Below are 104,110 nucleotides of genomic sequence, written 5' to 3'. Positions count from 1 at the left end.
ATTCAGTTTAATTACTGTACCGAATCAGAGCTTTGCGGATCGTGATGAATCGATGACACTAATCACATCTGTGCCGGCTAGTCTCACAAGGGCGTTGTCTTTGGTAGCATCAACCACGACGACGGACAGTGTTTCAAACTCGGTCCTGGGGTTTTGTATCTATGCTGGTTTTCGTTCCAACCAAAATTGAAATCCCAGACTTGTTTAACAAGCTGTTAATTTCCCTTAATTACATGCTTCTTATGTTTTTTTTTTGTTTGTTTGTTTGTTCGTTTTGTGTTGTTTTTTTATTTTAAATTTTTTTATTTCTTCAACTCTTTAAAATTGACCCTGATGAAAAACAGCATACAGTAAACCGGCATAACCTCCAAGCTGGTTAATGTTGGTGTGCAGTGCTGGTGTTAAGCTGGTCAAGCTGTTAGGCCAGCTTGGTCAAGTTGATAATGAAAATAGCTGTGCTGGTACAAGACTGGTTTTGTCAGGATGATAAAATGATGGTCATGCTGGTAGATCAAATTAGTCATGCTACTACATTGTGGTTCCTGCATGCTTTTTACAAGTATAACCATCTTCATTGATCTATGCTGGTTTTTTCAGCAGGGTAGTTTTATGGGTTGGGCTCAAAAAACAAAAGTACGCCCAGGTAATTGCTGAAAATTGGAAATATGAACACATAAACATATCCTCAACCAGATTAGTATATTTACAAAACACATAGGATCAAAGAGGAGCCCACACACTAAATGGTACCACATACTGCAGAACCAACTTTTTTTTTTTTTCACGAAAATTGCTGCTGTAATCCTTGTATGAGGGTGTTTACACACATAATGAAGAAATGTGGTGTTTTCATTTTCAAAAGTTTCCAGGCCTTGCATCTCAAAATGCATCGCAAAATCTAAATTGCACTTGTATCGTTAGCTGCATTTTTATTGTTAGCTTGTTGTTATTCCTCCTAGTTTGACTTAACATTACTCGCTGACCTAGTCTATGCTCACTGTGTGAACTGGACATAATGTGTTCATGGCTATGAATAACCGTTACATAATGAGTATTGTACCTTATCGGCCCTGTGTTTTGTAGTTGTTCCAATGACCTTTGGTATGCACTTATTGTTTGTCGCTTTGGATAAAAGAGTCTGCCAAATAAATGTAATGAAAATTTAATGATGCATATTTTTGCTCTGAAACATCCAAATCAGGTTGTGTTTTCTGCAAAGGATTACAAAACATACATAAATCATGGAATGAAAATACATTAACAATTTTGACAGTATCCAAGGGTCAATAAGGAAAATCTCCTAATATCAATGAGTAAAATGACAGATTGTCCTGAAATAATCCAGACAACTTTTGTTTTCTTTACAAAAAACAAAAAAAAAAAAAACATTAATACATGAGTTCTGAGAATCTAAAATTTTCTGCAGATCAAAAAGATACACAGCTGCACAGGAATACAGCCCCTGTCACAATAGTAGTTGGAACACTTGCAGGCAGTCCCTCGTTTCAAATGCATCTGTGCTGGATCTTTGCTGTGCACCTCCTGCAATTTACTTTCCAGAATTCTCCACTTTATCCAATTCACTGTCGGCTGTGACGGAGGCCGGGCTGTCATGGAGGGCAGACTGTCACGGGGGGACCATATTATTACTGTGCTGTGAGAGTCGTGTAAACAGGAAAACAAGTCGCTGAATTGAACAGAGCAGCAATAGCAGTAGCATCCACCAGAATCAGTACAATAACAAAGATAGTCGCAAACAGCCACCAAGGGGGCGGAGCCCGAAAATACCAACAGGGCTGAGCAGCCACAGGGAAACATTTGAACTAGAAAAACAAAAACAAGAACTTTTTGTTAATATAGGCACATACTGTACCTCTTATGATAGATAATCACATACCTTGTGTGACTGCATAGGAGGCGCCCCCATAAGGATCACCCCTAAACATTATTTTAGTCTGAGAGAAGCAGAGTAGTTTCCTACTAAGGAATTCCCAGGAATTCCCCAATTCTCATTAAAAATGGCTGTTTAGGCAGTTACCACTCAATGTTTACATTGTGTGCTGCAGACCAATAATTCTTATATGCATTTGTTTAAAATTATTGTTTTAGTGTTTGGAAGCTATCCCAATTCACAGTGTTTCATACCTGGATTATGTTGATAAATTAAAAAAAGGGTTTTCAAAAAACTTTTCCAATAATGTTTTGTAGGAGTAGCAGGGCAGTGAGTATGAGATGGAAATATTCCTTTGCCTCCAAAATGTGTGTGTGCCCCTTGTGATTGGCAGAACTGTGTCCAAGCTGCAGGAAGGAAGACAAGACAGCAAGACAGGCTGTGCCCAACCATATGAATGATAGAGAGAGAGAGAGAGAGAGAGAGAGAGAGAGAGAGAGTCTGAGAGAGGGAGAGAGAGTCAGAGAGAGAGAGAGTGAGACTGCAGGAGCTGAAGCTGATTGCAATGTAAGCGTCTGGTGCTGTCAGCAGCTTTAAATCACACTGGCACTCTGCAACAAAAAGCACACACAGAGTGCCATTGTACTGCCAGAACAATAATAGTCAATTTATACACTGGACTCTGTTTTCATTTTGTAAACACTCATAAACAGACATGTAATGACCTACAATGTGAATCATTATGACTGTACACGTTTAAGGTGATTTTAGGTGTAATTTAGGCTTTAACAATGTCAACAGAGCTTTGCTAACAAGGGGTGTTAATTATTAGTTGAGATCTTGAGTCTACTCTTTAGTTTGTTTCAAGGACAAATGCAGGCACAACCCTTGGCTGAAATTGCGAAAGCTTATGACAGGAGAGGAAATGTTTGACCTCCAGACAATGAGGCAAACGTCGCTCCACCAGGTCCCATGTCCACGCTTTTTGTGGTTGTTTCGACTGCACTCAATTAGTCAATCGAAGAGTCAATGGGAAGACCCAATGGTCAGTCAAAATGGCGTCTTTATTTTTGTTAGACATCCTGCCTAGCAGAAAATCTGGGTCTGTTGTACTAGGCCCAATACACTATGTGACCTACCACACTTATCCATGAGATTTTCTTCCCACATTGACTCACCCATTGCACCACAGCCACCACTGTGTTATTGGAAATCCTCCCAAGTGATAAATTAGACCCTAAACTAAATCCTTCCCATCATGGCGTCAGTCTGCTCATAGCCTGTCTATTTGTATTTGCAAAGGATCTTTAGGGAATGCAGACCAACCGATGTGATTTTAAAGGATTATGTGTTGTAGAGGCAATGGCAACACAATCTCAGAAGAATGGTTCAGTTTGAAAATGCTGTGAACTTGTTTTAGCATGTTTGCTTTATGTCTTCCTTTCTTCCTATTGTGGAACACAGTATCATGTCAACACAGGATGTAATGTCTTTTCAGAAAAAATGTTTGACATACAAGGTGTTCCAATCAGAAAAAGCCATGCATAAAAGTAATATGGCAAATAAAGCAAGTATTCTAATACTGAAGACCATTTTTATACTCATGCATACATATTTGGACAGGAAGTACTGAAAAGCAATTTGTGTGTCCACATTTGTGTCTTTTTTTTCTTTATCCAGTTCTGTTTGGCAAACACAAGTCTGCAGACTCCCACTGCTATGTTGCATGCATAAACTGCATTTGCACTGTCACAGTGGATTGTTCATTCAGGCAAGTATAAATAGTAGCCGAGTATAAAATCTGCCATTTCAAAGTTATTCTCCTGGCCTAGTGCATAACATGAGTGATGATATAGATCGCTCATTGAGTAAGTTAATTACATCTCTGAGATCGCTGCTTGCGCTCTCACTAGGGGTGGAAAATAAATGCCTGCGGACAGGAGCTTTCCCCACAGTATCCGCGAAGCAATATGCTGCCACAGTGCATTTCATCAAGCTACCTGCTCGGATTTGCTCTGCCCTTGTCTTTGAAATGATTAGCCTCCATGTCAGCTTCATCTGAGCAGAAACTATTGATGTGAAATCACTCATAACTCATTTAAAAAGACAAGACACACCTAACCGAAGAGCAAAGGAGAAAGAAAAAAAAACAATAGACAGTGATTACTTAAATACTGATAAATCTTGTGACTGCTCCTTACAATGGCATATTAGGATTTTTTTTTTATTTTTTTATTCTTATTCGGTACACAGCTTTAACATTGCATACTAACACTCACAATCAATGTTGAATTCCTCTGGAATTGATGACATAGTCCTACACTGAAATAAATGAAAAGTTATTCATTAGTAGCCTTGGATTAACTGATTGGTTGAATGACTGCAGTGGTATTTGGGGGATCCCTATGGACTTAGCACATGTAACAAGTGGTACAGAAATGACAGCAAAAGAGTAAGTCATGCCTGTACTGAGTAGGGTACTTAGTAACATGTCCTAAATTGACAATAAAGGGAAAGGAAAACCAGAAAATAAACTCAGGCTTGAGAGAGAGTGACATCTTTAAAGTGGGCGAGCATCAGAATCATCATATCCTCATTTCCACCTGCTAATATCTGTTACCGTCTGGATGTTCTGGGTAGGTTGGGTAAACTCTCTCTGAAATGTGCCTTGAAGAGCGTTGAACCGTACTCGAGAAAACATCTTTTAAAGGTCCTCCAAGACGTCACTTCTGCCTGCATCGTATACACATGCTTTAAAGTTGAAGTAGAAAAGTCTGGTGTTGGGAAAATTCCATGGTGGGTGGGGGCTAGGGGGCTGGGGGCTGGGGGGTGGGGGGAGTGCTACTAGCAGAGCTTCAGCCCTGACAAGTTAATCACTTCATATTTGACTTTTGTGCACATGCAAGGACTTGCGAGGCATAGAAATTGTTCCTGCCATTCAAGGGTACACATTTCCCATTGCATTTCATCCATTTTAGATCACAGTGCTAATCCCAGCTGAAAAATGAAATCAAAGAATAATAAAGGAGAAAGAGTGTTTCATTGTTACAACAGAGTCAGGCAGGGGAGACATATGGGTTCTCTCAGCCTAGATAAGCTGCTCAAAAACCTGTAGAAATATTTACCGGTTTTAGATTAATTCCATGGGAAAGCTATAGGATCAATGACCAGTATTAGTGGGATAATCTAGTGAGAGTATAGGATCTAGTACCAGTTTAAGGAATGGTTAATGTAAAAGATATATAATCAAGTATCAGTTTGAGAATAGCCTGTGGGATGGCTATAGGATCATGTATCAGTTATATATGTAAGGATTCTCCTGAAAAGTTAAAGGATTAAGAAATAGTCTGTGGGCCATCTTATAATGATTAAATACCAGTTTTAGAGGGAGTATCCTGGAAATTTGTAGGATAAAGTATTAAGTTTTTGAAGAAGTCTATGGGAATGCTATTTTATAGAATGTGCTGCTCAAATTCCTCAGGGATTTGCATTAGAGTTATATTTAAAATGTGCAGTTGACCCAGGTCTACCAGGTCTACCAATCACATCGGCCCACACTGGAATTCCCCACATAGCTTTGGAGTTGCCCCAATCACTTGGCTTGCTTCTGTATGCCTCATGTTTTCCACCTAAATTGTGCCCTGCTCTGGTGACCTCCCATACATCTTTCTGGAATCGCTATGTCTGTTTTGTGTCTCTTTCCTCAACCAATCAATCATCTGTCAACTTGAGCTTCCAGACTCAGCGCTTAAGACAACCTGCTACATAATAACAGCAGACAGTCTATATTTCTTTCATGGTGGACCCCCATTCCCGTCAGCCACAGTAAAACAAGTGTAACCCAAGATGCATGGATTTAAAGCCGTATGGCATCCAATCATTCCTTTCTGAATGTGTAGATCAAAATTTAAAATAGGAGAACAGCCCTGCTATAGCTCCCCTCAGTGAATTTGACCTCAAGTGAGACTTTGGCAAGGACTTTGATTAAAATACATTAGAAAAAAATATTCATGACATCACATTTTTTTGAGTTTATAAATTGAAATACTTAAGTAATTGTTGCAGATTGTTGAACTTTGAAAGAAAACATATGGTTTCAGCAGCACAATTGCTTATCCCATGGCACCTCCTAGAATGAGAACAGTGCGAACAGTGAGTTTGCTGATGTGAAAATGCATTTCTGCAGATGTAGTTGTGGATTTCTTTCTTTGTTTCTTTGTTGGATTTCTTATTATTCCTGCCCTGTGCAAATGTTTGAGTATCTAAATACTTGTTTTAAATAATGTGATCATAAAAAAGGACCAGAACTAAAATAAAAAATAAAATTTTAAAACTGCGCGATTAATGAGTTATTCACTTATTTCCAGGTTTTAGTGTAAATGCGTTTACATTAGGGAATCCATGGCAACATCCATGACCCACAGATCTCCAACTCTACAGGCGCAGGAATTTCACTACTCTACAAGAATAGAACATCTTGCAATTACACCGGATCGTTAACCTCAATAGGCTTGCGAATGGGGGGATTTCTCTCACTGGTATGGTGTGCATTTATTGCACGGAGTTTATGAACTAGAGCAACAAGTGTGTAATGAATGGCTGAAAACCACATTACCCGGCACCCCCTCCCCCTGCTCCTTTTCACTCGCAAATCTGCGTGAATACACATTCCTTTCCCAATGTGACCTCATTGGGTAAAAGGTGCTGGAATCGCCTAGAGGGGTTAGTAGCCTGGCAACAGGTTTAGGTCTCAATACAGTGGCCCACAGCGTCTTTTCTCTGCTGTTGAATGACTGGAGGAGCTCCAGTTTCAGAATCTCATTCACATCCGCCATTGACAGGCTTTAGTGTAGCCAACCCTGTCGATGAGGTCACCATCGCGTCCATTGGACAGTGGCATGTAGCTACTCCACCCCCTAGCTGCGCTATTTGCCCTTCTGTTGAGCTTATAGGCTTTAGTTTTAGTTATGTTTTATTTTTAATTCTTGCAGAACATTGTTTGAAAAATGAAACTATTGTTTAACATTCTCCTAGTTAGGTTGCTGGGCTTTTAATCCCAAGGTTGTAGATGAAGTTCTTGTGTGAGGCATTGTTGTTATACTGTATTCTTGAACAAGGTAGCTAACACTTATTCTGAAAATATCCAGTTGTATGAATGTATTGCATGTACAGATTGTAGACTGTTTAAGTTCCACTGGATAAGTGCTTCTGTCAAATGCCAGGCAAAACTGTATATACACGGAGCCCTTTTCTGATCAGCGTGAGATCCATCCTTAAGTCCTGCTTGTCTACTTGATGAAGAGCTTTAAGACACATTGCCACACTCAAGGCCTGACTTTATCATTCTCATGGTCATCTTGAGATCACCACAGCTGGTCTTCAGGCGCATTTGAATAGACATTCCAGCATATCAGGTGGATGTACTGTTATGTCAAACTGTATGTATATAAATTAATACAATAATAATTCAAAATATAAATGAAAAATATTTAGAATGATTATTATAAGAATATAAATTAGACTAAAAGAAGAGCAGAAACAAAGGGGCATGGTATTGCCTATTCATAGTTGGGGTCTCTTTGCCCCAGTTAGATGTACAGTATATATATATTCATTCCAACAGTTGTGATTGAAATTTGCTTCAATGTCCCTTGGTACAACAATTAATTCCAAATTCAATTATGAAGTTGTTAAAAAGAATATGGCACAAATTCTTCAGCTTGGCTATCAACAGACTATCAGCATTAAGATGAAATTACTCCCCTCTTAATCTGATTAAAAATGTAATTTAAACCCCCCAGAAATGTGAGGCATGTTCGCCAATTACAAATGCCCTCGGGCTTCTGAGCTCATTACAGTGCCTAGGACTAGGAGTGCAGACAGAGGAAGGGGCAATACTGGCTCTGTGTGATGGATTATGTTCGGATACGGACAGGCAAAACCTGATCTTAGTTCAGAACTCCTGCACCGAGACGCTCGTATGGACCCTGGTGGTCATTGCTGTCAAAACAGTGCCGTTGCCACCTAGTGCTGAGGTCATATGTTGACATTCCTGAGGCACTCAGACTATGTTTCCTGTCCTCTGCTCTTTTTTTTTTTTTTTTTTGTCTGAGTCTGCCAGGAAACATCATAAGGAATTTCAACACTATTCCATTAGAGTTTGAGCCCTGTGTTATGCAACATGTTCCGTGGGAGAGGTTAAAATATTTGGGGGAGAAATCAAAAATGTAAAAAGGTGGTAAAAGGCAAACTGCATCAAATATCCTGAAAGTTCTTAGTGAATGCTGGGCTTAGCCTGAGAAATTTGATTAATTTTATCATTAAACCTGAGCTAGATCAAAAACATATACGGGTAAAGAAGAACCACAAAACATGTTATGATTTTATTGTGTTGTTCTTGATCATCTTAAGTGCAGTCATTGTACCATCATATATATTTAGTGATACAATGCTGTTGTATTTTGATGATGAAATATAATACATTAATAAATGAATGAAACAATCGAAGACTGAATTTCCCTGTATGGAATAGATTAGGATCCCAATCCAGTCCTCTGTTGTCCCTTCAAACATATGGCTTTGCAAGGCAATGACCCAGCAACCTTGACTTCATCCACCTGCTCATTTCCATGTTCTGGAATCTTTCCCATCTCTGGTGAGATTCTTGACCTGCTGCTGTTCCTAGCATGACCTCTAACCTCTGCCAATCAAGCATTTATAGGAAAGTTTGACCTCACATACTCTTTTCATGGAATATTTAAACTCATACATCTGCAGCGCATCTGGTGAACCTGCCTTTGATGTGTCCACAACAAAGGGATCTACAGCAGCAGTTCATCTTGTATGTTGCTCAATGCAGTGTAATTTAAGGTTTGAGTGGAGAATCCACCTGCTCTGAAGACTTATACAACACCAGTCAGCTGTTTAAAAAAGGCACAACACTTCTGCCAGTGCTAGATTATTATTCGCAATAGTGTAAAATGGACTACATATTTAAAATGGGGCTTCCATGTTTGTATTTTTGCTTGATTTTTAAGTTACACCTCTTGCGTTACATTACTAATTCACTGTACTTCATATCTGCATTTCAAGTACCATAATCCAGATTGCACAACATACAAAACATTGCCACCTAGTGGTTATTTATAATGATAATGACTATTTTGTAAATCAATACCAGGCATTGCCATTTCATGTTTAGTAAGCATTTGCAGCTGACATTGGAAGAGACAGTCAATGAGCTACCTCAAGGAAAGACACTTTTAAGAACAAGAGAATCAGAAATGTCGACTGAAAGAGCAAAAGAATGAATACAGTGACAGAAGAAATAGCTCATCACCCAGACCCAAAAATCAATCGGGAAAGACCAAAGACAACTATGGAAGCAAATAACTGCAAGGACAGCAAGTGATGGCTAATCAAGAAGACCAAAGTGCAGACACATGACTGCAGATGATCACACTAACACAACCCTTGGTACTAGGTAGCATGAGTATAATTAGACTCAGTACCCACAGACTTCTACAGGCAAGGTCTCTGTTTTAGTTTTAGTAATGCTGATAAAACTGTGTAGGAAAAGCTTATCTCTTTCCTTCAAAAAGTATAATACAGTAGATGTCAGCAGCTTGTATGGGTCTAGGTGTATTTACAGCTTCTTGGTTATTACTATATATACAACACAAGCTATTCAGTATTTTCATAGAGGATTCTGGAGCAAAGAAATTCAAGGGCATTTTTGGCAATAAAAGCTTTACTTTTTTTCCCAGAAGTATCTGTATTCCATAAAATTTATATTTCCTAGACTACTGATTTAATATTTATTGTGCTTTTGTATATTTTGCCCCCATATGTTAAAGGAATGACATTGACTGAATTTGTGGATTATAAAGCCACTAAAGAAAAATGTGGTGGAAGTCAAATGAGTAAATGAGAAAATAATGAAAAACACCACAGATTAATTACTTCTGTGCCCACATTTTCCTTTATTACCACATTTGGAATGGCTTATCTTGATTGTTGGCCAGTCTCATAAATTTGGGCTACAGCACCTTCAAGAAGAAAGACTAAACTTTTTAAAACAATTTAAAAAATAAAAATTAAAAAAATTAAAATGTATGCTTTTCCATTTCACGTTGTTATAGAAAATGGCACTTTTTTTTTTGGAAAGAATATAAACGTTTTATTATTTATACAGCGTGGCCAGCCCTACAAACGCGAATGTCTCTGACTGAGTGAGTGATGAAGTTACACCATTGGTCGGCCAAGTTATGAAGTTGCACCATTGGTCGGCCGGAGAGGTCCAGCCATATACTAGGTTTTGACCTGGTCTTGTTGTTGTAAAGATTGCATTAAATACAAAAACGGCATTGACATGAATAGGCAAAAAAATTGCATACAACATTACTGGATCAATGACAATATCAAAGGGTACAGTAATTTAAAAAAATGAATATAAAATAAACTACCGGAACAGTGGTAAATTAAAACAACAAAAAAGAGAAAAAAGAAATAAATACATATAGGTATGCACACATATAGCCTACATCAGTCTGGGGTCATGACAGAGATTCAATTGGGTTAAATTTTATAAAGCCAACTTAACAGCAACTTAACAGTTTTCTCTCTTTTAGTTAGTCTTAAAGATTTTTTAAAAAATATGGATGGGTTATTTTTTGAACAGAAATATTAACAGTGCAGTCTTAAGAATGCTACACGTATGTATGAAATCTTTTGGCTAAAATAAGTATATTACTGACTAAGACATATGCATTGGAGTTTTCAGATACAATTCAAGATACTCCAAATTGTATAGCCCTATGTGTGAGCGAAATAACAGTGTTGTTTCCTGCCAGCCAAAGGGGCAAGGATTCCAATAACGTGTTAATTAGATACAGTAGGCTACATGGGGAAATTATGTGATCTGTTGTTTAATATTGCTACCACACAATGGACAGTCATTATATTCTACCATAAACCTTTGTCTTAAAAATTCCTTTGAGGGATATTTGTCATTTAGAATTTTTTAATTGATCTTGGCTACTGCTGTAAAATAATAATAAAAATTGTAAAGCTGCGTCTATCCACGAAGTGTCAGCCAAGAGACAAGCATCGGCGGAACAGCGATTAGTACGGTTCCCCTATTTTTGTTGTCGTACTTTTTGAATCTTCAGAGCCACCGTATGAGTTTACAAACCGGCACTTCGTGTGGGCATATACAAAACACAGGCGGTTTGGTACGCTAATTATAAATCCTTTTGAACAATTATAATAATAAGCAAAAAATTAGGCATGTCTGAAAAAGGAGAAGTCGACTTAACTGGGGCTAAGCAGAATACTGGTGTCTGGCTTGTTAAGGTGAGTGTTTTAGCTTTCTTTCACATGTAGCTAACGTTAGCTATGATTGTTCTCTCATTAACTAGCTATCGTTAGCTAGCAAGCTAGTTTTCTAGCCCAACTGGCTTTACTTATCATGTTCTAACTATCTGTCATTAACTTGGCAAGATAACCAACGAAGCAATTTCGTCGCGTTTAGGACAAACACTGTTTTATTTAACTCATTATAACTTGTTGCTAAGTATCCCTTTTGCGGCCCGTGCATCACATGTCATGTCGAACTGGGATAACTGGAGCTATTAGCCGTTAAAACTAGTAGCTAGAAAAGTTTATGTAATTAGCTATTTGCATCAATACCTGATTGATTAGCCCTTTGAGAGCGCTATGAGTAAGCAGTTGGTTAATATACTTCGCATATTTGAAAAACATGGTTGCAACTTAGCTTGCTAAGAAGCTAGGCATTAGTGTGCTTAGCCCTATTAGCTAGCTGGGGTTTAAACCCCCTAGACCACAGAACTTGAATTAAAGTCGAACTGCATATCCTTATTCCATAGGCTTGGATAACTGTTCCAGTTTGAATGCAGTTCTGTGGTCTAGAGGTTTAAACCCAGGTTTAGACTCCAGCTAAGCACACTGCCATTGACCCTAGGTGTGCACTTCATTTGTCTTACCTAGCCGACTAGCTACAGACAGGTCAGATTGAACCTATCAATATATTACCTATAACTAGTTAACGTATAAGTTGGGTCACGTTTCCAGAAAGTTTTGTTTGATAGATAGGTAGCTACCTGGTGACTGACATCCCAGTACATTATGCCACTCTGGTCTAAGTTTATGGAATGTTAACAGCTCTGCAACGTTTTATACCTGGGATCTGTTTTCAAATCGTAGATGCGTTCTTTGTTCGTTGCGTATATAAACTGAAGTTATGGCAATCCAACATACTGTAGTTTAGTTAGCTAGCTAGTTAACTGCTGCACTTCATTGATATTATATCTAATTCATAGGTCCCTAAGTATCTGTCACAGCAATGGAACAAAGCAACGGGAAGAGGTGAAGTCGGAAAGCTCAGAATCGGAAAGTGAGTACAAACTTTGCATTTGCATGTTTTTTAAAATTTTTTAAATATTTTTTTCAAAGTTATTAAGGTATATTAACTCGCTAGATGTTTATTTTCTTTTGGTTCGCTGAACATTTGTTAATCTGTTTACATGGTAATGGTGTATGCTGTATGCAACACCACATGTATCATACATATTTTCACTATTGTTAGCATACAAATAAACTAAAGTTATAAATATTTATTACAAATATGTACTTTTTGGTTTGCTAGAATGTAGCTGAAAAGAAATTGTCACAATGCATGTATTTTTTAACAAGGTCATTGATCTCTATCTGTTTCTTTGTTTTATCAAAGGAATCAAGGAAAAGCAGAGGTAAGACCCCAGTTTTGGCTGATAATGAAGTGTGGAGTGAGTTTCAGTGCTTTGTGTACCACTGCGTCTTAATTGAGGACAAGTCGACTGTGTTTGTGGCAGGCTTTTTACGTTTTGCAGTTTAGACCTATTTTAGGATGAGTCAAGATTGTCCCATTCCACAATCTGTAGTCGTTTGGTAGTACGGAAGATGTACGTCTGGCATGCGCTGGTGTTCTCCCTCAGAAATTGATCAGGTCTGCGTGCGGTGGTGGCTGAAGGTGTCTTCCCTCTGTGTTCCCCTGCGCAGGTGTCCTTCACGCTGAACGAGGATCTGACCACCATCGACACCATCGGGGAGAAGCCGACGACCGTGCGCGCCCCCCGGGAGCATCCGTTCACCATGCAGACCGTGGGGGGCCAGACCCTGGCCGTGTTCACAGAGTCCTCCTCAGGTGAGAGCCCAGGTTCGACCGCCGCCGATGGTGTCAGAGCAGGCCCAACTGTTGGGCTCTGCAGTAGTGGTTCTATAATCCCAGAATGGACAAAACCGTTTGGTTCTGCGGTACTGACACTAATAATCCCAGAATGGAAATAACCGTTGGGCTGCTCAGTGCTGACACAAATAATCTCAGAATGGATGTAACTGTTGTGTTCTGCAGTACTGACACTAATCCCAGAATGGACATAACCGATGGGCTGCTCAGTACTGACACTATAATCCCAGAATGGACGTAAACGTTGGGTTGCTCAAATCTGATACTAATAATCCCAGAATGACCGTAACAGTTGACCTGTGCCATAAGGCACTGGTCATGTCAGAATGAACCCAACACTTCGGTTGTGTTGTACTGATACCAGGACTAAAACAGTCCTTGAAAATCCGGAAACATCCTGGAAAATGGTCACACACACACCACTGTCCTTGTGAAGTCAGAGAAAATATTCCTAAAAGGAACTCTATGATGCCAACAATGCGAAAATGGACTTGACAGTTAGACTGATGGTGCGCGTTGCACTTGGCTCCGGAACTCAGTGATCATTGGCTTTTGTGGCAGATAGACTATTGAAATAAATTAGAAATGACACCACAGCACTCCAGGACTATACTGGCTATTGACGATGTTCAGGAGAAGCCTAATTGAATGAAATAGGGTCCTCAGGCTCTAATTGTCCCCAGAATGGACGATGAAACCCTGAAAGGTGTGATGTTTGCCTTTATGGTTTAATTTATGGTTTTTTTTATGTCTTTTAATTTCATTCTGTAGTACATTTTTAAAACGGCGCAAAATGCAGACACAGTGCTGTTCAGTAAAGGAACTGAGATCTGCAAATACGTCCACATTTTCGCAATGTGCTGATTGGAGTATTCATCACAGCAACTGGAATGCAATCTCTAGAGACGTATATGGGGACATAACAGAACAGCGGAGCCTATTATTCCCGGCAATGACTTGATTTCCGCTGGAACACGTGTGGAATGCCAATTGTTGCTTTCACTTTTTTTTTTTTTTACTTTTTTCAAATCTTCTGGATTACGAGCTTTCTGCCAAGCTTTCACAAATGACAGGTATTGATTAAATAGTTGCTAAGCAACCGGTTTTTCTGCAGTTCTGGCAGCGAATAGGGGCTTTAGTTTTTTTTTTTTTTTACAAGCCTGCTTAGGTCTGAGGCAGTTTTCAGTTGGTGCGGCTCGCAACGAGAACACTTGGGCAGACGTGCCCAGATACGCCGAACCTTCGCGGTGCAGGACGCAGGAAGCGCGTTTGCCTCGGCAGTGCGGGCGAATGCTTTGTGCGGCAGACGTTCTTTTTGACCGCAACCGCAAAACGAAAGGTTTTTCTGCCTTACTTATTTCAGGAGCGACGTGGTTCCCAGCTTGTAACTTCAGTCCCCCGGTGTGTGTTTTAAACGGCACGTTCTGGGGAGGACCGCCGAGCTGTTTGACCCCATTTTCTTTCAGGTCTCCCCTCTACAGCTGTCAAAGGAACAGAACTCAGCCAGAGTGCCTCAGTTCCCCTATAGACCTGACAAAATCTTCAGAATCATTACAGGGTCAGGTGTAACTGTAGCGTGTCAGCTCCCCATTCCCAGTCATGCACACTGGTACATTCAGATTTGATTCCTCGTCGATGGAATCGGAAACCATAATAAGATGAACACAAATGCAAACACCCAGTCAGAGATTCAGCGTCAACAGCCCTAAAGAACAGAGACTGTGCAGATGAAAATAAAGGCCAAAACTGTCCGTCACCGTCCTTTTTGAATGTGGGGTTTGATACTGTCTTCTCGTCTTAACTGAACTTTTTGACTTGCGGAAGCTGCTCGGAGGTAAGTGTGGCCTGGCGGGATGGCTCTCTCATCCGAGGCTCGAACCCGTGCTGTAATTTTGCTGCTGCAGTAATCGCTCGCCTGGGCTCTCTTCGTTCCACGCTGGAACTCCAATCAGGTGACAGGGGGGCTGTTCAAACTATCCAACGCGTTGATCGCCGCTTTCCCTGGCAACTTTCTGCTTTTAAATGCTAAGATAATGTGAGTTTATTTTGGTCTGAATGCACATATGGTATTTACAGTCACTAGCTGCAATGGAGTGGAGAGGCTGGATACAGTTATTGTCGCTGCACATAGTTACAGTCATTAGCCTGATCTTGCGTATATTCTCCATACTGTGGTGCGATAGGTGTTTCGTGAGATGTATCATTACATGGTCAAGTTTTTATTCAGTACATCTATTTATGCATTCAGCTGTCGGGCAAATCTAGAGCCACCCATGTCTAAACTTTGTGGTTTAAGCATTGGCCGATGTAGCTGGAGTATTCCAAGTACGATCGCACAGAAGATTTTTTCCCATTCAAGATTCCCATTCAAGATTTTGTGCAGTACCTCCAGCCTTCATGTTGCATTCCAGCTTCTTGGCCCACTACTCTGCAGCGCTTGAAATAAAAATGAAAATCTATCGCATTGATTTACTGCGCTTTTAACATTTCTAGAAGCTTCCTTCAGCGTGTGCAGGTTAGACTAACTTTGGGCCATTTTGTAAAGTGAGTCAATCTCAGGGTTTAGTGAAAATTCTATAAAGGCCGAGGGCTTCCGCTCAGATCGTTTCTGAGGTGGTAACAGAGGCCGATTGTGCAGGGACCTCGCTGTGCGGATTCTTCGATCTGTACCCCTCGTCGAGCGACCGATAGCAGGCAATGGTGTGGCTCGTCCGAGATGTATGAAGATATCCGAGTATGCCCAGTGCAACTCATTTTTCAGCCTTTAAGCGGATCCACCTTTGACCTCTCATACCGTAAGTGGGCAAGCTAACATTTCTTTCAGGATGTACATTGGCTTTGCTTACAGTTCCTGGCAGGTAAATTGTCAAGGCTGCAGCTTTTATATTATTATACACACAGCTTTGCCCAAAGGAGGACGTTTGATTGGCAGTCGATGCTCACTTTGGTTCTGGTCCGTAGGCCGTCGCCATTAGAGTTGCTTGCGCTGGATCGCTCAGCGGTGCTGCCGCCATTTTGAACGCGCAGCAGACGAGTCGACTCACTCTCCTCTTTAGTTTCCGACGATGCGCGTGCCACGCGGGTTTCGCGGGAGTGTCTTTCCCCGCCGCAAAGCCCGGAAGCTTCCGGAAGCCGCTTTCGATACCTTCGCTTACCGCCGCAGACTTGCGCACGGAGCTCCCTGGTTACGCCGGTGTTGCCCGAGACCGAAGCGGGAGGCTGCGGAGCAGGTCGCTGCTCTCGCTGGGAGCCGAGCTTTCGGTCGAGTCCGCGTCACGCTAACTAGGGAGCTCCGTAGGCCTCTGACTGTGATTCTTTCTCTGGCTCCGCCTGCCGCTCTTCGCGACATCGCCTCGCTGTGACGTGCTTTGGTGATCTCCTCTAACGGGGCTAAATTCTGTGCGAGTGGCAAGTGAACTTAACGGCGTTTGACCCGTGCAAATGCATGACTTCCCACGCTCTGTTTTAACTGCTCAACCTGTGTTCTTTGTTTCCTCGATTGAATAGTCAGCCATTTTTTACCTGGAATTGTATTCAGGTGGTAACCGTAGCTAAAGGAACCGTGGGTTAACCGAAACTCTGCGGTACAAGTGCCACCACTGCCATGGCTTTTTATGAAATTGCCTCACCTTTACTTAATGTATCGTTTAATGTATCCATTCCACCGTGGAGCAGTTTGAGCTCCGTGTTCCCTTTTAGGAAAGGTGCTCTACAGCTAAAATTCATCACCGAACATAAAACATATTTCTACTTCAGTGAAGAACACTTTGCAGCGTTAAAACAGAAGGTTGGGTGTTTAATTACTTTCGAAGTCATACCCTCTCGTCGTGGGCTTGTGTGAAATGGCTGGAATGGGTAACAGCGGCCGTGTTTGGGCAGACGAGGGGGGGGGGGGGGGGGGTTTTGGAGTGTTCTTGCTTGTGTGGCGCCGTGCTTTGTTTGCTCGCGCACACGCGTGCGTGTTTGTGTTTGCGTGTGCGCGCGTGTGCAGCGCAACCCTCGCTAACGCCTGGCTGAAGGAGTCCCTGTTGTCATATGTGAATGACCGTGGCGCGTTCTCCCCCTGTAGGCCAGTCAGAAGAGAAATCTGACGGCGGAGTTCCAGGTGAGTTTCTTTCCCCTCCCCCGCCCGAGCGCTCGGGTCCGGACCTGACCCCCCACCCCACCACCCCACCCACGGGGCTCAAAAATGCTCCAAATTTAGGAACTTTTTCTTCCTGCAAAATTGAGGTGTGCAATTGGGGAAATACTTGAGGAGCACAGCTACTAATTGGGATGTATTAGTGCGTTTTGAAATCTCGCAACTTGGGAGCGAGTATGCTCCTTGGAAGAAAAAAAAAAAAGCGTTAGCGTATCCCCCGCAGTCTGCCTTCGCATCCAGAGTCTGATTGCTGCTGCCTTTCGGGCCCGCCCCCCCCCCCCTCTTCAAATCACCGTCATTTAATTGAGTTTCATTTTTTGACACGGCGGTATAATTACGCGCGGAAAAAATAGAGAACAAAAGGCCGCTTACGGATCTGGCGCAGTCCTCCGCTAATGATAGCAAATTGAGATGTGCCGTGTTTTCTCCGTCTGAGTCACGGGCTCATTTATTTAATACGCTTGACCTTCTCCAGCGTGACAGTGACAGCGCAGTGGCAAGCGCCGTACAAACTAAGCTCACCGAAAATCCCGCTCGCGCCATGCAGCTAGGCTATTCATCCGGGGCCAAATGTGGCCCATTATACACTTACCGCTGGGCTTTTGATCGCTGAGAGAAAATTCCCCAGAATATTCAGAGGCTGTGACCGTGTCTGCCCCTGCACGGTGTTTGGCATACCTTCCACTTGGAACTGACTAATAAGCAATAGCTGCGTGTTTTCTGCTGACACCAACCTTGTTTACGCACATATAAATTTAACATTCTTCACACGTTGGTTTATAAATAGTATGTGGAAAGTACTTGGCGTATACGCTGTGAAGCGGTTTACATGCAAGTGAAAGTGCTGGCAAAGGGTCTGTAGAAAGACTGGCTCCCCAGAATCTGGAATTGAACAGCTCTGCCTTGTGTGCTTAGAGTTAGTTAGAAGGCCAAACAGCCCCCTCAAACCTTACGCGTCTGAACCTTACAGTCATTGATACCCACAGCCCGATTTACTTAAGACCTTTAGCATGCACAGAACCTTTTCAGCACACGTAAAACCAATAGCCAGTGATTGGCCACGGTACTCGTTTCGCACCAATCATTGGTTGTTTTATTAGTTTTGCTTGCGCTACAAGGTTTTGCACACGCTGAATGTTTTGGCAAACCGAGCCCTCGGTCTTTTGTTCTGCGCGTCGAGTTTCCGCTGCTGGGGGGACACGGTGTCGTGTTCACCGGTCAAGTCCTCCTGGTCTGCCTGTGAAAGTGAGCTCAGGTGGCGAAAGGAAGGGGCACCAGCTGTCGCCGCGCGCGTCTGCAGGGAGGCGGGTGTGTGTGGCGGAAAGCAGCTCAGGTTCTGTAATTTGGTGTGGGGGGTTTGGGGGTTGGGGTGGGCATCAGTCACCCCCCCTCCTGCCTGACAGCTGGAACTCTGCCTAGCCTGATTGGAATGGCACAGATAAATTACCTCCTGGGAAAGCTGGATGCTTCTGCTAGAAGTGGTGTTAATAATAATGATAATGATAATATTAATAAGAATTGGAATACAAAAAAAAAAAATTGTAGTTAAACTGTCACTTGTACAGCACTTGTCAGACCAGTAGTAAATATAGTTGCAAGCAGAAATTATAGGGTTTCAAGCTCACAAAAAGAAGACAGAGAACACATTATGACCGACAGACAAACAAATACAGAAAGGTTTTTGTGAGGATTTGGTAGGCAGTTGGTAAATTATGGTTAATTTTGTGTTAAGACATGACCTTTCAACAGCTTTTTTCTGACAACTTTGCCATGGGATTGTAGTTGGTGTGACAACTGAATTTCCATGTGTGGGATCATAAGAAATCATCCTGATTGCACTCATAACTTCATGTTAGCTGACTGTTCATGTGTTAGAGATTGCAGCTTTGGGATTTGAACCAACCTTGTGCTTTGAAGGCCACTTGTCCACTGTGCCACTCCCCAGGTTAGTGTGCTTGGAACGTGGAGGGGGCTGTTGCAAGGGGTGGAGTGTCATGGCAGTCCAAGCTATATTGGAAACGTGAGAAAGAAGGAAAGGAAACATGGATGTTCAGATGATAAGAAAAGCATGTCTTTGAGCAAACGAGTGGTACACTGCATGCCGACGGATTGAATTTATTTTGCCCTTTATCTGTAAATCCCTAGATGCTAACAATAGACCGGCATTTGAAAAAGCAGAGAAACATCAACAGTGAGATCAACCCCGAGGTGAAGTCTTCCATCAGCGGAGGAAAGGACAGCCATGAGTGGCATTGTTATGTCATTTCGAGAATAACAGTTGCGTTCTGAAGTACAAGTATTCCACTGGAAAAAGTGGACAATGTGAAATTTGCATACATTTTTACACAAGCATGTAATTAATGGGGGGAAGGGGGTTCTGCCAGCTCAACAGCTTCGACAGAGGTATGTGCAGCAGACCGCTACTTTGCATAAAAGAAAAACTCTAGAACTGATTGAAATACCTGACAGCATGTCTGTGGTCACCAACAAATCAGCAGATGGCAAGGACAATTAATTAATTAATTAATTTTTTGCATATTTTGTTTGTTCTTCAAGGGAAATCCCTCACAACCGAACTGAAAGCCCTCCTTGCTGAAACGGTGTGCCTAACTGCTGTGAATTACTCCTCAGCTGCAGATGGCATCAAGAAAAGCTTATTGGATTGTAACTGATTTTGACTGCATTTGCGTCTGACAATGCAGCTTACATGTTAAAAGCATATAAAGACATCCTTAAAAGCTTGTTGCTAAATTCAGTGCATTCAACTTTTAACGCCTACTCAGCGAGACTGTTTGGTCAACTAATTGATTCCCTAAAATTGACTAACTTGTGGCCACACAAGTTTTTAAACATTGTCCAAGCCGGAAGATGTGTTACATGGAGCAGACTGGGAGCTTGATTACCGGGTAAGGTTTTTCTCTGTCAATGAAATTCCCCCTCTGAACCATGTTGGCAGTTGGTATTCTGCTATAGCGTACCATTTAAAACGCATCCTTTTTTATCCCAGATTTGTGGAAATGGAGATGGATATCGCACCAAACACCCAACCTCCAGGCATTTTTGAGGCATAAGGGTTTGGAAACCCAGCTCTTGTTAATTGTGGGAAAATGGGAAGAGTCTCATGGACATGATCCTGTGGTATGCAAGTAGTGACATTGGAATCCAGGAAACCTATAATAAAATTGAAGAGCTTACAAATAAATACTGTGCATTTGCTCAGCTGACGCACAGCACAGACAATAAACCACCTATACGTCAAGAACACGCTGCGAGAAACTCTCAATACATTACAACCCTGATCAACCCTGTTTCTGTCAACCAACTCACAAGTTTCTTAAGGCTGTTAGGATTTTTGATTCCAAGCAAATGTGCATGTTCAATGTGTCAACCTCCCACTACACTCGATTCCGGGTTTTGACAAAAACTGTCAGTCCGAGCTGGGAAATTATACATTATTTGGACAGCAATACAGCACTACTATGTCACTTACAATTAAAAAAAAAAAATGATTTAACCTTTTTGTGCAAGTTAAATGTTATATAACTGCTCTCGTTTTTAATGTGGGCATTTTCCACTACTTCTAACAAAAACGAACATGCCTCTGCCTGTACAACAGACAAAAAAAAAATGCTGCAGAATGTTCATGGTAGTAAGGAATCAAATTGAATTTAACAAGTGAGTGTCTCTTGTAGACATCGCTGTCAATCGTTGTCTGTGCTTAATTAGTGTCAATTACTTTATCCACTTAGATGATTGGGGTGGTGTAAATGGGATAAATGTTTGAGATGGGGCTTGACAAAGTGGCTATCGGGGCCTCTAGCTGGTGGAGGACTGAGGTACCATGCAAGAAAACAAGGGGAGACAATCTGGTTGTCAAGTCTTTAGTTTGATGAATACTGATCGAACCATATTGAAAGTTTTATATTGTCAATTCATCGGACCAATTATATCTGGATATTTCTGTGTACTGCACGCTCAGTTTTTGATGTAGTGCTGCTTTTGAGGTTTATGACTGAAGGACAGAAATAATCTTTTTATCGGCAATGTGGGAGGACAATGTCACGAGATCAAGTTTGAATATTACATTTCCATGTGTGGGATCAATGAAGTGTGACTCATCTCTCCATTAATCAACCTCAAAGGCTTTTACTGATATCGACTCCATCGTGATTCCGCTGGCAGCTCATGACATGGAGACGGTAACAACAGTCCAAGCTATGTTGACAGCCTCAGAAAGAATATAATAGCTTTCCATTAGTCAATTTAAAAATGGCTTTACAGATATTGTTGTGAGAGTCTAGACGTAAGTTTTTAGCTTGATCGAGATTGATCAAAATATATTGGAATTAATCTGACTGATTGCATCTGGAGATCTTGGTCTAATGTATTCCCGGTTTTCGCGATTATCATTCTACTTTTTTGTGTATTTGGAAAAGTATCCCGGCTGCTGGAGAAGCACTGCCCAATGTCTGACTTCTCATTTATTTAACAGTATTGTATTCACCTGTTTTTAATGTAGTTTGCACAGATGTGGATGTCTGGCTGTTGCCACGTTCCGCCATCACCACGATGGCCAAGCATAGCCTACAGCGTGGAAGACAGAGGATGCCTCCCAAATCAGTTTGTCTCCTCCCTGACTGGGATACTGATTGCGTCCTATTGGAACTTTATTTTGAGTGAGAGGCGGCTGATTTGTAAAATTATAATTCATTATTAAGCTAAATTATTTATTTATTTGTTTGTTTTTTTTGGCGGGATTTCTCTCCACATCTTTTTTGTCCCTCTCCCGCCTGAACTGGCTGACCGCCTGCCCCAAGTTCCTGACCGAGTCACAGACATGTGAATTCATTAGAAACTACTAGTAAATTTCCTTGGCGAACTTTAGCTGACGCCACCAAATCCAAGGTTAGCTCTAGTTCTTTAACGAGCCCTGTTGGCTTGTTTTCTTGCTTTGCTGTATCTGAGCCACTACAGCGGCTAGCTAGCTAGCAAGCAAGCGACAACCACTGCGCTGTTCTGTAACCACACCCACCCCTCTCAACCTCAGAAAAGAGTGCCACGCCCAGAATCATCCGGAACACATTTTAGAATAACAAATACCGTTAAAGGTTGCATGAATTTGCATAAAGCCTGAGATGACCAGTGTAGCATAGATATGCCTTAGCGTGGCTATTTTATAATATTTTCAAGACCGTGTTGTATGGTTCATTGTAGTGGTGCGGAGTTGTGTTTATGCATTTTGCTACCAAAGTGATTTTCTCTACATTATGCATGCTGTGGGCCGCAGGCTGCGGAACGCCGCCGTAAATTCATAAACGAGTCTGCAGCCGACCCCCCCCCCCCCCCCGCGGGTCAGACGCACAAGCGAGAAAGGAAGGGGTCGATTTGCGCAGAGACGCGTGGGGGGGACCTCCTTTTCGCCCGTTTGAAACGAGAGCCCGCCTGCCTTCCCCACCCCACTCCACCCCCCACCACACCACCCCCTGCGAGGGCCCGGCTTCCCGCCGTCTGTCGGTTGGACCTCCACCAACCGGCGCCCAGGCCTAATAAACTCCTCAGTCTCTCATTAAAAATGAATGGGCCCTGTCTGCGGGACACGGAGGTTTGAACTCGGCGCTGCCGAACGGCTGCGCCTGCGGAGGCCTCCAGTCAGCCAGCCCCCAGATTCGTTTAGCCGGTGAGGTTGCAGATGATTGAATGAGAAAACAAAGACAAGCATAGAAAGAGGCCCCACCTGAGTGGGCTGTAAAGATCAATAGATAATGACGATACATGGCGCTCTTTGGTATTGGAGTGATGATAAATTGAAAAATTGAAAGAAAAAGCGAGGCACTCTCCTATAGATCACACTTAATAAAATGCCTTCATTCTGTGCCGTGCGCTCCAGTGAAGTAATCATACAGAGCTCGATGCGCTTCGCCTTCGTCAGGGAGCCCACTGGATTATGGGTTTTAATTGAGGCTGATGGCCTCTCGCGCGCGGGCGTGCGGCCCCCTCCCACGCGGGCGTCGGCGCGCGTGCGGCGGTTCATTATCCGCGTTCGGACGGGCGGCGGGCTTGAGACGACCTTTCTTCCGTTAAATCCTTCAGGGATTTTCATCGATAGCGCTGGTCGAGGCTCGCGCTTTAGCGACCGGGCCGTGCGTACGAGCAGAACCCAGCCGCGAAGGACTGGGAAACCAGGGAGGGGCGTTCGCCTCCCCGCCCCTCCGGGGTACAGTTTGAAAGCGCTGTCCCGCTTTGATGTTACCTACCGTTATCGCGTCGCGTTTCCCCGCGCAAACCCCGGTCGGCTGCCTGCCGCCGCGTGAGAAGAGCGTCGTTTATCTTACGTCTCTTACATCGTCGGGGCAAAATCGCGAGTGTCCAAATGGGGGCACTGCGACGTGGCCCTTTCGACATCGGTTCACTTCTCAGTACAATGGTCGAGTGAGCCGTGGCGATGGACGACGTCGAGCGCATCGGAAAGACGGCGGCAAGCTCGCTTCGTGCTTTGCTCGACACGTCCACGGTCAAGCGAAGGCCTTGGATCGCTTTGTGAAAGCAACAGTTAGAAAGAATAAAAAAATAAATAATGCAATGACCCACTACCAGAAGAATCACCAACCGTGGGAGGTTTTTGAAAAGGTGTTTTATAATGGGCACAATAGGGGGTAGTACATCGTGGTATGTATTTATCTACCCAGAATGAGATGTTCCTGTTTCTGGTGAAGGTTTCTGTGTGTTCTAGGGATGAATAAGAATTTCATATGCACAAATATGATAGACTAATATATTAAATTATAAATATAACCAGCGTGCAGTGCCTAGGTTACAGGTTCCGTTCTCAGGTAGGATGCTGCTAGTTGTGCCCTTGTATTTAACCAGAATATTTCCAGTAGTATAAATGGATTGTATGTAAAAACAATGCAAGTTGCATAACTCACCCAGGGTACGAGCATCTGCCTAAAATGTGAAAATAAGACCGCGGCTGGTGTGCACTGAATAACATGTTGTGTAATATACGTACACACACACACACACACACTTTTTTAGGTTTGCTATTGTAATGTGCAGTTTAGAGGTCTTACAAATGTAATCCTCTCAGCACTCACTTTATTTTCTGTTGGTTAAACTTGATGTGATTATATGAGTGAGATCTTGACTTTCTTAGAAGATCATTGTGATTATTCCCCAATAATTGTATTGCTGAACCTGCCATACCATGGGTTGTTAGAGACTTGGAGCTCTTGAAGTTTGCGCTTATGCTGTACCCAAGTCCCATTCCAACTGGGTGAAATTTTTGGGGTCTGAAATTCATATTTCCATCAATTCTGTTGTTCCTAGTTAATCGGGAAGAAAATCACATCCCTGATATGAAAGGGAAATATTATCCCCCCCCTTGAAAACTTGCTAGAAGAATCTGTTTGAGTACATTCAGACTATTTATCTGTGGTGCGCTTGCAAGCAGCAGCGAATGCTGTTTTTATTGAATAGCAGTAAGCGTACGAGAACATCTGTGTTGCCATGTCCTAGTTTGAAATGGGAGGAGGAATTCTAGAAGATGCCAAGAACGCTGCAGGAAACAATGAGCTTTTTTTTTCCCTCTGTGGGGAGACTCTGGTGTTAAAATTAATGCTATTCCGTCCCTCCGTGCGGCACACATTTTTCACACTGAAGTAGCCTACATAGCCGTAGTATTATTGAAGGAAAACGTAGGCTACTATCTGATCAGTAAATGCTGTCTACATAAAACTGCCACGATGCCACTCGAATGAGATGGGTCTCCTCAGTCGACACGCACCAGCCACAGATTAGCGAACGTATAATGCCTGGATTAGAAAATGACATCCCAGATATGAATTGGCAGCAGGAAGCTGGCTACGTAAACACAGAAGTGCTCCCTTTTCTAAAAATGAATTTTCCAGACACCATAAACCTTGTCAGACACGCTTTATTTAGTCCCTGAATAAACAAAAATCGTTAGGAGGAGGAGGGGTAGGAGACAAAGTGTGGTGCAGCATTTGTAACCGTCGGCTCTGTCGAAGCTCACAGAAGTCTCTTAAATGCGCGGCGACGCTGTTTTTAAAGTTGACGTGCGTTTGTCACCGTTAAAATAGCACCCAGGCTTCGCTCCAATTGGCTGAAATGCAAAGCAACCAGGTTTTGCGACACTCTCCTACAGACTCCGTATCAGATTGAAGCAAAGACTACAGCATCTACCTGTATCAATCACATTTTATTTTTTGTAAAAGCCACAAGTCCATAACACACATTGAGGGGCACTTTACACACACAAATAGCAAAATAGCTTCAAATGCAATAATTATCACATTTATACATGCATTTCATAAAACCTTCACTTGGTAAATCCCTTTAACTGCAGAAGTACCGTTTACATCAGGTATGTCTAGTTGAGTGCTGCTTATGTTGGTCTCACTATGAACGGGCACATCAGATTTTCCGTATTGTAACTGTACGTCTCTCCTGGGAATCATTGGATAAATATGGACAGCAGCACAGTATTGTAAATTCAGTGTGTGAAAAATGTGAGAAATGCTCGTCAACCTGTGGCACATCTCCCCTTGCGGAAAGAATCAGAGGACCTGACCGAAAGTAAAGGAACACCGAATCTAAACACAGGCGAGACGCGCACACTGCCGATACACATATACCTGCCTTTTAAACCAGCGGAGCCAGCTTTCGGGTAAAAGAAGGAAACGCGGCGGAATCGAGCGGAAAGGCGCACCCCGAGTCTCCGAGGAGCCGTCCTGACGGGGGAGCATCGGGCGAAGGAAGGGCGTTCGCTTGAAGGGGGGGGGGGGAGGGGGTCACTTGACAAAGTGCAGGGCTTCGCTGTGCAGGACCGAGCCGCGGCAGCTGTCCAGGCTGGTGACCAGGCGGTAGCCGGCGCGGAGGGCCATCATGACGGTCTCCAGCTTGAGGCAGTCCAGCGTGCACACGAAGGTGTTGTCCTCCTTCAGCACCAGGCGCGCGCCCATCTCCGACTTGATGAAGTGGCGGAACTGGACGGCGTTGGACGAGACCTCGAACTCCTCGGGGAAGCCGTCCATGCGGCTCTTGGAGACCTGCACCAGGCGGCCCTTGACCCTGTCGATGAAGCCGGCGTCGCTGCAGTAGATGCGGAAGCCCTGCGAGCGCTCCGAGTGGTCGGTCAGCTCCAGGAGCGCCGGCTCCAGGCGGGCGGCCCGCCGCTGCTCCCACTCCTCCACGGCGCGCGCCAGGTCGCCCAGCCGGTAGAACTCGGCCTCGCGCCGCAGCAGCTCCGCCTCCCTGAAGTCGTCGGGGAGCACCAGCTCGCCCAGGCGCAGGAAGTTGAGCACGTGGCGGAAGACGGGCCCGTCGCGGTCCAGGAAGGCGTTGCCCGCGCCGTCCACGTGCTGGACCGCCCGCTTGCCGCCGACCACCTCCTCCAGGAGGGAGCCCGGGTGGCGGGCCAGCGTCTGCCGCTGGGCGGCGTACAGGTAGCCCCCCACGTTAAGCGTGACGGTGGCCGCCGACGGCTTCTTGAAGCTCTTGCTGGGCTGCAGCAGGTCCGGGTTGATCTCCCTCAGCTCGCTGTCCATCCTTCTGAGGTTCCATTCCATGCCCGCCGTCTCCGCCACTGTGCCCCGGGCCTCCCGCTGCTCCCTGCTTTGTGTGTGGAGAGAGAGAGAGAGAGAGAGGCGTGGGCAGGAGGAGAGTGAGAGAGGGAGAGAGAGAGAGAAAGAGAGAGAGAAGGGGAGAGAGAGAGAGAGAGAGTGTGTGGAGTGGAGCTCTGCTGAAGGGGGCGGAGCCAGCTCGCTCAGCCTCCGTTCTGAAGGTGGGATTTAATTACCACTCTGCCCGCTCACTGCCGCCACAGCCGCCGCTGCCTGTACTGATGCATGGGAGCAATTAGCGCCTCTTTCGCTAGCTCTCTCTCTCTCTCGCTCTTTCTCTTTCCTGCTCTCTCTCGCTCTCTGTCTTTCCTGCTCTCTCTCTCTCTCCTGCTCTCTCTCGCTGTCTTTCCTGCTCTCTGTCTCTCTCTCCTGCTCTCTCTCTTTCCTTCTCTCTCTCATGATGAAAAGGATACTGGACCTGAGAGTCACGCGAGCCACCATGGGGGATATGGGGGGGTGGTGAGGAGGGGGTATTGGGAGATTGCGGGGTGCAGACCTACTATACTAATTAGGAGGGGGAAAAAAAAGAAAATGTGACGCACACATACAATACTCTGTGTTTTTCCCGTGTCCAGCGCGCTGACGCGTTTGGGCAAAGGGCTGGCGTTATATTTAGAGCAGCAGGGGCCCCCGTCTCTGCTTTTCCTGATGTTTTATTCACTGCGGGATATATCTGCTGAATGATCCGGGCAATTAAGACCCCGCAGAAGCAACGCCGGCTGGGCTGGAAATGTTTCAGTTATCAGGACCTTTCCTGTTCGGGTACAGCCAGGGAAATGATGTGTCTACTTAATTAACCGACTATCATTCAGAGGAAATGGTGCCCTAGTTAAGAGCAGCTGGTGTGGAACTAAATACTTTTATCTGTGAAGATAAAGATGGGTATTTATGCTTGAGGGTACTGCGTAATTGGCGTTCTATAAGAGGGGAAAGGATATATAAGCAGAATTTTGTTAGGGATATAATTAAAATAAAGCTCCATAATGTTTGGGATAAATACATTTTTTCTTTATTTGGCTCTGCACTCCAGTTTAGATTTGTAATCAAACAATTTGCATGTGGTTAAGGTGCACATTCTCATCTTTTATCTAAGGCTATATTTATACACTTGGGTTTCAACATGTAGAAATTACAGCACTTTATAAACATTGAACCCCATTTCAGGGCACCATAATGTTTGGGACGCAGGTGTTTCTGATTAGTCACGTGTGTTCAATTGCTTCCTATACGACGGCTTTTCATATCAATCAATCAATTAATCTTTATTTGCGTAACCCATTTTGTACTACTGAATGAAATGTGCTTTTTATAGGAAACATCCATAAAAATGTGATCAAAATGGCAGAGACGGCAGGTAAATAAATAGAGAAATTAAATATTAATATAGAATGAATGTTCCTAGGTCAAAATGAGGCTAAAAATGTGGGTCTTTGGTTGACGTTTATAAATCTCTACTGTTTCAGCTGCCCTTCGTGTGGGTGGGAGACTATTCCAGAAGCCATACGAGCTGAAAGCACCTTCACCTTAAGCTTTAGTCCTGGATTTAGGAAATATTAAAAAGGGAGTCTGAGAATCTGAGGGCTCTGCTAGGAACATATTTAGGAAGCACGTTAGCAATATGTTCAGGCACAAGTCCATGGACAGATTGAAAAACTAATAAAGGAATCTTAAAATCAGTTCTAAAATGAACAGGTTACCAGTGTAAGGACTTTAACACAGGAGTAATGTGTGTTCTCTTCCTGGTTTTAGCTCAGACTCCAGCAGCATTCTGAATGCTTTGTAACTGGCCTAATGTCTTTGTAGGAAGCCCAGAGTGTAGTGTGTTACAGTAGTCAAACCTGCTCGTAATAAAAGCGTACATTCGTTTCTCTGCGTCACCTTGTGTGAGAACGGGTCTCACATTAGCAGTGTTTCTCAAGTGGTAAGAGGCACTTTTGGTCACGTTCCAGGTATGCGGCTGAAAGCTCAGATCGCTGTTGAAGATAATACCCAGGTTTTTAGCCGGAGTTTTGATGTTCTGTGATGGTGGCATAAATTGTCATCATTTTCTCTCAGTGTGCCTTAGTTCCAAATAGCAATATTTCAGTTTTTTCCTTGTTTAACTGAAATATTTGCCATCCAACCACTGGGCAGCAGTGTAGTGTAATGGGTAAAGGAGTTAGTCTTGTAACCTAAAGGTCACGGGTGCAATTACCAGGTAGGAGCAAGGTACTTAACCAGCATTACCTCAGTATATATCCAGCTGTATAAATGGATGCAATGTAAATGCTATGCAAATATAGATAAGTATAGATAAATATGAATGAGAGCGTCCGCTAAATGCCTGTAATGTAATATATTAATGTCTGTGATATAGCTCTCAATGGAGCAGAGATCATCGGGCATGGCTGAGATATATAGTTGGATATCATCAGCATAGAAATGGAAGCTGATGCCATGCTTGTGATTGATGGTCCCGAGTGGGAGCATGTACCGGCGAAAAAGGATGGGGCCTAATATTGAACCTTGAGGCATGTCACAAGTAAAGGCAACTTTATTGATGAATGTTACCCCAGACAGACAAATTAATTGCGGTTAGAAAGGTAGGATCTGAACCAATTTAAAACTGCCAGAGCGGCCAACCCACATATTGAGTCTATTTAAAAGGATCTTGTGGCCGACAGTATCGAAGGCTGCACCAAGGTCAAGAAGCACCAAGATCGAGAGTTTCTTCGAATCAAGGTTGGTTCTATGCATATGCAATGCATAGCGTGAAAATGCATAGCGTTAAAATTATGTAAAAGTATATTAAAAAAAAAAGATCTTAAATAATTTTAAAAACAGTGAAAAGTATTTCATAGCACATTAAATGGTTTTTCACTGACAACATTGCTGCCAGTTTAAAAAAAATTTTTTTTTACCGTTATTAGTAGTTAAACTGCAAAAAAACCAATGAATTGCACTTCTGCCTGTTTTACAGCACTTCAGATGACGAGGAGCATACTTGAAATATACGACCCTCAAACACAAATCAGCTTCACAATCTGCCAATGTTACACGGCTAGAGTTTGAAGGCACACAAATACACGGCAACAGGAAAGCAAAATAAAGAGTGGTGTATTGAAGAGCAGGACAAATAGGCAAATATATGGAAGAATAGATACCGGGCTGCATTCTGTCAACATTTGTTTTTTGTCTTAAAAGTAAAGAAAGCTCTTCTTCAGATTCAGTTTGGTGAGTTTTTGCGATTGAACTCAACAATCTGTTTTTAAGAAAAATAAATCTTGATTTGTTGTTTTTTTAAAATTAAATTTTAATTAAATTTTTAATTTAATTTAATTTAATTTAATTACTTTTTTTCTGCCTGGCCATTACAGTTTTGACGTGTGGTGAAGGATATTCACCACAAACCCCGAATGGCAGTTGCCTCATCGCCCTCCGGTGACCCTAGCTGGTTGATTAGGCCCTGTGGTCTGCTTGCTAAATAGTTTCCCTTGTGGGCTGTAGTGTGAAAAGAAGCTGGCTTTGCAGAATGCCGGTCTACACTCTGCTGTGCACTGACAGTGGGGATCGCAGCAGGAGTGCGGATGTAGCCTACACAAATGGCCATTCCAAACGGGTGGAAAAAAACAAAAATATTTAAATACTGTAATAATGTTTTATGATCTTCGCTAGCTACGTTTACCATGAATGATTATTTCCCTGTAAACAGCGTTCAAGTTAACACTTATGTTTTGCTTTGATATTGACATAAAATACAAATAAATGTAAAGATCGTCCTCAACAGAAATTATTTTTTAATGGATGAGCGACTTTGCGCATTATAGTAATTTGGCATAGATAGCCCATCCATGTAGATTTTGCCTAGAGATGAAATTTACTGGCAAATGTGCTTGACACAACAGTTGGTTGGCTCTGGGTAAAAGCATTCAACAGGTGTCCTGTCATTGCTCTTTTGTATACGTTGTAATGAACGTTAAGGACAAAGCGTCCTACATAAATACTGAATGTAACACAGCCCGAAAAATCACATCAATCTGCCTAAAATGAAGGGAGGGGAGAGGAAGGGAAGCCTGTGAAAATTGTGTTATTGAAAGATGGACTCTGCAGTGCATTTTTTATGCTTTTAGAGATACTGTGGAGAAAGAAAAAAAGAACACTTGTTGGAGGTTGTATATGATAACCTGTGAAATGGTAGCTTTGCTTGACTTCTTGCAATGATTTTTTTCTGTACTGATACACAGTGTCCCAGGTGTGTTACAGAAAAGCCTCACAGGCATACAGATGCAGGTTTAGAAATGTATTCATTTTTTTTTTTTTTTTTTTTTTTAACGTACTGGAAATAATCTCTGCACCCGTACCCTTTTGCAAACTTGGCAGTCTATGGGTGCGGGTTCGTTTGGCGGCTCGGGACGGACCTGCGCGAGAAGAAACCCGCGCAGATCGCGCAAGGGTTCGAGGTGTCTTCCAGCCCGACGGATATAGCCTCTCTGCCCGTCCGGATGGCGGTGTGAGTCAGTAGCCAGGAGATGGGCGTGCTGCGCTGAAGGTGTGGGCGGAGGGTCTGTGCTGCGCGGGGCGCGTAGGAGGGAGGCTAATCTACTAGATAGAGTAGCCTTGGGGCAGACCGAGGGCAGAGCTCGCGCATCACAGGAGGGGGCGGCGGCTATCCGGTCCCTTGAATCCGCCTTCTCTCCCTTCCGTCAACTTCCGACTCCCATCGCCCAAAACAAGCTAGCGCTCCTCTCCCACCCCCGCCAACGAGCCCCTTTCCTCCCAACAAACTCTTGCGTAATTCCACCAGGCTGAGAGCTTGTTTTTTAATGTCCGAAGGGGAAGCGTGCCACGTGCCTCTACGGTGTGCTGCAGTTTGTGGCCGTCGACTCCGGAATCTAATTTTAACCGAGGAATTAAGAGGAACGACCAGCCCCGTTCGTCGTGGAGCTGAAACGAGAACCGCGCTCAAAGGCCTCGACCTCGGCCAGAGAAGGCTCCCGGGCAGCGGTGAAGCAAATGGCCACTCGAGCGAAGCTGAAGTAATGACGGCAGTGTCGAACGCACACGCGTGGGCGTGTTTATGGAACTCTCACGCCAAGTGCTACCGCTCCCATAACATAAATTGATGTGAAGTGCGTCCGTTTTAAGCACACGCGGTGATTAATGTTCGTTAGCGGGACCCGGCTCACCGAGTTATCAGCGTTAAAACGCACTCAGAACGAACGGTCTAAATTAAGGCTAAAAGCTGCGCTACAGTCGCTAACCGTTATGCACACGGGATGGAAGGATGCTTTGGAGCTAAATGCTCTTGACGTTTCGAGTGCTCAGCAGCCTAGTTTGTTTGCAGAGGCAGAGTGTCGGACTCTCTTGAACACTGTGAATGGAGAAACGAAGGCTCTTCTGTAAGGAGTGGACTTGCGCCCTGAAGTGATGAATTTGGCCGCACGCCAGGCTCGCCTAGGCGACTTGATTTTGACTGCGCGTTTTATGGTTCGTTTTTGTCGAACAGTCGTCTTACTAGGCCTCCCTAGGCCTGTCTGCAGAGGGTGACATAAAATACATTTGAAAGACCGTCCTGATGAATATCCGTTGTTTTTAGAGGCTGTAAAGAAGACCCGTAGGGGAAAAAAAACAAGTAAATGACTGCCTGTCTCTTTGTTTTGAAGACAAAGTAGCCCTGGAGGGAGTGGTGGTGCAGAGGGCCGAATGCAGACCCGCGGTCAGCGAGAACTACATGAAATTAAAAAAGTGAGTATGGGCAGATTCCTCACACAGCAGCCATTCAGATTGCCATTCCATTGTGTCGTTCCATTCCAACGCAGCGGTTTCCCTTAGCAAATCGGTGTCACGTCAGGGGCGACATAGCTCAGGAGGTAAGACCGATTGTCTGGCAGTCGGAGGGTTGCCGGTTCAAACCCCGCCCTGTCCTTGAGCAAGACACCTAACCCCTAACTGCTCTGGCGAATGAGAGGCATCAATTGTAAAGCGCTTTGGATAAAAGCGCTATATAAATGCAGTCCATTTACCATTTACGTAACCGATGGGCCACGTGATGAGTTTAGCCTCTGATTGGCTGAAACTCTTCCTGGGTAAATTTGTGCCGGCTGAACGTTCGCGCCGCCGCTCTCCCGTTTACAGACTGCAGATAGAGGAGTCGTCCAAACCCGTACGCCTGTCGCAGCAGCTGGATAAAGCGGTCACCACCAACTACAGGCCCGTGTCCAATCACCACTACAACGTAAGAGCGCGTACCGTACTTATATACACACACTTTTTCACGTGCACATTTTTCTCAACCCCTCTGCGTTCGCGTCTTGTTTCGAAACCTTTTCACGTGTGCCTTTTCTCACCCTCTGTGCACGTGCATATGTGTGTGCGTGCGCGCGCATGCATTGTGTGTGTGTGCACGTGTGTGCTGGTGCGTGTGGGCGTTTGTGCGTGCGTGGGTGGTGTCCTTGTCCAGGTGGAGTACGAGAAGAGGAGGAGGGAGGAAGGCAAGCGCGCGCGAGCTGACAGACAGCAGGTCCTGGACATGCTTTTCTCTGCCTTTGAGAAACACCAGTATTACAACATCAAGGACCTGGTGGACATTACCAAGCAACCGGTGGTGAGTCTTCCGGACCTATTCAACTTCTCGTCTCATGGACAGCCCACTCCAGGCACCAAGCAAACCCTTTAAATTTTCTTTAAAAAAAAAAAAAATGTTCTTCCCCTAACCCAGTGGTCGTCAGCCCTGTTCCTGGAGCTCTATCGTCCTGTGGGTTTTCACTCTAACCCTAACAAAGCAGGCCTCATTGAACGGCTAGAGATCTCATTGAGCTGCTAATTAGTAATCGTATCAGGTGTGCCAGATTAGAGTTGAAATGAAAACCTACAAGATGGCGGATCTCCTGGAGCTGGGTTGGTTACCACTGCTCTCACCGTATTCGCTGCCGCTAAAACCGCCGCTCTCGGCCCAGGAGGGCGCGGACGAGCGCGCGCTCTCCTCCGTGACGCTCGTTTTCCCGGGCGCGGTCCACGAGGCGAGCTCGCGCAGACGTGAGTCGGAGGAAGACGCTACACGTATGGTTTGAGGCGACCAGACCGCCAGGGCGCCTGATTGATTAGCTGGGGCTGCTGGGGCGCAGTGAGCTGCGGTCATCTCGGGCCAACCGATTCCCTCCCTCCCTCCCAGGGCGCTATTATTCGCCAGCGACCGGTTTAAACCGGCTCAGCCAGGATTTAATATCAGACCGTGGGCCCAATCCACGCGCTTGGAAAAGTGCCTAAACAGGATGAGCAACCCAGCCGCCCCCAAATATTCTTTTTTTATTTTTGTCGAAAAATGTAGATTAGCTGCTTTGCAAGTTTACTGGCTTGGAACATGCCAACTGCACCTTCTCTGCGATGCCACTGCTCTTTTGCATCCTGATGGTAACATTATGTTCGCCTCTTCGTGAATCACTCGGGATAAGAAGCATCTACCGAGTGGCCCTGATGTACTGTAATAAGCCAGAGCATATTGACAAGACAGAAATTGTGTTGTAAAAACATCCACAATAGACGCCTTGTGGCCAATGTAATGGAGTAGAAGGCATTCACTTACAGTTATGACAAAACCGATATCCTGTCAAAAGCATCGGTCTACATAGCCATTTGGATGCTTTTATAATTGCATGAGTGAAACTAAAGGACATTTTAATATACTCATCATTTAATATCAGATACATTTCATAAGTATACAGTATCCTGGGGACCCCTGTCTATGCTGGTTCTTGTTACAAACACAATTGCAATCACAGAATTTTAGCAACCCGTTCGATGTTCGTATATGCTTTTCATGTTTTGAGGGATTATTTACTTATGGATACTTAATCCGCATTACACCGGAAATAGCTGTGCATGCTGTGAAGAATGAAAGTCTCAAATTCATATTGTTCTTACCCCCCCTCTCTACCATCTCTCTCACTCTGTCTTTCGCCTTCTGCAGACGTACCTGAAGGAGATACTGCGGGACATCGGCATCTACAATGTAAAAGGCACGCACAAAAACACATGGGAACTGAAGCCGGAGTATCGGCATTACCAGGCGGAGGAGAAGAGCGACTAGCCGTGCCCTCGATTAGCTAGGGCACCGTGCCCTCTGAGGGGCTTGCCCTCATTGGCACTGCCCCCTCTTCAGTGCCATGCTAATTGCTCGCTTTTGTAGCACTGACTGGCATTTCAATTTATTATTCTGTTTTTTTTTTTTTTTCTTCAACTGTTAATGAGCTGATTCCCATGGCCAGAGACATTGTGACTGCGAAGGCAGTGCTTTCAGTCCAAACACTTTCTGGCAATTTCTGAGGGAAAGGATAGCTGTTCATCATTATCATCTTTTTTTTTTTTTTTTTTAAATAATGTTAAGTACATAACAATAACCATGGTCAGCTATAATTAGTTATTGTGTGTCTGTAATAAAGGAAGGTAGTGTGATTTTGGCATTTATATAGAGTGTATCCATGTCCAGGAGTACGTAAGACATTTATTTGTCATATCATCGATGTTTTTTTTTGTATGGTTCTTTAAGGAGACTCACTTTGTAAAGTAACATGTCCAATAAATGTTGTCATTTGGAGTCATTTTATATGGTTTTTAAAACTGAGGGGATATTTTCAGCTCAAGACTTGGATCAAGTAGTTTGCTTCAAGCTACATGTACATTCTTTAAACAAATGAAACCCCCAAGTTTGTAAATATTACATGAACTTCTGTCTTATCAGTTTACATTTATTAGCTCCTGTGGTTTGTATTTTCCAGGGTAAAGTTACAGTTTCAAGAAAAATTTGTGAACCCTTTGGAATTATGTGGATTTCTGCATTAATTTCTCATTAAATTTGGTCGGATATTCATCTTAAAGTCGCAATTAATAGACAAACACAATCTGCTTAAACTAATAAAATACAAAAAATTTTACTTCTTGTCAATACTGAATGAATAAACATTCACATTCTAGGCTGGAAAAGTGTGAACCTCTAGGCTAATGACTTCTGCAAAAGCTAATTGGAGTCAGGTGTTCCAATCAATGAGATGAGAACTGGAGATTTGGGTTGGAGGTGCCCTGCCCTATAAAAAAAAAAAAAGGCACATGAAGTTTGGTTACTGACCGAGTCTGCCCTTCTCAAGATACATCTGGTCATGACAACCGTACCCTGATCAAAACAATTTTCAGGGGACCTAAGAAAAAAACTACAGAGATGCATAAAGCTGGAACATCTACAAAAGTATTTCTAAAGGCCTGGGTGTTTATCGATCCACAATAAGACACGTTGCCTACAAATGGAGGAAATACTGTACTGTTGCTGCCAGACCTCGGTCAAATACGTATTCAAATACTTTTCTATGCTTTACTGATCTTGTCTATTGTATTGGAACCAATGAAATACTGCCAAAAAGTGCAAACCCCACCTTCTGGTCATATTGGCAGGCTCAATTACACCAGGCAAGATCAACAGAGCACAGAAAAGTATTTGAATCCAAAACAAATACATATTTGACCCAGTTCTGGTTGCTGCTCTCCCTAGTAGTGGGCATCCTGCAAAGATCACGGCAAAAGCAGAGAGTGCAATGCTGAAAAGAACCTTAGGATAACAGCAAAGGACCTGTAGAAATCTCTTGAACTTGATAAAGTCTCTGCTCATGTATCCACTTATGAAAAACACTAAACAAGACTGGTATTCATAGGAAGACACCACAAAGGAAACCTCTCCAAAAAAAAAACATTGCTGCACGTTTCAAGTTTGCAAAAAAACACCTGGATGTTTCACAATGTTTCTGGGACAATGTTCTATGAATGGCTGAGGCAAAAGTTGAACTTTTTTGTAGAAATGCACAATGCTATGTTTGGAGGGAAAAGGCAGTGTTCACCAACACCAAAACCTAATTCCAGCTGTGAAGCATGGTGGAGGAAGCATCCTGGTTTGGGGCTGTTTTGTTGCTTCATGACATGAATAGCTTGTGATCACTGAGGGAACAAGGAATTCAAAATTGTATCAAGAAATTTTTAATGAGAATGTCAGGGTAGCCGTCTGTCACCTGAAGCTTAATCAAAGTTTGGTGACGCCAAGAGATAATGACCCAAAATCAACGATAAAATGGTTTAAACAGAATAAAATTCATGCTTTGGAATGGCCAAGTCAGAGTCTTGACCCAGTTGACATGTTGTGGCTGTTCATGCAAGAAATGTCAATGAACTGAAGCAGTTTTGTAAGGAGAAATTCCCCCCAACCTCTGAAAGTCTGATCAGTAGCTACAGGAAACTGTTGGAATCTATTGCTGCTAAAGAGGTCCTACCAGTTACTAGATACAAGTGTCAACTTACTTTTTTCCAGCCTGAACTGTCAATGTATAGACAATGTGTTAAATAAAGACATGAAAAAAGTGCAATTGATTGTGTTATTAGTATAAGCAGAATGTTTGTCTAATATTGTGACTTAAATGAAGATCAGACAACATTTAATGAGCAATTAATTCCGAAATCCAGGTAATTCCAAACGGTTCACAAACTTTATCTCGCAACTGTACTGAAAGCCTCTTGAGTCAAATCATTAATACGTGGACATTACACTCCACGTTGAAAGGTACTGCCAGTTCATTTACATTTGAACTGATACTGGTTACAGTGAAGCAGTCATTTTTAGGTGTGGTGCATTTATGTGCAAATACATTGTTGTATCATGTTATGTGGAGTGCTATATACATTTCCTGTGTCAATGTAGGTTTAACACTGAATAAGGGTAATGGTAATATCAGATGCATTTTCCATTGATAGCCAAAATGGGGTAGTCAGGCTTGTAGCACACTTGTGTTCCAGTTCCCAAATCAGATCTCCTATAATAAGATTAGTGGTGTCTGGTAACCTGATTAAAAAAAATAAAATAAAAAATCAATGACAAAATGAGTCCAGGCAGATGTTGAGTGATCATGTAATCATGTGGTTGCATTCCTATTGCTATAGAATATTTTAAATGGATACTTTGTTTTGGAACATGTAGTGTTCTCATAATTCAGGTTTACCTGAAAAATCGTGTTTTTTTTTTCAGATTTGTGATGTACATACAAATTTCAGTTTGCAACCAAAGCGTGCAAGACGTCCATCACGAGGGAAAGCAAGTCTTTTGTCTCCTGTGGTGTATGAAACATTTATGAAGCTAATTCATTCCCAAACTTGGAAATAAAAATTTGGTTATACTGCCACCATGAGGCCAAATTGAATGAGCAACACCCACAGCCATCTTGCATACAGTTGCCTGAGTTTTTTGCACTCATTTTGGATTTCATATAGAAACAATCAGTGCAACGAAGGGCTTAAGCACATTCTATGCTTGGCTACCCCATTATCAGAATCAAATAGACTTATGTGAGGGCTTCCAACTTGCAGTGCCAATTCATTCACTCTGACATACTCTGGCATGGATCCAGTGTGTTGAGAAAATACGTTTTATTATTGATGACAAGTGTGGACATAAATTGCAGGCATACATGACTTAAATTCTTCATTATTTTTCTCTTGACTTGATACCATTTTACTTACCACCGGTTGTATCCATTCTCTCGCTTGCTGATTAATAGCCTACATTTGTCCAAGGCAGTGTTACTTTGATCAATCATGTCACACCTTTTTTATGCATAATGCATGCAGCCTGATATGACCACACCATGAAATGTCATAATAAAAGCTGTTATTAGAAATAAAAGCATCTTTATGAAATGTAGTTTTAGAGTACCATTATGGAATAAACACTTCTTGAAATAAAACTTAAATGTTAAATAATTTTGTGAAAACGAGTGATGAAATTTGTGTTATTGATTTATTCCACAATTAAGACTCATTTGTATATATATTGTATATATGTATGCATTTATTTTATTATTTATACCATAAAGCCATATTTATTTTATTTTGGAAAAAAAAGGCCTTCCATAGCCTGAAAGCTCAGAAGAAAATGACAGCAACACAGATTATAGGACACCTGAAACTTAAGTCCAGTGGTTCATTTTTTTTTATTTATTTATTTTCCAACGTTACATTTGACCAGCAGTTGAGGGAGCAGGGGGGGGAGAGACCATATCATATGATAAAACTGAACAGAATGACGGAGCCAGGGGTTCAATGAATCGAGTGGGCAAATTAAAAAGAACTGTCCTTTGCAGAAAATACTTATATTTACACAGCGTTTTCACGCTGTCACATTCCTATTGCCAACCGAGTGAAATACTGTCCGATGTCCTTTTCCGATGGAGTCCACCTTCTGCAACGCGGATCCACGGCTGGCTGCTGCTTAGAGGGCCGAAACACATTTGAAATTTTTTTTGACACTTTGAAGATTCTTCCATTCCAAACGTGGAACAGAGAGACAAATCCATGTCCATGACCTTAGGAAGTCTGTATCGGTAAGAGGCCACAGGTGGTAGAGATTCCAAGCCACCAAATCCAGAAGCGTTACTGTAATAGAGGGGAAACAAAAAACCGTTTTTCTTTTTCATCTGACAAGACGTTTTCTCGTTTCAATGTGATGTACACCTTTATTGTGGAGAACGTGCAAGTGCAACACTGATCCTGCATTTCAGTGCAAACCGATAAGCAGAAACCTCGGCACTGGCAACCACGCAAGATTCACATTTCACATTGACTGTCCAGGACTGCCATCGAGAAAACGTTACATTTCACAGTTTACTTTCCTGGGAATGTCGAATTTGCACGAAACTGGGAAACCTCACACGCGTTTGCATAGGGAAATGCCCTGTCACCCGAAAGCCGGTTTGTCGAGAAAACTGGCGACGTCATCGTCGAGACCAGGGCGCGTGGGACTTACACATTTCTCAATCTCCAGGCCGTCCTTGAAGAAAGTCATGAAAGGTGTTATGCCATCTTCACGGAAGTCCAGCAGACCCACCATGCCTTCTGGGTTCATGGATTCTCCAGTGAAAAACTGCGACAGAGAAAGAGACTAGGGTTACGGATGCCTTTGTTTCTACTATATCACAATGTTTACCACAGTGAGTCTTTCACGTGTCAGCACAGAGGCCTGCTTACTTACACGTTCTGGAACACGGTCTTCAATTTTGAAACAATATTATTACGTTGGCAACCGCTATATTCAGAAAGCTGAAGCGACAGCTCTATTTTAGGTCATTAAAATGAATGGTTGTTAAGTTTCTAGAGAGTGAGAGAAACAGGCTTTTTTTGCCTCTCCAGCACACCAAGGACCAAGCTGCCTTCACCCATCCTCACCTCCAGATGGGTCCTAAGATCCATGGTTTCCAATCTTTAAACCCCAACCCACTTATAAAGCAAATATATTTCCAATGACACTACCCAGCATATCGATACTCATAACCAGAGTGTCTGATCTGACCAGTGTCAATGTGTTAAGTGTTAAAAATATGGTCTCTCAAGACCAGAAGTTCTCACTGTACTCACTGGCTTGTATGAACTTGTATGAACTTATTTAAATGTAACAAATCAATCAATTTCTTATTAGGAAATGTGGCTCTGGCCTGCTTCCTTACCTGGAAGTTCTTCATGTTGCCCATGATCTTTTTGATCTCCCCCTGTGCTCCGGCCATGAAGGGCTTCACCCGGTCAGGGTTGATCTCCTCCAGCTTGGCTTTGATTCTGTACAAATGCATTAGAGTCATTCCAATGTGGCCCAGCAACTAACAGCCAGTCAACCCCAAGAAGGCTGGAGTAACAGTAACTTCATCGTCTGCCTTTGAAAAATTATATATTTTTTTACATTAAGGAAAACAGCTGGCATAGTTGTATAGCATATACCGTGGCTACTTGACCTTTGGTCTGGAGGACCACAGGTTGTGCTTGTTTTCTTTGTTACTCAACACTTGATTGATTGATTAAAGCTGTTGACGAACTCAGCTCACCGGGTTTCTTGGTTCTGAACAGGCTGGCGATTACAGGCTGAAAATAAACACTGGGACGCTGTGGTCCTCCAGAAACCGGGTTCAGTTTCCCATATCGTATTCCTTTAAAAGGACTACACCCGGAACACTCAAATATGGCTGTCAAGGGCCAGCTGGAATTCTTTCCCACATGATATTTAAGTGACTGTCGCTGTTGGGTCACAGATTCCACTCTCTTGATCTCACACAACTGAATTAGCCACTGATCAGGCGGGAAGAATAAAGACCAGCGTTGCTGGAAGCATCACGTGGCAGATCCTCGAGTATCCCTGGTGTACACAGTGGAGGGCCAGGGAATATAGTGGAAACGTGGGCGTGGTTACTGAGGGGCTTTGTTTCCAGAAGCAAAAGCTCTATTCGCTTTTTACCACGACAGTCTAAATATGAAGCGCCGTTCGGGCATTTCACAACCCTGGACGGGCATGAAACTCTTCCAGTTGCATAATCACCTCAAAACGTTAGCAATAGCGTTGAAAGAATTTTGGTTCTTTGGAAAAAAGGCAAAGGTACAACACTGCAAAGCCGCGTTTCCACCGAAATTACCCGGAACTTTCAGTCCCAGGAACGACTTTACCAGGAACTAAAAGGTTCCTTCAGCCAATGGTTGTCTGCGTTTCCACCGGGGTCTAAAGTACCGCGAAGATTAGGCAAATTAGCCCACTGACGTTGTCGTCGGTCCATCTGTCATATGAGTTCTTCTGTAACCCCATACTACCACCGAAGTAGCCTACATTATTTTCTAATAACCGGGACAGCCTGGAGGGGTTTATTCTACTTATATACAACGGGTTACCGACAATGACTATATATGGTTACTTTTGTATTTATTGATTTTCATATATCCTCTCAAACACATTCATTAACAGCAGAAAACATGCACACGTTGTAAACAATTAGCTGTTTTATTACTTTCTCGTCGTCAATTCCATATAGGCTAATCGCAAAATGACAAGAATAGAACGAAAACTCGGACTTGCGTGAAAATGTTAATTAGTAGTGGTACAGCCACCGTTTGCTTTCCTTCGAAGTTACTGCTAGCCGAGCAGCGACGTGTGCCCTCCAGATGCGAACCATGCACCATAAATGAGTCCATAGTCTTCCTGGTCTTTTCGTGGAATTGAAAAATGGCAGTAAAATTGAGTAAAATTACGGCAGTCTGAAAAAGCTAAAGCGAAGATTACTAGAATTAACCTGTTATTTTACCCGGATAAAAAGTGCGGCATGTGATTTCCAGTTTGCTTGTACTGTATCACCAATGTTAATCGTGCAGAACTACCGCATACCTCACATAACTGTATCAAACGTTTTGAGTCAATTACAACGGGCTAACAAAGAAAATCCGGAAGAAAATATTCAGCAACCGAATTAATCCGTTTGAATGTTTTGGTAGCCTACGTAATATGCTGTCCCAGCACGAATGCTTAGCATTTTATAAAACGAATACTAAAGCAAGAAAAGAACAGAAGAGCACACGTTATAATTCCAAGACGTTGACAGGTTATAACCAAAAGTAGGCTACTGCGCCGCATAACATACAAGTTTGATTTGTTACAAGTTATTATGAAAATAAATTGGTTTGCGCTGCATATTTTCAAACATGGCGGGTAATGGCGGAAAATAAATACAACACAAACGCTACGAGTACTCGACCAATCAGAAATGTTCAGCGCTGCAAGCTCCACCCAAAAGGTTCCTGTACTTTCGGAAAGTACTACCCCCCGAGCAGGAACGTTTTGGGGGGTAAAACAAAGCCCCCAGAACTAAATTTAGACCCTAGTTCCTGCGGTGGAAACGCACTGAGTTCCTCAAAAGGTTCCTAGTTCCGGGGTATAGTTCCTGCGGTGGAAACGCGGCTCAATATACCTTTAGAAGACAAACTAACAGCCCCAAAGAGCACTGCATTAGGAATGGCCAAATCGCAGAGCTCAATTTTCTGTAGTCCGCCATTTTGTTGAGGTTAAGTTAGAAAACCAGACAACAAAGATGCTACCAAAATTTCCATGATTCAGCAAGGCTCTGGCCATAGGATATGGTAACAGATGCTGTGGCTCATGGGTACTGTGGCATTTCAAATACCAAACTAACAAAAAACATGATTTCTCCGAGACTAAGCTGAAACATTCGTAACCGGGGTCCACAACATCAATCTATCATAACGTTTTTGTAATCCAGGAGACTCCCAGGGTTCTATTTTGCGTAATATTGGGCTTATCGCTTAGATTAAAATCTACAACATGGGTATCTACATCGATAAACTCTCCCGTAGCCCTGCCCACGTTTCCACTCTACAGGCATGGACCTGTCGTGGTTTTTGATCCACTGCACACGCTGTCTGCACAGCGCTATCAGCAAGACAAACGAACAGCCTGCTCAGCTAAATAGCCCCGGCTCAGCTCGGCCCAGGGGGAAAAACATTAACATTGTTATTTGAGTTTCGGGTGGGGTCAGCCACGGAGCAGGCAATCGCGTTCAACCGCACTCGGTGCAAAAACGCCGCCGGTGCCCTCCTCCGTGCTCCCATGGCAACCGCGGTCGACTGGCGGGCATCGGTCTCATTATCAGAGGGTCCGCGGTAACGAATGTAACGAGGGTGAGCGAATGAGGGAGAGCCTGCTACACAAGGCTGCAAGCTGTGGCTCTTCCCATCCACATGAGGCATTTGATTCACTCGCCGGTCTAAACAAAACCCATTTGTACGTTACCTGGTCTAATGCAGTCAAATCATCCCTCAATAGACATTAAAACTCCAAGAACAACAAAAGGGCCTTGTTATAATTTGGGGTCGCAACAGAGGTTGGAAAAAAGACCGCAGCGCACGAGGGGCGGGCCCGGGTCAGGGCAGCCACTTACGCCTTCATGTAGTCTTTGATGTAGCCTTTGTAGGACTCCTTGGTGAAGCTGGTCTCCTGGAGCTTGTGGTTCAGGATGATGTCGATGCCGCTGACGGTGCTGGCATCGCAGCCCTCGTCCTGGATCTCGGCCGAGGCGTTCCCCCCGATGAGCGAGTCGTCGATGTCCTCGGTCCTGCTCACCATCTGCAATCGAGGAGGGGAGGAGGGGAACGGCGAGCCGCCCCAAAGGTCGCGTTAATGCGGAATCCCACATTTTTTCCCAAAGCATGCCGCATTCGGAAACACCCATGAACCCTATCGATCGCAATGTTCAATTCGCTTCCAGTTAAGGGATATCTTGATTAGCCACGTTTCCATTAAATTTTCAAGCAAATTTTAAGCAAACTTTTGAAATATCGCAAAAAAAAGAAAATGCGAATTAAGAGTGTTTCCATTAACTGGTTTGGAGCGAATGAACAAGGCTACGCAAAGCGTAGTTACGGCAGAAGTTGGCGGTATAGGCTACGTTACGCATGGCTGTAATAAACAGAGCAGAAGAGGTTGCAAACTGATCAGTCATGTGACTTAAATGTTCGCTACGTCAGAACTTATTCGAAAAAACTGTTTCCATTTCTCATTTTGCGCATGAACTCGAAAAAGGCAAAAACCAACTCAAGTATGTAAGTTGTATGATCAGCTGGGAAACCGATGGAATGGTGCTGCTCGCTTTACTTTTAGTTATTTTTCCCCACAGTTAAGAACAACACAGTGAAATCTGCAGAGTGAAGAAAAGTAACTTACAGTAGCATCGTCGGCAAGGTTGGTTTGCCATGTTAGCACCGTTCATATATACATATATATATAGAGCTGTGCTGGTATTCAGAAAACAGAAAAATGTCCAGTGTTAATTCAATTCTTACAGTGTTGATCCAAAACTAACAGATAACGTTTGGTCCCAAATTAACCCTGGACATTTTACTGTGTATTACAAATCCACACAATGTGTCACAGACAATGGAGAGCATGTAGCGGGTTAAGACCAAGGGAGTGGTGCGGATATAGCAATATATTTAATCATTAAAAATATCTAATGAATGTTATTGTCTAGTAGCCTTCTATTTACCAATTATTCAAATATGTCTAATTGAAATGGTTAAATATTCCAGCCACAAAATGGCTGACTGTAAATAAATTATTGTTAACACCATCTAATAACATTTAATTGATTGTAAAGCAGATTTTACTTTATATATTCACCTTGCTTAAATTGCCATGGGCTAAAACGACAATTTAGGAGTTTAAAACTGCTTTAAATGTACAGCACTTTGGTTTTATTCAAAATAGGATATATTGCTGCCATTGGCCTTTTGAATAACATTATGTAATTCTATGTTTTTTGTGTGAATTTTTTGTGTGTTGATTGGTGTGTGTTGATTGTTGATGACGACTGCATTTACTGCTGGCTGTGCAACAAATTGCCCCTCGGGGATAATAAGATTACCTTACCTTAAACAGTGAAACTCAAAATGTTGAGGAAGCGATATGTCGCTTAGGCCAAGCCAGAAAACTTATTATCACTAAACAGGGGAAAACCAGCTATTTGAAGGATCAACGCCATTTCTTTGTATAGGTTAGTCTATTTGTAAAAAATTGATAGTTTATACATTTCATTTACAATCACCTTACTTAGATTCCATTTGAAACATGGAAATTCAAAGGTGCAATGTTTGCAATTCTGTAACATTTTCATAATGTTATGGCAGCATTATGTTGTCTCACTTAAAACATGTTAGCATTTAATAATATTTTACTAATGGTCAATACAAATAATGTTTATTTTAATGAATTAAGGCTACAACAGCATTTTACCCCTTATGTTGTTGACTAAGAGTACTTAAGTTCAGCAATGGCTGTTTTTTTTATTTTATTTTATTGCGCAGGAACTAAAACGAGCAGCCCACCATTCTGAGTAGACGCAGGCCTATTTGTCGTGTGCAGTCTATCAAATACCCTACACCTATGTATGGATTTGTGCAATTATTTTTAGCAGGTCAAAAAACATTTCATTGCCTCCCCATTTATTTTGGTATTTATCTAGACTTGTATCTTCATTTATTTTTCTCTTTCTGACCAAACGGGCTTTATCGTTATGGTAATGTTTGTTCTTTTGGTTCTGGACAAATGGGCTTTTAAAAGCATATGGTACGCTGTACACCTTGTTACTGCAGTTGTATTTCACAATTAAACTTTTTTTAAACAACCTGTACACAAATTAGACATCGCATTTGCATTTTAAAATAGCAGACAGATTGTGTACTACTGGAATAAAGCTACTAGATAATAAATCTTATTAATCGACCAAGACTTCCATTTAGTCAAACACAGAAGTACCTGCCAGCCGCAATTTGGAAACCCTGCTGTACCCTGTGTCTGACCACATCACAAATTTGTCGTTGAAAAACATTATGCCAGTGGTTCTCAACCCAGTTCCTGCAGATGTATTGACCTGTAGGTTTTTACTCTAACCTTAACAAAGCAGACCTCATTCAAGAGCTAGAGATCTTGAGCTGCTAATTAGTAGAATTGAGTGTGCCACATTAGGGTTGAAATGAAATATATCTCCAGGAGCAGGGAACCACTGAATTATTCCAAGTGACACATCTTGCGGTAAAGTGTTTTTCCATGGTGGCAGTCTGATGCAAAATTCAACTAAAAATGGAGGTGTACAATCAATGTACATTGTACACATTGGACATGGAGACTGATATAATGGGAAAGGAAATTTCAGAAACAGCATCCTAACGACTGATTAAGTGATGCGGACACACTTCTCTGATCACAAATAGTGTACGATTAGTTAATCACAATAGCAGTGCTAAAAACAAAATGGGTTCAGACTGATATTCTCAGTGTAGTTGAATTGGCACCTTAAACTAAAGGTTTTCTTTAAAGAATTACGTACCTTTCCCTCAACTTCGATCAACATCCCATTTTCGGACTCTTTGATTTTATAAATGTCAGAGAACATTTCGTCTCCTGCAAAGAGGGGGGAAGTTTACGTTAATGAAAGAGTATGACGACTACATACATGAAGCAACAAGAAGCTTAACCGCACCGGCTCGTATCACGTTTAAAGCGCATGTGCAAAACCGTACCATGGCTTTTCTTTAGCAATAAAGCCTGACAACTACCGGTAACTAACAAATGCCCTTTAAACATCAAATAAAATTCTTCATACTACGGAGTCAATAAGACACTGCTGTAACAGAACAGAGTAGGTCAGATAATAATTTTAACAGCTATCATTACAATACAGATAAGTAATAAAATGGCCAAGCTACTCTGGCTGGCTAGTTGAATCATTCAATGCAAATTAGTATTTCGCAATGCTATCGATTATCAACCGTCTTAGCAAAAATTTAGCTCTACTGAAACCGCAAAAAATAATGAACATATGACTTCGGTTATCCAAAAACCCCAGCTAAAGGCTAGCTTAATTAAGTTAGGAATGTAATCTAGCTGATGATTCTAAAAGTGAAAACTTCAATAATGGGATAGCTAACGTTAGCTGGCTTGCTACCGGCCTGGGTGTAACAGCGGCAAAATGCCGGTATGTTCTAGAAACTGCTATGTAGCCTCAATTTCTGGATTGAATAGCAATACAACATATTACGGCACGCAACACCATCTAATTACGCATTGAAAGCTGAAGTGAACGGTACATTTTTAGAAAAACCGTATTCAAAGAGCCAACGGTACTGCGAGGTACGGTTGCGTGCTCCTAGGCCATCCTGTAGGCCTAGCTAGCTAAACAGCTAAATGAAAATAACGTGAATATTTTCACACTAAGGCATCATACGACAGAAATGGTAATTCAATCCTAATAAGAAACTATAATAAAATACATTGAAACATGATCTTACCCGTGATGATGTCCTTGTAGATGATCATTTTGTTGGATTTTATTTGAGTTCACGCAGACCAGCTCCCTCTCTTATTGCGGACTCAGTAGAAAGGACGGATATAGCATTTCTCTCAATGTAGCAAGATACAGCCAATGACGTCATATTACGGTGGACACTTTGGAAATTGGTGCCCCCTAACGGGTGCTGGTACTGACTCACGCGATTTCATCAGAACTACAGGGTATACTGCGCACTTCCCCACGTAGCCTATCAATCTAACTTCACTGCTTAGTGCTTTTAAGTTAGTTTTTTGTCGTATTTGAGTGAAAATATTGGCGTACACTGTGATCTCTGTAGGTAACCTTTTTATGGCGTCAATTTAATGCCAATAATCAGCGCGAGCAGATATTCACTGCGCGAGCACAGAACCACTTTCACGCGTGGAAATTCCAACACCAACGCAGTGAATATGCGCGCGCGCGGCTGCTTGTTTTACTCTCGGTGTTGGAATTTCCACGCGTGAAAGAAGTTCTGTGCTCGCGCAGTGAAAATTTGCTCGCGCTGATTATTGGCATTACATAAACGCCATACCTTTTCTGTGATACATTCGGCCAGTGGTTCCAAACTTGGTTCGCCTTTTGTTGTTCCAGCTTTCCAGCATGCGATTCCTGAAGTTGACAACCTGTTGATTGTCAGCTTTAGACACCTTTAAGAATTAGGGATGATTTATCCATCCATCAATTATTCCTGGTCTGGGGTGTGGGGGTCCTGGAGCCTATCCCAGCATGCATTGGGCAAGATGCAGGAATACACCCCGGACAAGTCCCAAATCTATTGCAGACCATTTAGAGTCTCCAGTTAGCCTGCCTGCATGTCTTTGGACTGTGGGAGGAAACCCACACGCGGACACGGGGAGAACATGCAAACTCCACAAGCTTCAATTCAAACTCAAAACCTTCTTGCTGTGAGGCCACAGTGCTACCCACTGTGATTTATCCACTTAATGTCACATTATCTCAGAAACAAATATTTATGTTACAAAAAAGAAAGGAGTAACCTATTCATTTTAATTCAATTTAATTTAATTTGTCAGATCAGTTCTAGACAGCTAGATTGGCTAGAGTCCACTTATGACTGCTAATTTAAAGGAAACCAAAAAACCTGCAGACACTGTCTCTCTTCTGGTCTTGAGTTGGACATCCCAGGCAGAAGGAAGTCAGGGTAGTTCCTGTTCTTTGTGCATTGCTCGTTCCGCCAATTTTGTCTGTGGGATTTTTCATTTAGATGCTACATGCTACACTAACATGGCCCTGAATTGGCTTGATTGTGTCTGCCACTAATTAAAATGTCTCTCAACCATTTCTTTCAAAGTTTGTAATTACACCCACCCCCTATTTCTTATTGTTGGTGTTTTTGGGTTTCACGTTACGTTCATTCGGCAGACGCTTTTATCCAAAAACAACATTAAATAAGTGCATACCGAAGGTCATTGGAACAACTACAAAACACAGGTCCGATAAGGCACAATACTCATAATGTAACAGTTATTCATAGCCATGAACACATCAAGTGCAGTTCGCACAGTAAGCATAGGTTAGGTCAGAGAGTAAAGTTAAGTCAAACTAGAAGGCATGACAACAAGCTACAACATCAAGATAACAATACAAGTGCAAAAAGAATAATATAACGTTAATAGTGAGGTACTTTTGTTGTACAGTTGTTTTTTTTATTTTTTATTTTTTTTTTTATGAAGAGAATGAGGTCACTGATTGTTCCATGCGTGCATGTGATTGAAAGTACTAAATTGGAAAGTAAATCATCACCCAGTAGGTGGCAGTGTAAAACAGCTGTTCACAGAAGACAACCTGTCATCTCAAAATCATCTTCACTGTATTTCCTCACATTTTCATTTTCTGGGCTGTTGGTTTTTCTGGTGTCAGGTAGGGTCATACTGCAGAACACATTTAGTGGTGACAAATTCACGTGGGATAAAGTGCACAAATACCTGCAGTCTCGGCACATGCCTTATTTCCGCAAGCAATGATTTCTGAACACTTACCCATTTATTTATTATTTATTTATATCATGTCTATTTTGTAGGAAAGGACAACATTCAGGAAACCTGTGGTGTTCACTCCAGCCCTGGAAATTCACAGGGTGACTAGTGTTGGGTTTCGCCCTACCTGAACAACCAGTTAAAACCATAGAAAACATTTGAGATTGATTAGTTGCATCATCAGCTGCATTAATAAACTGGCGTATGACAACTCAAACCTGCACAGTCCTCCAGCTCTCCAGCCAAGCCGAAAAACTGCTGATTTAATCTCTGTGGTTAAAAGATAGAAATCTAGAAATGCTGTATAGAATGTGCCCTGGCAGTTTCATTATATTCTATTTGACGAGATTTCAGTGAAATAAAAAACCTCAACAGGAAATGTTTTGCTGCAGTCATGTGATTTGTAAAGCCAGGAAGACTGAAAATACTGTTACATCGCCCTACTACAGAGTCAATACACCGGACACTCTGTTCCATTGTTCCATCTATGCTCTCCATTTTTGGTTAGCAATAGGAATTTCCAGTGCTACGTTGCCCTGCAGTATGTACAACAATATATACTGTTGTCCTTGGTCACACAAAATGAATTTTATAATGAATTTTTGGAAAATTCATAAAATTGGAATGTTATTGGTAGGCCGCAATTTAACCAGAGTATCTGGTCGGTATGTTGAATCTGTGGCTTTGTCCCCGTATCTACTGTTTGAGGTTTCTGTGGAGAAAAGGACTGAATTGCTTAACAAAATCACAGTAAAGAGAGATCAGGAGCCCCACAAAGCCAAACCAAGAGCAATCTGTGCCAGCACCTTTCACCTTTCAACCATGATAGCAAATTCATTTTCAAAACAAATGTTTTTCTTTTTTTTTTTTTTAATAGGATGAACACATTGCTACTCTGTTAGATTCCATATAAACAATTTTGAGACCTCCTAAATGACAATAAAACAGTAAAGTCTATGCCTCATTCACAAATGTTCTATACTCATCACAGCTGTGCTAAACCAATTGCCTGGAGTTCATTTTTAAGGAGGGCAGGAGGAGTAGGTCTTGATAGAGGTGGGAATAAAATGGATTCTACAGACACATTGTATGCACTGAAATACAGGGTATCCTGTATTTTAGCTAGACATGGTTTGCATGTCCCTGATTTTCCTATGAGCTCCTATGCTATGCTATTCACTGAAAACAAAGCAGGTGACTGAGAAACAGAACCACTAGATGGCACTCTTGTGCATGGCCTAACAAATGGGTTGCTATATGATTGCTGTGCTTTGCTAATGTAATTTGTTCAACAAAAATCCTTTCCTCTACCCCAAGCTCAGGGGTGTATATCATGTGCCAGATTCAAGCTAGCCAATGCTGGCAACAAGATACATAAGTTTGCTAGCAGCTGTATTTGCATCATTTAAGGTTTTTACATTTTATTTATTTTTATGTGTTGTTATTTCTTTATTTAATTCCCCATAGCCTCTAACCAGCTAACTGAAAAAAAGTCTAATCTATATATCCCCAGGCTCTATGTTACTCTGACTGGTAGTTGGTGTCAAAAATGCTATTAAGAAAAACGTCTGACATAGTTCCATCGGTTGATCTCAATGTATAGCAAATGACTTGAAGTCATTAAATAGATAAACCTGGAGATCCAGAGAGCATATGGGTAAATAATGACTATAACATTACATTTTCACTGAGTGAAATGTACACATTTTAGAAAATGATTCAATTTTCCTTATCTGATTTAGAACCTTGCCGTATGTATTCCCCACATCATAAAAAAAAGTAAATTCAAAACATCTAATAAATGGAAATGCACAGATAGCTACAAGCTGGTAGGTTTTAGCCATACATGATAAGCACACCATGTGATTTGTTTAAAATTCTGAATTATACTATAGGAAATTAGGACAAAGGTAAATCTAATAAAGCTTAAGAACAATTTTCAGGCCAGCTTCTCAGACTCATGCTCAACAGTTAAGAATCAGTATTTTTTGGTAATGACTTTGAAAATATTTTGATTTGCTGTTATTATTATTTTTTTCTGACAAAGAGGAGCTAGCCCCCTAATCTTTCTGTTTTTATTGTGCATTTAAAGGGCTGAATTAGGAACCAAGATCTATATGTTTTTCCTTGTCCTTGAGTCATGTTAAGAATAATTGAACCTGATTGAATTTCAGTCTGTTATAAAAGCTGCCAGTGAATATTAATGACTATCTATTCTCATCCTGTCAGTCTTAAAGGGCCATAACCTTAGTTGTCTGACTAAGACTATGAATACGACCATGGCTATGACTAGACAAGTAAGCAAAGCCCGAATTAGATTACATCTGAGGCCATCTCTTGCATAACGAATGTGGTTCCTGTCCAGTCATAGTACCATATGATACAGTTAGTGCTTCTAGGTGCTGGAGGAACACAGGCTTTTTCAATGTGTCATCATGTATGACAGCAGTTTGCCCATGCAGGAAACCTTAGCAAGAACAGTTATTAGAGAAGAATTTAGGAATATGTTATGCAAAATGAAGAACATAGGGAAGGATGATTGTATGTCCAAAATTCCCTTCTGGGCACATTGACTAGAAAAATATTACCACCAGAATATAGTTAGTGCTGAACTTATCACATGATGAGGGCACATAGTAATAATGCTCTATGCCAAGCATGTATTGATACAACACAACCAAGCTTAATGGGAAAAGCTGTAGTAGTACTGGATCTGACCGATAAGGAGTTAGAATGTCAAGGAAGTTAGATGATCGAGTGGATGGAAAAGTTACAATTGTTGTCAGTGAAGGGGACAAGAAAAACTTAACTCAATAAATCCAATCCTCAATGGACTGTCTGAGCTATATGTGTTCACTTGCCTAAAACACTAACAATGAAAACAACTGTGACTTGCCTGATCTGTGCAGTTGTATTATGTACTTGTTTTTTTTTTTTTGTGGGTGTTGACGGTTTTGTTCCACTAGCCCTGCATCCGCTCACAATGCTATAATTCCTTGATAGTTGAGTCATATATCACAGTAAGGGCGATGCTGGGCTGGAGTGCCTTATTTGGGAATGTCGTTTGAGAGGCCCGATGCCGTTTTCACTGAAAATAGCTGAAGTTGTCTGGAATTCTTTGTGGGATCCAAGCCAGGGATCTGTTTGGAAAAACAAAAAAAAAAAGTTGCATAAGTTTCCAGGGTTGTCAGGAAAGACAGCAAAGCAGGTAGGGAACACTCTGTTGGTAGATTTATGGGATGTAGATAGCTACTGTATTCCGCCTGTCTGACTGCTTAGTGTCTGGTCTCAGTGACCTGCAGACACATAGATACAAGTCAACACATTCCTTGGAGAGGATTTCATGATTAAAAATAGCACCATCACCCGAAATAAGGAAAGAACTGGCCGCTAGTGTGCTGCAAAATGGTTCATTTTTATCTTCGAGCAGTGACAACACTGTTCAAGGATTAATCCAATCCACAAGGACCCGGCGGAGACTGAACCGTTGTCCCTTCTCGAGGATCAAATGAAATCAGCCGGGAGCATAAAAGTATTGCGCCAGTTTCCTTTTTCTTATTTTGGATGTTTATTTCCTGCAAGCACCCGCACAAAATTCTGAAAGAGTTTACACCTCTGTGAAACCGCGTAGAAAGTCCGTAACGCAGTCGCATCTGTTTTGTTAGGGTTATTTTGGATATGTTGTCTATACGCACCGGGATTATGGACTTTGCAGCCGTGGTCATCCACACAGCTGTTGGCTGTTGCAATAGGACCGCTGTGGTTTGGCCAACAGATGGGAGGTCCCACAGCGCCTGGTGATTTCAGTGTCTGTCTTGGCACGTCTTGTTGCATCTGGCTGCAGTCGGTGGCTTATTAAAAACATTTGTAACTGGGGCAGTGAAATTTTGGATTGGACGTTGAGATGAGCTAAATGTCTTTTTCCCGAAGCACAATTAAGCTTCTTTATCATAGGCTGACCAGATGTCCTCTTTTTCTTGGACGCATCCACTTTTTGGGCCTGGAAATATCTGTCCGGCTGAGATTTCTAAATTCCTAAAAAAAAAGTCTAGGATTTTGGTTTGCTCGCTCCACAGGCTGTAAATAAACACATGAATAGCCTAATATTATGTTAGTTCCATAGACCAATTATTTATCATGCTAAAACTGGAATTTCTGATGCTCACGTTTGCAACATAACTTGGCTGTGCTACAAACATCATTGCTAGGATACGCTGTGGCATCCAGCTGTTGTCTCTTGTTTAAAGAGCAGCTTGCTTGATAGCTCGTGATCATTTAGACAGAAATTGACTTCTATGTTCACAATGCAATTTCAAAGAAATGGATTGCAAAGACTTTCATGCATGCTTGCTGAGCAATCAGCCACTGATGAGAAAGATGCGATCTGCAGAGAAATATGCATTGGCACATCAGGGTGACTTGAAAAGGCCCCGTGGATGAGATTTTCTATGGCAACTGAATTCTAAAATTTTAGTTTTTTTGGCCTTAAGAAGAAGCAATGTATCTTATCCAAAAAAGTACATAATTAAACCTATGTTGAGTGTTCAATTAAAATTAAGCAAGATTTATTTGCGCATGTATTTTATTACATTTGTGTTTGTTATTAGCAAGAACACTTTCAAATAGACCCAATGGATGCAATCATCCTGTTTTTTCCTAGATTAAAGACTTCAAATGTATTAAAAAGAAAATCAGCAAAAAAAAATTTAAAAACTAATGAGCAGAAGAACAGGATAATGGTTCATGGAGAGTTGCATCATTTTGGAAGCATTTCTCATTTGTCATTCCCACATTATTTAACCCCCCCCCCCCATAACACCCACCTACCCTGTCCCCTTTTTTCAAACCATCTTTTGTGACTTGTAAAATTATACTTATAAGAATGAAAGTTAAAATAGTTTTTCCCTTTTGTTTGTGTTGCTGGTATTAATTCTAATGCACAAGCAAAAGTGCTGGTGTCATTGGAGAATTTTACAGTACAGCAGGATGAAGGCAATGGAAGCAGATGACCTGTAGTGTTCAAACAGTGACGTAGGTGAAGACTTCAACAGTGACCTACTCTATGGAGCTGTCAGTGCCAGGATCACTGTTTGTCCAGATTGCATCACAGACTGGAATGCCCTATGCAGAGATTATTAGACTGTACCTCATTCCTCATCTTCACAGCAGCACTGGCTTGTGGGTGTAGAAGACATTTCATTAACAGTGTTATTGTTATTACAGGACATAAAAACCCAGTCTTGCTGTTAGTGAAGAGATGAAGGGAAATAAACTCCAATATCAGAAGAAATGGTCTTGTGGTGATTTTTCTTGCCAATTCACTATGTGGTACATTTCATAGGAGATAAAATGAGAGGTAATTGTGTTGTGTGCAGGGAAGGTGGTACATTTGAAGTAAATATTATATCTATTGAGTGTTTGATGTCTGAGTCTTATTTTTGTGGTGTGTGGAGTACAGTTTAAAAGACACTAGGGGTGTTTCATATTTTTGTGATGTGTGGTCTGTGCAGTTTAAAATGTATAATTTCAGTTGTGCCATACTACTGTTGTATGCATAACATATGCGTAATGTCTGTCTGCAATGTGTTGTGTGGGCTAGGAGCCTAGCATCAGTGTACTAATTCTGCATGTCAATTGTAATCCAAAGGGTGCAGTATTTAAATATATACAATTTTGTATGAATGGTGCAGGTTGTTCATCAGATATGAGTCAAAATGTTCACAGCCATGTGGATAATAAAGCAATCTCTTTTTTCTCTGGAACATAAGCGAGTTTTCAAGTTTTTATTATTTTTATCTCTTGGTCTGCGAATTGGCAATGCAGCTGATTCTGTATAAGTGTATTATTAAACAGATGTCTTGTGGGTCTGAATCCTGCTCCCATTCGACATTGTGATTCAGTGCTGCAGGGCAGAAAGCATTGATTGCTCTTGAGCAGAGAACTCACAAAGTGGAAAACATCTGTGCTACTATCAGGAATACCTGATAGCAATAGGAATAATTCTAATTCCAGTAATAATGCCCTCTTACAAAATGGTTCTGCCCCTCTATAATGATTGCTTAATCAAAAGCCATCCTCCCTGCTCCTTCCAGACATTGTGCCAGAGCATGTGAGGTAAGAAGTACAGGAGACTCGTTCAACTTTATCTCCTGTTATCAACTAAGTTGCCTATGGCTCTTGAGAAGCAGACAGCCAGGTAGGTCACTGGTCCTGCCAGATCAAGGGTTCCTATAAGTTTTAATCTGGAGGCCCCATAAAATGGACATTCTTTGGCTAAAGAACCCCTCTAAGTAAAAGGGTATTAATTTTATCACTATTTTCTCCCGTTAAGCTGAGCTTCTAGCTGCAACCTTCTCTGTCAATGTAGTAGAACAAATGACCTTTACTTAAAGAAATACCTTTTAAAGAACCTTGTTTGGGAATGATCAGAATGCTTGTGTATTTTGTTATCCACTGCTGCATTTGCACTAGCATCCCAATGTGGTGGCAGTTTTTGTAAAATTTACATTAGCTCCCATTTATAGCCTGACATGGGCAATAAATGTGTATGAAATATCAAAGAACAGAAATGAGAATTAGATAGAACTTAAGAGCATAACCATTTTGTCTTTTGTGTCCATGTAGAGAGAGAGAGAGAGAGAGAGAGAGAGATGCTACTGTAATGCACAGTCTTGAAGGGCCGGAGTGTGGTTAATGTGATTTATTTTCAGTCAGTTACCAATTTAAGGTTTGGGAACAAAGTGTGTGACATCTATAGCTAATCACCGTCTTACAAGTGCAGAACCACACCAAAAAAACCAGGAAATACTACACCCCTCTAGAACTGGAGCATGAGGTCCCTGTAGTACAGTATCCTTCGTACCCGAATAACAAACAAATCAGCCCGCTATTTACGAGTTCATCTTTTGTACCGTTTTGGTTTATGCAGCTGTAAATTCCCTTCATGTCCATTTAACTCAAAAGCCATCTGAAAAATGCTTTTAGCTGTGGCCTTTGTGGTATGTTTACGATAAGGCCAAAGTTTCTCCAAGGTTCATCCCATCACAAACGGAAGATTTCAGGTTTTAATGGTATGCTTTTTACTTTCTATTTTTTTTTTGCACTCAGTTTTCCGTAGTTGTCGTCCTGAAGTTACACATCCACAAAAGCATTCCCATAAAGTCCCCCACTCGCGCCTGCCAACACAACGAGGGCTCCAAACGGCAGCAGGGAAAGAAAGCGGAGGGAAAGAAGGAGGGATTCTCGCCGAGCGGCGGAAGCGAGGAGGGAGACGTGAGGGAAAATGGCGGCGACGCGGAGCGCTCCCGGCGGCACGCGGCCTCGCCGGCGGGGTGCCACAAAGCCGCCGTTCTCCCGGCTGTCAAGCGTGCCATTGTTGTTGCGTCGGGGAGCGCAGAAATAACCCGCCGAGGTCCTTTCACCGCCCCTGCATTCCACGCATTCCTCGCTTTGACGCATAGTTCAATTCATCTCCTTTCTTTCTTTCTTTCTTCCTTCCTTCGTTCTTTTCAGCGTCTTCTCCCCCTCTTTTTTCTCGCCCAGCAAACATGCTGATCAGGAAAATGCTTGGAGCGGAGGTGTCGAACTCAAGTCCTGGAGAGTCTGTGTCTGTTTATGTGCTTTCTTTTCAATTAGCAGCCATAAGTGATTTTTCTGGGTGGGGGGAGTGATGGATAATGATATTGTTTGAGTGCAGGATATGGATGACCCATGGTCACATTTAAAAAGCACCATCTCTGTAAGCAAGCAAGCATCTACCTGACTAGTACAAGCAGCAGCTGATGGCACATCAGTCTTTTGCAAACTGGTACTACATTCCAACTAATCTGCTTTCTCTTAACCGTTGATACGCAATGGAAATGATTTGCCTCTATACCTAGCAGGAAGCTATGTCACAGATTTGCTAAATACTGGTAGACAAGTAGCTGTGCTGACAGTGGGAACATGGGTCATGCTGAAGGGTAGCATAAACACAAGAGTCGGTCTTGAGGTGAAAGTAACACCAAAATGGCCATTCCTTGGGCTCAGCCTCGGCAGGGGGTGCTGCCCCAATGAAGAGGGTGAAAGCCTGGGATTTACAGTGCAGTGCTCCTCTGAATGAACTTCCCTGCTGGGCTGGCTTCTGCCTCAGAGACTGGTGATCCGGGTTTGGATGAGGGTGATTGACAGGTGTTAAAGAGGATAGTTGACAGGAAGACATTTTACACATGTCAAGAAATTCCTTCCTGTCATCCTCGGTCGTCCCTGGATCAGTTGGTCTCAGAACAGTGTGATGCTGAGCCAGAGGAAATCTGGACTAAAATTATCCCAAGCAAACATAACAATACCAATAATAATGAACACCATTTACAGAATATTTTTCAGGGAACAGGTTCAGTGTCCTGAACAATAACACAATGAAATATAATAGATATAAGATGAATAATAAATGAATAAAATTGAACTGACATACAGGACAAGATATAGATGTGCCATTGCATCCAAACCAAAGTTTCATTTTTTTAAAACAGATACAAAAACACAGATGTGTTAAGAATTTCTTCAGAATTCTCAGTAGAAGACATTATTTTAAAGTACTTTCAATGCAAGCAAATACCAAAAAGTACAATTAAATTACAAAGGCCTGACAAAAAGGATGCTTCTTTAAAAGTGACTTGAATTTTGAAGCGGTCTGTCAAATACTCTCCTGCAGTGTATAGCATATCAGGGCTGCACTGGCCACAATGATGGATCGAGACTGGCACCCCAGGAATGTCCCCACACAGGGCATGGCATTCCAAACATTGCAGCAGTCAGTCAGACCAGGATGGACAAGAGGATCAGGGGAACCCTGAATGCAGAGCTGGGGTCAAAGGTCAATTCTAATGCACGTGAATGCAGAGCAGCGGATGCGTCATGCTTTCCTATCTGGAGCCCCCAGAGAGGGAATCTTTTTCTGTTCTCTTCTTGGTAGGCGGCTGGTGCATGCTGTTGTTCTTATCCTAAAATGAATCTACTGTGGACTTTTGAGGTTTTTGATAAAAAATGAAGTATTTTAATGGTGTTTTAGACTGTTAGGAACTGATTTTAAAATGACAAACAACTTTGCAGTGAAGGGGGAAGCTTGCCTAAGCTACAAGAAGAAGGAGGGAATTACTGAGACAGCAGACTGCGCTCCTGCAGCTGCTGCTTATAACAGTCACTTTGCAGCAAAATTGCAGTCACAGCAATCTGAGCCAGCTCTCCCTAAAACCGTCTCGCCACCAAATCCAGGCTCTGGTAAATTAATGTGAGCATATTTCTTATCCTACATTGAGGGTCTCTGCTAAGTGTGTCCTTATGTTACATTTAGGGTCTCTGCTAAGTGTGTCCTTATGTTACATTTAGGGTCTCTGCTAAGTGTCTTATTATACATTTAGGGTCTCTGCTAAGTTTCTTATTTTGTCTTATATTTATTTATTCTTACCTCCATTCTCTCGCTGTGTTGAACTGCCTGTATTTGGCACTGTTTTGCCAATGTTATATGTTTTGCTTTGTTGTTTTTGTAATGGGTGACGCCCACATTTAACCTCATGGGGATTAATAAAGTACCTCTGAAACGTTACATTCAGGGTCTTTAAGTTTAAGTTTCCTCACTGGTTTGCCGGCCTGTGTATCATCTCTGTGTGGAGCTCAGCTGTGGTAATGATACGCCACATACTCGACAGATTGGAGTTTAATCTGCTCAAGTGGAAACACTGAGAGAGAGAGGCCGGAGATATCAGAGACGCACCGCCTCTGCTATTAAGGGGGTATTTGGGGATCCGTGGAGAGCCGGCCGAGCGAAGGGAGGAGAGTACCCAGAAATGTCAAGAGGGCCTCTCTGATGCGCACTCACATACATCTTGTTACCTGGGAAGGATCCAATCTCAAAATGGCACCAAATGCAGAGAGTCTCCATAGCCTGCAAGCGAGTCCTGTACTTTCATGAAAGTTTGGGTTAGCCAGTGAGTGAGTGAGTGAGTGAGTGAGGGAGGGAGGGAGTAAGTGAGGGAGAGAGTAAGTGAGTGAGTGAGTGAGTGATTGAGTGAGGGAGGGAGTAAGTTTGGGAGAGAGTAAGTGAGTGAGTGAGTGAGTGAGTGAGTGGGAGAGTAAGTGAGGGAGAGAGTAAGTGAATAAGTGAGTGAGTGAATAAGTGAGTGAGCGAGTAAGTGAGTGAGGGAGTGAATGAATTAGTTGGAATTAAATGCTGAATGGGAGATGTGGCAGCGGTGCCGCTGTAGGATGCTGCTGTTTGCATAGGCTTCACTGTCACCCAAGAGGGGCTACTTTGAAATCTTCCAGCACACCACCTGGTTGCACAAGTAGCACATTTTCTTTGGCAAAGGCAAATATCTCTATGAAGAGTTCAGTATGAAGTTTACCTGAAAATTATTTTTGTTTAACATTATTATGTTTTAGCAGATTGAGCTAATGGAATTTATCTTATTTTTTAATAAAAAAATGAGTTATCAGCACGGGAATCTTATATTCTGTGTTTTTTAATACATATATAAAGATTTAACTTGTTAAAACTAACTGAGGTAATACAAAACAATGCTGTATGACACAGCTGTGGTGCTCTGCACCTCTTGCCTGGGATAAGTCAGCTCAGAATGGTACAGCTTGTGTATGAGATCAGCGATGTGGTGCGCAGCCTCCAGCATGCTGAGCCATAGCCTCTGAGAGCTTGCAGATACGGTTCTGCCATCCACGTCTGTGCTGGCGGGGTCTGGCACAGGCACGGGCGTGGGCACGGCCACGGCCACGGGCACAGGCCACCTCCACACTGCCAGCTACATCACGCATGCACCCCCACAGGAGGAGAGCGGGGGCAAGGACTGACGTGCACAAGATCAGGTAACCGTGGAGATCCAAGTCACATCGTGCCACCATTCCAGAGTCAAGGTATTTACTCCATATCTTCCCAATTGTCTAATGCATGTCTGATTGGGGGTGTTAAGATGATTCCAAGGGCCCTGACTGACAGGGGCCACCGTGTTGTGATTCTGAAGGGATACAGTGGCCTGTGGTGGCGGGGCCCAATGTAAGATCTTTCCATGAGCTCCAAAATCCCTGGCAGCAGCCCTACCTGTAGCTATGCTCTTCAGCTCCTCGCACACCTCATGTTTAGGGTGTGCCTCCGCCCCACCTCTCTCAGGATCTGCTCCGGCCCAGCTGCCCTGATTCCCACTCCCCCAACCCCACCCCCACCCCCCTACCCCAGCCCACCCCACACACCCGGGATTAATTGCAGCAGACATTAATAAAATGCAGTGCTGTGGATGGACATTCCTGGGTTGTTTGCCTTCTTCCCCGGTGGAAAACAGGTGGGCCAGACCTGAAGGGATCCCGCCCCGCCGAAACACACTGACCTCTTTGTGGATCGGAAAGCGCAGTCGCAGGGGCCGTCGAGAGCGCTGCGGTGCTCGCCGCCAAAGCCTCGGCCCGGGCCAAGGGGTGAAGGGCGGCGGCTGCTAATCGCTCATTAGAGCGAGAGGCATTTCGGTCGCGTGTCACCGAGCTCTGATGTTCCGGCCTTCCATTGGTCTTTTTTAGACCTCTTTTCCCTCCGGGAGCCCACCTCCTGCACAGGAGATGCAGGCAAACAGGCAAATGGTTTATTTTGATGCCACCAGTTGCCGGTTATTCCATTTAAAATTTTGCTTATGAATTTCCATTAATCCTGCTCCTTAAATCCCTCTTTCTGGAAGCTGAAAATGAGTTGGGTGTGAACTGCGGCAAATAACCTTAAGTCTTGCGATATGAAATTTAAAAAAAAATATTACGATAGAGAATTTAAAATGTAGTTTTTGGAACTATATGAAAATTGATACCCGTTTTCTTGCTGGCAGTCAAAGCATAGCTGAAAAATTGGAATCCTAATTTCCTTGCCTTCATATCCAGGTCATTTAATCCACATTATTATGATTACTCCTTGATGTGTGAATGGAGAAATGAGGGGAGACAGCTGAATGGCAATAACCGCAGACATGCATAATTTTTCATTAACGTGTGATTATGTAACGTTTCAGAATCCATCTGCCCATCAGTAACTGGCAGTGTGTGAAGCTGGCTCGATATCCGCAGGAGCCGTCTAAGCTTTGCTGCCCCAGCTGTAAAATCTCCTGGCTGATAGCGAGCTGGTAAAGGTGCACCGAAGCCCATCCCCCCCCCCCGGGGAACGATAGCAATTAAGATGACAACAAAGATAAAATTGAAGGCATTTTTCTAATTAAAATGATAAAGCGTGTCTTCGTTATAACAAAATGAACACACGTGAATTGAAATCAAAATTCACGAAACGAAGTTAAATGAAATCGACAGCATCCTTGGCTCACGCATGCATAGCAGACATTGATGTGCAGCCTAACCCGAAAAGGACGCGCTAAAATGATCAGTGTTAATTTAACTCTAACAGAGATTATACAAGGCCAGCAGGGAGCAAATGTACTATAAGAATCAGAGTAAAATGTACTCTATCACTCACAGTTTATTAACTGGAACTGCACAAGCATGGACCGTTCTGGGTCTTGCAGATTTGTTGCTGCTCTGAGGCGTTCTTTTGATTTTGAGTAGCACTGTTGAATACAGGAAGCTGTGCCTCTTCTTTCCTTGAACGCAGCTGCATTAGGTTGGTTGTGTCATTGGAAATAGTTCCAACTGAAGATCAGATGAAATGTCATTTAAAAAATACTAATACACACACAAAACCTCTTGAGATATAGGCTTGCTGTACGAGCTGGAGTTGTTTTATAAGTGCATTTGCATGTTTTAAATCACAAAGCCGTCGATGTGTAGGCTATACGCTGGCCCAAAATATTAAAAATATCCTTCTTTACTTACAAATGCTGTGGATCACAAACGTACGCTAAAACTGAAATAATATCAAAAATCACAAAGTGAACGATCCCGTTAGGCTCCAATTACATCACATTAATTTAACAGACACTCTCTTCCAAAGTATAATGCAGGAGAACATAAATACTGCATCCATGTGAGTTGTATGAGCGTGAGTGATTTACACATGGCTAACGGTGCTGCAACCGTCTGGAGTAAAATAGGCATGTCCAAGTAACAAAGCAGGGCAGCAATTAGAGGCTGTTGTAAAGATATTTAAACCTGCAAAAGCAGAAATCAGTGGCACCCTCTTGACAAAATGCAAACCTTACTCTTTGCAGAATTTGGAGAGAGTCAGTTTTGGTATTCAAATTCAATTCAATTCAATTCAATTCAGTTTGGCTTAATTGAATTGAATTCAAAATATGTTTTATTTTTTCCTTTTTTTGTGACTGGCCTTGCAGCTATATAAAATGAATGTAAAATGCAAATACAAGATGCATAAAACATAAAAAACAAGATGAAGATGTACCACAATAAATTGATATATACATAAAATGTCCAAGAAGACTTTTTCATATTGGAAAAAAAAATAGAAATAAAATAAAACTGGCTCAGAGACATTAATCGTGTCTTATGTGTCGAAGATTGTGCTTAGTTTTTCACACATTTCGTAATGTTTCTTAAGGAACGCTAGAATGTGCTGCTTACATAAGGCAAAACACACTATAACACAGCATGAACTATTTACAGGCTTTCTACATCTGTGTAATCTTCATGTGTCTGTCCCATGCATTCATGTACGTTCATGAAGTGCAGAATGACATTTTTTCAGTCTGGGAATGAACACTGCACCAACAGGACCGGAAAACAGTGTTGAACCATAGTAGTGGCACAAGCCATGAAATCCCATTAAATACTGAACAGCCCACTTACCATCTGCATGCGTACCAGTTTCATTAAAATAGCAATATTGATTTGTACAGGCCTCGTGTGCTCAAAATGATCACATTGCTTGTTTGATAACAGTGTTTGCTCTCAAAATAGGACCCCAACAACTAGATTTTTGAGTATTTGTAGAGGTATAATCCATGCACAATACAAAATCACACATTATCGCAAATTAGGAATTCTACAACTTAGCATCAGGACCTTTATATTCTGATAACCAGAATAATTGAGCCAAAGAATGTACACACATATACTGTATATGAACTATCTCTCATACTCACTGAGTCTTGGTCACAATTACTTTATATCATCCTGGTAAGCCAATAATAATGGGGAAAAAAAGTTAATTCATTGTGTTTTATCTGATTACATAAAAAGTAAACTCCACTTTGTTTCTTACATGTATGTACTAAACTAAAGGTAGCAAAGGTTTTTGTTTGTTTTTGCAGTTTTATAAATTTCCAGAAACCTGGTTTCATTTACTTCCAGCAAGCTATTTTGTTAATGACAGGCATATATGTGGACCCATGGAAGTGCAGTTGTTGATTTGGAGATGCACAGTATTATGGTATATGGCACAGTATAACGGAAACACATTGTAGGTTATAGATCAATTGACATACTGCAGTAGCTGTTGTAATTTTTTCTGAACCATTTAAATATATATATATATATGCCGATGAATCAAAGTGCTTGGGTTTCTATTTCGTTCCTAAAAATTTATCTGAGCAGAAAAAACTGCATCTTATTGCTGAGCGATATTATAAATCTATGCTCTGTTATGATTATCAACTTATGGCTTCTATTGGTTTAATGCTATATAGAAATTGGGTGAGCAGCTTGTATTCAATTTAAAAAAAAAAAGTTTATTACTATATACAGGCACAAGGGTATGGCAGAGTATTTATGACAACAGAAACTAGAGCAAGCAGTTTGCCAAAATAAAGCAACTTGCATTCTGGTGTGGTCTGCAGCTGTCCGGTTTGACCAGTGTCTTCTTTGTCCCATTTCAGCTCCTACTCTTTCACAGAACATGACAAGACTTATCTGGATTAATCAAGCAAAATCAAGTACATTGGTGTTATGAAATATACATCACCCTCAATTGTATGTTGAAGATATAAAGTGCATTTTAATATCAAATGTTCTTTCAAAACTGGCAACTACAGATGAAACCTTTGACTGGGAATTTACTACCTGTCGAATGCTAACAAGCATGCCGCTTAAACTGTGGAAATTAACTAGTACTTTGCAGATCCCCTTGAGTTCATTTACTTTAGTCAGGTATTAAGAAATGCAATGTTACAATAATGAAACATGGTCATGGAAACATTTGAAATGGCAACCTTCCAGAATATTCTGTGCGCTCCTCCAGGTAGATTCTACCCATGGGCTTTTGATAAACACACAACAGAACTCTTCATTTCCACATCTTTTCAAGAGATGAAAACCTTCTTGATAGTAGGGGCCTGTGCTCCCAAGAATAAAACACTTTGAGAAGAAGCAATCCTGATGCTAGTCCTTCATCAGTAAATAGGTTGTTAAAAGAATATAGGTATATTTTGTATTCATAAGGTCTACATTTTCAATGTGAAACCTATATAGTTTTTTTGGGTATACTTATTTAGGAAGTATACCTGTGAATAGCAATTCAATAATGAATAATGGCTTACAGGGTTTGGAAAACCTACAGTAAATATTTTTGACTTCTCGCTGAATGTTTTCTTTTCAGTGGTATTTGAATATGACACATTGTTGGTTTCTAATTAGGACTAGTACATACTTGCTTCTTTTGTTCATCTTTTGCACGTGTCTCTTAGTATTTTGTATGTACAACCAAGCTTGCAATAATTCTGACTGAGTGCACTATTTGACCTGTTATGAGTTAAATAGGTTAACTAGTTTCCAAACACTATTGTATGTAAGTGTATTGTATGTGATGAAAAGTCTGCCCAAATTTCTGATTAATCAAGGGAAAACTGACAGAAGTACAGCATATGCAGTATATTGGATACTCTTAATGAGTAGCTATAATTAAAAAAAAAAAAGACAATAAGCAATAACTCAATCAGTAGTAATTGTGATCTCAATTATAACATTAGTTATTTTTTCTACTTCCCAAGCTAATCATCTCTGAAAGATACAGCACTGGAATACAGTTATGAATACAATGCCATTACAATATCTAGGGTTGAATGGATATCATGTTTCAGCACCTTATTTACAATCTGATTCATCAGAGGTCCTGTATCCCCCTAGAATAGCACAGATGGCATCAGATCTATGAGGAGACAAACAAACAAACACACACACACACACACGCGCGCACGCGCACACGCACATGCACATGCACAGGCACACACGCACACCCTCCAACCCACAAAACACGCTCACCCTCCAACCCACAACACGCTGAATCTGGCAACGGATCACAAGAATGTGCTGATCCAAGCTTGCTTTAGTGCGTTCAGCACCACTTAACTTCAGTAATAAATATAATGAACGTACATTGTAGAGGTTTTCCAAACAGTCGTATTCTATCAAAGAGGATCACAGCACCGGCTACTCCAAATGGGCACCTGCTGCCCATTTACATTTTTAGGAAGAGTGCTGGTCCAAGTAAATCACTAAAACAAGTGGTATAGGGACTGTTTAAGAGCCAAGTAGCAGTGTGACATCTGGTACTCTTGTCTGTAAAGTCTACAACAGAAGTGCTGCCAGATTTATATCACACACCCCCTTTTAGAGGATCTCAGGTTGTAAACTGTAAAGTTCTCAAAAACTAGAAGAGCACTGATTATTACTGTTAAAAAAGGATTGAAAAGCTCTGATTGCGTCTTTGAATCTCTGAAAAAATGTATAATTCATTCATTTTAATGATTACAACCAACCTGAACAAGACAAAGTCAACAAATATTTAGTTGAAACAACGAAGAACTGATAGGGATATTGATACGTCAGCTAGGTATCCGTGAATCAGTACTGTCAGAATAAATTATGAGCACACTGTTATTCTTTGCCTGAGAAATTAAACCGTACTGAACAGTTGTACAATGGGACCCCAACCCTGGTCCTGGAGACTCCAGGATTTCAGAGACTGGAGGATTTCAATGTTACTCAGCGCCGAATTGGTCCGTTGAAGCAGTCGATTACACATTTTTGTTCACCTCAATGGTCTGAAAACAAAAACCAGCATATTACGTGGCTCTTCAAGACCATGGCTGCTGACCCCAAAACTGTAAAGTGCACTCAAAAATGAATTGCTTACGGACTCATACAGGATACGCACTCCCAGAACAAACAGGAATTCAACATTCTGGTCTGGGTGCTCCCTCGAAAAAAACATGCGCAAAGCACAAAGTGAAATGCATTCTTTCCCCTGGCTGAAAGCTGCCAACCAATGACGGCAGCAGGAATGTGAGGCCATTCTGACCACCTGGCCAAAGATCTCATCCAGGGGCTCAAAGAAAGCTGCCTCGTAATACACAGGATTCTAACCACACAGCTGTTGACTGAGAAGTAATGTTTCTGGCACAGGACACCCACTAAAATATTTTTAAATGGCACTTTTCCCAACGGCTAAGCGAATGTTCACTCTCACACCAGAACATGTGGCAGGCTCTCTTTCGCATTCTTTAATCAAGAACAGATTTGGGCAGGCCTGCATCTGAAAAACTATCCCCTGCATTCCTGGCATGTATCTGCTACTTCATTTAGACAGAAGTGTGATTAATGTAAGCTGTCTGCTCCTAGTTTTGGTATGTTTACAACCCCCTCTAATAAGATCACTTCCTGCTTAGTAAGGAAATACATTCCTACCCTGACTTTTAAGTGCCCATGACCTATTATACATGAGAAATATATGCTCAAAAGATAAAGAAAAATGACAGTAACCATTTTTAGAATTTGCTGCAGTCCAAGCATTTTTTCCCTTATTTATGTGTGCCACACAAGGATCGATCTCGCCCAATGCACGTTGGGATAGCCTCCAGCACCCCCACGACACTGCCTAGGTTAAGCGGGTATAGAAAAGGGATGGATAAATGGACACAAGGATCAATGGCATTTTAAGTGTTTTGAGTGAATTTTAAGAAGTCATTACAAAATTGGAATTTTGGTCTATGTAGTGTTATCACTTACAGTACTAAGACTGTAAAGCAATATCATATCACTTGTGTTATCACTTGCTAATTTATATTCTCTCCATACGCTGCAGTTAGGAATATTTTGGGGTTTCAAAAACAATAAAACAAAAACAATGTTAATTTAAGAATTTATTCACTTCAGTTGATTCATTTCAGTGCAGGGTACTTGAGACACATTGTACTTTTTGTTACAGGGCATGGTGACATCACTTTGATTGCAATATATGCATGACATCTATCTCTGACTATGTCTGAAGTCCGTTAATAATATACCTAGAGATACTGTCAGTGTCCCTGTTTATGTAATAACTTAAAATATGGAAGCTAATGAAGGAAGTGGAGACTACTGTAAACATAAATATGTGAAAAACAGCTAACTAAAAACATTTTTTACATTACTGCTTGGATCTTATTACTATATACATGAAAAATCACCAGTGCCCATCAAGAGATAAATTTACCACTTGGATAATTTATAAGGTAAACATCAGAATTAGGGTCAGAATATTTAATTTCACATTTCACCATACTCTGAAACAAAAGTAAATAATTCATTTTTGCCAATAGAACTTAGCAATGTTTTAGTCTAATCAACAACTACACTGCCACTTTCTCCTAGAGGAAAATGTAACTAAACAACAACGAAACATGGCAAAACCACTGCACACAAGCTATAAACACAGTAGGCTTTTCACACAAAATAAAAGCATCATGAATCTCCATTACAGCACAGAAAAATAACAGCTCCTGAAATAGAAACAACAATTTTCTACATAATATTAAAATGAGTATGAAAAAATAATTTGGGAGAAAGTGGTTTCTTTTATATTTGTGTTGTTTTGTGAGTGCTTATGCCACTGGAACACAACCTGGAGACCTTTCTTCCTGAGTTTCACTAAAGCATGTTTGTTTTCTTTATACAAGCACTGACATCAAGCTGACCTCTTTCGTAAAACGAATTCCCAGAAAGCTGAAAGCTTTTCCATAACTGCACTTGCGAACACCTCCGCAGTAATTTCTCCACGGACCTCCTACGAGTCTGAATCAGACATATGCCTTCCGTTTGTCCCGGCCCAGGGCAGTGGACAGACAGAGCAGGCTTAGTTCAAAAACTGAATGAAACTTTGCACAGATGACCTGAAACGTACATTCTCGCACATGAAAAGGCATGATAGCATGCACCATTTTCTTCAGTTTTTAATGTGAGCCAGAGAGAGAGAGCAAGGCTGAAAGAGAGAGAGTGAGAGAGAGAGCAAGAGAGTGCGAGAGAGAAACAGAGAGGGAGAGAGAGAGAAACAGAGAGAGTGTCTGAGAGAGAGAGAGAAACAGAAACAGGGAACAGGTGAGGTTTTTTGGGGCTGGCCCACTACTCGCTCAGTTCGTAGGTGTTGTCCATTGGCGCCTGGTGCGAGATGTGCCAGCTGTGAGGGGGGCCGCTGCTGGTCCCAGCCTCTGTCTTGCTGATGCCGCCATGGGTGGCAGGGCTACAGGGCGGGCACGTGCCGGGCAGTCGGGGGTCAAGGGCGGAGCCGAAAGTGTGGTGCACCACGTGAGGGGCGTGGCGGGGGTGGACACGGGGATAGTCCTCGTGGATGTGGGTGTAGCTGCCGCTGCCCTGGGCTCCCAGGCTGTACGGCCAGCAGTCAGAGGGAGGCGGCGGAGTCGGAAGTCCGTGCCCCACCCACGCTCCGTGCTCCACCGAATGAAAGATGGTGCTGGGCGACAAGTCCGGATGGATGGAGGAGAGGCAAGGGCCGCTCTGCGATGGATAGCCACTGCTCCAGAGGGATGATGGGAAATCGGCACACTGTCCTGATGATAAGATGCCTCCTGCTGCAACACACCGACAAGAAGGTAAGTCACTGAGACACAAATCCTCAGACAGACCCCCAACATCAGTTTCCAAACACTGCAATGAAAACTAACAGAGTTGCTTTGCAATTTGAATAAAGAGCAGTATGTCCAGTACAGCACAAAGCACAACACTGCAATTATTGAATCAGAAAGTCTACCATTTAAAAATAAAATAAAATAAATGGTCTTGGAGATGTAAGTCCATTCGTCCTAGCCTAGTAAGTTTTGTCTAGAGCACAAGTTAAATGAATGTAATGTGATACAAGGACAAGGAGTGTATTTTTAGAACTTGATACACTAAATAGAAATAAGCAGTGTCTCTTATAATATCCGTATTAAAACCGTACCAAACGACTGTCAATACACAAGTTGACTCACATGAATATTGAAAATACAGAGAATCATTAACCTTATCGTTAGAGATGCTCCAGTTGTTTCTGAATGCTCAGAAAACATTAATTCTACATGAGGGCTAGAACACAAAGCACACTTGACAGGCTGTCTGTACTTCACAAGTTAATTAGCAAAATAAATTAGAGCCAATTTTACAGGCCATTGTTTGGGATTTGTTAATGTTAAAGTACTCTATTTACAAGGCAATCCATGATAATTTTGTGTTTATTATACCATCAGCCAACAAAATATCAGAAATGCATGTTGGTTTCACACTATGATGTTTTCTTGTGTGAAATGTACACGCTTTCTTGTACATATTACTCTTCATACGGAAATTGCTGAATGAGCTGTGTTATTTTATTGTATTTTAAATATCATATTGGCTAGTCAGTCAGACAATTTGTCAATCAATCAATTGAGCAGTAAATAAATCAGCAAATCAATCGAGCCAAAAGGTGGACCCTGCTCCTAAGAGGGCGTGTCCTCACCTCTTCGCAGACCACCCGAGGGGGTTCGGCCGCTGTGGGCGTGGCCGGGGAGGGCGCTGGCCTGGCTGAGCGCGCGCGAGAAGTGCTCGTCCACCACGTCCCCGATGTCACCCTGGAAGTAGGTGAAGAGGACACACCTGGAGCTCAGGTACTCCGCCTCGGCCGGCTGCGCCTCCTTCTCCGCCGCCCCGTCCCCTTCTCCGCCCTTCTGCTCCTCCGGGCTCTCCTCCCGTTCCCCCGCCCGAGGCTTGGGAGGCTTCACCTGCGCGGGCTGCGCGGGCGCCTCCGCGGAGTCCTCCATCTTGCCTTGGAGGCAGATCCTCTGCAAAGAAAGGGGAAAGGATGGAGAGCGGTTAGGAGGAAAAGGAGGAGGAGGCGGAGGAAGGAACACACTGGACTCGCACGGTATCGACTTAATGAGGTTACGCCATCGCTGGTTACTGAGCCCTCCACTCCACTTCCTGTTACTCCTCGATTAGCCTGCTGAGCTTAAAGGCCGAGATCTCCCGCCAAGGGAACGAATCACGCTCTTACAGTTTCTCCACGGGTTACGTACATCCTGTGACAGACACTCGCATTAACACACATGTCTAGACGCCGCAGCACAGCTGTGACAGGTCATCATCTACGGTACGCATGTGTGGTAAAGCGTTCACGTTAATTCAACTAACTAAGGTTTATGCGAGGCCAAAATGAATTTATTCCACCCGTGAAAAATGCACTCTGTCAGAGAGGTGATATACTGAACCAATTTTTTTTTCTGTGCTTCCTACATGAGGACCTCTAGCACAGGGCCAGCACTGTAGCTGAAAAGGATGTGGGCTTCAGAGGTGGATACAGTGTCCCACTACAGCCAGAACCATCCTGTGCATCTTCCTCCACAAACTGAAAACACCGGTGTGTACCGCTACTCAGCAAACTCTGCACCCTGATAATTCATTCTCAATTGAATACCAATACATGAACGCGAACATTTACCATCATATCCTCAAATTTGCTTGCTTCTAAGGGCACTTGGCTGGAACTGGATCTTAACATTATGTTGTATGTGTATGGATTGAATCCTACTTTTTATTGTGACACCAACAGTTTTGCATGGCCTCTGGTCTTTGTCCAACCTTGTGAACTCACTTCCGTATGCCATTCTGGATGAGTGATTGATGGAGCCTCGGCTCCATTTCAGTCATTCTTACATCATGCAAAAATATTCTGAATACTGCGAAGAACACATTTACAAGGCCAAGATAATTCAGGTCTTTATCTTTGCAAATATGTCTCAAAAGTGAATGGTTTTCACACTGCCCTTGCAGAACAAAAAAAGTCAGAAATTGCATGTTGGAGGCATATGAAAAACTATACTGATTAAGGAAAAGAAAAGTTGTATTATTAAAAAATTATTTTATTATCCAAAATATTACCGCAATCTTAGTGGTTTATGAAACTACCATAAAAATAGTGATTTGTATCATGAATGACTTAAGGTTATTGCCTTTGCAAAAGTAGTACAATTCAAATTGTGGTCATAAATGCAGGTTATCCCAAGCAATACAGTACGTCTGTGCTGAGTAACATACTAAAATAAAAATTAAAAACCTAATGAATTAGGGAGATTGTCTATACAGTAAAATGCCCAGGGTTAATTCAACACGAACATAAAGCAAATGGTATCTGTTAGAGTTGCAATGACACTGTAAGAGTTGCATTAACACTGGACGTTTTACTGTGTAGTTACTAAACTGAAATGTGATATTTAAAAAGCTGTATAATAAAGGTGTATATGTAATTTTTACTAAGCCTCGGTTGCTTGATTGGGCTATAGCTGAAAAGCATGACCATGAAAGACACACCATGTATGAAGAGGCTATTTTCCTAACTTGGCAGAGGGGTGGCTAAAGTTCATGCTTTTCTTATGAAACTATCTGCCTATGTGCAAAATGCACTCTGAAAAATGACCCTCGAGGAAATTACGTCAAAATAGCACAATTTGGATAATGAATAGGCCTACTGTGTCTACACTGTATCGACATTTAAGAAAAATAAAATAAAACATAATAAAACGCACTTTAATTTTTTGACAGACGCGTCCTTTCAGCTTGCATATAACAACCACACAGAAAACGTAAATTATGGTATGAATAAAATCACTGCGTAAAGATGGCCACTTGTAAAACTTGCGAATACTCAGAAGAAACCAGGATCTGTGTCGGTCAATTCAGATTAGGCTAGAAATTGTACAAGGACAGGGCGTATTGAGCCTACCTGCTGTTGTTGTTGGTAATGATAATACGCTGCTGCTGCCGCCGCCGCTGATGTCTCCGGCAAGTAACGATGGGTTCCATAACCCTGATGATACATAACATCCAAGCAACTCATTGCAGGGCACCGAGGTCTCCGGACGTTTACGAAACGATGGACGTGCGCACCTCAGTCTGGGACAGATCTGGTGAACTGCATCCTCACGAGGCTATATAAACCTGCCCGCTGACAGCGACATTACCAAGTAAAAGGGGCTATTAGCATCAAGTAGAATACTAACCATCGAAACAGGTTTAACCTAAACGGAACCTAGCGACGGCGACTCTCCGAACTTACTTTTCCAAGTTTCGGGGCACCTCTGATTGGAGGGTAGTTTGAAAAGTAGTTAACGCTGATGGGGGGAGTTTCACTAAACAGCCACACGCCCACTTACTCCTTCAATGGGGAAGTCACTTGCTGGAGAAGATAGGTGGGTTAGATAGAAGCATTCAGAATAAATCTTATTATGAAAAAATACTGTTTTACTGGTCCTTAGTGCTATAACAGTATGTGGAGACGTGTCGTAAAAATACCGCAATTATTTGAGTAAGGAGCTGGCAGTAGGCGACGTACGGAGGTCCCGTTAATCATGTTGGCTTAGTATTAGCCCACATATTTCAACTCTTATGCATATTTTCTTTTACTTCTGTGAATGCCGAAATCACAGTGAAATGCAAAGATTCGAGAAATGACAAATCAAAGTTTGCATGCGGAATATGGTTACATAAACTGTAAACAGACAACTATCTAACTGTTTTTTTTCTGTTTGGGGCGTTATATGTAACACTAGCTCGTGTTTAACATTTTTTCCTCCCAGTGACTGACATTTAATATCTCGAGGAAACACAGCGAAATTCCGTGTAGGAATTACAGCCTTTATTATATATTGCCCCATTTTAGGGGACCAAATATATTGGACAATTGGTTGTTCAGCTTTGCATCATTATTTCAGATACAAGAAAACTAACAAAAGGTCTATTGTGGGTTATTGTTGGAATTTACATTTTGTCGTTGTTGTCTCTCAACACGAGGACCAAGTAAGACAAGCAATCATGAGGCCGATATATCATAGTAAATAGATCAGACAAAACATTAGGTGTCAAATTGTTAGGAAGCAAGAACACACTGGTGACCTCATGAATAGCAAACAACCTGGTAGACCATGGAAGACCACTGTACTGGATAACCAAATAAATTTTTCAGTTGTGAAGAAAAACCCCTTTTGAACTGTCAAACATATCAGATCAACGCTGTTTGGGTGTAGGCATATATGTGTCAAAGTCGAACATAAAGAGAAGACTACACCAGCATAACCTCAGAGGGTTCAGATACAAACTTTTGCTAAGCCTCAAGAACAGAATGGCTGGGTTAATATCCTAAAAATTACAGAGTTCTGGAACAAAGTCTTATGGACAGATGAGTAATAACCTGTAGAAAAGTTATGGGAATAAGAAAGTGTGGAGAAAGAAAAGAAATGCTCATGATCCAAAGTGTCCCCTCCCTCATCTGTGAAACATGGTGGAGGTATAGTGTTATGGCTTAGGCATGTATGGCTGCCACTGGAATTGGCTCACTTCTCTTCATTGATGATATGACTGCTGATGGCAATATCAGGATTAATTTTGAAGTGTATGGAAACATCTTATCTGTCCAGATCTAACCAACTCATTGGTCGGCACTTCACCTTGCAGCAGAACAATGACTCCAAACATATTGCTACAGCAACCAAGGAGTTTTTCAGGGCCAACAGACAATGTACTTTTCCCTGGTCAATCAGAGACATGATTGTCATGTTTTGACGTGGCTAAAAATAACCAAAATACGTTTGAACACAAAGCAGTCTCTTCCCTCTTCCAGTGCCTGAAGTAATTTGAGCTACAGTATCAGACTGAATGATTGAACGATGTATTGCACTGCACTGTTGCAAGCTATATTTACAGGATATGTACCAGACTGGTGTTACACAATGTATGCGCAAATGCGTAATATCTAAAAAGAGAAATAACCATGGAAATGCATTTGAAAACATCAAAATTCAGTACCAAAACGAGCTTTGCAGATATTTGAAAAATCAACACATCTTTGGGATCTAAAGCTGGGTCTTTCCTCCAATAGGGTATACATTATAGATAATAGTGTGGTTAACATCAAATTATGTTCTGTTCATTTAAAATGATGCTATGTTCTTTATCAGTATTTGCACTTTTTTGGATGTAAAGCTTGTTTCATACCTAAATAGGTTGATTAAAATAGTCATACCAAAATGCTGCTTCCCAAATAAAATCACCATGTTTTTTCTTAAAAACAGTGCACATTCAGATGGCTGTAATATGTAGTATCATAGTGAAAAGTCTTTTCTGTACAGCAAATTCACGAATTCCATGTTGGTTAACATTTTAATGGGATTTATGTGAAATTTATCAAGTAATAGTTCTAAATTCTGTTCTCCAGTACTGCAGTTACTGTAGGCCTGCCTAACACTAATTAAATTCCATTGTTTACAAAAATAGTGTGTGAGAACTTTAGTAAAAAACAAAAACTGGTTGTGTTGGGTCATCAGTAGTTCTCCTTTTGCCTAAACCAATGTTCTACCAGTGCTGATCAAAATTTGTTAAGTTTTATTATTGAGGTAGAAATGGCATTCATGCTGAGTGATTTTGGTGCCATCTACTGTCATGGAGGCAACGACTCTATGCTAAAGACAATTATATGGACGTAATTTCTAAACTGATAGTGGAGTCATCAACCTGGATTCAACCATTGGTTGTCCTCAGGTAAATATTTGTTTTGTTTCTTTGCAAGCACAGTTCACAGTCACACAATCCCCAAGTACGGAGAACATTTTTGCAATAATCAGCATTGACATTAACATTTATCTGTGAGGCAAAGTGTGTGTGTGTGTGTGTGTGTGTGTGTCTCTGTGTTTGCTTGTATGCTTCTATGTATACATTGTTTTGATGCTGGTACACTGTATTCCTCAAAGCAATCCCCTCATAGCTAATCATTAAGGAGATGCACTGGAGTTTATGGCAGTAGTGTTGCCTTTAATTCACACTGAAAATGTTGAAACTCACACAGATCAACTATTATATCTGACACTCCTGAAGGCTTTGCTCTGCTATTGCAGCACAATCTCAAGTGCATTCAGCCATTGTAAACCTGCCTACTGTAATATCACATAGAGGACATTGAGGCACTGTCTTTATTATTTACCAGCATTTGCAGTCATTGGCAGAGTTTATATATATATTTTTTTGTATCAAATTTGCTTAATGTTTTATAGAAATGTTGCATGGTGATAACTGACTGAGAACAATCAAATGCTTAAACCCTTCTGCACCAGTTTGCTTCTTTACAATGTTAAATAATTTGAGGTAGACTCAATCTAAATGTGTAAATTATTGGTTCCTTAATCTTACACTGTAGGATTTAGGTTTGGTGATACTGGTGCACTCATAGAGATCTCTTGTTTTTGAATGTGAGGATTGGATAAGAATTGGTGAAAATGAACAGGTTTATATTAAGTGCCTTGCTTTCCTACATTTTAGATGCTGTTTGGTTTAATTTTCTTTAAAATGTAACTACAAACCAGTTTGTAGCTACAAACTCCTACAAACCAGACTTGTATCTGCCAGCTAGTGTGGAATGGTTATGAGTGATTAATTGGCAGGCATTTTTTTTTGGGCTTGATGCATTTTATGTGATTGTGGACAATGAATGTAATAGCAAAAGCTGGACGAATATGCTTGATTTTGTTTTGTATGCCTAAACATTACAATTTGCCATGGAAATGAAAGCCTACAGACACCATCAGGCTGTGGGCACACATTGCCTGCCTCCAGAAGTCCTCAGAATGTGTCTTAAACTTAATCAGCATAGCGATGGAGTGTAGCAGGGACCAACAGCTTGGTGGATGGGAGTCTGTCGGATAGAAAGAAACTTAATGCATCATGATAGTTTTGGTTGCCAGATGAGAATAAAGTAGGTGTGCTGTGCTAGGAAATACTAACTAAAACAAAGATCTCATCTATCTAGCGTAAATCTGTTTGTACCTCCTGGTTTTACATGCTCTCCCAAAGATCAGTAAAATGTCAACATTGTATAAAGAAATGTGGAAACTCAGACAAGCAGATTGCCATTTCCATTTTTAAATGGAACTTACTAAAGCTGTCTTTCTCATTGGTTCTGGACAATGGTGCATCATAGTCTACACATGGCAGGACATAAACCAGTTGTGTTTCCTATGAGAAACAAGGGAGTCGATAGCCCTTATGAAACCAAATTCTCATATTTTTAAGAATAGACTCTTGTACATTGATAATTGCATTAAAATATGGAGGCACTCAAAATACATTTCCAATCCATACCAAAATATTGTCATCATGCTTAATAAAATAATTGGTTATAGTCAGATACATTCGAATGTTACCAAAGTAGAAATGTTTTGTATATTTTGATACATATTTCAGCGCACACACAAATGACAATATATTGTACATTACATTACATTACAGGCATTTGGCAGATGCTCTTATCCAGAGCGACGTACAACAAAGTGTATAACCATAACCAGGAACAAGTATGACGAAACCCCTAGAGAGAAGTACCGGTCCAAGTGCAGGGAACAACCGTATAGTTCAACTTGGATACCTGAAGGTTAAACTGATTAACACTAACACAAACTTGTACATCTCAAGTAAAAGTTTTTTATTTCACCAACTGTTTTAATTGGCTATGGGCTTCAGCTGCAATGGCAAATTTGGGCTTCAGGAATGGCCAATTAAAAAAAAATGCCAGTACTACCACAGTACAAGCAAAGAAGACAATAAAGATACCCATACAATTGAAGTGCCTGGCTCTGCTTGACGTATGATACTTGTGTTTTGAAGAATGCCGTATATTTTGTTTTCCATAATAATGGTTACAGCAAATGGTTACATTGAATGTATCCATGATTGATTACATCCAGTAAAATTGATTATTTAATATATTTTAAACCCAATGTATATCCAATTCTTTTGTTCACATTGCAGACTACAGCTCAACTAGCACACTCGAGTGGAGTCGTGGGAAGACCATTCATGCGGTTTTAACATGCAGTCCACAGGTGCCCAATCATCCAGCAAGGGTCGATATAAAGAAATTAAACGTGGACCCTCCCATACCCTGGGTGAGGTGGCCCTATGTAGCTACCAGCCACGGTCAGCATTGGCATGGTCTGGTTTTGGTCTGTGACCATAAGTCTCATCCATGCACCTCAGCATGGTGCCTTAACTGAATGAGCCACCCAGCAGCAATACATATTATGCAGTAGTGTTAGTAGTTGTCTTTGTCTGATTTAAAAGAGAAAAAAGGGGGGGGGGGGGGGGAGACTCACGGTAATTTCACTTATTATAATTGTCTAGCCAGGCAGGGTCATTTTTGGTCTGAGTGGGCACTGGGTGAGCGGGTTGTTGTTAGTATCGATGCAGCACCATGACAACCTTAAGATTTGGTGTGATGGGACCTGATGGAAATTCAGACTAGGATGCATTTCTGATGTGCCAGCATTGTCGAAACATTGAACATTGCAGTAAAACTGCAGTCTCCTTGTGTACTGGAACATTAAATTATAAAATGTCTGATGGTTTGATGGAGAGGGTAAGGCGGAAGTGTATTAAATTAAGTTGTCCCTAAAATACATTTACTGCAAAGTACTCAGTACTTTTTTACTCAATGTACTTTCCCCTGGACCTGATTCTGGACATGGCACAATGTGTAAATGCTAGGACAAAATGGGTGGGCATGTTTTGTAAAATAACAGCTAATATGGAAAAACACTGTTAGTGCCTACTTACAATTTGAGATGTTTTTCCTTTCTCGCTAATTCTATGTGGTGTAGAAGAGTTGGTGAGAGACAGGACTACTGGAAATAGCTAAAATCATAAAAAATTGCACTATTCCAGCCTTATGTATTATCTGTATTGCGTGGCAGACTGTTGCATTTTCTGTTTGCATTTACAACATGGTAATCTGGTCCAGGGTTCCTACATCATAGGACAGTGATTTACTTTCTTAAAATTTTGTTAATTCACATTACAAAGGATAATTCATTTTCATGCTGTCTTTCTCCAGAAAACTTATTTCAGAAAACCTGATAATGAAAATATTTCCCTTTTTTTGTTATGCTTCACATATTGAGCACAGATGGACCTAGACACAGAACCACATTATGGCCACTACTAATACAGTACCATAATTATGGATATGCATGATAATATTAGGGGCATATCAGAATCAGCCAATAATAACGTGAAACAAATGCATTGGTATTGGCCAAACGTTATGATTTTGGCCATATGATGACACACATGACCCGGAAAGGTAAGGTATCCGGTGCACTATTCATCAGCATATTCATAGTCATCTGAACATTTTTAACTATTTATTAAATTATTTTTTTACAAGCCAAGCTGACAAGTAAAACTATATATTTCTGCACAAATAAAATCAATTACCTTAGCTTCCATGAATGTGAAAACATGGTGGTAGTTTACATTCATGCCATAATGTAAAACAGGGTTGCATTGGTATTGCCCAACACCAGAAGACATTGGTTATTGATGGGGCCAGAATTTCCATATTTTGCTTCCCTAGCCATAATGTAACTTCCCTGTTGAAGTAAGAGAAAAAATCTCTGTGATAAAAATGACTTTGTCTATGTTAATTGACAAATAAATCAAATATGTTATTGTCCCTAAACTATAGCATAAAATGTATCCCCCCCCCCCTCCCCCAGCCAAATGCTCACGTATTACAAAAAACAGCACAGGGACATTGGAAATTGTCCTTTGTTTTAATAATTATTTAAGTAAATAATAAAAATGTAAATAATGTAATGGTCAAATCAAATACAATCTTCAAAACTGTGCTTTATTTTCAGTAGATATAAGACGGTGGTTATATGTGTTTAAAAAATTATTTTAACAGATCTATCAATGTGAAAATTATGAAGATATAATGATTGTGATTTTAACACCTCAGAGGTGGAGATGTTTTATGACCCAAAGCGTCGATTGTGAACTTTCATTTCCAGATGGTGTTTTCTGTATGTCCTTGCCAGGTGATAATGTAGTCATTTACACTAAAGTCAGAAATATCAAGTTAGCGTGCCTAAAGCATAGCGAATCACAACTAGAAACCAACAATGAACTAAACTGATGCTAAAACATTTCATCAGAATTCCAAATCCATGCGCTTTATTTTTCTAAAACATATGCAGATTGATACATGTACACAGTTGTATATATATATATATATATATATATATATTAATATTGCACATTGGACATCATCTCAAGACATGGTCTAATTATATTTATAATTAGTTTTGCCTTTATCTTAAAGGTTTTTCATTTATGAAATAACATCAAGACTATCTAGACTTCGTGTAAATCTGCAAAAGGAAAATACATATATTTTTGAAGTAAGTTAAGGTTCAAGCCTCAAAATTATTTATGGTAATTTGTTTATTCTACCCACTTAACAAGTAGACTACTCTACTAGAGTCATCGAGTGAGACTGATTCATTCAGACTATGAGCATAGCTACTGTAGGATAAGTGGGTATTCTAGAAAAACACAATTCTGCAAATTGGATGATTATACAAAGAGCTGAATCACTGAAACAGTTCAAATAAATGATGTAGTTTTGAGGACTGTTCATGGGAATGAGTAACCTCTTCAAAAGTTTTTGCACTGCAGTGAAACATGAGTTCTGAACATAAATATAGGACGGAGTGTAGCACAGTGGGTAAGGAACTGGGCTTGTAACCGAAAGGTTACCCGGGCAGGACACTGCCGTTGTACCCTTGAGCAAGGTACTCAACCGAAATTGCTTCAGTATATATCCAGCTGTATAAATGGATACAATGTAAAAAAAATAAAAAAATAAAAAATGCCATGTAAAAGTTGTGTAAGTCGCTCTGGATAAGAGCGTCTGCTAAATGCCTGTAATGTAATGTAATGTAAATATAGCATTCTCATTAGGAACAGAGAGCAATCAAATATTATTATTATTATTGATTCTATATCGATTCTATATCTACAGTGCTTTTTTAAAACCCAAAGATGCTTGGCAGGGTAACCATGTAAAACAATAAATATCATACTAATTGCGGATGTGTTTGGCTAGCTTTAAACTTAGTGATCAAAAATAGTCCTTTTGTGCCTTCTTGGTGATATCACGCTTTTGCATTTCTGAAAGTAACAAAGATGTTCTCCACTTCTGTAAGTCACTTAGGATAAGAGCATCAGCTTAATGAATGTAACATTATGAATGTAATGCAACTGAACAGATGACAGAAAAAGACAAACAATACACTAACAGGAACTGGACTAATATTGTGATACAATTATGAGGTCAAATAGTGTAATTATTCAAAGGATACAAAGGACTTAATAGTGAAATGTTGAACACAGACTATGTCCCAATAGATAATATTATGTATGTATTATTCTTATATCCTTCTTATATTCTTAGTTTTGTGCTCACTACTGAAAATGGGCTCAGTCGTTTCTGCAGCACCAGCTTCTTTAATAATTAAGACATAAATTAAAATCAATTTTTATACAGAGCCTTTTACAAAGAATTTGTTGCACTGTGCTTTGCAGTGTATCCTAGGCTGTGACAGTGGCACAGAAAAACTCCCTGTGGATGGTGTGTGAGAAGAAACCATTCTCTTCTATGCTATCGATAGAAAACAAAGATACTGGGAAAATTGCAACATAATGACCCTGCCAAAAGTTGGTCTTTGTTTTAGCCAAGTCTGGGTCTAGCCATTTTTTCTCCATGTGGGCAAGAATACAATTCACCTTCCCTCACTGGAAGGTTTCAGATATAGTTTGAGCTAAAATGGTTATGCTTGCTGAGTAGCTTAACAACAGTTTTCTCTGGTAATTCAGATAGGAAAGGGAAATTGGACATTTACACACACACACACACACACACACACACACACACACACACACACACACACACACACACACACACACACATTTTTTCAGATGACCAGGGTTGAGAGTTTTTCAGTGTGGGTTTAATCACGAGCCATGTGGGATTCTGGCACATATCTTGTTAGATGTGTTAATGATTTTCAGCATATGCTGGCTGGTCTCTTGTGGTTTCTAATTTGTCATTAAAAAAGATAATATAACCATTTTACTGCAATTAGTGGGGAGATTTTTCACTTCTGGCAATAGTTTTTGAGTCAGTTTATTTATGGTATTAACAAATCCGTTTGAGTCATTTTGCTTATGGTATTGTGTTATGCTAAACCCTGTCTACCTTGACCAGGGCTTAACCATAAAAGGGTGTGTGTGTTGAGTATCGACAGAAAATGACTATGCTGGGCACCACCAAAAAAACTTTGCAAAAGGCCACACCCCCCTAATACCCTTCTTACAATATATGTCTCCACCCAACTACAAACAACTAATTTAATATGCCATTTCTAAACAATATTAATTTCTGCTTAACCCTTGGGCTGAAATTACTGAGATACAGGAATAAGAACTGGTAACCATTCAGGCTGATTGCTGTAAATGAACAAGACTACAATGACTAAAAGGCAATTGGCACCTGTTGATGAAAGATTGTCGTTCAGTTTAAAGAAAAGTGTTGTCTCCGTTTAACAATCCATTTAGACTGCAGGTTTCTCTTTCTCTCGCCATAGGAAAAAAAAAATAGTTGTACCTCAGTAATTTATTTTTAGAAAAACCACCGCGATACCCGTCAGACTAAATGATTCCCAAACGCATGAATTCACAGTGAGCCTGGCTCTGGAGTGAAACTACCCACCCTACAAATACGGAAAGTATCTTTAGTGACGTCAAATGAAGTGACTATCACGTGTAACTTGCAGCAGTTTCTGGTCAGGAATCAACCAGGAAGTAATGCAAATAACGTTAGACTGACAGGGGAGTTGTTGACAGACTTTTTGTATGAATACATAGTTGTTTCGCATTTCTTATACATCTCGCCAAGAATAAACATTTGTTAAACATGGCCTCTTTATTTAAAAAGAAGACGGTTGAGGGTGAGTTCCTATTCTCCGGCACTGTTTACAATTTAGCTAACGTTTGAGCTAGCTAACTTTAGCTAGACAGCTAGCTAGTAAGATAGCAAGCTGCTTCAGCTACTTAACGTGATTAATACAGTGCACGTTTGGTTACTGAGCTGGTCTAGGTAACGCCTAACCTACTAGATTGCTATAGCTGAGCTGCTCTAGTTTCAACTAACGCTAGTTACTTTGCATTGATTAGCCAAATTAGCTACCTGTTTGCTGCCGATACTAGCATTACTCGTAACTTAGCAATGATAACGTCATAGCTAGCGTCCTTGTATTAGCAAACACCATTCTTGCTATGACAATGTATTTTGGGCCTTTTAGTCCGCTACCAAGCTAGCTTGCAGATGCTAACAAACAAGTGATCCAGTTGGATCCCCACTAACGTTGCAAACGCCGTCAAGCTTCAAGACTTTATTATTATGCAATAACTTAGCTAACGCTATCTGTTTAGCCCACCAGCTGGCCAAGTCTTGGTGGAGAGGTCTTGCTTTTGAGAATATTTCCATTCTTTCTTCCACACAATTAAAATGGAACCAGCCAGCAAGTTTAAGTGTAACTTTGGCTGCTATTTCTGGATTTTTAACAGATGTAGGTTTACGATATTCTCCTTCGTTCACCAATTGCATTGTAGCTCAGTTCATAAATGTACACGGGGTCTGTTTGATCTACCGGTGATAGATTTACATTTCTTTTCTAGTAACCTAAATTATTGACGAATTTCCCTTCTGTGCGTTCTGCAATTAATCAGTGCTGTCTCTGGTTTCTGCTAAGTCTTGATTTTCCTAAATATGTTTCGTCATTTTGTTTGAAATAATAGAATAGTTGAGGTAATCAATCTTGTGAAGAGCTGTGTTCGATTCTAGTCAAATGTGTGGTGGCACTGGCTTAGAAACCTTTATGTAAACTTTTTTTGATGGGTCAAAAATGAAACCATCTTCATTTATTTAAACCTGTCTGCCATTTTTTGTTTTCTTTTTAATTTTTCCTGCTATGGACCTCTTTTTAGATGAGTCTGAAATAAAAAGCTGAATGAATAAATTAATAAAATATGTGGCAAGCCCCCAGTCCAGACTTTTCACGTTTGAGCGTTTTAATGTGACTTCCATTAATAGCAACAATTGTCATTACTTCTTGGCAGCAGATTAAATAGTGCTGTGTCTTTGAATTCACACGCAGGAATGCGATTAGAAATGAATCTGGCCAGTGTGTAATTTTTTGAATTTGTAGAAGAAAATTAAGATGAACGTTGGATTTTACCCGGAAACGTGGTTTTATTAAATGTCTGTAAATTACATGTGTGGTGACAGTACAAGTTCTCGTGTTCATCTGTTCATCAAGCCTATCTTTTGAATTCTGTTACCAAGGACTAGAAAGTAATCGGTCAGATTATTTCAACGCTTCATCGTTGAAATAATCTTCTCATTTCACTGATCAGAGATGATAAATTATGAAACATAACATAGCCTGAATCTGGAACAGCTAGTGACATCGTATGTACACAGGGAGCCACTGGATGCACTAATATGAATAAAATCACAGACTGTCAGTTCATAAGGGAGAACAACATGTCTCATTTAACCTGGCCAAAGCTTTAAGACAATTCAGACAATTAGTACATTTTAGACAAGTAGTATATTCTTATAAAATTACTGTCAAACAATTTAATTTTTTTTTTGATACGTAGGAACAGTTGTTACTGTGGCCTGTTGTTTCGCATTGAACTGATATTCCACCTCCTCAGTAGAGGCACTAGTACTACAACTACTACTACTACTACTAATCTGGCCCAATCACTAGAGGAGCCAACCTTTTACAGCAGGCTGCCTGATACCCTCGTGACAAACACACTGTATTACCTTTGACGCAACACCCTGCTGTTTCCTCTTCATTGATTCACCTAGTGACCCTGTCTTCTCTCCTGTCTCAGATGTCATAAAGGAACAGAACAAGGAGCTGAAGGGGACCCAGAGACAGATTGCCAGAGATCGAACTTCCCTGGAGAAGCAGGAAAAGCAGATTGTAAGTGGAGCACAAAATGGAGCCCTCTCTCATCTTCTTTGTCGGTGTCGCCAGAGCGCGAACCCGTTTCCCGCGCTAAACCGGTTTACCTGCCCTCTCTGTCCGTCCCCCCGTGCGTGTCTCTGTCCACACCAAGCGGCCAAAACCAGACTTCGTTTTTGAAGCTCATTTCCTGGTCTTGTTGTTCCTGGTTGCTCACTAGCGCCACTACGGTTGGCTCCAGTATAGGTGTTTTCATATCCGGTTTCCATGTAAGTCTACGGTACAAATGCGGTCAAAATACAAAGTCAATCATTTTTTCTCATGAGAACAAATAGTCACAATATGTGTATTTTATTCGTCTTATGACTGTCCATGGGTCGATTTCATGATTTATTGTGTCATTTGGGCACTGTTATAATATTTGTTGTGGACCAATGAGGTACAGTTTGCGTCACTTCCTGAATACTGCAACGACTAAACTACATTAGGGGCTACAGTCTATGGTCACTTGGGTGGGCGGTGGCGCCTCTTGGCCTTGATATTGCGGCTCCGACCACGGTCCACCTGTGCGAAGTCAGAAAATGCAGGCATCCCATTTCGTAGTGATTTAATTATGGCGTGTGCTATTTACAGCTGCACTAGACGACCATGAAATAATCCTCCTCTTTTCGGTAGCCGAGTCATTTTTGCTATTTCCTTTAGCCTACTTAACCAAATAATTAGTTGGCAGAAAGCGTAATCAGCTTGCTATATTTGGTAGTCCAGTAGCCTATGCTAAAACAGTTTGCAACTTCGGCTACCAAGCCATTTGACTAGCTAGCTAACCCTAACCGGCAAATATTCAATCTGTCAAACGTGTCTGACGGCTTGTCAGTCGTGTAGCCTACATTCCGTAAATGTCTACATGAGCCATGCTTCACGCATGTGACAAAGCTACTATAATCCCGATTTTGGGATAAACACTGCAAAGATAACTGAACATAATTGTATTATTAATGTCATACATATAACGTGATTAGCCTACATGACACAGTACAGTCACGAATGGAAATTAAACTCTGTAAACATTTGATAATATATTTTAAAACATAACGGCAGACAGTCACCTAGCCTCAAGTTCGTTATGCAATTGTTCGTTCAGGTTGATGGGCTTTTCCACACCTGACTGTCAATCACATTGTAAAATCACAGAGCTGCTTAACTCTATGGTTTTGGCTCCAAATCGACATCATGGCCGCGCCCGCCGTTGAGCTTCAAAACGTGTTTTAGAGACCCACGGAGAGTCAATGGGTGACGTCACAGTAGCTTTATCCATATTTTTTACAGTCTCTGGTCCACACTCTGACTGAGTGGAACTGGGGCACCTAGAGCCTTTCAGCAATTTTGGCATTTTTGATAAACAGGACAAGACTGACATTTCGATGTGTGCGTCTTCCTCATAGTCCAGGCGAAGGACGTCTTAGACGTCAAAATGGTCGTTTGCTACTGTCCTGTTTCTCATATGTACTGTCAGCACAGAAACTCTCTGTGCCCTCCTCAGAGTCTGGGCCTGGCAAGAAAAGGGCAGAACAGGAAGTCTCTGTGTGCTGTAGTGCTCTTCATTGTGTGGGTTAGTCTGTTTTGAGGTTAACTGGGTAAGGGTCATTTTTGCATACGATTATTTCCGGTTGTTGAGTGCCGGTCTATTCTTCTTTAAAGTAGCTGGGCTGGAGCGCATCTGGTGCTGCCATTTTTGGCTTCTCCCTATTCAGTCTCTCTGCCAAAACAAGCTCTTTACATGCTTTCTGTTAATGAGGCTGCAAATCGGTGGGAAATGACCCAGAGTGTCTCAGTTTTTCTACTGATAGGTGTATGGAAAAGACAGCTGGACATTTCAAAACTTCCCTTCCTGTCTTGGTTTATTCCACCAAAAAGAGTAATTGTGATGTAAATTCTTTCAAAAGTGTAACAGAACTGTTGTTGCTGTATACAGAGGTCGAGTTTTGAATGCCTGGACCCTCCCACTTTATTACCATGTAATGAGGATGCTGGCTTTTTTTTGTGCAGTTACAGAAGATGCATCAGATGTGCGGCTTGGGGCCCATAAAGACTGTTTATCCTGTAGGTGTTGACAACCTGTCCGTCACCACCTACGTGATGAGTAGTCCAGTCATTGTAATGAGGAGCCAGGGGCTCTCCTCCAGCATTCTTCTTGTCTTCCTACACAGGCGGAATGAGCAATCATATCCAAAGTAATGAATTTTTTTTATTTTTTATAAGCTTCATTTTAAAATTATTTGGTGGAAGTAAACCTAAGCTTCACATGATTTTGCCTTGTTTGTCATTAACAAAAAAAATAAAAAAATATATATATATATGACTGCACAGCGTCATGTGGGTGGCAGGGTGGTGAAGTTTGTAGCACTGTCGCCTCACAGCAAGAAGGTCTTGGGTTCGAATCCCAGGCCTGGGCCTTTCTGTGTGGAGTTTGCATGTTCTCCCTGTGTCTGCGTGGGTTCCCTTCGGGAACTTTGGTTTCCTCCCACAGTCATGCGGGTAGATGTGCAGGTAGGCTAATCTGCTCCAGCAGTGCATGCTGGGAAAGGCTCCAGTACCCCCCCGCGACCCTGCCCAGGATAAGCGGGTATAGATAATGGATGGTTGTATGGACTGCGTAGCATTTGAAGTCATCCCTCATGAACATACAGGAAACGTTCTACAGCTGTTTCAGGTCATACCTTGTTTCACGTTAAATGTACGAAAGACACATAGGGCAAAATTTATTGCGGTTTGATGTTCTCCCACCCGTTTTGAGGATAAGGTCACGCACATAGTTAATCTGCGTTTAGCTGACAGCTTTGTGTGATAGTCGGTGGTCGCGTGGAGAGCAGTACAAAAGCACAGTAATAGTTTCCATTTTGAAGGAATAATAATCACATTCATTCTCAAAATGAACGTCTGTCTCTGAGTATGCAACACACTATGAGTTAATATTGCCTCTGAGGCTCTTATTCTGCTCCATTCATTCTTATCTGTTAAACGGTTGCACGGTGTTCTTCATATAAAATTCACTTTTTAATGGACTCTCGTACAGCAGCTGTATTTTGAGTGTATATTAAGCCTTTTCAACGGCTGCCAGTGAATTAGTAGGAACCTGTCCAGAAGGGATCGGTCAACTTTGGTGCTGTTGGCATCAGTCACATTGTGCTTTAGGTCATACTGTCAGTACGGGAACTTATGTGCCACTGTAAGCAGTGATGGTAGGCCGCCTTGTTCTCCTTAACTGTCACATGGAATCTTAATATAAAAGATTGAGCAGTTTGGTCAAAGGAAGCAATTCATTTGATGTCATTATGAATCATTGGATTTACAAGTATTACTTTAAGTAAAAAGCCTGCTGCTGTCTGTAAGATCTTGGCACCTTTTGATAAATGGAGAACTAATATTTGGCAACTGCCATAAAGTGAAGCGCAGGCAGAGAGGCAACTTAGAGGTTGCACATTTGATTCCGTGGTGGAGCAGTGCTATCTTTGCCTTGAGCAAAGGTACTTATCCTGAATTGTTTCGGTTATAAGTCCAACTATATAAATGTATTCCATGTAAACAAAAATGTAAGTTGTGTAAATCACTCTGGATATCAATATCTGCAAGATATGTTAGTGTTACGTGATGCGATCAAACTTATGTCACATAGAAACTTCACATTTGCATGAATATGTCCCTGGTCCCTGTGCCCCTAGTCTTGTAAAAATCCACAGTTCCACCTTTTCCTTGCCACAACTGGCCAGCCAGTGTAATGGCCAAGTTGGCCAACCCCAGATATACAGTGCCTAAGACCCTAGAGTTTATCCTAAGTGAAACACTGTAGCCAGAAAGTCTTACCTTCCGCTTGGTTGTTGTAATTGACAGATAGTAACTATTATCTACTATTACTGTAATACTGTCTACTATTTACAGATCGATTAGAGAAGGAAATTTTTTCTTTGCTAGAGCAGAGTAGACCACAGTACAGAAAACTCTACTCGGTGCTCAGAGCTAAAACAGGATTGACTTTCTGTCGTGGCTGTGAAGCGCATGCGCTTGGTCCCCTCATCATAAGAAGGTGAATCGGACGGTGTCGTTTCATGTTTCACTCTGCATCGTTTTAATATAACGCTGTTGCAAAAAGATGCCAGCCCTGTTTTGTGCTTACATAAGAGATCCTCTCTCTGGACCCATTTTCAGTGCCTCTTTTTCACCGTTCCTGATTGCACGCATTGTACTTTCATAGTCGACGAGTGGATTAGGGACAATAAACGCAGCCTACGTGAGCGCATGCCCTTCACTGCCGATGAAAATTCTGTCCGCGTCGCTAGACGTCCTGTCTGTGTGATGCCAAGTGTATGCAGCTGTGATAATCTGAATAGGCCTGTTGTTGAATATAATTGTGGCGTCTTCAGAGTGCTTTACATAATACCATTTACCGAGCTGTTTAAGGAAAAACAAATAATTTGCGATGGATTTTTTTTTTTCTCTCCGGGGGATTCAATCTCATCGTGGCAGTCTTGGTTCTGCCTGCTCGGAGGTGTAGAGGACGTTCAGATAGATTTATTGTGACTGGAAAACGATTGTCGGGTTTTGTTATTAATTCAGCATTTCTTGACTAAGGCTCTTGGGCTGCCATTAAGAGCTGGTGTGAATGAAATTTGTTTTTGCAAAGGCCCATGGGAGTTCACGGTTACAGGGAATGTAGATGCAAGCTCTGATGTTCTTCTGTGAGGCACTGGGATCTATTATAATCTCTGTTTTTCTTTTCTCTTACAGGAGCTGGAAATCAAGAAAATGGCCAAGTCAGGGAACAAGGACGCCTGCAAGATTCTGGCCAAGCAGCTGGTCCAGCTGAGGAAACAGAAGAACCGCACGTACGCCGTGAGCTCAAAGGTCACCTCCATGTCCACGCAGACCAAGGTCATGAACTCCCAGATGAAAATGGCGGGCGCCATGGGCACCACGACCAAAGTAAGACATCCATCGCAACCGTCTCTACCTTTCCTTCTTTCCTCTGTGCGCTGAGGCCCCCCACGTCTTCAGGGTTCAACTTGGTTCTCCTCCTAACCCCACTCTTAAAGAGTGATTGCACTCACTGTTTCAGCCTGGCTCCAACTACTACACGATTTTGAAAAATGCATCCTGGGGTGGGTGGAGTAGGTGTGTCCATCTCATTTGCATAAAGTATTCTGTAGGCAAGTGAATTTGTACAGCAGAGCTGCACCAGTCTTATGAAACTCGGATCTGTCAGCTGTCAAACTGTCAAACTAGCCATTGCAGATCAAATATGAATCAATATTCAGCCAATTTCTCACCTCAAATCTTTTCAGAAACATATTTTAGTGGACTTTTTAGGTGGGATATGGGAAAGTGTATGAACAGACCGCTAGGTTTCTCTGGTTTGAAGAACTTTGGGCCGAAACCAGTCTAGCCAATCAGGTGCCGGCAGTGTTCTATCGTATTAAAAAGTGAATGGACAAATTTGTGGGCGGCAACAATTTTCCCGCTCGATGAATTGATCGACATACATACAGAGTGGAATGCAGAAAGAATGTTTCAAACATTAGAGGGCAGCACCAAAAAAATTTCTACCAGTTTTTTTCTGATAAAATTATATTATTTCAGAAATGTTGAAAGAACTGCATGGATTAATATGTTTAATTATAAAGTAGGCATACAAACATGTTTACAGCTAAAAAACAAAAGTGATCTAGGGTGTAATTATCTTTTAACACTCATTTCTAATTCTGGTTGTTCTATTTTTTTATGGCTTGTTATAGATATTATATGTCTGCATTCAGAATATGTATTATGTTTCTTGGTTGACATAATATATTTACACCTATTATTTAGTGTTATCGCATATGCATTTGCTGGTCTAGGAATAGTTAGTCAGATCTGACACTGTTGCTTACATAACTAAGGTGGATGTACTTGTTCCCTTGCATTGTCAATCACTCTGCATAAGAGTGTCTGCAAAAATAATGTAATTTAAAGGTCCTTGAACTCGCAGCTCTGTGATTTGTGCATACATTAATGTCATGGTTTTTTGTTTTTTGGTTCCATTGTATAATACCATTTCAACACAATTTCCTGCAAAACGCTGGACAGACAAATGCAGTGGTAAAAAACACTCTGTGTTTTATCAATATCACAAGAATGTTCATTTTTCAAATTGGATTTCCCATTGAAAGACCTAGAAATATTAGCCAGCTTATAGTCTGTGTAAAGGTAGGATTCTAAAATTGCGTACAGTGTAAGGCAAACTGAACCTGCTGGTACAGCTGCAGTCTGTGTTTGTCATCTGATGTTGCTTCTGCTTCTGCTTTGTAAAGGTCTGCTCCGGTTTTAACAGCATAGGGGAAATCAGTGTTTTAGGGAAATGCTAATGCTGGTAGGCTATAGGCTACCGTTTCACTGTATAATGACTCAGGACAACATTGGTGGAAATTAATGATTTATTGAGAATTTGCTTAAGGCACAACAGATATTTAAATAACCGTTCCAAGTTGTTTGCATGTCTTATTTGGAATAACCCAACTAACTGCTCATTTATTATACAGTATGCACCGGTAGGGGTACCGGTTTTGGGGCTAGGCTTGTAACTGAGAGATTCCCAGGTTGCGCACTGCCATTGTACCCTTGAGCAAGATCCTCAACCTGATTTGCAGGGTATTGGATTGTAATGGATTGTATGTATGAAAAAGTAAGCTATGCATCTGATAAATGTTAAATGTTAAAGACATACTATGCAGGATTTTTTTTAGCCTGTGTTTACCATCAAAGAGTCTCCTCTGTCTTCAACCCTGAGTACCCGAGACACGAGACATGACAATTCATTAGAAACTACAGTGCGAAACGAGGCTGCATTGTCCAGCCAAGACCATGAGCTGGACATTTACAAATGTCGAAATGATGTAAAACCAGACATTCTGGTCAAAAACTGGACGTCTGGCTACCCTAGCTGCATAGCTAGAGGTAACATTCCTTACAGGTCCAGCAGAAAACAAGCCAGCTCTGCATCACTTTTCATCAACATTTTTTGCGAAGTTCAGCTGACGCCACCTAGGAAAAGCAATTCCAAGTTTACAGTAACTCTAGCTTTTGAACAGGCCCTGCCGGCTTGTCTTTTTGCTTAGCTGTATCTGAGCGCTTACTGCGGCTAGCTAGCTATGGCAACAAACACTCGGTCGAAATCTGATCCCAAACCACAAGCTCTGTAGCCGCACCCACCCCTCCCCACGCAGAAAAGAGTGCCACGCCCAGCAACACCCCAACACATTTCAGAATAACAAAGGTGTACAAACTTGGCGAAAGTGCATAAAGACAGAGATTTCCAGTGAATCATGGATACAGTATACCTTAACGTGGTTATTTTTGATATATTTTTAAGTTAAAAAATCCTGCATAGTATGCCTTTAATGTGATGGATTGGTTTGTGTGATCCCTGTAAGGTGACTCTGTTTCAATTCCCTTCCAGACTATGCAGGCAGTGAATAAGAAAATGGACCCCCAGAAGACCCTGCAGACCATGCAGAACTTCCAGAAGGAGAACATGAAGATGGGCATGACAGAGGAAATGAGTAAGATTCCCAATGATTTGACCTGAATGTGAAAATGAATATTTAAATGAACAGTGCATTATGAATAATGTATTACTTATATAAATTAATTCTCCAAAGTCCGGTCCTGCATTTAAATGTGAAACATGCCCTGAGGATTTGAAGCAGTAACTCATCTTCCTAATCCCCATCACCCTGTTTTTGACACTGCACAGCCTCTTTCCACTACCAGTTACTACCTGTGAACGAATGCATTCCCGTAAAAGCAGATTTATTAACATGTCTTGGTTGTAAATCCCCCTCTGCCAATGGCTCCTCCTGTGGAGAAGGTTCAAAACGGTTCATGGTAATAGGAGGCTCCTGGCTCTTTGCCATAGATGGATCAGCTTGTGAAAGGAATGTCAAGCTTTATATGCCAGTCTAAACGTAGGTTATGCAAGGAGGGCTGCAGTGTCTGCTGGGTTTTGTGGTTTCACAAGGTGTGTGTAGTTTTTTTTTTAGTCAATCCTTGGCTTAAATTAATGGCCCAGGTCATGAATCTGAGATCCCTGGGCTAAGTAAATGTGACTGGGTTTTTGAATAGCGGAAAAGCAAGATTGGCTGCTACTAAATGACGGACTTTACGGCCATTTTAAGGTTTACTGGCTTTCACAACCTGTTTTTCCTTCCTCGCCTAGTCAACGACACCTTGGACGAGCTCTTCGATGAGTCTGGCGACGAGGAGGAATCAGAGGGCATCGTGAACCAGGTTCTGGACGAGATCGGCATCGAGATCTCTGGAAAGGTGAGCGCGACCGAGATGCCATTGCCGTGGCTGGCCACCGTTGCCATGGCAGTTGGGGACCACAGAACATTTTTTTTATTCCTTAATCTCTTTACCCAGCTGTGATATTAGTCCTGGGCATGAGATGTAGTTGCTAGTGGAAACAGACTGAGACCGGCACTAGAAGCTTCTTGTCTGTCTGGCACACACAGGATAAATGTGCTCATGCTCTTCATAAGTTGTATTAAAAAAGATTTGCTTTTTTCCCCCCTCAGATTCATTTTAATACTACCAAACTGTGCACGAAGAAACAGCATGATTTGATAATAATTGTATGTTAATCAAATTTTCCATTTTTCCATATCAATTTTCCATTAAAAGTAAAAATATCTATTCCGCTGTGCAGGGTAGTAGTAAGCATTTTCATAGCCAGAATGTCCCAAGAAGTCATTGATTTTTAATGCCATTCTCTTGCATTGGCTTTAGTTGCGAACGTCATGCACGTCCTTTGCCAAGTGCATAGAACAATAATAACCACTAATGACAAGCACTCAGGGCAGTAATAACTGACACAATTGACAAGGAGAGAGCAGAGCAATAACTGATGATAACGATGAGCACAGACATCAGCAATAACTGACACTAACAATGAGCACAGTGAGCAGTAATATCTGATGCTAACGATGAGCACAGAGAACAGTAATACCCGACTAACGATGACCCGAAGGAACAGTAATACCTGACTAATGATGAGCATAGAGAGCAGTAATACCCAACTAAAGATGAGCACAGAGAACAGTAATGCCCAACTAGCAATGAGCACAAAGAACAGTAATAATCAATGCTAATGATGACCACAAAGAACAGTAATAACCAACACTATGAGCATTGAGAACAGTATTACCCGACTCTAACGATGAGCACAAAGAACAGTAATAACTGACGCTAATGATGACCACAAAGAACAGTGATAACTGACACTATGAGCATTGAGAACAGTATTGCGCGACTAACGATGAGCACAGAGAAGAGTAATACCTGACTAACAATGAGCACAGAGAACAGTAATATCCGACTAACAATGAGCACAGAGAACAGTAATATCCGACTAACAATGAGCACAAAATTACAGTAAAAACTGCCACTAATGATGAGCACATAGAACAGTGAGAACATATGCTAATGATGAACACAAGGAACAGTATTGAGCGCTGCTAATGATGAACACAAAGAACAGTAATAACTGACACTGTGGGCATTGAGAACAGTATTACCCGACTCTAATGATGAGCACAGAGAACAGTAATAACAGACATTAATGATGAACATAAAGAACAGTAATAACCGACACTATGGGCATTGAGAACAGTATTACCCGACTCTAATGATGAGCACAGAGGACAGTAATAACAGATGCTATGATGAACACAAGAACGGTAATAACTGACACTATGGGAATTGAGAACAGTATTACCCGACTCTAATGATTAGCACAGAGAACAGTAACAGACATTAATGATGAACATAAAGAACAGTAATAACCGACACTATGGGCATTGAGAACAGTATTACCCGACTCTAATGATGAGCACAGAGGACAGTAATAACAGATGCTAATGATGAACAAAAAGAACGGTAATAACTGACACTATGGGCATTGAGAACAGTATTACCCGACTCTAATGATGAGCACAGAGAACAGTAATAACAGACATTAATGATGAACATAAAGAACAGTAATAACCGACACTATGGGCATTGAGAACAGTATTACCCGACTCTAATGATGAGCACAGAGGACAGTAATAACAGACGCTAATGATGAACAAAAAGAACGGTAATAACCGTCACTAACGAGCACAGAGAACAGTGATAACCGACACTAATGATGAGCACAGAGAACAGTAATAACCGACAGTGAGCATTGATAACAGTATGACCCGACTCTAATGATGAACACAAAGAACAGTAATAACCGACACTATGGGCATTGAGAACAGTATTACCCGACTCTATCGATGAGCACAGAGAACAGTAATAACCGACACTATGAGCATTGAGAACAGTATTACCCAATTCAGTATTGACCGCTGATGATGATGCTTTGCAGATGGTGGGCGCTCCCTCGGCTGGCAGGAGCCTTCCAAGTGCCTCCGCCTCCAAATCGGCTGGCATTTCGGACGAGGAGATCGAGAGGCAGCTGAAGGCTCTGGGGGTGGACTGAGGCCCCCCCCCTCCCCCTCCTCTCCGCACCGTCTACCTGGACACCGGGGATTGTGGGAGATCTAAGTGCGCCTTCCACAAACCGATGCAGCCTCTCCTTTTCTTTCCATTGGGTATATGTTTTGGTTAGCCGTTGGCTTGGGAGAGGGATGATTATTGTACAGTACTGTATGAGAAAATATGCATTTTTCCCCCCACGTACCTGACTTAGAGCCAGCCCTTTTTGGCTTGTGTGTGTGTGTGTGTTGTTTCTGGGATGTACCAGGGACACTGGAAGTGGGACAATAATCTGACAATAGGGAAGGGTGGGTGGCACACAGCTAGCGGTAGTTGCTTTGTGCTACATGAACGCAGAACCAGCACTGGGGAACACTTGGCCTTTGTAATGATTGAAATGGCAAAGCACCAAAGCAAGGCTTGTCCTGTTGCACCAACTCCATAGTTTGGCAGTACTGAGGAATTCTTTTGTGCATGGTATATAGGAAAATAAGGAAATCAAGCTCACACAAGAAATCAAGGCCATAATGGTGTGAATGTGATAATTCAATAATTGTGTTATTTCTTTCCGGCAATGTTGGCATTGTAACACACAAATGAGCCTTTTCTGAACACACAGGTTTACTCTCAACATGGTGTGTTAGTGAAAGGGTTTGTCTGTTAAGTTAATGCACTGGCATGAAATTCAGCTGAAACTGACCTCCTACTGAAGTGAATGCATGTACGTTCATGCTCGGGATATTAAAGGAACACTAGTGCAACAGTGGTGTGAAGCTCGCATATTTTTTGGGGTACAATGAATACAGGATGCCAATATATACTGCACCGTGATTATATTCATTGCGGTATGTACAGATAAGTCTTGAGTTTGCATTTTAGGTGGTTTGTAAACAACTGGACCTTTTCCAAATAAATAAATATTTATTTGCTATAAGGACAGTTTGCAGTGTGCTTCATGTTTGTCAGATGGAATTGTGTGGAGGTCATTTTACTAAGAGATTAAATACAGTAACTTTAGATTTTCCTCATAACTAGTTGCCCGTCTTTGCTCTTTATCCAGAACTTCTATTTCTTTCATTTACTCTCATGTGCAGAACTGCACTCTCTTGGTGGCCTGACAAAGATAGGTAAAACTTTAATAAAAATTCCTTTGATTTATATTCAATGTTTTTTGCTGGCATCGTGGTGGCCTGTTTTACTACTACAGCACCATGTCTGGATGCTGAACGAATTCAGCGACTACTCCCAATTCTATTTCAGATGTATCACATTCTAATTTTCACCCTCCCATAAAATACCTTAGCCATAATTTTTTTATTTCCCACATGCAGGGCTTCAGTTATATTTATGGAATTTAATTTCAAGGATTCCACCCATTTCTTGATTCTGTTTAATTATTAATTATTTAATGACTTTAGTGCACACTCAACTGTTCTCCAATTCTGTGTCATCTGTCAATTTAACTCGTGTTATTACTGTCCCTATCCAAGATATTTATGTAGATAAAAAAATGAACGTCCCAACACCAGTCCGTGTGGAACTCCCAAGGTCAATCCTAACATGTCTTACATAAAGGCAGTTTTAAACTCACTCGGAAGAAACCACTGGTCCATACCCACTGACTTCAATTTCAAAATGAAGCATATGGTTTATGAAATGCTTTTTGCCAATCCAAATGTATCATAAGCCTTATTGGAATAAGAATACTTTCCAGCTTCTTCAATGACAAATAGATTATGTTGGGCATAGCCTCTCTCTGCCCAAACCATATTGGCTATTGCTTAAGATATACATATTTTTTCCCAAGTAACAATTCACATTTATCCCTAATGGTAGATTACAGTATTTTTCTATCAGATACAAGTTTAACTGATGAGCCTGTAGTTCCCTGGATCAGCACAGTCACACTTCTTCTATATTGCTATTATATCATCTTGCTTCCAGTCATCTGGTATGACTCCAAAATACCTGTCCGTGGTATTTGACAATCTCCCCTAGCGCTTCGGGCAATTTATGTCATTAGGACCGCTGCCTTATTTGTCTTCAGTTTTTTTGTCATTTTTAGTGCTGTTCCTCCCTTATGTTAATATCTACCAAGACATCCTAAGCACCGGATATGCCATCAGGCATTCTCTGGTAAAACTCTCAAGAAGGTGCATCTTTAGGGACTCAACAATGTCCTTATTCTTATCAAAGCAATTTTTAATGCACTTAAGCTCCTCTCTTAATTTTCATTCTTTCTACAGTAATATTAAATATTAAACGCTCACATAATGGATTTCCCTCCAGCTGTGAACAATAATTCTTTTGTAAAATTATTGTGAATATATATTTTTTAAAATAATTTTTAATAGAAACCATCTTCCGGGAAAGAGGTAGGATGTTTTTAATTGCCTCGTTACACGTGTGGAACCCATCTGTTCTGGACCATGCCCTCGTGAACACAAAACCCTTGAACTGCAGACTGTGCGCACAAGACAATGCGATCATGATTCAGTCAGAGGGCAAAATTCCACATAAGGGTCTGCATAGTCCCTCTAGCATGATTACTGTACATGCCCTGTGCATTTTTTTTTATATAGGGTGATCCAGTGAAGCCCCAATCAAACTCCAGGGTTAGTGATTGATATTCGACTCACTGAGTGATATCGCCATATCACTGATTCATTTCCCAAGGATAAAGGAGTAAAACATTCCACAGTTTTCCATGTTTCCGAGGGCATCAGGACATGTTGTTGAACTCTGAAACCAGGAAATCCGCACATCTCTGCCCTTTTGTGGCTGATTTCCTTAGCGTGTTGCTACAGTATAATGATGCCCAATGTGATGTGATTGCTTTGGGTGACCTCTGACAGCAGGGAACTGTTTCACGAAGCAGGATTACTGAGTTAGCTGGATAACTGCACTGAGTAAAAACTGGAACCCTCCCAAATCTGGAATATGGTCTGAAGAGAAAACAGCCTTTCTGGGTTTTACTCAGCACAGTTATCCAGCTAACTGAGTAATCCTGCTTTAAGAAATACCCCCCCAGAGCATTGCTTGTTCATATACATTTGTTATCTTCACAAGGTTAAAAAAGGACAAGAGTTTAGCTTGTTTATTTTGAGTGTACGCTTTGAGGTATCAATTCACCAGAGCCAGAGTGTTTCCTGTATTTTAAAAGGTGGCATGGGCTCCCCCCTTGCCTTTATTTGTTGCAGGCTAGCAATCCATACAAGACATTTAATACACAAAGAACAGCAGGCAACATAATGCATTTAAAAACTTACACATTAGCACATCTTTACATATGAACAAGTACACATTTGCCTTTTAACAATGTGCCAGGGCAATTCGTTCTTAGTTATTACTAACTAGTCTTAGCATTATCTGGAGGAACGTTTTTGTTTCATTCGTCCTTTCTTTGGCAGTGACCCTGAGAAATTATTTAATCTTATAAATTTTACATAGGCAATTAAAGGTCCAAATGGTATGACATCCAAATTTCAGTGCATAAAAAATTCAATGAGTACATTTCAAAGGCACACTTAGACCGATTTCAAGAGAATATATTACAATTTGAGAAAAAAACGTCAAAAAAGTCAAAAATGCTTTATATATACTCATATGCTGTATACATTACAAAAAAAGTCCTACAAAATATATTACTATAAATTAACTATAAACACAACCAGAACACACTTACTGGATTGATGGAAATCCAAGTAGGAGTGTGTGCTAAATTCATTTCAAAGACCTCGCTTATGAGAGATGCATTGGAGGGCCACTGCAGTGTGTGCAGATGAAAGTCCTTGGTCTCCCTGCTGGTGATCTTCTCTCATTATCTGTGTATGTTGAATGGGTCAGGCTCCTGGTGCTATTATGTGTGTGTTCTGACAGAAGAACGACATCGTAGATTGGGAGTGATCCAAGTGGTCAGTCTTGGGGGTTTTCTGATTTGGTCCTGGGGTCCCTCTGTATGTACTGGTTTTCATTCATGATCACATCCTATAAATTGTAACATGCGGTTAATTGTTCTCAACTATTTTAATGCCTGTTGTGGTTCAATCTATCTATTTAAGCACATTATGTCATACATATCTATGTATGCCATGAAAAACGTCTTGTATTCATTCTTTTAATCAGTCAGATCAACTAATGATTAAATTTTCTGCTTTGAGATACATGGCAAGTCTTAGTCTTAGAACAGTGTTGGGGCGCCAAGTGTTTGTGGACTTCTTGCCAACTTCTGTTTCCACCAATTACTTTGGCTTAATTAACTGTGCATATCAACAGAACAGAAGTAAAACATTTTACACGAGAAGTCAGCTGTCATTCAGGAGCTTATCACTAAAAGGTAAGATCACATAAATGATTGGGCTAATTAAATATTTAAGAGCTGCTATTGGAATGGAATCCAGAAACATATAACAGTCCTCCAGGAGAGGGATGTAAAAGGCAACCTCTATTTAAAAATGAGGTTATATCTGAGTGATTAACCGTACACTCTTGTTGTTGTCTACCTGCAGGTGGCGCCGTCCTTGGTCAGCGTGTGGAAGGAGCTGTGGTGCAGACTGGTTTTGACCCTCTTTTCCCGCTGCCTGCGGTTACAGAACCACACCCGCACCACCTCCTTCTCCAGGTGCAGCCCCTCCGCCATGCGCACGATCTCCTGTGAGGACGGCTTGCTCTTCTCCATGAAGTTCCTCTCCAGCGCCTCCTTAGCTCCCAAACTGAGGAGCAGAGGGGACTGTACATCACGACACTGCAGAGCTGCACAACAAGGGCTGGTCTGTTTAGGGACTTCAGCATCTGCTCTTAATTAATTCATTAGCCCAGTCATGTGGGCTATCTGACATTTCTGAGTTATGGTGACCAGGGTTGGGGTCAATTGCAGTTCATTTCCTGAATAGAATATCACAGACATTTTTTAGTTAATGAATTGTAGTTCAGTTTCAATGGAACGGACCTTGGCTAAAGCTGCATACTGTTCATGTATCCTTGGTGAAACTGCTTTACTGTTGTGTACAATTCAGATTAAGTGATTGGTTAGAACGAAGACCAGCACACACACTGGCCCTGCGATAAAGGGGTGGTGCACCCCTAGTTACATTTAGGCATTTAGCAAATGCTCTTATTTAAAGGAACATGAATTACTTTTTAAAAAATACATGCAATCGTATATACAACTAGATATTATTTACTGATGCAATTCAGTAGTAAGTCAGATTAGGTAGCATGTTTATGGGTACAACATCAGTTCCCTCATTGCAAATCAAACTCGCGAGTGAGTATAATTGGTCCACAGATATTATATTGCACAAAAACTGATTTGAAGATATAAATTGTGTTAATTTCCATCACCTCGATAATTCTGACACAAATTTTATTAGGCTGGGATTTTCTTGCAGGAAAGCAATATGCCCCCACATAAGTCCAGATGGCATCGCCATCAGCTAAGTGTGAGACAGAACTAGTGCTGTAGCCCTCAATATCCGTTTATTCAGCTTTCGCATTCATCCCTGCTCTCTGACTATCCTGTCCTTTTCACTTGCTTGCCAGATGTCCTTACAACTGTCTTTCTATTTTATGAGGCAATGCATTTATTTAGCTGGATATTGAAGCACCACTGATTCAGGACAGAAGCGGAGAGCGCGGGCAACGCTCACCTGATGGTAGTTCTTCTCTTTCTCTTCCTCTCGTTGATGCCAATCCTCTCATTAAACAAGGCTGTGGAGAGCAAAGACGCGAGCCAATTACCCTTTTACCTAACCTATCCAAGCTTCCAATTTAAACAATAACAGACCATTCTGAAGTGTGGTTGGACATGCTTCCATTGTTTAATGCTGATCTTTATTGTTGACCATCTTAGAGAAATGTGCGAATTGGATTTCTCATAGCTGTTGCGTAAGCTCCCCTTTATCAGTCTCTGAGCGTTAAAACTGTGCAAATTCATCCTTTCTGGTTTTAGAGTAGTGGTTGCGAATCATTAGTGTTCAAAGTAACTTCATATCTTTGTGAAAATGAGTGTATAACCCAGAGGATCCCCTCAGGCCTGAAGGGCAGCAGAATCTTCTGTTTTTGTTTTCATCTTAAAATTAACAACCAGTTCAGACCCAACAAACCAGGGGAGGTGAGATAACAGTCTAATGAGCTGCATTAATTGATCTATTCAGCTCCTAGCAACAAGGAAAAATAGGACACCCTGCAGTCCTCCAGGACCAACGTTGGGGAGCCCTGGTGTACCATCTCTCTCTCTCTCTCTCTCTCTCTCTCTCTCTCTCTCTCTCTCTCTTTCTCTCTCTCTCATTCCCTCTCTCCTTCCCTCTCTCCGTCACTCACCCCCGGCCTGCTCGGCCTCCTCCAGCCACTTGGCCAGGATGGACTTGAGCTTGCACGCGTTCTTGAAGCTGAGCTGCAGGTTCTCGAAACGGCAGATGGTCGTCTGACTGAACTCGGACCCGTGCACTGCTGCCAGGGCCTCGCCCACATTGGTCTGTGTGTACCCTGTCAATCACAGCACTCAGTTCATGACAGTCAGTCTTCAGTATGTTAATCACATTCAAAATGGTAATTATCCAGGAAACTTCAAATTACTAACCCAAAGCAAGGGGCTCTGAAGAACCCTGGGTGCACTGTTTTGTTTTTTATCCTCTTTTTTCAGTTTTGTTTTTAGTGTTACGCTAATTAATGGCATCAGTGGCAGATGAAATTTTCTACGCGTGTGAAAATACACAATAATGAGCCATATGGGACAAGCCATTTTCGGTTGAAACATGGGACATCCTGAACTGTTGCTGACCCTGTGATTCGCCCAGAGGGGAAACCCACCCAGTTTGATCCGGCGCAGTTTGAAGTCGTTGGCAAACTTCTCCAGCTCGCGGATCTGGGGCGAGTCCATGTCTGGGGGCTCCTCCGGGGGGCGGCTCTTCCTGCGCAGCTCCTGTTTGAAGTCCCCCAGAGTGTGCTCATCAGCCAGAACCGCTGGGGGCAGTGGGGGGAAGCTGTGCCCCAGGGCGCAGGAACTGGCCCCCAGGCTATGTTCCGGAAACTTGTACAGGCAGGGTCCCAGCCCACCTGCCAAAGGTGGAGAGAAACAGAGAGCGAGAGAGAGTGAGAGACAGAGAGAGAGAGAGAGATGAGCAGGGATGCTAGTACCAGCTGCCAACAAACTGAGGCACAGTGAAATTGGATTTCACTGACAGAGTGTTGATTTACCATAGAAAGAGCTTCAAAGCACCGAGGCACTCTGTCACAATATAAATACTGTGCTCTCTGTTACAGAATATACCTCCGTCTTTAAACATTTTCACCTTCATGTCTTCCTTTATATTCCTTTGTATTATTGAAAAGGTGTGATGTTTAGTAAAATGTCACAGATGGAGATAAAATGATTGCCCCTGGAGTTAGTGTGTTGAGCTGAAGCTCGGGGTACAGGAGCATTTGGGTTCCACTGAATTTCCCTGACAGCGAATGGAGACATGGAACTCAGAAAGAGCTTAGCAAATAACGAGACAAGCTGCCAAAACAGGCCCACCTTTCAGGATCCAATGTTGGTGCTATAGCTTGGTGTCATTATTTCATATTTTGTTTATTTCAGTATTTCATGAGTTACACAGTTCAGACTTTCATATATTTTTCTGATTTACGCATTCTTGGTAATATAGTGATTAGTGTAATTACTGTTTATATTTTCCTAAATAGGTACATTTTTCACATAGATCCATAGTATAATGGAATCACATTTAACAGTTCCAGTTTTACAGTGGAACTTGGTTAAAAATTTACAACACTAGCCATTTTTATAGAGCTGTGAGGTCTTCATCCAGAGGATAATCATTTGAAAGGGGCCTGTGTTCAATATGCTTAGAAAACTCTAAAATGCTGAATTACAATACCCTTACAAGCATGTCTGTTTGAATTTCAAGTGCACTTAAATTGACTCCAGTCTCTAACAACCAGCGTGGTTTACAACACATTGCAAATTGTAGGGGCCAAACCTCTCACTGGCTCTCTAGGACTTCTTGAAGGCAATTATTTCAACACAAATTTCTGGCTATGACTTCACAGATTTTCCCCTTCTGCACAAAAAACCATTGTAGAAAAGAATATACTATCTACTGATTAGTGAAGTTGTAATACTAGAGGTCTCAATGCCGAGGTAATGTTATTTATACTGATGTGCTTTCCCCCTACCTAACATTAGAGGGCAGCAATACAACATAAAGCAGATCATTCAGACCTAGTCTGCATATGCAATGAACCGTTTAAAAAGAGTTTTCAGATTGAAACTTTAAAAAAAAAGAAAAAAAAAAGAAAAACACATACAATCAAGTGTAAAGCACAAGAATAAAAAATAGCTGAGGAAATAAAATATGGAATGAAAAAATATTGTTCACACTTGAGCACATGTGGCATGAAACAATTTTCTTCACGTAACAGTATACTTCATGATTATACATTTTAAGAAGCACAAATATGTAGCCAGAAATGAAATCATAACCAAAATGCAGTTCAGTCCTGTTAATTACTTGTTATATGCAAATTGAAAATGCATAAACCAATTATAATAAACAAAAAATATATTTTAAATGTGTGGGGTAATGCGTTGTATGCATTTTGTAGCTAATTGATAAGGGTTAACAAAATAATATGATTGTACATATAACAGAAAAACTGTATAAAACTGAAAGGAATTGGAGGTTTGGGGCATGGAGTTTTATATTTCTAATAAAAAAATTCTTTCAAATTCTCAAAAATTCTTAGAAATTCTACATACAGGATTGCGCTTTAATTTTCACGTTAAGTTCAGCTGCATTCATGACAACATTGATATAAAAAACCACAAGGTGATGCAATCCTGAGAAAAGAGGTCTTCATTG

The 104,110-nt window shown here is 41.5% G+C and overlaps 6 protein-coding genes across 10 annotated transcripts in view; 2 read left to right on the top strand and 4 right to left on the bottom strand.

The window, feature by feature from the left end:
- Positions 1–11,046: 11,046 nt before the first annotated feature.
- Positions 11,047–35,490, top strand: LOC135250503 (general transcription factor IIF subunit 2). Of its 2 annotated transcripts, XM_064326834.1 has the most exons (9): positions 11,047–11,245; positions 12,232–12,305; positions 12,642–12,660; positions 12,950–13,094; positions 17,206–17,241; positions 32,561–32,642; positions 33,033–33,132; positions 33,358–33,501; positions 34,864–35,490. In XM_064326834.1, the coding sequence occupies exons 1-9, from the start codon at positions 11,180–11,182 to the stop codon at positions 34,981–34,983; spliced, it is 786 nt and encodes a 261-aa protein (XP_064182904.1). In that variant the 5' UTR covers positions 11,047–11,179; the 3' UTR covers positions 34,984–35,490. The 2 variants fall into 2 exon arrangements, with proteins under 2 accessions (XP_064182904.1, XP_064182905.1); XM_064326835.1 differs by lacking the exon at positions 17,206–17,241 and having other exon boundaries at positions 11,050–11,245.
- On the bottom strand, positions 25,193–27,294 carry LOC135250504 (BTB/POZ domain-containing protein KCTD4-like). Its single transcript, XM_064326836.1, has one exon. The coding sequence runs from the start codon at positions 26,862–26,864 to the stop codon at positions 26,088–26,090; it is 777 nt and encodes a 258-aa protein (XP_064182906.1). The 5' UTR covers positions 26,865–27,294; the 3' UTR covers positions 25,193–26,087.
- A 3,400-nt stretch (positions 35,491–38,890) lies between the features above and the next one.
- On the bottom strand, positions 38,891–47,744 carry tpt1 (tumor protein, translationally-controlled 1). The gene is made up of 6 exons (XM_064326837.1): positions 47,586–47,744; positions 46,625–46,698; positions 43,682–43,866; positions 40,424–40,529; positions 39,727–39,843; positions 38,891–39,356 (listed from the first exon to the last, which is right to left on the bottom strand). The coding sequence occupies exons 1-6, from the start codon at positions 47,611–47,613 to the stop codon at positions 39,354–39,356; spliced, it is 513 nt and encodes a 170-aa protein (XP_064182907.1). The 5' UTR covers positions 47,614–47,744; the 3' UTR covers positions 38,891–39,353.
- Positions 47,745–67,672: 19,928 nt separating this feature from the next.
- Positions 67,673–72,937, bottom strand: LOC135250502 (transcription cofactor vestigial-like protein 3). 2 transcript variants are annotated; one of them, XM_064326832.1, is made up of 3 exons: positions 72,554–72,937; positions 70,295–70,616; positions 67,673–69,389 (listed from the first exon to the last, which is right to left on the bottom strand). In XM_064326832.1, exons 1-3 carry the CDS (start codon positions 72,665–72,667, stop codon positions 68,923–68,925), a joined length of 903 nt encoding a protein of 300 aa, XP_064182902.1. In that variant the 5' UTR covers positions 72,668–72,937; the 3' UTR covers positions 67,673–68,922. The 2 variants fall into 2 exon arrangements, with proteins under 2 accessions (XP_064182902.1, XP_064182903.1); XM_064326833.1 differs by having other exon boundaries at positions 67,673–69,386.
- Positions 72,938–82,477: 9,540 nt separating this feature from the next.
- Positions 82,478–96,183, top strand: LOC135250501 (charged multivesicular body protein 2b-A-like). Of its 2 annotated transcripts, none has more exons than XM_064326831.1 (6): positions 82,478–82,664; positions 84,625–84,716; positions 89,481–89,675; positions 92,185–92,287; positions 92,944–93,050; positions 95,140–96,183. In XM_064326831.1, the coding sequence occupies exons 1-6, from the start codon at positions 82,631–82,633 to the stop codon at positions 95,251–95,253; spliced, it is 645 nt and encodes a 214-aa protein (XP_064182901.1). In that variant the 5' UTR covers positions 82,478–82,630; the 3' UTR covers positions 95,254–96,183. The 2 variants fall into 2 exon arrangements, with proteins under 2 accessions (XP_064182901.1, XP_064182900.1); XM_064326830.1 differs by lacking the exon at positions 82,478–82,664 and adding an exon at positions 83,031–83,285.
- Positions 96,184–98,394: 2,211 nt separating this feature from the next.
- pou1f1 (POU class 1 homeobox 1) overlaps positions 98,395–104,110 on the bottom strand; it is a 10,700-nt gene continuing 4,984 nt past the window's right edge. The window contains exons 4-8 of one of the 2 annotated variants that reach the window (XM_064326828.1): positions 102,060–102,305; positions 101,571–101,735; positions 100,898–100,958; positions 99,752–99,961; positions 98,395–99,236 (exon numbers count right to left, since the gene is read on the bottom strand). In XM_064326828.1, the coding sequence (XP_064182898.1) occupies positions 99,230–99,236; positions 99,752–99,961; positions 100,898–100,958; positions 101,571–101,735; positions 102,060–102,305 (689 nt within the window). In that variant the 3' untranslated portion in view covers positions 98,395–99,229. Of the gene's footprint in view, positions 99,962–100,897; positions 100,959–101,570; positions 101,736–102,059; positions 102,306–104,110 lie in introns of both variants that reach the window. The other variant, XM_064326829.1, reaches the window with a different exon arrangement.

The sequence above is a fragment of the Anguilla rostrata genome, chromosome 3 (genome assembly GCF_018555375.3).
Source record: "Anguilla rostrata isolate EN2019 chromosome 3, ASM1855537v3, whole genome shotgun sequence".
Classification (NCBI taxonomy): Eukaryota; Metazoa; Chordata; class Actinopteri; order Anguilliformes; family Anguillidae; genus Anguilla; species Anguilla rostrata.
Note: the sequence above shows the minus strand (reverse complement) of the source record. Positions and strands in the feature narration are given on the sequence as shown.

Bases quoted from the DNA above. Each gene is read 5' to 3' on its own strand.
- LOC135250503 (XM_064326834.1), top strand. From the start codon at position 11,180: ATGTCTGAAAAAGGAGAAGTCGACTTAACTGGGGCTAAGCAGAATACT. The intron at 17,242-32,560 runs GTGAGTTTCTTT...TTTGTTTTGAAG, and splicing joins ATCTGACGGCGGAGTTCCAG to ACAAAGTAGCCCTGGAGGGA. The intron at 32,643-33,032 runs GTGAGTATGGGC...TCCCGTTTACAG, and splicing joins AACTACATGAAATTAAAAAA to ACTGCAGATAGAGGAGTCGT.
- LOC135250504 (XM_064326836.1), bottom strand. From the start codon at position 26,864: ATGGAATGGAACCTCAGAAGGATGGACAGCGAGCTGAGGGAGATCAAC.
- tpt1 (XM_064326837.1), bottom strand. From the start codon at position 47,613: ATGATCATCTACAAGGACATCATCACGG. The intron at 43,867-46,624 runs GTACGTAATTCT...CCTCGATTGCAG, and splicing joins TGATCGAAGTTGAGGGAAAG to ATGGTGAGCAGGACCGAGGA. The intron at 39,844-40,423 runs GTAAGGAAGCAG...TCTCTGTCGCAG, and splicing joins GCAACATGAAGAACTTCCAG to TTTTTCACTGGAGAATCCAT.
- LOC135250502 (XM_064326832.1), bottom strand. From the start codon at position 72,667: ATGAGTTGCTTGGATGTTATGTATCATCAGGGTTATGGAACCCATCGT. The intron at 70,617-72,553 runs GTAGGCTCAATA...CTTTCTTTGCAG, and splicing joins ATTACCAACAACAACAGCAG to AGGATCTGCCTCCAAGGCAA. The intron at 69,390-70,294 runs GTGAGGACACGC...GGTGTGTTGCAG, and splicing joins CTCGGGTGGTCTGCGAAGAG to CAGGAGGCATCTTATCATCA.
- LOC135250501 (XM_064326830.1), top strand. From the start codon at position 83,225: ATGGAACCAGCCAGCAAGTTTAAGTGTAACTTTGGCTGCTATTTCTGG. The intron at 83,286-84,624 runs GTAGGTTTACGA...CTCCTGTCTCAG, and splicing joins TTTCTGGATTTTTAACAGAT to ATGTCATAAAGGAACAGAAC. The intron at 84,717-89,480 runs GTAAGTGGAGCA...TTTCTCTTACAG, and splicing joins AGAAGCAGGAAAAGCAGATT to GAGCTGGAAATCAAGAAAAT.